The 144,179-nt window shown below is 44.8% G+C and overlaps 2 protein-coding genes across 4 annotated transcripts; both read left to right on the forward strand.

The window, feature by feature from the left end:
• The first annotated feature begins 51,256 nt into the window (after positions 1 to 51,256).
• Positions 51,257 to 85,690, forward strand: IFNAR2 (interferon alpha and beta receptor subunit 2). Of its 3 annotated transcripts, XM_065913450.1 has the most exons (9): positions 51,257 to 51,535; positions 62,258 to 62,349; positions 65,796 to 65,837; positions 67,445 to 67,568; positions 69,260 to 69,432; positions 71,570 to 71,727; positions 73,552 to 73,720; positions 79,221 to 79,351; positions 84,157 to 85,690. In XM_065913450.1, exons 2-9 carry the CDS (start codon positions 62,295 to 62,297, stop codon positions 84,883 to 84,885), a joined length of 1,581 nt encoding a protein of 526 aa, XP_065769522.1. In that variant the 5' UTR covers positions 51,257 to 51,535; positions 62,258 to 62,294; the 3' UTR covers positions 84,886 to 85,690. The 3 variants fall into 3 exon arrangements, with proteins under 3 accessions (XP_065769522.1, XP_065769524.1, XP_065769523.1); XM_065913452.1 differs by lacking the exon at positions 79,221 to 79,351 and having other exon boundaries at positions 51,258 to 51,535; positions 84,157 to 84,299; XM_065913451.1 differs by lacking the exons at positions 51,257 to 51,535; positions 67,445 to 67,568 and having other exon boundaries at positions 62,269 to 62,349.
• Positions 85,691 to 87,916: 2,226 nt separating this feature from the next.
• IL10RB (interleukin 10 receptor subunit beta) lies at positions 87,917 to 118,109 on the forward strand. Its single transcript, XM_065913453.1, has 7 exons — positions 87,917 to 88,102; positions 90,540 to 90,663; positions 94,803 to 94,960; positions 96,470 to 96,636; positions 101,080 to 101,227; positions 108,847 to 109,007; positions 116,590 to 118,109. Exons 1-7 carry the CDS (start codon positions 88,054 to 88,056, stop codon positions 116,737 to 116,739), a joined length of 957 nt encoding a protein of 318 aa, XP_065769525.1. The 5' UTR covers positions 87,917 to 88,053; the 3' UTR covers positions 116,740 to 118,109.
• The last annotated feature ends 26,070 nt before the right edge of the window (positions 118,110 to 144,179 follow it).

Below are 144,179 nucleotides of genomic sequence, written 5' to 3' on the forward strand. Positions count from 1 at the left end.
CTGGTGCTTCGCGTTTCTGGGGTCAAGCACTTGCCCATCAAGTTTTTACATATGAACGAATGAGTTCAGCCCTGTGTATGAGTTTCACCGTCCTCTCTGTCTGCAGACATACGTCCTGCCACTAGTCTGTCTCTGCCTTTGGTGGAGAAACCAAAATCTGTTTAGACCCAGACTGAGGAATCTATTTGCCAGTTTTTATAAAGGGTTTTTCTGTGAATTAACTTTCTGCCAATTCAGCTGGAGCCCCAGTAACCAGCAGAACCAAGAGAACTTGAAGGCAAAATGCCATGCTGTTTGTTGTGGAGGGTGGGGGAAAAATTAGCAGTTTGGAATTAACATATACAGGCTACTCTATATAAAATAATCAACAAGGACCTAAAATAATCAACAAGAGCCCAGGGAACTCTACTCAATACTCTGTAATGACCTATACGGAAAATGAACCTGAAAAAGAATGGATATATGTATATGCATAATTGAATCACTTTGCTATATACCTGAAAGGAGCACGATGTTGTAAATCAACTATATTCCAAGATAAAATAAAAATTAAATTTCAGAAGAAGAAAACAAAGTGCTATGCTGTGGTCCTCTGACCCTGTCGCCTCTGTTGAGCTTATATGATGTGAGCCCCTAGCCATTCATTGGGGCTTTTATTCATCCTTCATGCTCCGGCGTGTGCGGCATCCGGGGGGTTCTGAGCCTTGGGGCATCACTCCAGGCAGGCCTGCTCTGAGCCTTCCTGTGTTTGCTCTGCATCTCCTAGCACCATCAGACAAGCCATTGGGTGCCTAGTAAAGGCCCTGCCCTGATGATGAATAATGATGACAGGATGGCGACGATGGTGGTCACAGCTGGGAGCGAGTGAATGGAGTTATGCGGGGGGTGTGAGGCTAGACAGCAAAACCTCCTGATGCCAAAATTCACACAGCTGCTGACTCCTCCCTAGGATGGGATGGAAAAGCTCCTCCCAGGAGACAGCCCATCCCTCTATGTCCGTAGCAGAGTATTTTGGAAAGAGTTTCCCAAAAGTGTGCTTCCAGACCCAGGGCACATGAAAGGGGTGGCTATATGCCCCCTTTTTAAAAAATCTGCTTCTAATAGCGATTCATCAGAAATCTGTAGGAATGAGAGGGTCGTCACTATAGTGCATTTAAGGGCCATCCTCTCTTCCTGCACCTCCATTGAGTGGTGGAGTCTATTTTGGCCTCTCCCATTGACTCTGAGCTGGCCTTAAGGGTGGCATTGACCAATAACATGGGGGGAGGGGGGGAGCTAGCTAACTGGTACCCATTCCGGGTCCTGGGCTGTCGCTGCCCATCTGCTGTCTTATAAGGCAGAGTCCCGCATGGTGAGGCCGTGCAGAGGACTGGGGGATGAGTGGGTACTTTGAACATTTCAGCCTCAACTGAATGTAGCCACATATATGATCCGATCTGACATCGCCTGGAACAGAGCAGCCGGCTAAGTCCCATCTCAGCTCTTAAACCATAGAATGCTGAGGACTAGTACATTGTTATTGTTTTAAGGCAGCCGCTAAATTTTGGAGCGATGTGCTACACAGAAATATGTCACATGTTCTTGTTCTACTGGAGACAACAGGATGCTAAAAGAACCCATTGCAAACCCTGCAGAATCAGTGCCTCTAGAGGAGCCCCATTAAAAAGCCTTTCCGGTCAGGCCTGGTCCATGTTAGGGACAGATATGAAGAACAGTGCAGTCAGAGGAACCTTGGTTCTGGTTGAACTAATGGCCCCTTGGACTCCTAGCCAGGCCCACGCATTCCCCAGGCATGCACTCAAATACTTACGGCGACTGGCACATGATATGGATGAATGGAGTGGGTGGAGTGTTTGCAAATCAATTACAGAGGAGTGAATATTCTTTACTTCCAAAAAGACCAATGTCTTCTCCCATTTTTCTTGAAGGAGACAGCCTTCCCTGGGTATTCTGTCGTCACTTCTGCTAGCGGCGCACATACTAAGTCACTGAGTTGTGTCCGACTCTTTGCAACCCCTTGGACTGCAACCTGCCAGGCTCCTCTGTCCATGGGGTTTCCCAGGCAAGAATACTGGAGGGTTGCCATTACCCTCTTCAGGGGATATTTCTGAACCAGGGATCAAACCTGCATCTCCCGCATTGGCCTGGGGATTCTTTACCACTGCGCCACATGGGACACCCATGTTCCTGAGACCACTCTCCAAAATAATCTTGACTACAAATCCCCCTCCAAGTTGGTTACCTAGGGAGTCCCACTGAAGACAGGTGGGGACTAGAATGACTAGAAGTGGGCAGCTTTCAACGACTTCAGCCATTAGTCCCTGTAAAAACAGTTTCCAAATATATTTGAGAAACAAGCAGTTAGACAAGGTTAAGTGAACACCTTTAAGGCTTCTCAGAGTCTTTCATAAAAACCCACTGAAAAAAAAACAAATAAATAAATTTTTTTAAAAAATTAAAAAAAAAAAAAATAATAAAATAAAATACTTATCAGAAAAAAAAAATACACTTTTAAAGTTTCTAAGGGGATTTCCTGTCTCATGTTAAGCAAAATTAATTGATCAGTTCAGTTTAATTCATTCGCTCAGTCATGTCCAACTTTTTGCAACCGCATGGACTGCAGCACGCCAGGCCTCCCTATCCATCACCAACTCCTGGAGCTTGTTAAAATTCATGCCCATTGAGTCTGTGATGCCGTCCAACCACTTCATCCTCTGTCATCCATTCTCCTCCTGCCTTCAATCTTTCCCAACGTCAGGGTCTTTTCCAATGAGTCAGCTCTTTGCATCAGGTGGCCAAAGTATTAGAGTTTCAGCTTCAGCATCAGTCCTTCCAATGAATACTCAGAACTGATTCCTTTAGGATGGACTGGTTGGATCTCCTTGCAGTCCAAGGGACTCTCAAGAGTCTTCTCTAGCACGATAGTTCAAAAGCATCAATTCTTTGGTTCTCAGTTTTCTTTATGGTCCACCTCTCACATCCACACATGACTAATGGAAAAACCGTAGCCTTGACTTTTGGACATTTGTTGGCAAAGTAATGTCTCTGCTTTTTAATATGCTGTCTAGGTTGGGCATAACTTTCCTTCTAAGAAGCAAGCATCTTTTAATTTCATGGCTGCAGTCACCATCTGCACTGATTTTGGAGCCCAAGAAAATAAAGTCTGTCACTGTTTCCATTGTTTCCCCATCTATTTCCCATGAGGTGATGGGACCAGATGCCATGATCTTCATTTTTTTAATGTTGAGCTTTAAGCCAGCTTTTTGACTCTCCTCTTTCACTTTCATCAAGAGGCTCTTTAGTTCCTCTTCACTTTCTGCCATAAGGGTGGTATCATTGACGTATCTGAGGTTACTGATATTTCTCCCAGGAATCTTGATTCCAGCTTGTGCTTCATCCAGCCTGGTGTTCCACATGATGTACTCTGCATATAAGTTAAATAAGCAGGGTGACAATATACAGCCATGATGTACTCCTTTCCCAATTTGGAACCAGTCTGCTGTCCCATGTCCATTTCTAACGTTGTTTCTTGACCTGCATACGCATTTCTCAGGAGGCAGGTAAAGTGGTCTGGTATTCCTATCTCTTTAAGAATTTTCCACAGTTTGCTGTGATGTACACAGTCAAAGGCTTTGGTGTAGTCAATAAAGCAAAAGTAGATGTTTTTCTGGAAATTTCTTACTATTTTGATGATCCAGAGGATGTTAGCAATTTGATCTCTGGTTCCTCTGCCTTTTCTAAATCCAGCTTGAACATCTGGAAGTTCATGGTTCATGTATTGTTGAAGCCTGGTTTGCAGAATTTTGAGCATTACTTTTCTAGCGTGTAAGATGAGCGCAGTTGTGCAGTAGTTGAAGCATTCTTTGGCAATGCCTTTCTTTGGGATTGGAGTGAAAACTGATCTTTTCCAGTCCTGTGGCCACTGCTCACTTTTCCAAATTTGCTGGCATATTGAGTGCAGCACTTTCATGGCATCATCTTTTAGGATTTGAAATAGCTGAGCTGGAAGTCCATCACCTTCTCTAGCTTTGTTCATAGTGATGTTTCCTAAGACCCACTTGACTTCGCATTCCAGGATGTCTGGCTCTAGGTGAGTGATCACACCATCATGATTATCTGGGTCATGAAAATCTTTTTTGTACAGTTCTTCTGTGTATTCTCACCACTTCTTAGTATCTTCTGCTTCTGTTAGGTCCATACCATTTCTGTCCTTTATTGTGCCCATCTTTGCATGAAATATTCCTTTGATATCTCTAATTTTCTTGAGATATCTAGTCTTTCCCATTCTATTGTTTTCCTCTATTTCTTTGCACTGATCACTGAGGAAGCCTTTCTTCTCTCTCCTCGCTATTCTTTGGAACTCCACATTCAAATGGGTATATATTTCCTTTTCTCCTTTGCTTTTCACTTTTCTTCTTTTCTCAGCTATTTGTAAGGCCTCCTCAGACAACCATCTTGCCTTTTTACATATCTTTTTCTTGGGGATGGTCTTGATCCCTGCCTCCTGTACAATGTCAAAAATCTCCATCCGTAGTTCTTTAGGCACTCTATCAGGTCTAATCCCTTGAATCTATTTGTCACTTCCACTGTAAGGGATTTGATTTAGGTCATACCTGAATGGTCAAGTGGTTTTCCCTACTTTCTTCAATTTAAGTCTGAATTTGGCAATAAGAAATTCATGATCTGAGCCACAGTCAGTTCCCAGTCTTGTTTTTGCTGACTATATAGAGCTTCTCCACCTTTGGCTGCAAAGAGTATAACCAATCTGATTTCAGTATTGACCATCTGGTGACGTCCATGTGTAGAGCCTTCTCTTGTGTTGCTGGAATAGGGTGTTTGCTATGACTGGTGCCTTCTCTTGGCAAAACTCTGTTAGTCTTTCCCTGCTTCATTGTGTACTCTAAGGCCAAAAATGCCTACTATTCCAGGTATCTCTTGACTTCCTACTTTTGCATTCTAGTCTCCTATGATGAAAAGGACATCTTTTTTGGGTGTTGGTTCTAGATCTTGCAGGTCTTCATAGAACCATTCAATTTCATCTTCTTCAGCTTTACTGGTTGAGGCATAGACTTAGATTACTGTGATATTGAATGGTTTGCCTTGGAAATGAACAGAGATCATTCTGTCATTTTTGAGATTGCAACCAAGTACTGCATTTTGGACTCTTTTGTTGACTATGATGGCTACTCCATTTCTTCTAAGCAATTTTTGCCCACAGTAGTAGATATAATGGTCATCTGAATTAAATTTGCCCATTCCAGTCCATTTTAGTTCACTGATTCCTAAAATGTTGATGTTCAGTCTTGCCATCTCCTGCTTGACCACTTCTAACTTACCTTGATTCATGGACCTAATATTCCAGGTTCCTTTGCAATATTGCTCTTTACAGCATCAGAATTTACTTCTATCACCAGTCACATCCACAGCTGGGGGTTGTTTTTGCTTTGGCTCTGTATCTTCATGCTTTATTTCTCCACTTTTCTCCAGGAGCATATTGGGCACCTACCGACCTGAGATCATCTTTCAGTGTCATATCTTTTTGCCTTTTCATACTGTTCTTGGGGTTCTTTTTGTGTGTGTGTGGCTCTTTTTTTTTTTTTTCCATTTATTTTTATTAGTTGGAGGCTAATTACTTCACAACATTTCAGTGGGTTTTGTCATACATTGACATGAATCAGCCATGGGGTTACATGTATTCCCCATCCCAATCTCCCTCCCATCTCCCTCTCCACCCGATTCCTCTGGGTCTTCCCAGTGCACCAGGCCCAAGCACTTGTCTCATGCATCCCACCTGGGCTGGTGATCTGTTTCACCATAGATAATATACATGCTGTTCTTTTGAAACATCCTACCCTCACCTTCTCCCACAGAGTCCAAAAGTCTGTTCTGTACATCTGTGTCTCTTTTTCTGTTTTGCATATAGGGTTATCATTACCATCTTTCTAAATTCCATATATATGTGTTAGTATGCTGTATTGTTCTTTATTTTTCTGGCTTATTTCACTCTGTATAATGGGCTCCAGTTTCATCCATCTCATTAGAATTGATTCAAATGAATTCTTTTTAACAGCTGAGTAATATTCCATGGTGTATATGTACCACAGCTTCCTTATCCATTCGTCTGCTGATGGGCATCTAGGTTGCTTCCATGTCCTGGCTATTATAAACAGTGCTGCGATGAACATTGGGGTGCACGTGTCTCTTTCAGATCTGGTTTCCTCAGTGTGTATGCCTAGAAGTGGGATTGCTGGGTCATATGGCAGTTCTATTTCCAGTTTTTTAAGAAATCTCCACACTGTTTTCCATAGCGGCTGTACTAGCTTGCATTCCCTCCAACAGTGTAAGAAGGTTCCCTTTTCTCCACACCCTCTCCAGCATTTATTGCTTGTAGACTTTTGGATAGCAGCCATCCTGACTGGCGTGTAATGGTACCTCATTGTGGTTTTGATTTGCATTTCTCTGATAATGAGTGATGTGGAGCATCTTTTCATGTATTTGTTATCCATCTGTGTGTCTTCTTTGGAGAAATGTCTGTTTAGTTCTTTGACCCATTTTTTGATTGGGTCATTTATTTTTCTGGAATTGAGCTTCAGGAGTTGCTTGTATATTTTTGAGATTTTTTTGTCTCAAAAAAATTTTGTCTGTTGCTTCATTTGCTATTATTTTCTCCCAACCTGCGGGCTGTCTTTTCACCTTACTTATAGTTTCCTTTGTTGTGCAAAAGTTTTTAAGTTTCATTAGGTCCCATTTGTTTATTTTTGCTTTTATTTCCAATATTCTGGGAGGTGGGTCATAGAGGATCCTGATGTGATTTATGTCAGAGGGTGTTTTGCCTATGTTCTCCTCTAGGAGTTTTATAGTTTCTGGTCTTACATTTAGATCTTTAATCCATTTTGAGTTTATTTTTGTGTGTGGTGTTAGAAAGTGTTCTAGTTTCATTCTTTTACAAGTGGTTGACCAGTTTTCCCAGCACCACTTGTTAAAGAGGTTGTCTTTTTTCCATTGTATATCCTTGCCTCCTTTGTCGAAGATAAGGTGTCCATAGGTGTGTGGATTTATCTCTGGGCTTTCTATTCTGTTCCATTGATCTATATTTCTGTCTTTGTGCCAGTACCATACTGTCTTGATGACTGTGGCTTTGTAGTAGAATCTGAAGTCAGGCAGGTTGATTCCTCCAGTTCCATTCTTCTTTCTCAAGATTACTTTGGCTATTCAAGGTTTTTTGTATTTCCATACAAATTGTGAAATTATTTGTTCTAGTTCTGTGAAAAATACCATTGGTAGCTTGATAGGGATTGCATTGAATCTATAGATTGCTGTGGGTAGAATAGCCATTTTGACAATATTGATTCTTCCAATCCATGAACACGGTATGTTTCTCCATCTGTTTGTGTCCTCTTTGATTTCTTTCATCAGTGTTTTATAGTTTTCTATGTATAGGTCTTTTGTTTCTTTAGGTAGATATACTCCTAAGTATTTTATTCTTTTTATTGCAATGGTTGTTCTTGGGGTTCTCAAGGCAAGAATACTGAAGTGGTTCCCTTCTCCAGTGGACCACATTTTGTCAGAACTCTCCACCATGACCCATCTCTCTTAGGTGGCCCTACATGGCATGGCTCATAGTTTCATTGAGTTAGACAAGGCTGTGGCCCATGTGATCAGTTTGATTAGTTTTCTGTGACTTTGGTTTTCATTCTGTCCGCCCTCTGACAGGATAAGGTTTATGGAAGCTTCCTGATGGGAGAGACTGACTGTAGGGGAAACTGGGTCTTGTTCTGATGGGCAGGGCCATGCTCAGTGAGTCTTTAATCCAATTTTTTGTTGATGATCAGGGCTGTGTTCCCTCCCTGTTGTTTGAGCAACAGCAATTGATTAATTAATTGATCTGCTCAATTATTTGATGAGAGAGCCTCTTTTTCAAGCATGTCATCACTGAACCAGGTCTTGCAAGGTTTCAAGAGAAGTAATAAATCTACAAGTTTATGTGAAATCTTGTGATATTTAAATGCCAACTTGTTTTTTCATTATCTCATTTGCAATCTCTGAATTCAACTCTCTATACCAAAGACCATAAGATGTAACTATGAAATATAGCCAACGCCTTGAACTCAATAAGCAAAATCTAGAATCCGTCTGCAATGCAGGAGACCAGGATTTGATCCCTGGATTGGGAAGATCCCCTGGAGAAGGGAAAGGCTACCCACTGCAGTATTCTGGCCTGGAGAACTCCATGGACTGCATAGTCCATAAGGTCACAGAGTTGGACATGAAAACTGAGCGACTTTCACGTCACTTCACTTCCCATCCAACCTCTCGAACTCAGTATGCAAAATCTACATACTCCTACATTTCACATTATCTCCTCAAATTCTCAGATGATTGATCATATGTGAAAAGAGACAGTAACAGGGCTGATCTTTAGGTAGGTTAGCGATTTCCTCGTGCATCCACTGTTATTGTGGACCAGTGTTTGTGTCCCTGCTGCCCCTGCAGAATTGTAAGTTGTTGCCCTAAACCCTGATGTGATGGTATTTGGAGGTGGGACCTTTGGAAGGTGACTGGGGTTAAATAGGTCATGAGGGTGAGGCCCTCATGATGGAATTAGTGCCCTTATAAGAAAAGGAAGAGACACCAGAGAGCTTGTTCTCTCTCCCCACTTGAACTCACACACAAAGAAGAGGGTCATGAAAGTACGGAACAAGACAGTAGTCCCTATAAGTCAAGGAAAGAGACCTTAGTATGAAACCCACCTTGCCAACACCTTGATTTTGGACTCCCCGGTTTCTAGAATAATGACAAATAGATTTCTATTGTTTAAACTACTCAGCCTTTGATATTTTGTTATAGAAACCCAAGCTGACCAAGGATTGCCTGTCATTTTTCTTCATAAGGATGAGGTGGTTAGATGTTAAATAACATCGCCAACTCAATGGACATGGATCTGAGCAAACTTGGGGAGATAGTGGAGGACAGAGGAGCCTGGCATGCTGCAGTCCATGTGGTCACGAAGAGTCACACGTGATTTAATGACTAAACAACCACAACAGCAGTTCTTCATCATCACACTGTATCGCTTACATCCTGGGTCATTTACCCACTTTGCACACACCGGGAATTCCTACACCAGCATCTCAGGTGTGTCACCAGGCACAGCTCCTACCTACATGGTGAAGACACTCCCACTGCTCAGCCTCACCATCCTGCCAGCTTGCCTTGTCCTGGTTATTTGAATAGAAAGTCATGCCTTCAAGTCACTCCAACCAATACTGAGTGGAACAGAAATGATTGTCCCTGTGAGCCTTGCCCAAATTGCAGATTGACATGTAAAATAAATATTGCCATTGTTTTCAGCCTCTAGGTTCCGGAGTGGTAGCTTACACAGGAACAGACGCCCAGGACAACAACTCCACAGACAAGAACATAGCACACAGTATGTTACAGGGGTGTTGCAGTGAAGGCCTGTGCCACTCCTACTGGGCAGAGACCCCCAAGTTCATATCAGGGACACTGGACACCTCATTCAGTGCTGGAAATTCTGCCAGGGCTGCCCGCAAGGGCAGGATGTCTCTGCCACCAGCTGACAGAAGGGTCCCTGCAGATCCCACTTCTTGGTGTTGACTGGTTCTGAACCTGATGGGGCCAGGTCTCAGGTGGCACTGAGAGGCTGGGGAAGCAAATGTCTGGGTGCTTCCTGGATGAGGAGCAGACTCGGGATGGAGACATCTCTAAACAAGGAAAGGATGCTCAAAGGAGCCAAGGACCAGAGTGTTCCTGTGGACACCTCACCCGGAGGCCGCGGCCAGGGACTTAATCTGCCTGTGATCCAACACTGTCGAACCAGAGGACCACCATCTCACAGGACTCCCACTCAGGGTGCAAAACACATGTGAAGGTCTGAGCACGAGCCTGTCACAAAGTCAGTGTGCTACAGGTGATGCTCTTAGAGAATTGGTGTTACTAGTAGACCCAGGAGACCATAGCTGATAGACCTCTGTGATTCTCACACCCATTGTATTGGAACATCTGAGGGCTTGTAACTAAGCAGATTCTCAGGCTCTCCCTGGGACTAACTAAATCATCATGAGGCTGGAGAACCAGCATTTTAACCCCTTCTCTAGATGATTCCCTGATGTACTTAGGCCTTCTCTCCCCAACATTCTGTCATCCATGCATCCATTTATTCAACCACCAACTCCCAACTGTAAGCTCTAGGCTGTGCAAATAGGACTAGATGGGTTTCCAGGGAGTGGGGGTTCTGACGTGCAAGGTGGATGGTAAGAGTAGTTGGTGGAGAGAACAGGTGCTGTGGGAGGAGATGGGGGGTGGGCGTGTCTCCCGCCCTGGGGCTGCTTCAGATGCTTCCTCTGCAGGAAATGACCAGCTCTGGCAGCCATGTCCAGGTTCAGATCCAGCCACCCCGAAGGCCTGCCTCAGCCCCGCACCACATTCTTGGGACAGGCATCTGCTGGGCTCAGCTGGCTGAGGCGTCCTCCCGGGGCTGCAGGAAGTCTGCCCCTGACCCAGCACCCCGTCACATCGGAGGAAGAAACCCGCAGATGCACGGCCCACGTAGGTCATCCAGGCCTTCACTCCAAGGTCTGTTCCAGGCACGGCTGCAGCCGGACAAGGAAGAAGGGCGGGTGAGCAGACGGCTGCTGACCAGCTGTGTGACCTCAGCCAAGTTTCCTAACCACTCTGGTCTCAGTGTCTCTTCTCTAGAGTGGGATTACTAGTGAGAAATGAGAGTCGGTCAGTCGTGTCTGACTCTTTGCGACCCCATGGACTTTATAGTCCATGGCATTCTCCAGGCCAGAATACTGGAGTGGGTTGCCTTTCCCTTCTCCAGCGATCTTCCCAACCCCGGGATCGAACCCAGGTCTGATACTTAGTTTGTAGTGGTGTTGTGAGGATTAGACCGACCAATGGATACAAACTGACAGCCATACTTGCTCACTGAGGGTCATCATTTTGTAAACTGTCTCCTCCATCGCGCTGTTTAGTGACATGCTTTCCTTCATGGCTATTATCACTGTGACCTTATGATATACTTTCATGCCTTTGCATGTTTGCTCTCTGCCCTCCTTGGACTGTACAGTTGACGCAGGAGGGAAGTTTATTCCATCCTCACTGAATCCTCAGCACCCAGCACATGTCAAGCACTTGGTAAATGTTTGCTGAGCAAATTAATCATGAGGCTGATAATATCATAGTTAAAATACGGCCTCAAATAGCACTAAGACAAAGCAGAATACAAACAGACTTAGGGCAGGGTCGGGAAGGTGGGGTGAATGGAGAGAGTAGCGTGGAAACATATCCATGACCTTATGTGAAAGAGACAGCCAGTAGGAACTTGCTGAATGACTCAGGGAGCTCAAACTGGTGCTCCATGACCTCCCAGAGGGATGGGATGGGGAGGGAGGTGGGAGGGAGGCTCAAGAGGGAGGGGGCGTGAATATGTATGGTTGATTCCTACTGATGTATGGCAGAAACCAACCAATATTGTAAAACAATTATCCTTCAATTAAGAAATAAATAATAACCCAGAATGCAGGGAGGCTCATAGGAGAGATACATAAGCTACAGGGTTTCCAGGGCAAGAGAAATAAATCACATCGACTGAGCATTCTAGGAAAGGCTTTGGAGAAAGGGCATCTTTGGGAGGCGGGTCCCAAAGGGGAAAGAGGGTCCCAGGAGATAAAGATGTGATACGAGGTCTGACTGGAAGGGGAATTAGTAACAGCCAAACTCAAGGGAAGGAAGGCCAGAGAAGGCTTAGGAAATGGCCAGGGGTGTCCTCGGGCTGGTACTCAGGGACTGGATGGGGCTGGGGTCACAGAGGCCAGTTGCCACAGTGGGTGGAGATTTGACACAAGCGTGCAGTGCGTGTGCACCAAAGTGTAGAAATGTCCTCTGGGTCCCAGCACAGGCTCCGTCTGGACCTGACCATTCCTGTGTGCACGTGAGAGTTGGGAATAGCGATCCATGGCACCACGCCCACAGCTGAAAAGATCCCAGTAACTTTTAGTCTTTTCCACTTTTAAGAATGTAAAGAGAGCAGAAGGTGGGTTTTCAGTTCTGAATTCTAAACCACAGAATACATCCCACCTTTAGAGCAATGAAAGTGTGAGTCGCTCAGTCATGTTAGACTCTTTGTGACTCCATGGACCATAGCCTGTCAGGCTCCTCTGTCCATGGGCTTCTCCAAGCCAGAATGCTGGAGTAGGTTGCCATTTCTTTTTCCAGGGGATCTTCTTAACCCAGGACTCGAACCCAGGTCTCCCACATTGCAGGCAGATTCTATATTGCCTGAGCCACCAAACCTGCCTTTAGAGCGAAGAGGCTCCCCTCAAATTACTCAGCACTGGGGCTGAAAACACATTTTCCAAAATGCCCAGTATGGTTGTACACCCACAGAGAGAGTTCACGTTCTACTTGACCCATTGGAGGAAATTGCCTCCTCAAAGGAACTCGTGAGGGACAGAGTGGGAACCACTCACTTATGTGTTTTCTCCTGCGTCTGGGGGAGAAAAACTCAAATCTGTCACTTCTGAGCATATTCACCCAAAAGGGACTCCGCACCATCTATTTAGAAGGCAACACCAGTACCAGCTTCCTTGCCAACGAACTGATATTCTGAGGAGTAGGATCCAAAGTATGCCCTTTCCATCAGTGAGTTTAATACCACAGAAGCAGTGAAAGTTAAAATAATTACCTACGAACGACTGTGTATGTTTCTATCATCTAATTAGGTAATCTGCCCAGGTGTTTAGCACCGAGGCCTCTATGTTTTAATTGGAAAAAGTCAAGGACAGAAACTAATTAGCAGCATTAAACCAAACCAGAAGTCTAATTACATTAACCACAAATCACCATTGCAATTGGGAGTCTTTATTCTAAAACATTTTCAAAGTGGGGGAAGAGGGAAAGAAAACAATGTTATTTTTGAACTTTAGAATATTGACTTCTAACCACCAGTTCCTGTTGACTTTGATCCACTCACTCAAAGAAACTGAAAGAATCGTGATTACAGAAAAGGCAACATGGAATAAGTGAATGAGTACCCCTTCCATACTTTTTTTTTTGGCAAGAAAAAATTAAATACTATTTTAAACTCAATAGCACCCAGTTCTGTTTGTTTATTCATCCTTACCTTCTTCCTGGAGTTCCCTGCACCTGGAACTTTTAAGGGCACAAAGAATTTTATGACCTTTAAACTCCTCTAAAATTTCCCTTTCATTCTAGTTTCTATTTCAAATTGAGAGAGGAAAATAACTAAATTCCATCAGAAGAATCGCTAATTTCAAAGCGGCTAATGGATTACTGGGTTTATAGACAGAACCACCAGGCTGTTATTATTATGGCCTTTTTCTGTTCATATCTTTGGCTCTTTTCCAGAATGTTCATTTCTTGTAATATTTTTTAAGGGAACTAGCAGTTTGAAAACACAGGTAGGGTCAGAGTCCAGTTTTGTTTGGGGTTTTGTTTGTTTTATCAGCTAACATAAAATGACATTAGTACTCTGATATCTTAAGTGATTAATTAGATAAAAAACAATGTGAAAAGGCCCAATTTGAGATGAGGCTGAAGACAAATGAAGCCCCGCTCCAAGGATGAGGAAATTCGAACACGACCCTCCTGTGTAGTAAGTTGTGCATTTTCCCATTGCTCCTCTGCCCCGCTGTGACCTGGGTTTTGTAACTCTTGCCAGCCAAATCCCTCCCAGTGAGAGCTGACTCAAACTTGGACCCCACCAGGAAAAGGAACTTGGACCGTCATTCTGAGACCCACTTCTCCTCTGATTCTCTGTTCCCCATTCCCCACCATCTCTACCCCCACTCCCCCGAACTCCTCCCTAAACTCCCCCTAAATAGACTAAAAGATAAAGAAGAAAAATTAAAAACTTAACTTTTCAATGAATAAAATCTAGGGATGTACATAATTCAGTATCGGCCTTTTGGAAGAAAAGCAAAAAAAATTTTTAAGGTTTTCAACTGCTTTCGTTCTAGAATGAAAATTGACTCTGCGTGGTGAAAACACCCCTGTGTCCCAAGCACTGGCCCTCTGGAGGCTGCGGCTTAGAAACCAGGGCATAAATAAAAGCTGCGTGTAAGGTAGTGCTGCGTGCAAGCAGTTGCCTTGGGAGGTGCTGCTGCTTTGGTTTGGGGTTTTTTTTTTGTTGTTGTTGTTGTTGTTTTGTTTTGTTTTCATTCTCTCTTTGTTTGACACATGCCAGGTTTTTCCAAGCTAGCTATCAAACACAGCTCACGCTGAAGGGTTAAAATAATGGGGTCATTATTGGACTATTCCCGAGAAACGGCCGAAAGAGACCCACAGCCGACTTGCTGCAGCTGTTAGGCGGCCCAATTGCCATCCACAAGGGGATTGGCTTATTTCTATATCACCATCTCCCACCTTGACAAAAAAGAAAAAAAAAAAAAAAACACACCCATTTCATTTGGACTGTGTACTAAGAATAATTGCCACCAATATTGATTGGCCCTCGGGGACCCGGCTGAATTTAAAAATTGCAGACTGTGAAATCCCAGCTGATATAGCCTCGCGGAGCTTGCTGCTTATTTGTGACATGTTCCTATGTTTAAACTTACCCACAAAAACTGTGAAATTAATATCCTCACGTTGAGTACAATATGGTGATATACCCGGCTGACACGAGCAGCTATTTTTGTTCTGATTGTTTTCCTGCCGGCTTCTGTCTGTGTAAACACAGCAGATCTTTCTGATGATGAAGCCTAAGTCCATTTGTTTCCCAGAGTCTCCTTTCCCGACTGTTTTCAGGGGTCGGGCAAATGCATGAAGTTTTCCAGTTTCTTTGGCTGCGAGTTTCGCTGTAACGAGTCTTTAACGCAGCAGGGTCTCCCGGTGGCCTCTGGCCTGGGGGTGAACTGATTGCACTGGCCGCTCTCAGCTTCTCCTTGGCCATGCCTGCCTCTAGCACAGGCAGCCTGAAGCTAGACATTCTTGCTAAAAGCAGGGGGGAAGATGTGCTAGTCTTGCCTAAATCCACATAATTAAGGATGAGGTGGATTTGCACATACATGGATTACAAGCTTCAAATATGTCAAGGATGGAGGTTTCAAATGTTTCTGAAATGAGTCGCAACTAAAATGAAAAGTTAATCCTATATATCCTTCATTCTTGGGTTGTGAAGATGTACACTTTCAATCCAAGTAAAACATTTAAACGACTCTGATGATGAAATTTTCAGAGTGCCACGGATTGTTACTTCGACATAAATAAAAGCAACAGAGAACTCCGGCACTCTGCTTTTCTCTGTCTAGAAGCTCTTTGTGTTGCGTGTTATTATCAGAGTCACTGCAAAATTTCATTTATCTTCCTCGCTATTCCAGTCTCCTTCCTTTCTTATGTAGTATAAGAATTAAATAAGAAATTTTAAAGAATGTGGGCAATACCATTTTTAAAAAATCATGTAGATAAAAGAACTGGAAAGAGGTACACTAAAATTCAGAGTTCCTCTCTGTCTGGTGTGATCATTATTGTCTTCTTTTTACTTATCTCTATGTCCTCAATTCCCTACAATATATGTGCATCGATATTATACTAAGCAAAGAATTATATTTTAAGATATATAAGTGCTGCAGTAGCATGACTTCTACAGTTCATGTGCAAAGTATATAAAATTTCTCTTCTAAGCTACTTAATGTGAAAATTATATTCATCAACCAAAAAAAAAAAAACACCCCAATACCTGTTATCAAACTTCCTACTTAAATATTATGTTTAAAAAATTCACCTGCAAGTTAAATTTTTTTCAAGTTCATGCTGATATAACCTGAGTTATAAAAATTAAAATGTGAGTAATTAAAGTGTAAGTGTTCTTTCTTCTTCTTGTTTACTTATTGGTTGGCTGGTTAATCGCTTTTGTTTGATCTTTGGTGGTAGCTTTCCTGTTTTCCATTTTTATGGAGTGTTCTACTTTCATTCTGAAGTTTCTATCAAAGAGTACCAGTTTCACAAATTTAAATCCATAACTAATGAGTAGAAAAGCCTGTAGAATGTGAAAAATACAAATGCAACACATACGCTAATCTAATTCACAATCCCAAATTTTGAAACCAGTTTTTAGAATTGCAAATCAGCTGACCCAACAGAAATACTCTGGCACAACAAACAAGGGCAGACAGTGTCTACATCTGCTTGCACCTCCAATAAAGCCACAAATTAATGTAAACAGCAAATTAATTTCTTTTCAGATAGGCCTTCTCATGTTCACTGAAAACTGAGCACAAGAAAAAAAGATAAGGTATATTCCTAATTACATGGGAAAAATTGTCATCTCCAGGGGTACTTTAGAATCGATGTCTTTGCAACTATTTTCAAGCCGAGTTCACAGTGCTGGTGTTACTTGTACAAAACACTTCAATCAAAGTTATCCCGTTGTCTGGCTCAGTCCAGGCCTACCCCAGGACCTGTGACACATACAGAGAAGGATCTAGAAATTCATTACAACAGGCCACCGAGTCCCTGCTGCCAGCCACTGCCCCGAGTCAGGAGAAAGAGAGGAAGTTCTATTTCTAACACCAGCTGTGACCTCTCTTAAGCAGCTCTTGTTATTGTGCGAACTTGTGGTCGCGGCGCAACTGGGGAGGATAGTGGGAGGATGGAGGGAAGGGATAGTTGGGGAGTTTGGGTGGGCATGTGCACACTGCTGTATTTAAAAATGAATAACCAACAAGGACCTACCTGATAGCGCAGGGAACTCTCCTCATGTTCAGTGGCAGCCTGAATTGGAGGGGAGTTTGGAGAAAATGGATACATGTGTATGTGTGGCTGAGTCCCTCGGCTGTTCACCTGCAACTATCACATCTTGGTTTGTTAATTGGCTACACCCTGATACAAGATAGTTTAAAATAAAAAACAACTCGTTATTATAAAATGCAACTGAAATTTGTTTCGTTGGGTGTTATGAATGGTTGCAACTTGCGACGGGGCAAGTGATCAAAAACACAAGGGAAGACACTAAAGTGGCCCCTCAGGTTATCCTGGCTAAACCAGGTAGGCTGTTTAGTAGTCCTTCCCCTCGTGAGAAAGCACAGAAGCTTCGAGTTCTAGAACCGTCTTTCCTCAAACTCGGGCTCTGTAAGAGCTAATTACTGAAAAGTGACCTGGCTCCGGGAGCTGGTGATGGACAGGGAGGCCTGGCGTGCTGCATCCACGGGGTCCCAAAGAGTCGGACACGACTGGGTGGCTGAGCCGACTGACACAGCGCTGCTGCGGCTGCCAGCTGGTTTGGTTTAAAATAGATCATTAAAGAACAAGAGGATGACTTCCGCTTATTTAAATGTGGAGGCAGGCAGGGTCCAAAGCAGCAGTCCTGTCTTTTTGGCACCAGACACTGGTTTTGTGGAGACAGTTTTCCTAAGACTAGGTCCAGGATGATTCAAGCACATTTCATTTACTGCGCACTTTATGTCAATTATTATTATTATTACATGTAATATTACATTATTACATGTATTATTATTATTATGACATTATTATTATTATTATTACAGTTCCACCTCATATCATCAGCCTTAGATGCTGCAGAAAGTGTTAGTCGCTCAGTCGTGTCCAACTCTGTGCGACCCCATGGACTGTAGCCCGCCAGGCTCCTCTATCCATGGGATTCTCCAGGCAAGAATATTGGTATGGGTTGCCATTTCCTTCTCCAAAGGATCTTCCCAACCCGGGGAGTGAACCCGGGTCTCCTGGATTGCAGGCAGATTCTTTACCATCTGAGCCACCAGGGGCTACAGGAGGTTGGGGACCCCTGGCCTCAATGATCCTTAGGGTAAGAGAGCATCACTTTATCCTTTTGACCATGGACGCAGTAGATATTCAAAGGTTAGATAAGCAGTTGATTAAACAAATGACTTTAATTTTGATTTTAAAAATGTGGAAGGGGTTTCCCTGGAGGCTCAGTGGTAAGGAATCTGCCTCCAATGCAGGAGATGAGGGTTCAGTCCCTGGTCTGGGAAGATCTCAAATGCTGCGGAGCAACCAAGCCTGAGTGTTGCAACTGCTGAAGCCCACACAGCAACAAAGAGCCAGCACAATAAAAATTAAATAAATAAATATCTTTTAAAATGTGGAAGGGCTATGGCTTGACTCTGAGCACAGAGAGAGGGATGTTATGCCCTACATTCTTCTGGGAAGCAGTGGGATGGGACACTGGGCCACTTGCCCCCTTGAAAACAGCACTTGGAAAACTGCAAATGACACACTGTATAGAGGTTGCCTGCAAGTAAATCAAGAGATTCTCCCATAGATACTAGATGGACAAAGGAACGATTAGCAGTTTTTTTCCAGTAGGTGATGACTGATACAGTCACAAAGCAATGTGTAGCTAGAGGTATTGTAAGATGTGGGTGTTTTGTTTTGCTTTGCTTTTTTTTTTTTTACTAGGAAAGACTTTTTAGGAGAATTTAGCTCAGAAAATTCTTTTCTGACTGCAGAAGACAGGTTCAGGAGAACCCTGTCCAGGCGTCACCTGTGGGGGTAACTCAATAAGGTTGTGAACAGCCACTGCCTCCTGGGTGCCTCTGGCCAAGGCCTGGGAAGCAAGCTGTGGGTTGATGGAGAAAGGAAATAGTGATTCTGCAGAGAAAGCCGCCTCCTCCAGCCATGGCCTGTTCTGGGCCCACTGGTCACAGATAAAATACAGGATACCCAGTCTAATTTGAAGGGTATATGGTACATTTCAAATAAATATGTATTATTTATTATGCATATTATATATAATATTTCAGATAAATGGCAACATTTTTTTAGTATGAATATTTCCCAAATATGGCATTGGACATACTTAAATATATATACACTGTAATTTAGGGCAAAGATGTACTAACACATGTACTAAATTATATATGCATATATTATAAAAAGTTGGTATATTATACCAAAAAGTTATTATAGATCTGAAATTCAACCTCAAATTCAAATTCAGAAATGCAGGGCATCTTGTCTTTTTATTTGCTAAATCTGGCAACCCTCCCAGCCAGTGACCCACGAAGTGACTTTAGAGGAGGGCCACAGAAGGTTTTCCCAGTCCCTCTGCAACACATTCCTGCCTTCACCTCCCTCCCCTCTCCGCTCAGAGGCCCTGCTCGTGGGGGAGTCCTTCCCTGATCATCCCATATGCCACTGCACCTTTCATTCCCACACTTCCACCCCCTTACCCTGCCTTAGTGTCTTCCATAGCTTATCATTCTATGACACGAATGTGAAAGTCGCTCAGTCGTGTCCGACTCTTTGCGACCCCATGGACTGCAGCACGCCAGGCCTCCCTGTCCATCACCAATTCCAGGAGTTTGCTCAAACTCATGCCCATAGAGTCAGTGACGCCATCCAACCATCTCGTCCACTGTCATCCCCTTCTCCTCCCGCTTTCAGTCATCCCCAGCATCAGAGTCTTTTCCAGTGAGTCAACTCTTCGCATGAGGTGGTCAAAGTATTGGAGTTTCAGCTTCAGCATCAGTCCTTCTAATGAACACCCAGGACTGATCTCCTTTAGGATGGGCTGGTTGGATCTCCTTGCAGTCCAAGGGACTCTCAAGAGTCTTCTCCAACACCACAGTTCAAAAGCATCAATTCTTTGGTGCTCAGCTTTCTTTATAGTCCAAGTTTCACATCCATACATGACCACTGGAAAAACCATAGCCTTGACTAGACGGACCTTTGTTGGCAAAGTTTATTAGATTACCTTATTTCTGAAGGAAAATACAAATACAGAACTAGTAAACACCATCTCTCCAAGGTGAATGGGGGGAAAGATGCCACTCTCACTGGGAGGCTGTCTTTTCTTCAATTTATTTTTTATTAATTTTTATTGGAGTTTAGTTGCTTTATAACATTACCTTAATTTTTACTATACGGAAAAGTGAATCAGCTATATGCTTGCATATATCCCCTCCTTTTGGGGGGATTTCCTTTCTGTTTAGGCCCCCACAGAGCACTGAGTAGAGCTCTCTGAGCTGCAGAGCAGGCTCTCATCAGTCATCTATGTTACACGTTGTATCAATAGTGTACGTATGCGAATCCCAGCGTCCCAGATCATCCCACGCCCACCCTGGGATAATGTCTCCTATTCATTCAGGATCTCAAGAGAAGTTTTAACTGGTGCCCAGAGCAGAGGCACAGGCCCTGCCTTGAATTCTGTGAGACGGGCTCCTAACCCCTGGAGGACCACACTGGTCACACGTAACAAGGCCCATCATGAGGTCTGAGGACTCGGCTCTCTCACTTCCATCAGTTCTCAGCCTCCCTGAAAAGTAAGCAAGAGCTTACTTAAAAAAAAAAAAAAAAAAAAGTGATTTCCACAGTGGAAACCTTTTAAAAGATTGAATTTTGATTCTGTGCGTGCCTGTGGGGATGTTCCTACTATATCCACTCCCTGATGTGCTTCACTTTCCATGAATTAGGAAAGGGGCTAAAAATAGCTACCTGAGAAGTATTTTCATTATCAGCCTTCTATTCACGAACACCTTTTAGAAACCCACATGTCGTCTTAGTCGTGATCATTTAAAGAGAAATCATGTTTACGTTTCCCAAACAAGTCAGTATAGAATACAATTTACCCATACCAATCATTTTCCTTCTTGCATTTGTGTGGAAGAGAAAAATAAATCATCCATTGAAACACAGATACATACAAATACCTTGTATAATAAAAAACCAAAATAGATCCAACCTGGCCTGTGATTAGAAATAACAGACATCTGAAATTCAATGACATTATAGCTCTTTGGAAACATCACCAGTTTAGGTATCAGTGATTCATTCTGTTTTGTTGTAAGCACGATTAATTGCTTAATATCATTCGGACCAGGAAACCCTTAGTGAAAATTATAAGTGTATCACCTGGGAGACCTGTATCCAGCCCTGCTTCTGTGGCTTGGCTTCAGGCAAGAGTTGTTTATCTCTGGATCTCAATTTCCTTGCTTGGAAAAATGAGAGAATTGAACCAATTTACCTTAGCAGTAACTCTGAGAGTCTGTCATTTCATACTGGTCTGGAAAATAAGGTAAAGGCAGCCCATGCCATCCTTCCTTGAGAAACAGCGCCACCTCCCCGTCACAATCGCCATAGCAGAGAGCTGCTGAGGGTAGCTCCTCCCGCAGGCAGGAGTTGTTCACCAGATCCTCAGAAACCCAGCCCCCTGTGTCCCTGGGGACGTGGTCACACATTTGCGAGTCTGCCAGCTGGGTTAAGATCAATGTGTGTGGACATGGAGCCTAGCTGAGCTAACTGGCCCACGGGGGACAGACGCATGACCTTGGTCTAATTATCACAGCCCCCAGCTCACAAAGTTCACCCACCGAACAATTCCCGGAAAAGAATGCAAACAAGGAACACACGGAATTAACTAAAGCCTGTAAAACAATGATAATGGACACGTCTTTTCTAAATGCAATTCCACTTTAGACAGTTTCCACCTGCTCTTATTTTAGCAAGACGTCACTGGGAGACAGCACTTGTGCACTTTTATCAAGAAACACTGTGTGGCGGACTCCTAAGCAAACACCATCTTTTCCCCACCCAGCAGAATATTTATCAAGTCACCACTTAATGCCAGCCCAGTGCTAAGGGCTCTCATAGAATTATTTTTATTGAATTTCCACCACAGCCCTTGTGTGGTGGGAATTAAGATCCCCGTGTCTCAGCCCAAGGAAATGGAACTCAGAGAGTCAGAGAAATGACAGTTCCAACCTTCGAGCTTGAAGGAGCAAACATTCATGTTCACACAGTCCTCCTGAATAAGCAGGGCCACAATCGACCACGAACACGACGGCAAACGCCCTTTTTCAAGGCTTATCTGTCAGCGCAGCGTCATCCCGCTAAGTGTAGTCAGCTGTTTGGAAGCAAAGGCAGTTCAAGAACTCAATTTATTTCTCTAAAGTGTGATCTGCACTCAGAAAACAGCCCTATCTGGCCAGTCATACTCAGTCACAGCTCCCTAAGCTGCATGAATGAAGCTCAGTGTAAGGTGAGCTTACAGTCAAAACGATGACTCCTCTGAGAAATGGAGGACAGAATATTTACAGCGGTCACTTTGAACATTGCTACACTGTTGATGGGAATATAAATTGGTGCAGCCACTATGGAGGATGGAGTGGAAGCTCCTTAACAAACTAAAAACAGAACTACTATATAATCCAGCAACCCCACTCCTGGGCATATATCCAGCAAAAAACATGGTTTGAAAGGATATATGCACTCCCCCAGTATTCATAGCAATACTGTTCACAATAGCCAAAACGTGGACGTGATCCAAATGTCCATCGACAGATGAATGAATAAAGAAGATGTTGTATATATACACAAAGGAATATTACTCACCATTAAAAAGAATGAAATGCTGCCATTCGCAGCAACATGCATGGACCTGGAATTATCACACGAAGTGACATAAGCCAGACAGAGAAAGACTAATTAATATATGATATCGCTCACATGAGAATCTTAAAAAGCAAATAATATAAAGGAACTTATATACAAAACAGAAACAGTCTCACAGACCTAGAAAAGGAATTTATGGTTAACTTGTGGGGCAAGGGTACTTGGAAGGATAGATAGAGTTTGGGATAGACATGGACACACTGCTATATTTGAAATAAATAACCAACAGGGACCTAGTGTACAGCAGAGGGAAGTCTGCTCAGTACTCTGTAATAACCTAAATGGGAAAAGAATTTTTCAAGAATGGATATGTGTATGTGTAGAACTGAATCACTTTTCTGTCCTTGTATACCTGAAATTAACACAACATTGTTAATCAACTATACTCCAATATAAAATCAAGATTTTTTTAATGATTGTCCCTTTGACATTATCCCATCATTTCCTAAATATTTTTGATGGGGAAAGGGGCAGAGCACCCCCAAGACTGTGGAAAAGCATCATAGCTAGAAATACCATGTTCCCCTGCATCCCTGAGGAGAGAGGTGCAGCGCCCTGACCCAGGGCCAGGTGCTCCAGGCTGCATATCTCAAGATTTCCTGTATTCACACCCGCTGCGATGACTCTAGTTGGCAAGATTGAATTTTCCAGTCTATCTCTCTGACTACGCTTTACAGAATATGGGGCACATAAATACAAAGTAACTATTTTCTGATGTATTAGTAAAAATGTGAACTTTTACTAATATTAGCAAAATATTTTTTTTTCAAACTCTGATGTTGCAGAAGATTCTTGAGAGTCCCTTGGACTCCAAGGAGATAAAACTAAGGGAAATTAAACTTGAATATTCACTGAAAGGGTTGATGCTGAAGCTGCAATACTTTGGCCACCAGATGCGAAGAGTTGACTCATTAGAAAAGATGCTGATTCTGGGAAAGATAAAAGGCAGGAGGAGAAGAGGACAACAGAGGATGAGATGGTTGGATGGCATCATCGACTCAGTGGACATGAGCTTCAGCAAGCTCCAGGAGATGGTGAAGGCCAGAGAAGACTGGCATGCTGCAGTCCACGGGATGGCAAAGAGTTGCACTCAACTGAGCAACTGAACAACAACAACAAATATTAGTTTAAAAAAAAAAAGTACGATCTATGTGCAGAAAATGGAAATTACACAAGTTGGGGTGATTTGGCATCTTTGAAACAGCAATGAAGTTACTTTAGGACAGAGCCCAAGGAAGGAGCCTGGCTGAGAGGGGGATGAGAGAAGCACCGGTGAACTCTGGAGTGTGGGTAGAAGTGGGAACACATTTAGAAGGAACGAGGCAGCAGCATTGAGTTGACCCTTTGAGAAAGGAGAAGTTAAAATATGGCAGCTGAGCCACAGGCAGATGTCAGAAAAAGAAAAATGGCATAAGCAAAAAATTTCTCAGTTTTAAGCATCTCTTCTTATAGTCAGAGGAAATTATCTTGTTCAAAGTTGTGTAATCACCAAGTTACAGCTAATTAGAAATTGAGAAGCAAATGCTTGAAGGTTGTTGCTGCTGTTGTTCAGTCATTCAGTTGTGTCCAACTCTTTGCAACCCCGTGGACTGCAGCATGCCAGGCTTCCTTGTCCTTCACCATCTCCTGGGGTTTGTTCAAACTCATGTCTACTGAGTCGATGATGCCATCCAACCATCTCATTGTCTGTCACCCCTTTTCCTCCTGCCCTCAATCTTTTCTAGCATCAGGGTCTTTCCCAATGAGTGGGCTCTTCACATCAGGTGGCTTAATGGTTGGTATACAGGGTTTTTTTTGCATGCAATCAGAATGTGTTGGTTCCATGGTGTCTCGGAGGCAAGGGCTGAGGAGGAGGAAACAGAAGGAAGCCAGGGCGGCTGGCAGCTAATGGTCAAGCCAAAGGGGCAACGACCGAGGATGGAACAGGACAGAAAAGCAGAACTGTGTACAAGACATGCATCTCTGAAAGAGTATTGTGCTGAGGTCCCCAACAGCAGCAGCTGTGTCTGAGTTAACCCTGCTTTGAACCAGGTAAGATCTTTCTCAAGCCCCAGTGATGATGATGGTAGATTAGCAATTCTTTGTCAATGTCATCCAGGAGTCTAACCCTGCTAGCTTCCTCTTTTCCTTCTTTCCGCTCTTCGATCCATGACCCAGGCTTTCCTTTTACAATTTCTATTCTTTAGGAGTCTAGGACGAGAGAGAGTGAATATCAGTTATCACTGCTTGTAAAATAAGGGTTAATAAGCTAGGACAGAGAATACCGACGGTTGTTTCTGCAGCATTCTGAGCATGGTCATCTGGGCGTTGTTTTCTGAGACGGCTTTATTTTGTTCTTGGTGGCATCTGGAGGGCTGATGTAAGTCCCAGAGAGGTGGAATGTTAGAAATTAAGAGTATGTATCCCCTTTGATGGCTGTGAGTAGTGTGCACGGAAGTCAGTGCTAAGTGCATGTTATAACGAAGCCTGCATTCAGGCACAGCTGTTCCCATAGAAAGGTACCCGTGTTTTTGGAAACAGATCCATTCATTCAGCTACACATTTAGCTGAACACCTTCTATGTGCTTTGTGCTGGGCATGGGGTGGTGACAGCAACAAACCCAGGTCTCAGGTGATTCTAATGGGATGTAAGCAGATAAGGCATTTGGTTGGATCTAGAGGAGATGAGAGCTTATGCAGGGGAATAAGCGATACCTCCCTAAGGGGCAAGGTCAGTGGTTGGAGAGGGGTTTTACCTGAGCAGAGAGTCCAGGACCTGTAAAAAGCTGAGGACCATCATCTATGAGGAGCAGCTGGTAATTGACCAAGAGGTTTTAGCTCTTCATGATCCATCATATTTTCAGTTCCCTGAATGAACCAGGCTTCAGGTCCCACCAGCCCGAAGGTCCCCTTGTACCAGTTTGGTAAAGACATCTTCCTCTGGACTAGGACGACCAAAGAATCGGCATCTTCTCGGGGACTGAGCAAACCCACGTCCCCACACATGGACTCGACCCCCGCGTGCCGCCCCCGAGTCTACTGTGAGGGTGCTGCTGCTTTAGACACTTACCCAAGGCAAAAGGCTTCCCCACCCCACACCCGCTCCGCCTCCCCCACCAAGCCTAGCCTTAGAGATGACTGTCCCTGGTAAACCCTCCCAGCCCCTCATAGCTGGAAGTTGCTCCCATTTTTCCAGGCTCATGTCACCCTGTATTTCTCCCTAATTCGCCTCATCACGATTACAACACGTGTGTGTGTGATTGTCCTCCGCATGAGCATGTAAGCTCGCAGAAAGAAGGATGTTTGTCCGTCATGCTCACTGCCGTAACTTCTGCACATGGCCTGCACTCAGTAACGCTTCCTGAATCTGTGGGTGGTGGAGCGGATGGGAGGCTCAAGTCAGGACTCATTAGAAGCTTCCTTATCTTTCTAAGGAGAATAGCTTGACCACACTCCTCACTCCAAGCAGACTGGACATGCCAGGAAGTTCCTATTTGAAATGCTGAATCTATGTATCCGACAGGGTCATGGAGGCTGAGCCTGGACATGTTCTGGGCTTTCACCCTCTGTTTTCTCATTTGCTCTCTGGACAACAGAAGACAACTCTCACTTTGCAGAAATAATCTACAACAGCCAAGTGATCACCCACATTTGGAACACAGGATGCAAGTGTTTCCATTTCATGGTGTCTGGTCACTATTTGCTTATTTTGAAATTATTAATTGGACACCTACCGTGTGCTGCCAATCTAGGGGCTGATCTTTCCATTCTCTAGGTAGCTTTTGGGAACACAATTTGCTTGGGTTGCCCTCTGTTTTGTAGCGACGGAACGGATGGAGAGTTTCACCCTCTAACTGTGATGCATCTGACTTTTCTCCAGACTTGCTGGATCATTCATAGAACTTGTCCACAAGAAGGAGGGTGAGGTCAGTAGCATGAATCTGACTTACAAGGAACGTGTGTTGAACAACCACAAACCATAGCTAGACAATGATTTCCTGCATAACAAAGAGTACTTGCTTGAGGGCTATTTCTAGGAGCCCTAACTAGGTTAAAGATTTGCAGTTTCATAAAGGAAGTACTAGACAAAGATTTTATGTGATTACAAACTGATCTTCAACGGGATACCCCGAACGGCCACATCTTCCGTAAGGGGTTGGGGCGTAGTCTTTCTCTCCAACTCCGTCCTCCCGAGCCTGCCCAGGCCACCCAGCCCCTCTCCCAGGGCCTCCCCACCCCTTCCTCCACACCTGGCACAATAGGAGAACCCCCACCCCCAGTTGCTGAATATTTTTAATAGCACACCTACTTATTTGGGGGGCTCCAAAATCACTGCAGGTGGTGATTGCAGCCACAAAATTACAAGATGCTTGCTCCTTAGAAGGAAAGTTATGACCAACCTAGATAGCATATTAAAAAGCAGAGACATTACTTTGTCAAAAAAGGTCCGTCTAAGTCAAGGCTATGGTTTTTCCAGTGGTCATGTATGGATGTGAGAGTTGGACAGTGAATAAAGCTGAGCACAGAAGAATTGATGCTTTTGAACTGTGGTGTTGAGAAGACTCTTGAGAGTCCCTTGGACTGCAAGGAGATCCCACCAGTCCATCCTAAAGGAGATCAGTCCTGGGTGTTCATTGGAAGGACTGATGTTGAAGCTGAAACTCCAATATTTTGGCCACCTGATGCGAAGAGCTGACTCATTGGAAAAGACCATGGTGCTGGGAGGGGTTGGAGAAGGGGACAACAGAGGATGAGATGGCTGGATGGCATCACCGACTCGATGGACCTGACTTTGGGTAAACTCCGGGAGTTGGTGATGGACAGGGAGGCCTGGCGTGCTGCAGTCCATGGGGTTGCAAAGGGTCAGACACGACTGAGCGACTGAACTGAGCTGAACTGAACTTACAGGTGAAGGAATCTGTAAAGAATTTGATGAGGATTCTGTATTCTTGATTCTATACAGGATTCTGTAAAGAAGCATCTAAGTACTTGGTTCTTAATTCTGTGGTGTCCAAACATGAAATGCATTGTTTTCAGGGCATTTGGTGTTTAACATAAAGACACAGCAGAGGGAGCCCTTCCCTAGCTTAAAGGATGCTACAGACATGAAGAAGATGGCTACCTAGCCGGCCAGACTGCCCAAACGGCGTACCAGACTGGGGTCTAAACAGCATACATTTACTTGCTCCGTTCCGAAGGCCAGCAGTCTGAATTGAAGGTGTTGGCAGGGTTGATCTCTCCTTGGCTTGTAGATGACTGTCTACTCCCTGTGTCCTCACAGGGGCTCCCCTGGGCGAGTCCTGATTTCCTCCCATCAGGGTGCCAGTCGTGTTGGATTAGGGCCCAGTTACTGACTTCATTTTATCTTAATCGCCTCTTCAGAGGCCCTGTTTCTAAACACAGTCACATTCTGACGTCCTTGGGGTTAGGACTTGGACGTCTGAATTTGGAGCTGGGTGGAGGGAGTGGGGGAAGGGATACAATTCAGCCCATAATAGCTCGCCACCCTGCTTTCAGTTTGTTTAACCCTGAAAACACTTTTATGATTCTAATACATTATAAACTATATCTCTTTATACATTACATATGTATTATATATGAATGCATGCTAAGTCACTTCAGTCATGTCCGACTCTGTGCGACTCCATGGACTGTAGCCCACCAGGCTCCTCTGTTCATGGGATTCTCCAGGCAAGAATACTGGAGTGGGTTACCATGCCCTCCTCTGGAGGGTCTTCCCCACCCAGAGATCAAACCTGCATCTCCTGCAGCTCCTCCGTTACAGGCAGATTCTTCACTGCTGAGCCACCGGGGAAGACCACATGCTATATATATTACATATTATATATTCATTCTGTGTATATTACATATGCATGCATGCATGCTAAGTCGCTTCAGTCGACTCTGTGCGACTCTTATCAACCGTAGCCCGCCAGAGTCCTCTGTCCATGGGATTCTCAAGCCAAGAATACTGGAGTGGGTTGCTGCGCCCTCCTCTAGGGGATCTTCCCGACCCAGGGATCGAACCTGCGTCTCTTAAGTCTACTTCATTTGCAGGTGGGTTTTTTTACTATTAAGGCCACCTGGGAAGCCCACATAATATATATTAAAAATAAATATGTCCATTAAACGTTTTCATAGCTTTCTAAAAATTAAATCACCTATGGTGTTTTTACTCCCATAATGATGAACTGGTGGTTCAAAGGTCTTCAGCCCACCACCATATTGGCAAGCATCAGTGGTGTGCTCAAATTAATAGAAAGCCCAGACCCAGTCACTCTTAGCAAAACCACGCAAGTTCCGGTATCTAAACGTACAGAAGAAAGTTAGTGAGCTCAGGACACAAGCAGGGCAGCTGGCAGTCATCTGCAGAGGCCCAGTCGGGTTCCTGACTCACCAAATGGGGAATTGCAGATGGCAAGGCCAGGATGGTAAGTGCCACTCCGAACATCCTCAAGCCCAGTCTCGGGGACTCTGTCCTCCCTCCTGATTCCCCCTTCCCCACCCCTGCTCGCAGCCCCCTTCCCCACCCCTGCTCGTAGCCCCAAGGCTGGAGCAGTTCTGCTGCTTGGCTAGCCTGGGGTGACTTCACTGAGCCTAGGGTGGCCTCATTAACCTTGCAGTTAGACAATAGCAACCTGCCTACAAGTGGAGCACCTTCGCTCCCCAGGCAAATGGAGTCCTGTCCAATAATACACCCTTAATTTAGAGCTTCTGCGAGGTGTCCTGAGTGGTCAGGCTAACTGCTTCCTAGACCCACCTTGGGTCCCACTCTGCCATCTTAAACTGTCTACCCAGTCTAAAGAGTTATCTTGGGGATGACAAATGCCTCCAAAGTCATCTTACTAAGCAATCAGTTCACTGCAAACAAACATCATTAGAAAGATTTTGTATATACAGGTTTATGCCTCCATGTATCAGAGACTTTATGCAAAATACACCATCACTAGGGGCTTCCCTGGTGGCTCAGATGGTAAAGTGTCTGTCTGCAATGCAGGAGACCCGGGTTCAATCCCTAGGTTGAGAAGACCCCCTGGAGAAGGAAATGGCAACCCACTCCAGTATGCTTGCCTGGAAAATCCCATGGATGGAGGAACCTGGTAAGCTACAGTCCATGGGGTCGCAAAGAGTCGGACAGGACTGAGCGACTTCACTTTCACCTTCACTACTAATACCCCAAATATGACCAGAAAAGAACAATCCTCTGCAAAAAGTAGGCGTGGTGCTCAATTTTGCTCTTTGAGACCCCACAGACTGTAGCCCAGCAGGTTCTTCTGCCCAAGCAATTTTTCAGACAAGAATACTAGAGTGGGTTGCCATCTCCTTCCCCAGGGGATCTTAGGGTTCTTTGCTAAAAGTGCAGTTGCTTTACCATAAGATTACTTGTACCTGCTGGGCACGTCAGGACATTGGAGGTAGAGCTTAATTTTTATAAAAGATGAAAATTAGGGAACTTCCCTGGTGGTTCAGTGGTTAAGAATCCACCTTCCAAGGCAGGGGACAAGGGTTCCATTCCTGGTTGGTGAACTGGATCCCACAGGGCAGCTAAGTCCCCCTGCCACAACAAAGATTCCATGTGCTGTAACTAAGACCCAACGCAGCCCAAAATATAAATAATTTAATTAATAAAAAAGATGAAAAACTAGAGTCTGGGTCCAGAGGCAGGGCAGTCTTTCCAAACCCTCAGGGCTCTGGGATGAGGGGCAGTCCCAGTGAAATGAGAGGGGAGCACTGAATCAAGGCTGATTCCCTCAGCCACTCATTCTAGACCCCAGAAGTCTGCTAGGACCCTGTGCCTTTGCAGGTCCACGTGTGATGGGCTCAGGCCCATGAGGTCAGTCCACTGGGCCTGCATCCTTAGGCTTCTCTGAGCTCTGTCAGGGCAATCTGCTCACACAAAAAAAGCCCTGTGAGCATTTCAGAAAGAATCATGGCAGAAGATGAAGGGTTCAATGGTTCCATCACAAAATCCACAGCAAAGAGCCTCACAGCATTTTCAGATATTGATTCTCCAGTGCTGGGCCGGGGGGTGGTTCCTCTCTGATGTCCAAGTGCGCCCTTTTTCCCCACTTGTCACGTACTGTGCACACCCCACTGGAGCCCCATCTTCCATCCTGGAGCTCCCCCACCTCCAGGCCACCTTGAAGCCCACCCAGCTCCACAGTGACACTTGCAGAGAAAGCAGCTCTCCCCGGCCCCCAGGCAACCTCCCATTCCCCACCCCATCTGGGGGCTCACCCAAGTGAAGTGAAGTGAAAGTCACTCAGTCGTGTCCAACTCTGCGATCCCATGAACTATACAGCCCATAGAATTCTCCAGACCAGAATGCTGGAGTGGGCAAGCCGTTCCCTTCTCCAGGGGATCTTCCCAACCCAGGAATCGAACCCAGGTCTCCCACATTGCAGGTGGACTCTCCAAGCTGAGCCACCAAGGAAGCCCCCAGGGGGCTCATCCAAACCTTCTCTTTAAAGATCAGCTTAGGTTACGTACGGCTTTTACATGTTCTGTTCTCTTAACAACCCATTTAACCATCAAATGTCTTCTACATTGTGGTCACAAAGGGGACTCTGGAACCAAACCCTAAAGTTACAATCCTGGCTTGACTACTTCCTGGGTGACTTTGAGCCAGTTACTTAACCTCTCTGGGCCTTTGGTTTCTCATCTGTAAAATGAGGAGGGTGATAACAGCATCTGACTCTTCTTTTAAATTACATTTTTTATTTAATTTTTTAAACATTTTAGACCATTGTCTCAGATTACTCTCCATTTACAGTTATTACACAGTATATTTCCTGTGTTGTATAAAACATAACACATCTTTGAACCTATCTTACACCGCCTCCCCAGCAGTTCCTGACTCTTTGGCTTGAAGTGAGGAGAGGACTTAGCACATGAGAGGCTTGTGCAGCAAGGCCCACATGGAGTAAGAGTGTCTGGAGACCACTATGTGGCAGACACACAGCATAGGGACAAGTCGATAGATACTCAATGTGATGCTAGCATGCTATGTTCCTGGAAGTGCATTCCCTGGGATTTACGACTGAAAAGAAATGCACAACCTAAAAATTGAGAATTATGTTTCATTTGGGATTCCCCAGTGACTCAGCAGTAAAGAACCTGCCTGCAAAGCAGGAGATGCTGGTTCGCTCCCTGGGTCAGGAAGGTCCCCTGGAGGAGGGCTTGGCCACCCACTCCAGCATTCTTGCCTGGAGAATCCCATGGACAGAGGAGCCTAGCAGGCTACAGTCTGAGGGCTCACAAAGAGTCAGACATGACTGAAGCAACTTAGCACGCACACCTAGGAAGTGAAGCTTGCTACTGCACAACTGGAAACAGGCCCAGGGTTTGAGGAAAATAAAACTTTCCCCTCTTTAAAAAATAATGGGGCATTCCAAACACAAGTGGCTAGGGCCCTGGAAATTCAAGCTCATTTGCCTTATTGGCGCAAATAATCAATAATCAATCTCTAATAAGGAATGGAAGAAAGTTTTATTTGAGCCAAACTGAGGGTGGTAGCCCTGGAGGCAGCCTCTTGGTAGTTCTGAGAAATTGATGCATAGAATCATGGTCGTCAGCAAATTCATACTTTATCAGAACAAAGAACATACATCCAATGTGACAAGGAACATTCCTTTGCAGTTTCAAAAGAGACAACTTTTTACTGAATTGTGTAAATCTGGACAGATGTTTCGTTTCTGCAACTAATCGGTGAACTAGAATGAATGTTAAATTTTTCATATCAGAAGCTCAAGTCCGCTTTGGATCCATAAATACTCATTGCCAGTATAACTTTAGTTCAACAAAAGGATTGTACTGTATGAAGAGCTGATGAAAAAAATCCCCCTATAACATTTTTTAAAGATAATCCTTATTTGCGTAAAGAAAAAGTCTTGTGTAAACTATAAATTTTTTATTTTTTATTTTTTTTAAAAAAGAGCCTGCTTACTACATATACAGTGAGCTGGCTGGGCCCTAGCATCTGGGAAGGGAATCTTATCTTCAAAGGAGTGTTAACATGGACACATAGGAAGGGAGTCATTTATCTTCTCACCAAACTGGATACTCTTGACCTTAATGGTTAGAGATGTGCTGTGTATGTTTGACAGGCCTTGAGTCAGGCTGTTCTATTTCATACAAAATTCAGGCCAAACCACATATTAGTATAAGACAGAATGACTTCCCATAATCCAATACTTGAACATTTTCCCCATCAGCCTTGAGGTAAAGTCACTTCTGATGACATCCTAATACATCCCTATCACACACGCTGTGCACACACACACACACACACATACACACACACCCCCCACACCACTCACCCCACACACATACACACATAAATAGACATACCACATACACCATTCACCACATACAGATAGACACACACTGCCACACACCATATACCACACACACTCACACCACTCACCCCACACACATACACACATGAAATACACATACCACATACACCATTCACCACATATACATATACACACACACTGCCACACACCATATACCACACACACTCACACCATTTACTCCACATACATACACACATGAAATACACATACCACATACACCATTCACCACATATAGATAGACACACACTGCCACACACCATATAACACACACACTCACACCACTCACCCCACATACACACACACATAAATAGACATACCACATACACCATTCACCACATACACACACACACACACTGCCACACACCATATACCACACACACTCACACCACTCACCCCACATACATACACACATGAAATACACATACCACATACACCATTCACCACATATACATATACACACACACTGCCACACACCATATACCACACACACTCACACCACTCACCCCACACACATACACACATAAATACACATACCACATACACCATTCACCACATACAGATAGACACACACTGCCACACACCATATAACACACACACTCACACCACTCACCCCACACACATACACACATAAATACACATACCACATACACCATTCACCACATACAGATAGACACACACTGCCACACACCATATAACACACACACTCACACCACTCACCCCACATACATACACACATGAAATACACATACCACATCCACCATTCACCACATACACATACACACATACTCCCACACACCATATACCACACACACTCACACCATTTACTCCACATACATACACACATGAAATACACATACCACATCCACCATTCACCACATATAGATAGACACACACTGCCACACACCATATACCACACACACTCACACCACTCACCCCACATACACACACACATATACTCCCACACACCGTATACCACACACACACACCACACCACACATAAAATACACCACACACACCATATACCACACACCCCCCACACCACTCACCCCACACACATACACACATAAATACACATACCACATACACCATTCACCACATACAGATAGACACACACTGCCACACACCATATACCACACACACTCACACCACTCACCCCACATACACACACACATATACTCCCACTCACCATATACCACACACACTCACACCATTTACTCCACATACATACACACATGAAATACACATACCACATACACCATTCACCACATATAGATAGACACACACTGCCACACACCATATACCACACACACTCACACCACTCACCCCACACACATACACACATAAATACACATACCACATACACCATTCACCACATATACATATACACACACACTGCCACACACCATATACCACACACACTCACACCACTCACCCCACATACACACACACATATACTCCCACACACCGTATACCACACACACACACCACACCACACATAAAATACACCACACACACCATTCACCACATATACATAGCCATGTATTTCCACATGCCATTTACGCGCACACACACCATTCACCACACATACATACACACACATACTCCCACACACCATTTACCACATACACCACAAATACTCACATACCACACACCATTCACCACATACACACACACCATACCACACATAAAATACACACACCACACACAACATTCACCACATACACATACACACATATTCCCACATGCCATATACCATACACACACACACACACCCCATTCACTGCATGTACGCATACACTGCACACTTCAAACAGGTCAATACTCATCCCTACTACGTACAATGTACTCTGCTATTTTCCATTCCATTTCTTTTTTTTTTCTGATGTTATCTGAGACTCACTAAATGGATTTCACAACCCACGAATAGGTCCTGAACCTGACTATAGAAAAACAAACTTGGAAGGAAGCAGAGGAAACCCACAGGTTGCTGTGAGGTGAACGTCGATCTGCTGGCTGGCAGGGCTCCCAGCGCAGCCTGGGACACGGCTGTGGCACAGGGGTACCCCCATTCCCATCGTGGCCGCCCCAGCCAAGAACGGGCAGGGGCAGAGCCTCCCAGCTGAGGACAGCTGGTGGCGGGGTCCTTCATCATGTTCACCAGCTAATTTTAACCTAAGCTGTAAACTCCACTGTTTTTGTTTTTTTTTTCCTATTTTTGTTTTTAATCACCCCCTCACATGAAGCGGCCTGCGGGTTTCCTTTGGGGGTTCCCCTATGGCTCAGCAATTAAAGAATATGCCTGCAGTGTGGAAGACATAGGAGACATGGGTTCAGTCCCTGGGTGGGAAGATCCCCTGGAGAAGGAAAATGGCAACCCACTCCAGTATTCCTGCCTGGAGAATTCCATGGACAGAGGAGCCTGGCAGGCTACAGGCCATGGGGTTGCAAGGGTCGGACACGACTGAGGGACTTAGCACGCACGCCTGTGGGTTTCCTTTGTCTTCCTCCAAATCAATGTTTTACACATTACAGCCTGGAGTCAATAAGTGGATCATGAAATCACTTTAGTGAGTCTCAGGCGGTAAGAAAGAAGAAACATAATAGAATAGCACATTTGCCACATAGTAAGGATAAGTTCTGACTGGTTTGAGGTGTTTCTACTATTAATATAACTTTTCTTCAAACCAGCTATTAAATAAGTGAAGCTATAAATGCAGGACAGAGAGAATCATTCACATCCAGTGATTCAGACATAGAAACGTGGAGTGGAGCAACTCTGGAAACTACAGCCTGAAAACTAAAGGGAATATCCAACAGCCACAGCTGGAACTAAATCTGCCAGATGATGACTCAGCGAGACCACAGTAATTTGATATTGGGATGATTTTTTTCCCCTAGAAAATATTCAGTCCAACAGATGATTCTGAAACAGGAGGGAACTGGGCAAGGCACAACCTTTGAAAGAGCGACACAGCCTTAGGACTTAACATAAACTAATTAGAACCAAATGGGTCCAAGACGGCAGATGAGTCAACTTCCACTAGACCGTGAGCCTCAGTATATGGTCACTGTAACACATGACCAAGCTGGATGACAGACCCACAGGCACCGTGACAGTTCCAAGGTCAGCCATCAAAGACCAAATGGGCAGTGACCCAATTCCTGGAAATCCCCACCGCTTCCCTAAAAGAGCTGGAATAATCCTCCCATTCATTAGCCTATGAAATTGCAAGTAGTGCAAGTCGCTCAGAAGTGTTTGACCTTTTGCGACCCCATGGAGGCCAGGGTCCTCTGTCCATGGATTCCCCAGGCAAGAATACTGGAGTGGGTTGCCATTCCCTTCTTCAGGGGATCCTTCCGACCCAGAGGTCAAAAGCAGGTCTCCTGCATTGCAGGTAAATTCTTTCCCACTGAGCCACCAGGGAAGCCCTGAGGGGGAAGCACTGAGCCTCTGAGGTTACCCAGCCTGTAAACGCTAACCACACTGTATTTCAAGGCCGCTCTCGCCTTCTGAGATGTCCCCCACCCCGTCTGCGGGGTGTGCATCTCTCTAAACAAATCCACTTCTTGCCTATCTCTTTGTCTCTCACTGGATTCTTTCTGTAGTAAGACATCAAGCACTTGAGCTTCATTAAGCCCTGAAACCAGGTGTGTGATCTCAGTTGGAAGACTGTGGGTTTTGGCTGATTTCATGTCCTCACCATGTGGGTTTGAGTCCTAAACTGAGTTCTGGCTAGGTTTGAGTCCCCGCACATGAGTTTAAGTCCCAATCTGAGGTAAATGGTTTCAATTCCTCTTGTTTCCAACCGACCTAAGTAGAACTGGGCTCACAGCATTGGGATGATTCATGCTTCACAGAGACACTTCAAAAAAAGCCCACAGGCCAAGGTCATTCTTTGCTCCTCTTCGATGCCTGTGCGGGCAGCCAGCCACTGCTCAAAACACGTAGGAATTCCACCTCTGGAATTTCCCTCAATGCTTAGAGAACTCCTGATACTCTGACTGGGTTGACATGGTTTCTGGGACCGATGTGTTTCTACCTATCGCCCTGGGGCAAGTAGACTAGAGTCCAGCTTTCTTCTGTAGATGATGCCTAACAAAAATTGTCAAGCCCTCTCCCCCTGACCTCCACTCTCATGATGGAAAAATGAGCTCACAGGTCAAAATAGCAAAAGACATCTGATAAGCATAACCATTTCCAAAACAAACACTGGATTACAGATTCCATCAGAAACAAAGATGTTGTTAAAATCCAAGGAGTTAGGTTTGGAAGGCATCACTGACTCAAATGGACATCAGTTTGAGTGAACTCAGGGAGATAGTAAAGGACAAGAAGGAGCCTGGCGTGCCGCTGTCCATGGGGTCACAAAGAGTTGGACATGACTGAACAACTGAACAAGAACAAATAAATTATCAAGAAATAAGGGATGAGGAGAAGTTAAAGATGGAGGTGTAGGAAAATACTAAACTTCCCATATTCCACAGATGCAAGAAATTTACAAATGAAGATGAATCAATTCCCTTTGGAGAAAATCCGAAAACTGGCTGAACAACTCCTCCGCAACAAAGGGTAAACCAGGCACATCAAGAAGCTGGGAGAGGCAAGGATATGGTCTCACCAAAGTCCCCACCCTCGGTGAGGAGACCCACATCAGGATGGCATCTCACAAATAACAGAGCCTCTCCCTGGGGAGGGAAGTGTCTCTACCCACATCAGGCACCCTGACCTCTGGGACTGATCTCCTGTTGCCTCGGCCCAAAATAGCTTGCAGCAGGCTTGGGTTCCCAGCCAGACTGAGGCCTAGTCTTGGTGGTTAGAGCCCCGAAACCTGTGGTCAATGACAAGGCCCTTTGCCCCTCAGTTCTGCAGGAAAGAAAGTCTACAATGACAGAAAGTAGGGAAGCAAGTAAATATTGGCAGGAAAAAGTACAGTACGTGTGGATAGACACACAGGCAGACTCGAAGAGAGAGTCACTGAATTGTACCCTCGTGGCTGTTTGAATTATTTTATGGGGCATTTCGTCCAGATTTCCTTTGGCGAATCATTTTCTATTTGCCCTGTTCACAGTCCATATTTGGGCTATCTCAAGATGATTGATGTGTGCAGTCCTCTCTTAGCCAAAGTGGATACTACTGCAAAAGCCTGTGGATGGCTTAGCATCACTTGACATCCCTTCCTTTTTGACCTCCAAGGAGCCCTTCTGCGCATGTGTGGTCGGAGAGGTCTTCTGCTTCAAGAATGAGAAATATGTGGTCTGGGCAGGGTCCAGCCTCCTCTCTCAATTGTCCTGCTATCCTCATCTTACCTTTTCATACTGTTCCAGGGGTTCTCAAAGAATACAGGAATGGTCGGCCATTCCCTTCTCCAGTGGACCGTGTTTTGTCAGGGAAAACCACTAGATCTTCAGGTATGACCTAAAGCAAATCCCTTAAGATTATCCAGTGGAAGTGACAAATAGATTCAAGGGATTAGATCTGATAGACACAGTGCCTACAGAACTATGGACAGAGGTTCATAACATTGTACAGGGGACTGTGACCAAAACCATCCCAAAGAAAAAGAAAAGCAAGAAGACAAAGTGGTTGTCTGAGGAGGCTTTACAAATAACTGAGAAAACAAGAGAAGTGAAAGGCAAGGGAGAAAGGGAAAGATACACACCCATCTGAATGCAGAGTTCCAGTGAATATCAAGGAGAGATAAGAAAGCCTGCTCAAGTGAACAATGCAAAGAAATAGAAGAAAACAATAGAAAGACAAGGGGTCGCTTCAAGAAATTTGGAGAGACCATGGGAGCATTTCATGCAAGGATGGGCACAGTAAAGGACAGAAACAGTAAGGACCTAACAGGAACAGAAGAGATTAAGAAGAGGTGGCAAGAATACACAGAAGAACAATACAAAAAATGTCTTAATGACTTGAACAACCACAATGGTGTTATCACTTACCTAGAGCCAGATATCCTGGAACTTGAAGTCAAGGGGGCCTTAGGAAGCATTACAACTAACAAAGCTAGTGGAAGTGATGGAATTCCAGCTGAGCTGTTTCAAATCCTAAAATATGAACCTGTTAAACTGCTACAATATGTCCAATTTGTACAATATGTACGAATGCTACAATTTGCTGCAATATGTCAGCAAATTTGGAAAACTCAGCAGTGGCCACAGGACTGGAAAAGGTCAGTTTTCATTCCAATCCCAAAGAAAGACAATGCCAAAGAATGTTCAAACTACCGCACAATTGCGCTCATTTCACATGTTAGCAAGGTATTGCTCAAAATCCTTCAAGCTAGGCTTCAACAGTGTGTGAGCCAAGAATTTCCAGGTGTACAACTTGAATTTAGAAGAGACAGAGGAACCAGAGATCAAATTGCAAACATTCATTGGATCATAGAGAAAGCAAAGAAATTCCTGGAAAACATCTACCCCTGCTTCATTGACTATACCAAAGCCTTTGATTGTGTGGATCACAACAAACTGTGGAAAATTCTTAAAGAGATGTGAGTATCAGACCACTTTAGCTGCCTCCTGAGAAACCTGTATGTCGATCAAAAAACAACAGTTAGAATCGTACATGGAATAACTGATTGATTCTAAAATGGGAAAGGAGTAAATCAAGACTGAATGTTGTCACCCTGCTTATTTAACTTACATGCAAGAGTACATTATGCCAAATGCTGGGCTGGATGATTCACCAGCTGGAATCAAGATTGATGGGAGAAATATCAATAATCTCAGATATGCAGATGATACCACCCTTATGGCAGAAAGCAAAAGAAACTAAACAGGCTTTTGATGAAGGTGAAAGAAGAGAGTGAAAAAGCTGGCTTAAAACTCAACATTCAAAAAATTAAGATCATGGCATTTGATCTCATCGCTTCTTGGCAAATAGACAGGGGTAAAGTGAAAACAGTGGCAGATTTTGTTTTCTTGGACTCTAAAATCGATGCGGATTGTGACTGCAGTCATGAAATTAAAAGATGCTTACTCCTTGGAAGATAAGCTATGACAAACCTAGACAGTGTGTTAAAAAGCAGAGACATCACCTTGCTCACAAAGGTCCATCTAGTCCAAGCTATGATTTTTCCAGTAGTCATATATGGATATCAGAGTTGTATCATAAAGAAGATTAAGCACCAAAGAATTGATGCTTTTGAATTGTGGTGCTGGAGAAGACTCTCAGAAGTCCTTTCGACTGCAAGGAGATCAAGCCAGGCAATCCTAAAGGAAATCAACCCTGAATATTCATTAGAAGGACTGGACTGATACTGAAGCTGAAGCTCCAATATTTTGGCCACCTAATGCGAGGAGCCAACTCATTGGAAAATGCCCTGATGCTGGGAATGATTGAAGGCAGGAGGAGAAGGCAGATTGAATCCACCTACAATGCAGGAGACCCTGGTTTGATTCCTGGGTTGGGAAGGTCTGCTGGAGAAGGGAAAAAGCTACCCACTTCAGTATTTTGTCCTGGAGAACTAATCCATGTGGTCTCAAAGAGTCAGACAGGACTGAGCGACTTTCACTTTCACTTTGGGACTTGCCAGGTGGCGCTAGTGGTAAAAAATCTGTCTGCCAATGCAGGAGACTTGGGTTCAATCCCTGGGTCAGGAAGATCCCCTGGAGAGGGAAATGGCAACCCACTCCAGTATTCTTGCCTGGAGAATCCCATGGACAGAGGAGCCTGGCGGCCTACATTCCATAGGGTCGCAAAGCGTCGGACATGACTGATCGACTGAATTGAACTGAAGGATTATGATTATTTATTCCCATTCAATGTGCCTGGGATCTAATAAAAAACGAAGCAGGAAAGAAAGAAAGAAAACTTTAAATGAAAGAACATGCAGAATAAAAAAGCAGGGCAGGGGAAGCCCTTGGTTTCCAGATAGCACCAAAGAGGCAGTGACTGATTTCTTCAGGACAAACTCATCACCCTGGAAAACTTCCAAAATGTAAGAGGAAATCAGCATTGGTTCTTAGAAAAGCTGCTCTGTCCATGGCATTCTCCAGGCTAAGAATTCTGGAGTGGGTTGCCACGCTCTCCTCCAAGGGATCTTCCCAACCCAATGATTGAACCTGAGTCTCTTGAGTCTACAGCATTGGCAGACGGGTTCTTTACCACCAGCATGGGAACCCCTAGTCTGAACATATCTGGGGAGATTGGCTGTCACTTCCACGCACTCAGACCTCAGACTCCCTGGTTTTGTATTGCCTCCACCTCTCCATTGCCTCTGGGTCCTTTCCATCAACCTTCAAATACCCTTATGGCTCTCCCATTTGGGGGACAGAAAGGCTAAGAGTGAAGCCGGACCTCTCTCCTCCCCACACCCAACATGTGCAGGACTAGCCCCGTCCCACGCCTTCCCAGCAAAACTTCTCGCAGACCAGTCCCCTCCAGTCTTCGTCTCGGTCCTCAGCCCACACTCTCACCCTCCGCTGGGCAACACGTGTGCTTCCAGCAGGTCACAGACGACTGCTCAGCGCCTGACTCTCCTGACACTTCGGAGCCCTTTAACTCTGGATCCTGTTCCCCCAGCAGCTGGGACAGCACCCTGCTTTTTTTATTTTTTTGTCATCTCCCTGACTCTCCTCTCCTGTCTCATCCACAGGCTCAACTTTCTCTGCTGTTTCCTACATGTTAAATGTTGCTTGTGGCTCTGTCTTCATGTCCCCGGGTCCTCCTCCCTCACCTCTCTGGAATAGCTCATTTGCTCTCAGAGCATCAGTTGCCTTTTGCACACCATTGCTGTTGCTGTTGTTCAGTCAATAAGTCGTGTTTAACTCTTTAAGACTCCATGGACTATAGCACACCAGGCTCCTTTGTCCTCCACTATCTCCCAGAGTTTGCTCAATCTCCTGTCCGTTGACTTAATGATGCCATCCAACCATCTCATCCTCTGTTGTCCCCTTCTCCTCCTGCCCTCAATCTTTCCCAGCATCGGAGTCTCTTCCAATGAATCAGCTCTTCGCATCAGGTGGCCCAAGTATTGGAGCTTTAACTTCAGCATCAGTCCTTCCAATCAATATTCAGGATTGGTTTCCTTTTGTATAGACTGGTTTGATTTAGTTCTAGCAATCATAGAGGCTGGTGTCCTGGACATCTAAGGAAGAGATGATGCTGCCACTTGTCTGAAAGCATTCCGAAGGCAGAGTCCCTTCTTCCCCCAAAGGACTTTTAGTCTTTTCTCTTCAGGCTTTCAAATGACTGGATTGGACCATCCTCATGATGGAGGGTGACTGCTTTACTCAAAGTCTATTGATTTAAATATTAATCACATCTCAAAAAATACCTTCACACTATATCTAGACTGAGATTTAATGAAAAGCTAGGTACCATGGCCTATGTGAATAATCAAAAAACAATCTACAATAAGAATAGAAAAGAGTTTTCTGAGTCAAACCAAAGACTAGCCCAGAAGCCATCTTCCCAGATTAATCTGAGAAGCTGCTCCAGAGAACCCTGGTTTTTCAGCACAGTTTTATATCTTGTCTGAGCAAAGGAGATTAAACAAATTAGGGATATATTTATTGAAGGTAAAACACACACACACACACACACACACACACACACACACAGAGATCAGCACACACATGGCAAGTCAGCCTGGCCTCGGCACCTGGGAAGGGAGTCTAGCATCAAAGGAGCGCCAGCACTGGCGTCCCAGGATGAGATGCACTTCATCTTTATTCTTAACATCGATGTTTTTCTTTTTTAACTTCTGATGGCCTTTTCTCTAATAATTAAAGTATATGTACAATGTATGCTTGATAGGCCACAAACACATTGTTTAGGTCAGCATAAAATTCAAGTTAACTCATGAATAAGCCAGAATGACTTCCCTATATCTCAATACATGAACATTTCTTTATCACCTACCATAGCCTGGGAACCTTAACCATCACACATACCATCTTAGAAAATGTTACCACTGAATGTAAATTGGTACAGTGGCTATGGAGAAGAGTATTGGAAGTTCCTTACAAAACTAAAAATAGAGTTATCATATGATGCTGCAATCCCATTCCTGGGCAAATATCCAGGGAGAACCATAATTTGAAAAAATATACCCACTCCAATATCCACTGATGCACTAATGACAATAGCCAGAACATGGAAGCAATCTAAATGTCCACTGACAGAGGGGCAGATAAAGAACATGTGGTACATACATACAATGGAATACTACTCAGCCATAGAAAAGAACAAAATAATAATGTCATTTGCACCAACATGGATGGATCTAGTCTAGAGATTGTCATACTGAGTGAAGTAAGTCAGAGAAAGATGAATGCCATGTGATACTGCATATAAGTAGAATCTAAAAAATGGCACAAATGAATGAACTTACAAAACAGAAACAACATCACAGATGCAGAAAACAAACCTATGGTTCCCAAGGGTGGCACATGAGGGGAGGGATGGACTGGAAGTTGGAGACTGACATATATTCACTACTCCATACAGAATAGGGAGCTAATAAGGATGTGCTGTAGAGCCCAAGGGCTTCCCTGGGGCTCAGATGGTAAAGAATCTGCCTGCAAAGTGGGAGACCTGGGTTCAACCCCTCAGGTTGGGAAGACTGGAGGAGGGCGTGTTAACCCACTCCACTAGTTTTGCCTGGAGAATCCCATGGACAGAGGAGCCTAGCCAGCTACAGTCCATGGGGTCACAAAAAGTCAGACACGACTTAACACAGGGAATTCTGCTCAATATTCCATAATGACCTATATGGGAAAATATGTAAATAAGAGGGAATATGTGTATATGTTTAACTGATTCACTTTACTATATACCTGAAACTAATGCAACACTGTAAATCAACTATACTCCAATATAAATTTTTAAAAAGGAAAAGAAAATGGTACCACCATCCAAGAGAGGTCTAACCCAGGATGCTGGGGGTTTGCCTTGACTTCTAATGTAACCCTCACTGCACACAGTCAATCTAGCACCCAGTTCTATTTATTCTTCTTCCTAAATATTTCTAATCCATCCCTACTGCCAAAATCCTGGTCCAGCAAGAACCTCTGCACTGCACTCTGCATCCAGTCTCTCCTTCAGATCTGTCATAGACACAGCAAGGAGAGAATTTGTTAGTCTGGAAACTGGATTGTGCTAATTTCCTGCTCTGAACTCACCACGAAGGCCACAGCTGTCACACAAGTTGAAACAGGTGTGATCTCTCACTGACTCAGACATCACGGGTGGTGTTATTGGTGTGTGAGTTTCCAGAGTGGAGAAGACTGATGGTAAAGTTCCGAACAAAACAAAGCCCATGCTTCTCTCAATTTACACAGCAGTTACATCTCTGGGAAATTCAATTATATTAAAGCCATACATCTAAGTCTGCTCAGGCTGGTATAACAATATGCCATAGATCGAACGGTTTAAACAACATGCATTTATTTCTCATGGCTCTGGAAGCTGGCAGCCTAAGATCGAGGTTCTGATCAGTACAGTTGCTGGGGAAAGTCTTCTCCTCTTCTTGTTGTTGTTTAGTCTCTAAGTCGGGCCCAGTTCTTCTGCAACCCCATGTCTGCCCGCAGGCTCCTCTGTCCATGGAATTCCGCAGGCAAGAATACTGGAGTGGGATGCCATTTCCCTCTCCAGGGGATCTTCCCAACCCAGGGATCAAACCCACGTCTCCTGCTTTGACAGGCGAATCCTTTACCACTGAGTCACCAGGGAAGCCCCTCCCTCTTCCTAAGAAGGCACTAAGCCCGTCAAGAGGGCTCATAGCATTTGTCTTGGAGTTTCTTTCTCTTTTTCTCTTTTTCACTATTTACTTATTTATTTATTTAGCTGCACCGGGTCTTAGTTGTGGTACTTGGGATCTTTCATCTTTGTTGCAGCATGGAAACTCTTAGTTTCTGCACATGGGATCTAGCTCATTGATCAGGGATCGAACCTGGGCCCCCTGCTTTGGGAGCAGAGTCTTAGCCACTGGACCACCAGGGAAGAGGTCCCTATCTTGGGGTTTCTTATAGCTTCCCTCTGTGAACACTGATGGAATTCTCCCCAGAGTCGTTGCTTCCCAATGACCCACCAAGACCTAGGATTGAGTCCAGGCACCTTGACCTGCCAGCCTCATGTGAGCACCCTGACTTCCTGGGCTTCTCCCCTGGAAAGGCAGGGTCTCCTGGATATCCATCAGCTTCCTCTGCAGAGTTCTCCCAACACATGGTCAGGAGCCACTGGGAGAGTTAGGGTACATGAGAAAACAATGAGGTTTAGGCTTTAAAAAAAAAATCAATCTGCATTTCATTTATCTAGTAATTCACTAAATGATGCATTTAGTAATGCATATGCAAAATTAATTCATTGCCACAGTACAAAGTCTCAAGAGACTTTAGGAATCACCTGGTCTATCGGCATGTTCTAGATGAGCATGTTCCCTCAAATTCCCTGCTTTCTTTTTTTCTTTCCTTTCGAGTCTTGGTTGCTCCCATTTCCCAAGCATGCCTGGGGGACGATCTCGACCCCACTCAACTGCAGTGGCCACAGGGCCCTGGTATACTACCACACGCAGGTGTGTAAGGGCGTGCGCGTGAGTAGAGCCAAACCCTAGAGGGTCATGCTGGCTTAAGAAGAGGGTGAAGGAGGAAGGAAATGACTCATTCTGAGAATCAGACATGGGGAAAGAGGGTCACGTGCTTATGGTCTAGTCCCCTAGCTGAGGTTGGGTGACGGAGGCCACCCACTCTGCATGGGTCACACAGGGCCCCGAAGTGTCAAGGCTGCAGTGCTCTGAACGATTAGCAGAGGCAACTTGCAGCTGAGTTGAAAGAAGAAAGCCCCTCGCTACCCCACTTCCCCCACCTGCCTGGGCAAAGTGGGCAGCTGCACAGAGAGGCTAAATGTGGTCAAACTACCCGGGTTTGGGGTTTCTGGGTCAGAGACCCAGGGGAGGAACTGAGACCCAACGCCTTTACTCGTGCAACTTTGAGGGAGTACTCACAGTGCGCTGTGGGCACAGCATCTAGGCTCACAGTCCAGAGTCACCAAGCAGAAGCTAGAACTCAGCATTTGACCTCACAAGTCAACTTGACCGAGGTTGAAACCAGAATCCCATTCTCTGACGCCCTGATTTGCCATTCTTTCCACTGAACTCCTCCCCACACCGAGGAGAGCAGAGAGGTGTAGGGCTGTGGGATTTTATGAAGGGAAGGATCAAACCCACATCAGCATTCTTTTCAGTCCAGAGGAATTTCTTCACAGATCCCCTCCCATCCGGAAGCCTTTGATACACTCTGAGTATTGCATGTTTAGAAATTCTCTCTTTACAAACTACCTTCATGACCCTGTTCACACACCTTGTTTTCAGCAGATGACTTTGCTGCATAAACTTCCTATAAAAAGCAGAAGTTGTCAGACTCTCTGTCACCTTTGCCACCAAGTTTACCCACTCTGCCTTCCTTTCTCCTGTTACAAAAGACAGAAGGTCCCTTCTACCTAAGATAGGCCTCTCCCACCTCCAGTGTTCCTCCTATCTCAACAATTTCACTCTTTATCTCTTCCCCATGATTGATTTACCACCCTCTATGGGACCATTTTCAATAGACTGGGGACACACATAGTATTCTCCTGTCTTAAAAATGAAGTGAACTCTAGTGAAATTTGCTCAATTGTGTCCAACTCTTTGTGACCCCATGAACTATACAATCCATGAAATTCTCCAGGCCAGAATACTGGAGTTGGTAGCCTTTCCCTTCTCCAGGGGATCTTCTCAACCCAGGGATCAAACCCAGGTCTCCTGCACTGCAGGCAGATTCTTTACCAGCTGAGCCACAAGGGAAGCCCCATCTTAAAAATACCCATCCCTTAAAACAACAATGAGATACCACTACACACCCACTGGAATGGCTAACATGTGAAACAATGACAGCAGCAAATGCTGGTGAAGACGTGAGGATGTGCAGAAGTGAAAACTCTCATCATTGCTGATGGGAATGCAAAACGGTATGGCCACCTTGGAAGACCGTTTGGTAGTTTCTTACAAAACTAAACATAACTCTTAAAATATGATCCAGCAATTGCAATCTTTGACATTTACCCATGAGTTGGAAATCTTCATACCAAAACCTACACATGGATGTTAATAGCAGCTGTATTCATAATTGCCAAAATCTGGAAGCAATCAATATGTCTTTGAATAGGTGAATGGATAAACAAATTGTGGTACAAACTGTGGAATATTACTCAGGTCTAAAAAAAGGTACTATCAAGTCACAAAAAGATATGGAGAAACCTTAAATGGATATTGCTAAGTGAAAGAAGCCAGTCAGAAAATGCTATGAACTATGTGATCCCAATTCTGTCATACTAGAAAAAGCAAAACTATGGAGACAGTAAAAAGATCAGCATTGCCAGGGACTAAGGAGGAAAAAATGATGAACAGATAGATGGAACACAGGGCACTTTTAGAAACCACTCTGTGTGATACTGTAATGGTGAATACATATCATACCTTTGTTACAACTCTACAGAACGTGCAGCAGGGAAAAAATGTACAGCGTGAACAGTGAGTCCTAATGTAAACCAGGGACTTTAGTTGATAACAATGTATCAACCAATGTATGATAGGCTCACCAGTTATAACACATGTACCACATTGTTACAAGGTGTTACCAGAGGAGACTGGAGGGAGGGGAAATAAGAGGCTCCATTCTGCAGAGTGTGTTCCTAAGTCCAATTTGTTCAGAAGTCAACTAACACCATCGGCTCTAAGGTACTGTACTATAAGAAGTTTGTGATGCTTTTCACATAAATAATACATAAAAAACAAGCACAAAAAATAAAGAAAAAATTTTAATCTTACAGTATGGTACCCTGAAAAGTACAGTAGTGCCCGGTACATCACCATGGCTTCTACACTTACTTCTGGACATCCTGGGCTTGAAATAAAGACTCTGCCTATAGTTGCTGCTGTTGTTCAGTCGTCAGTAGGATCTGATTCTGCAAGGCCATGCACCACCGCCCACCAGGCTCCTCTGTCCATGGGGTTTTCCCAGCAAGAATAATGAGGTGGGTTGCCATTACCTTCTCCAGGGGATCTTCCCAGACCAGGGATGCAAACCGTGTCTCCTGCATGGGCAGGATTCTTTCCCACTGCACCCCCAGGGAAGCCCGCTCTGCGCAATACTGTGCAGGAAAGTACCCAAAAGCACAATCATTTAGAAGGTGCACACGTGTGAGGGTGCACACCAGACACGTGAACGAACACGTGATCGGAGGTGGCGACGCACATTCACATCTTCGAAAGCTTGCAGCTTGAAGGAGACTTACTGGTCTACGGCCATACCACCCTGAACGCGCCCAATCTCGTCTGAAGGAGACTCACTGTAAGTCTAAAACTGCAGTTATTTTCTTTGTTTATAGTTTGTACCACCAACTTCCCCACCCACTGGAACATAAGCCCAGAGGACAGCAGGAACTTGGCCTGTGTCATATACAGTAAGTCCCCTACATATGAATGAATCCTGTTCTGAGAGTACATACGTAAGTCAGCTTGCTTGGGTAAGTCCAGCAAAGTTAGCCTAGGCACATAAAAACAAAAAATACACACACAGAAAAACAAAGAAAATGTTTGTAATCTCACAGTACATTACTTTGCCAACAAAGGTCAGTCTAGTCAAGGCTATGGTTTTTCCAGTGGCCATGGATGGACGTGAGACTTGGACTAAAGAAAGCTGAGCACAGAAAAATTGGTGCTTTTGAACTGTGGTGCTGGAGAAGACTCTTGAGAGTCCCTTGGACTGCAAGGAGATCCAACCAGTCCATCCTAAAGGAAATCAGTCCTGAGTATCCATTAGAAGGACTGATGCTGAAGCCAAAGCTCCAATCCTTTGGCCACCTGATGTGAAAAGCTGACTCATTTGAAAAGACTATGATGCTGGGAAAGATTGAAGGCGGGAAGAGAAGGGGATGACAGAGGATGAGATGGTTGGATGGCATCACCGACTCAATGGACATGAGTTTGAGTAAGCTCTGGGAGTTGGTGGACAGGGAGGCCTGGCGTGCTGCAGTCCATGGGGTCGCAGCAACTCCAAAGAGTTGGGACATGACTAAGTGACTGAACTGAACTGACAGTACCTTGAAAACTACAGAAGTGCTGGCTATATCCCCACTGCTTTCACAATTGCTTCCAGACATCCTGGGCTTGACATAAACATAGTGTATTACTATACTCTATGCAGTACTGTACAGTAAAGATCACAAAAGCACAGTCATGCAGCAACATATACCAGACACGTGACTGGACATGTGAACACATGTTTGAGTCTTTAAAAGTTCACAGTTTGAAGGTTCGTATGTAGGGGACTGACTGTTCTGTGCTGTCTCGGAAACCTATAACAGTGCTTGGCATCAATGAACATTCCTGAATAAATGAACAAATGTGTATTTTTAAACATATAGTAGACTTTATGGGAATATAGAGCGTATAGTTGGAATTCCCAGGTGTCTCAGAGGTAAAGAATCTGCCTGCCAGTGCAGGAGACACAGGAGACTCGGGTTCAATCCCTGGGTTAGGAAGATCCCCTGGAGAAGGAAATGGCAACCTACTCCAGCATGCTTGCCTGGAGAATCCCAGGGACAGAGGGGCCAGGCTCCATGGGGTCACAAAGAGTCAGACATGACTGAGGAATTGAGCACAGACGTGTTAGCAGAAATGACGAACAAAATACCCCGGGAAGGCTGTCTCTTTAAAGAAAAATGGGGGAAAACGTTGGTCCACAGATCATATAGGACAGAGATGTCCCACAGTCCCCTTCCCCACCACACAGTTTCCCCATCTTTAACGTCCTGCACCAGTGTGGTCCATGATGGGGGAGGGTGGCGGAAGGTGTGGTCTTAGTAAAGTGTGCCTGAATGCTAAGTTGCCTCAGTCATGTCGGACACTTTGCGACCTTCTGGACGATAGCCTGACAGGCTCTTCTGTCCATTGGATTCTCCAGGTGAGAATACTGGAGTGAGTTGCCATTTCCTCCTCCAGGGGATCTTTCAGATGAAGGGATTGAAAGTCTCCTGTGGCTCCTGCATTTCAGGCAGATTCTTTATGGCTAAGCCATCCCAGAGTGTTCAGTTCAGTTCAGGAAGCTCACGTACTGTTGAAGCCTGGCTTGGAGAATTTTAGCATTACTTTGCTAGCATGTGAGATGAGTGCAATTGTGCAGTAGTTTGAGTATTCTTTGGCATTACCTTTCTTTGGGATTAGAGTGAAAACTGACCTTTTCCAGTCCCGTGGCCACTGCTGACTTTTCCAAATTTGCTGGCATATTGAGTGCGGCACTTTCACAGCATCATCTTTCAGGATTTGAAATAGCTCAACTGGAATCCCATCACCTCCACTAGCTTTGTTCGGAGTGATGCTTCCTAAGGCCCACTTGACTTCACATTCCAGGATGTCTGGCTCTAGGTGAGTGATCACACCATTGTGGTTATCTGGGTCATAAAGATATTTTTTGTAGAGTTCTTCTATGTATTTTTGCCACCTCTTCTTAATATCTTCTGCTTCTGTTAGGTCCATACCATTTCTGTCCTTTATTGTGCCCATCTTTGCATGAAATGTTCCCTTGGTATCTCTAATTTTCTTGAAGAGATCACTAGTCTTTCCCATTCTATTGTTTTCCTCTATTTCTTTGCATTGATCACTGAGGAAGGCTTTCTTCTCTCTCCTTTGGAACTCCGCATTCAAATTTCTCCTTTGCCTTTAGTTACTCTTCTTTTCTCAGCTATTTGTAAGGCCTCGTCAGACAGTCATTTTGCATTTTTACATATCTTTTTCTTGGGGATGGTCTTGGTCCCTGCCTCCTGTACAATGTCATGAACCTCCATCCATAGTTCTTCAGGCACTCTGACTATCAGATCTAATCCCTTGAATCTATTTGTCACTTCCACTGTATAATCGTAAGGGATTTGATTTAGGTCATACCTGAATGGTCCAGTGGTTTTCCCTACTTTCTTCAATGTAAGCCTGAATTTGGCAATAAAGAGTTCATGATCTGAGCCAACCTCAGCTCCTGGTCTTGTTTTTGCTGACTGTATAGAGCTTCTCCATCTTTGGTTACAAAGAATCTAATCAATCTGATTTTGGTATTAACCATAGGTGATGTCCATGTGTAGAGTCTTCTCTTGTGTTGTTGGAAGAGGGTGTTTGCTATGACCAGTGCATTCTCTTGGGAAAACTGTTAGCCTTTGCCCTGCTTCGTTTTGTACTGCAAGGCCAAAAATGCCTGTCACTCCAGGTATCTCTTGACTTCCTACTTTGCATTCTAGTCCCCTATGATGAAAATGACATCTTTTTGGGGTGTTAGTTCTAGAAGGTCTAGTAGGTCTTCAAAGGACCGTTCAACTTCAGCTTCTTTAGCATTACTGGTCGGGGCATAGACTTGGGTTACTGTGATGTTGAACGGTTTTCCTTGGAAAGGAACTGAGATCATTCTGTCCCCAGGGTGTACACGTGGGTAAATTGGTGACCCCGCCCGCGCGCTATCCGAAAGCAGCCGGGCGCGCGCACCAGCGGAGGAGACTTGCTCCACCTCTCTGGGCGGAGACCCCGAGATTCATCCGGGGCGCCCCGGGAGCGAAGGCTGCGGGCCACCACCACTCCCCCTCTGCTCGCCTTTGCCCGGCGCCGGCGGTCCCTGCCCAAGGGACCAACTGCAGCCGGCATCCGGGTCGCGAGCGCCGAGCTGGGGTGCGGAGGGGCGGCGGCGGAGTCCGGCTAGAGCGGGTGGGCCCGAGGCTGGCACCCCGAGGGCAGCGGCGAGGCCACACTGCCAAGGTAACGCGGGCCGGCGGGGGCGACGGGAATCGCGGGGCGAGGGAGAGTGGGGAGGGCACCGGGCGACGCCGCCTCTGCGCCGCCGTTTCCCGGAATCCCTCTCCAGGAGCCTGTCTCTGCCTGGAACTCCTCCTCCCGCCTGTGCCCGGGATCGCAGGGTTTTGCCGCGCGCGCCGCCGCACCCCTGCCCGGGGGCACCCCCTCTCCAAGCTCCCCGCGGCCCTGGAGGGTCCCTGGGGGGCATCCACTGACTGTCCCCTGCGGCCGCGCTGCCCTCGGCCCTGTCCAGGCGTCCTCCGTTCATCGTCCCCCACGCACACCCCCGGGGACCACTTGTTTGTACATTCAGCCCTGCAGCTGACCCCCAAGGGCCCTGGCCGCTTCGAGGTGAGAGTCAAATTCCTTAGGGTCCACAGCGCCCTGCAAAACTGGGTTACCGGCTCGGGTCTCCGGTTCGCGGTCTTCCGTCAGCCCTCCAGTCTGAGGTTAGGCATAGTTTGTCCCCGTGCCGGAGAGGGGTGCGGAGGGGCCATCGGAGCTGGATGGTCCTACGTCCTTACAGACCCATCGCTTGGGAGCTGGAGTGGGGACAGGGCGATGGGACACGGTGGCGGAGACAGGAGTGGACCCGCGTCTGGGGTCGGGAGGGAGCGAGGAACCGGGTGCCCGTCGACGCTGCACATTTGACTCTGACCGATGGAGCCAGTTAAACCCAGTTACGAGTTGGATCCATCAACCCACTTAACCTAGCGAAGGGTAGCTTTGAGGAACTCTAGCTATCCCGTCTCTCTTTGTGTCTTTCTCTTTTAATATTTGTTTGATCTCCTTGCTTTTGTTTGGCAAAAAGTCTTAGAAACTGAGTGGAAGGAGGCAGGAGTTGGGGAGGCAGGTGCTGCAAGAGTCCCGGCGTCCCAGTCCCACCACCAGCTCCTGGCCTCCAGCAATCTGACCCTGAGGCCAACTGGGCTGCCACCTGCCCGGCATCTTGGCCAGGTTTCAAAGTACCCGCCTCCTGCTGTCCTGACTTGGAGAGGACAGAGGTGAAAGCAAGACTGTAGTAAAATTTGCTCTAAAGAAAACATCTATCAGTGTGCCCTTAGTTGATAAGATGTGACCACTTTGTGGCAGAAAGTGAACTTCTGAGTTCTCTAGTTCATGAGTTGCTTTTCAATGTTGGATCATCAAAAATCTGTGTGACTCTTTTATCCTTACCTGGGTTTCTTCTAATGTTTCTCATGTATTTATTTCAAACTTAAAGACAATCTGCCTGAGATTTGGCTTCTGAAATTTGACACCAGTAATTTATCTTAAAAAAAAAATAGATGAAGAATCATTGCCTGGAGGTACTGTCTTGAAAGTGAAACTTTTATTAAAATGTATTTTCCATCCTCCTCCACTTGCATACACAGAGCAAGTTGGACTTCCTGTGACATTTACAAATCTTCAAATTATTGTAGTCTGAAGCATATGTATTCTTTGATGGTCAATCATATTTTACCAAAAGTAAGACACAATGATGGATATAAGGTGTACTTTAAAAACTTTTATGTCACTGGGTAGGAAAAACCACTGTCAATTATGGTATGTCATGCCACCATACAGAGCACCCTGATTGCACAGACGTTCAGATGTCAGAAGGAAGTGTACATTTTATAATTTGTGAGGTAGAATCTCTTGGCAGAGCTTGGTGATACTTTTCCCTGAGGACTTTTCATTGCTTCAAAGAATGAAACTGGTGGTGTGCAGGAAGAAGAAATAAGAACAGCTTGCTGGGAGAGCAGTTGGCCGACGTAAGGGTGGTGGAGTAAGGAGAATACGAAAAAGGGAAAGAGAGAGGGAGAGAGAAACATGGATGGATGTTGGGTAGGGAGTAGTTCAGAACCACTGAGAATCTTCAAGAACCAGCAAGAAAATGAATTCATTCGGTATCCCCACGAGCCAGGGTTTAACAAACTGGTACATGGGAGAGTTATTCTTAAACCCTGTTTTTCTGAAACACTGTTGTTTTAATTCTGAGGTTTCTTAAAAAATATATTTAAAATTTGAGTGTATCCGACCACCAGAAAAAAATGTATGGAATCCACAAAAATCCTAAAAGTGCTTCCTAATAAATAAGAAAGAATGAAACCATGAGTTTTAGCATGACTTAGCTGTTTCATTTTCAGACAAAGGAGCAGCTGGCGCTTTCTGCTGGGGTGCGAGGGAAATATACTGGGCGGGGGAGGAGGGTGCAGAACCGGAGAAGCTGGCACCAGAGTCAGGGGACCCCACCAAGGCCCCACGGTTGACCCACCCCTCCTTGACCCTGCCTGCAGGACACTTACCGGGTGTTCCAGGAAGAAGCAGAGCCCAGACTACACTTCCCTGATAGGCGCGCCCACATCCCAGCACCAATGCTTTGGGCTAGAGAAACTGCCCAGTCTTCACAGAACAAACTGGAATCAGGCACAGTTTTTAAAAGGAGGTCAGTGTTTCACTTCACTTTATCACAATTGCAGGAGACAAAGGAATCGAAGTATGAACGAGGTAAGCAGAAATGGTGCTGAAAAAAAGAAAGGAAAGAACATGATAGCTTGCAGGATTAGTCACTCAGTCGTGCCCGACTCTTTGTGACCCCATGCAACTCTAGCCCACTAGGCTCCTCTGTCCATGGAATTTTCCAGGCAAGAATACTGAAGTGGGTAGCCATTCCCTTCTCCAGGCGATCTTCCTGGCCCAGGGATCGAACCCTGGTCTCATGCACTGCAGGCAGTTTCTTTACCACCTGAGCCACCAGTGATAGCTTGCAGGAATCTTACTAAAAAGAAAATATTACTCTTGGGACAGAAGGCCATTCTTTACGAACAACAACAGCAACAAGCCATGATTTTTGTTATTGTTGTTGTTTAGTTGCTTAGTTGTGTCTGACTCTTCTGCGACCCCACGGACTAAAGCCCGCCAGGCTCCTCTGTCCATGGGATTCTCCAGGAAAGAATACTGGAGTGGGTTGCCATGTCCTCCTCCAGGGGAATCTTCCCAACACAGGGATCAAACTCAGGTCTCCTGCTTTGCAGACAAATTCTTTACCATCTGAACGACCATAATAGCTTTAGATCCTTCAAAAATTGATTTAAAAATATGAATTAACAAATTTTTATTATCAATAACTGTTTATTATCAATAAAACAAACTCAAAGGTAAGAAAAAAATTTAATTGGGATGAAAAGGAAGATTGCAGACTTACAGGAATACACTGAAGATCATTGAAATATAATTACAGAAGAAACAAGAGGAAAGAATAGAACTGATCCTGCTGAAAGTAAAAATATTTTAACAGAGGAAAGACTCTTAAGCCCCCAAAATTCAGAGACAAAGATGAAGTCATTTATTAAGAATTAGATGTGGGAGACAGATAAAGCACAGTCAGGCATTAGGATACTTGAATTTCCTTAAGTGAAGCCAACAAATGGGACAAAAAATGCAAACAAAAATAAGATAAATTTTATTGAAATGAAGAAAAATGGTCTGTAGGCCAAAAGAGCTTGATATTTTCCAGGAAATTTTCATATAGGAATGCTTAGTACCACGATATCTTCAGTAGTTTACATTCAAAGGAAAAGAATTATCATTATTTAGGAATTGAAAAAAGAGTAAATAAAGGAGAGGAAAATCACATCAAGTTGCTCTCAGTCTCCAGGGCTGTGCTAGATGCCAGAGGACAATGGTTCCAAGGGAAAAGTTTTAGGGAAAGAAACTTTTTCCCAAGAGGATTTGTCATCCAGCTAGAAGATGTCATTCAGGTTGAAAGTCAACAGAAAGGGGCTTCTTCAAATATGAAAGAACAAAGGAAATGCAGCACCCATGAGCCCTTATGGAAAAAAAAAAAAAAAACTGCTGGAGAATAAAATTCAGCGCATAGTAAATAAAGAGAGAAGTCAAAGTAAAGAACTCAAGCATCAAGAACTCATGATATAAAGGACTGTTGGTCACAAAAGAGAGTCCAAGTGCCATAATTAAGACCCAGCATAGCCAAAAAAAAAGAAAAAGAAAAGGAAAGGACTGTTGGTGACTATTTATTTAAATGTGGAATTAATATAAAACATCTTTGGAAATTATGCAATAAAATGCGATTATTATATAACTGGGCACACACACAAAGAGAAAAAGTAATCAGGTAGGGGCGGAAGAGGAAGATGGATGGAAATATGAGAGCTAGGCCCTGTAGTTCTCACCTTTGAAGGCGCGGATCAGTAAACAGAGATGAACAGTTAGCGCTGTGAAATCGTATTCCAACTTCCAATGTCTTTGTAATTTTTTTAACTTTGGAGGGATATTTTAGGGAGTTATTCTTTCTTATGGAAATAATTGAAATGTCAACAATTTTTCTGCCTTTGCTTCAGTTTTTTTCCAAGTAAAATTAAATTTAGACAAAAATACCCTGTGTGTGTGTGTGTGTGTGTGTGTGTGTGTGTGTGTGCTGCATGTGTGCATAGAAAGATCTCTGGGATTATGTTATTCATTAATGTTAATGATGGAACTATCTGGATGCTGAGATTTTACTTTTATGCCTTATTTTTAATTTTTTTTTAATGAATGAGTTGAACTATTCTTACCAAAGCAAGAAATAAACCAGAAACAAATATGCCAAGACATTAACAATGCTTGATGCCTGGTAGTAAAAATAAAGATACTTGTTACTTTCTTCTTTGTGCTTTTCTGTATTTTTTAAAATTTCCAGGGTGGGGGGAAATATATGTCATTTTATTTGTAGAGTTTTTCTGAATCCATTCATTCACTGATGAGCAAAGATGTGCCAGGTGTCAGGCTGTACCAGATAGAAGAAACGACACAGTTCTTCTCTCTCCCAGGAGAACAGGGGGCAGCGAGTTCTGTGAGGGTTGTCTGTCTGTCTTTGTTAGGAGGAGTTGAAACTCAGAGAAGAGTCACTTTGCCACAGTAGCATCCGTTTGAGCTGGGCCTTGAAAATGTGTAGTGTTTGTCTGGGTATCAGTGACAAGGATTGTTGGGGGAGGGAGGAAGGGAGAGAGGATGGTGGTGATAGGAGATTCAGAGCAGGTGTGATTTGTGGCTCAGAGTTCAGAGCGAGACACTTGTGTGGGCCACTTGAACTGTGGTGTTGGAGAAGACTCTTGAGAGTCCCTTGAACTGCAAGGAGATCCAACCAGTCCATCCTAAAGGAGATCAGTCCTGGGTATTCATTGGAAGGACTTGATGTTGAAGCTGAAACTCCAATACTTTGACCACCTGATGCGAAGAGCTGACTCATTGGAAAAGACCCTGATGCTGGGAAAGATTGAAGGCGGGAGGAGAAGGGGACAACAGAGGATGAGATGGTTGAATGGCATCACTGACTCGATGGACATGAGTTTGAGTAAATTCCTGGAGTTGGTGATGGACAGGGAGGCCTGGCTTGCTGCAGTCCATGGGGTCGCAAAGAGTCAGACACGACTGAGTGACTGAACTGAAACCAGATCTAAATGCAAATATAAGAGCATTTAAGCCCGATGGTGAATCACCAAATTATAATACAGAGTTGGCATTTCCTAGCACTCCACTCCAGTACTCTTGCCTGGAAAATCCCATGGACGGAGGAGCCTGGTAGGCTACAGTCCATGGGGTCGCGAAGAGTCGGACACGACTGAGCAACTCCACTTTCACTTTTCACTTTCATGCACTGGAGAAGGAAATGGCAGCCCACTCCAGTATTCTTGCCTGGAGAATTCCAGGGACGGGAGCCCGGTGGGCTGCCGTCTATGGGGTCACGCAGAGTTGGACATGACTGACGTGACTTAGCAGCTGCAGCAGCACATCTTGGGAGAATTCCTGGAAGTAGGTAGAAGCAGTAAACTCAAGCCCAGACTCAGGAGGGGAGCAAAGAGGAAGAGAGGATTCCCATGGGCCCACAGCCAGGGTCAGTGCCACTGCCCACAGGCGCCGGGGGCTCTTCTGCCCTGGCAACCCTGGGTATACATGCACTTGAACCCTCAACTGCTAGCCACCAGCCTGAGATGGACTCTGGAAAAGGCAAACCCTGAGTCTCCCTTTTCCAAGGATCTGCCACCCCAACCCATAGCATGCTGGCAGACAGTGAAGAGTCCTTAAACCTCTGCTCCTGGCCCTGCTCCATACCCCGATCTAGACTGACCTTGACATTTAACTCCCGCCAGACCAGGTAGCCACCAGTGGGTGGCAAAGTGGGCCAGGGATAGCTTCCAGCCTCCCTGCACACACGCCAGGAGGGCATCAATGCAGCATGATCGCTCTCCCACCCTGTGACCCAGCTGTTGCCCCCACGAAAAGAACATCAAGCAGTCATGGGGCATAGAGAGAGGGGCCAGGTCAGGCCCCCATCCTGCAGGGGTTGGAGGAGCAAGACCCAAGTGCGAATCGATCTCCTATTTTGTCCCATCAGACTTCACTAACAAAACACAAGTTCAAAGATAAAACGATTAAGAATTTCAAGATGGCCACAGGAGAGCAATAAACCAAGAGTGGGCCCCTTCTGGTGTGCAGGGCCCCTGGGGTGACCGAAGCCGGCCCCGGCTGCAGAGAAAAGAGTGACCAGAGGGAGGTTACCAGAAGAGTAACCTTTAGGGAGGCTGAGCTGCTTGGAGTCAGGGGGAGTTTTAAAGAGCTTCATGAACAGTTCCAGGCGGGATGCCAAGATGGTAAATTAGATTTTCCAAGCAAGCAAGAATCTGCTATCAGAAATCTAATTGGAAGCGGAGTATGACTCACCAGGAACAAAGAAAGGGAGGCCACATCCTGTGGCTCGGAGCAGGAGAGGGGGGCTCTAGTTGTGTAGCTGGGTGTGTGTACTTTCAGCCCCGGAGGAGAGGGAAGGTTCTGCGCAGGCCGTCATCAGAGCACAACAGAGAGACCAGAGGCCACAGGACAAGTGGTCAGGTAGGAGGGAGTCACCCCCAAGGTGGCATTCCACAGTCTTGGTGCTCCCAGCATCTAGAGAACGTCCATGACCAGGCAAGCCCTCTGCTGAGCAGTGATGATGGCAGATAACATCGCATGTCTTAAAGACACCTCTGTGGATGTGCTAATGATGGTACACTTCCCGGGTGGCCCAGTGGTAAAGAATCTGCCCACCAATGCAGGAGATGCAGGGGTCATGGGTTCCAACCCTGGGTGCGGATGATTCCCCAGAGGAGGAAATGGCAACCCACCCCAGTGTCTTGCCTGGAAAATCCCATGGACCCAGGAGCCTGGTGGGCTACAGTCCAGGAGGTCGTGAAGAGTCAGACACGACTGAGCATGCACTTGTTACGGGAAAAGTTGAGGTGCCCAGATAGCTCATGGGTGGTAGGCGGCAATTTTGACTTGGAATCTTTTGGCTTGATAGCATGATAGTCGAGGGGACTTTTTAATGTGTTCTTAGCTTGAATTCATGTCTGCCACGTGGTGGTCATTTTTCACTTTGACTTGGGGCTTGGGGCTACCCCAGTGTTTGCGGGGACAGGAGAACACCCAGTAGTTTGGATGGAGACAGAGATCCAGGGGAGTGAAAGAATGAGACCGACTGGGGTCTCCATAAAATGTTTCAAGACTTCCTTTCTCACCTTGGAATGAAGAAGACTTTCTAACTAACTCAAAATGCAGATGCTAAGAAAGAAAATACCTTTAAGTCTAAAACCTCAGACGTTTCCCTTAAAAAAGAAGAAAAGCCGCACAGGCAAATCAAAGGACAAATGACAACGGCAGAGGAAAATAAAAAAGATGTGACTCATATCACAAAGGGCCAGTTTGCGTCACACTTAAAAAGCTCCTTCTAATCGATGTGAAGAGTGAAATCTTAAAAAGAGGGAATATATACATATAACTGACTCACTTTACTGTACAGCAGAAACTAACCCAGCATTGTAAAGCAACTATATTAAAAAAAAAAAATTTTAAGAACCAATGTTAAAAAAAAAAGCAATGATTCAAAGATAGACAATTAATTAGAAAGGAAACACCTCTGCCATATATGCTTGGTCTTACTTAGAATAAGAGAAGTACAGAATTACTATAAATCTGAAGACAACTTTGCATTTATGAATTTGATTTTCAGAAATCCAAGAGCTTGATGGTTATCATTATCATAATCATTAGTTATCATTGTCATTCCCTACAAGCTCTTCCTTTGTGGGGAAGCAGAAATTCTCACACACTGCAATGGGTTGTGTAAACCACTACAGCCACAAGGGCGAGAGTGTGGCTGTCTCTATCAAAATTGCAAATGCAAGGATGTCCCTGGTGGTCCAGTGGTTAAGACTCCGTGATTTCATTGCAGAGAGGCTTTAATTGCAGAGGGCCAGGGCTCTATCCCTGGTCGGGGAACTAAGGTCTCACAAGCCTCACATTTAGTGAAGCCAAAAAAAAAAAAACAAAAACAAAAAACATATGCATGGTCACTTTGGGCCTGGTCTCTTCTGTCTGCCCCTGCAAACAAGCCTCCACCTTCCCCATCTTTTACTGTACCCTGGGGTCCTGTCTTGCATGGGTATGGCCATCAGCTGCCTTGTCCTGTGGCTTTGATTGGAATCAGCCAATGGGGAGCCCCAGGAGAGGAGAAGGAAGACAGTGAGGAATATCTGTGCTCCTCTCTCCTTTCTAATTCCAGTCTTGGGACGTTCCCTCTGTACCTCAAGCCCACAATGAGAACAGTCCTCGCTGCTGTTATTTTGAGATCCTACGCTCGTCCTTATGGTTGGCCTGGAGCCAGCTCACACATTTGTATTAAGTAGTCCCTTGATGAAAATCTTCTTCAAGTTAGCCAGAGTTGAATGTGCTCTTACCTGCTGGGACCCTGACTGAACCCCACTTTGGCCTAGCAGTCCTATTTCTGGGAAACTTTCTCACACTTAGACTTGACATGCTCAGAATGAGGCATTTCAAGAAAATCCATTGCAGAAACAGTTGGAAGTCACTCAAATGTTCTTTGTGGTGACTGGACATATAAATCATGGTATGTCCACAGAGTAGACTATATGTAACTATTTAAAAAAAAAAAAAAAGAAATTCTCTTTGGTGTTGATATAGAAAGAGCTCCCAAATTTATTTTTAAGTGGAAAAAAGCAGGAGTTAAACAGGGAATGTATATGCTATGTGTGTACTAAGTTGCTTCAGTTGTGTCTAACTCTGACCCCATGGACAGTAGCCCACGAGGCTCCTCTATCCATGGGGTTTTCCAGGCAAGAATACTGGAGTGGGTTTCCATGTCCTCCTCGACCCTTGGGTCGAGAAGATCTCTCTTGTGTCTCCTACATTGGCAAGCAGGTTCTCTACCACTAGCATCACCTGCTATCTCTGTGTTTGGAAAAATAGGGGTGGGGAGAATAAGAATACATTTTTGTATTTGCTTATGCATGAAGGTAAACATGAATTTGGGCAAACTCCGGGAGACAGCAAGGGGCAGGGAGGCCTGATGTGCTGCCATCCACAGGGTCTCAAAGAGTTGGACATGACCAGGCGACTGAACAACAACATGTATGAAGATATTCTGAAGGACTAACCCAAAAAAATTAAAATAGTTTTCCAAAGGGAGCAAGACACTTCACAATTTGATTTTTCGTATATTTAAATTTTTGGAACCAAATGACTATGGGTCCCACAAGCTGAGATAAAGCTCCTTGTGTAAATGGGGTGAATGATCCAGCTCCCAGAAGGGCAGAGAGGAAACCTGGAATCAGGAATTTCCTGCTGGGGACTTCCCTGGTGGCTCAGTGGTTAAGAATCCTCCTTGCAATTCAGGGGACGCAGTTTCAATCCCTGGTCAGGGATTAAGATCCCACATGGCACAGGACAGCTAAGCCACACACCTCAATTACTGAAGCCAGCGGACACAACGAGAGGGTCTGTGCTGCAACAAAGTAGATGCCACGCGCCACAGCTAAGACCCCGTTCAGTTCAGTCGCTCATATGTGTTCTTTGCATGAGGTGGCCAAAGTATTGGAGTTTCAGCTTCAGCATCGGTCCTTCCAATGAATATTCAGGACCGGTTTCCTTTAGGATGGACTGATTGGATCTCCTTGCAGTCCAAGGGACTCGCAAGAGTCTTCTCCAACACGACAGTCCAAAAGCATCAGTTCTTTGGTGCTCAGCTTTCTTCATGGTCCAGCTCTTATATCCATACACAACTAATGGGAAAACCAAAGCTTTGACCAGACAGAACTTTGTTAGCAAAGTAGTATCTCTGCTTTTTAATATGCTGTCTAGGTTGGTTGTAGCTTTTCTTCCAAGAAGCAAGTGTCTTTTAATTTCATGGCTGCAGTCACCAATGCAGTGATTTTGGAGCCAAAAAAAAATAAAGTCTGTCACTGTTTCCATTGTTTCCTCCATCTATTTGCCATGGAGTGATGGGACCAGATGCCATGATCTTAGTTTTCTGAATGTTGAGTTTTAAGCCAACTTTTCCCCTCTCCTCTTTAGTTCTTCACTTTCTGCCATAAAGGTGGTGTCATCTGCATATCTGAGGCTATTGATATTTCTCCCGGCAATCTTCATTCCAGCCCAGCGCTTCTCATGATGTACTCTGCATATAAGTGAAATAAGCAGGGTGACAATATACAGCCTTGACGTACTCCTTTCCCAATTTGGAACCAGTGTGTTGTTCCATGTCCAGTTCTGACTCTTGCTTCCTGACCTGCATACAGATTGTCTTTGTCTGTTGTCTTTGCAGTTTAATTAGATATTTCACAATTCTGATCCCTAATGTTGATTTCTTTTCAGATGTGAAAGTAACGAAAAGACGCATAAAATAATAAAAATGCTCTTGAGCCAGAATGTGTCGGTGACTGGACCACTGAATTTGTATCCCGTGGGTGAGTGTTACTTTTTCTCACAGCTCCATGTACAGGGACCCTGTTAGGAAGTAGCCAATTGATTTCCCAGTCCTGAGGACACAGTATGAGCTGCCCAATGTCGAGAGCCGAGTGGAACGTAGCTAGGAATTCTGTGTTGATGGTTTGATTTACAATGGGTTTCTGTTCTGCTGGTATTTTAGGAAAACAACCGAACAATCACAGACGTGAGGCTCAATAATGAAGGAGCTAGCTTCATTGTGATATGAAGAGGAATTTCCCTTAATACTTTCTTTTTCATTCTAATCCAGGGTGGAGTTTATCACTCCATTCCTACCTTTGGAAAGAGGCCAGACCCCTAGGACTTCCCTGGTAGCTCAGTGGTTAAGAATCTGCCTGCAAATGCAGGAGAGCTGGTCCGATCCCTGGGTCGGGCAAACTGTAGGAGAGTATCTATGTATCCTAAGTGTAAAGAAAGATTTCTTAAAGCTTACAAAGCACACATCAAAACCAAAAAAAGCCTTCTATGAAAATTAAATGTTTTTCTATTCAACAAAGGGTAATAATGAGATAACAGATCAGGAGAATATATTTCAGTTCAGTCAGTTCAGTCACTCATTTGTATCCGACTCTTTGTGACCCCATGAACCGCAGCACACCAGGCCTCCCTGTCCATCACCAGCTCATGGAGTTTACTCAAACTCATTTCCATTGAGTCAGTGATGCCATCCAACCATCTCATCCCCTGTCATCCCCTTCTCCTCCTGCCTTCAATCTTTCCCAGCATCAGGGTCTTTTCCAATGAGTCAGCTCTTCGCATCAGGTGGCCAAAGTATTGCAGTTTCAGCTTCAACATCAGTCCTTCCAATGAACACCCAGGACTGATCTCCTTTAGGATGGACTGGTTGGATCCCCTTGCAGTCCAAGGGACTCTCAAGAGTCTTCTCCAACACCATATTTCAAAAGCATCAATTCTTTGGCGCTCAGCTTTCTTTATAGTCCAACTCTCACATCCATACATGACTACTGGAAAAACCATAACCTTGGCTAGACGGACCTTTGTTGACAAAGTAATGTCTCTGCTTTTTAATATGCTGTTTAGGTTGGTCATAACTTTCCTTCCAAGGAGTAAGTGTCTTTTAATTTCATGGCTGCAATCACTATCTGCAGTGATTTTAGAGCCCAGAAAAATAAAGTCAGCCACTGTTTCCACTGTTTCCCCAACTATTTGCCATGAAGTGATGGGACTGGATGCCATGATCTTAGTTTTCTGAATGTTGAGTTTTAAGCCAACTTTTTCACTCACCTCTTTCACCTTCATCAAGAGGCTCTTTAGTTCTTCTTCACTTTCTGCCATAAGGGTATGTCATCTGCATATCTGAGGTTATTGATATTTCTCCCGCCAATCTTGATTCCAGCCTGTGCTGAATGGGAAAGACTAGAGATCTCTTCAGGAAAATTAGAGATACCAAGGGAACATTTCATGCAAAGATGGGCACAATAAAGGACAGAAATGGTATGGACCTAACAGAAGCAGAAGATATGAAGAAGAGGTGGCAAGAATACACAGAAGAACTGTACAAAAAAGATCTTCACGACCAGATAATCGCGATGGTGTGATCACTCACCTAGAGCCAGACATCCTGGAATGTGAAGTCAAGTGGGCCTTAGAAAGCATCACTACAAACAAAGCTAGTGGAGATGGTGGAATTCCAGTTGAGCTATTTCAAATCCTGAAAGACGATGCCGTGAAAGTGCTGCACTCAATATACTAGCAAATTTGGAAAAGTCAGCAGTGGCCACAGGACTGGAAAAGGTCAGTTTTCATTCCAATCCCAAAGAAAGGCAATGCCAAAGAATGCTCAAACTACCGCACAATTGCGCTCATCTCACACGCTAGTAAAGTAATGCTCAAAATTCTCCAAGCCAGGCTTCAGCAATACATGAACTGTGAACTTCCAGATGTTCAAGCTGGTTTTAGAAAAGGCAGAGGAACCAGAGATCAAATTGCCAACATCCACTGGATCATCAAAAAAGCAAGAGAGTTCCAGAAAAACATCTATTTCTTCTTTATTGACTATGCCAAAGCCTTTGACTGGGTGGGTCACAATAAACTGTGGAAAATTCTGAAAGAAATGGGAACACCAGACCACTGACCTGCCTCTTGAGAAACCTGTATGCAGGTCAGGAAGCAACAGTTAGAACTGGACATGGAACAACAGACTGGTTCCAAATTGGGAAAGGAGTACGTCAAGGCTGTATATTGTCACCCTGCTTATTTAACTTATATGCAGAGTACATCATGAGAAATGCTGGGCTGGAGGAAGCACAGGCTGGAATCAAGATTGCTGGAAGAAATATCAATAACCTCAGATATCTCAAACCCTCCAAAAAATTCCACCTAGAATAGATCCCCTGGAGAAGAATATAGCAACCCACTCCAGTATTCTTGCCTGGAAGATCCCATGGACAGAGGAGCCTGGCAGGCTACTGTCAATGGGGTCACAAAAAGTCAGACACGACTTAATGACTAAATAATAAAAAACTCCTGTCTCCCTCCTCATCACAAAACCAAAATGTCACCCCTAAACTTTGGTTTCCACATTTCATTTATCATTTTTTTCCATTGTCCTATTCATTTGTGCCTTCTCTTTACCTTTCTTTTGGTTCTGTTTCAGTATCACTGTGTCATCTGTTCTATAGTTTATCAGTGAGGGATCCATGGTTGGGACACTTATCCCCCAAGAAGTGTCAAGCATTGGGGAGTATGTGAGGACAATAGGGCCTCACCTACTGAAAAATGCCAACCCTGCCCTCACACTCAGAAAACAAATGAGAATCCCCACTTCCCATCACCAAGACCTTTCTCCCTCCACCGACCTCAGTAAATATCTTTGCCTTGGAAGTTTTAAATTAGCAACATGCGTATTCACATTCTGAGAATTGTTCCAGATGGATGACTGCTTCTCAGAATGGTTCCCCAACCAGCCAGCCAACCCTCTTTACTAGTATCAGTTCCCAAACAGCTTGTTTTGGATTCACTCAGGACAAAACATCCTCGGAAGATGCACTGCTGATACCATCAACTCTTTAAGATCATTTTACGTGCTCAGTCATTCAGTCGTATCCAACTCTGTGACCCCCACAGACTGTAACCCTCCAGGCTCCTCTGTCCATGGAATTTTGTAGGCAAGAATACTGGAGTGGGGTGCCATTACCCACTTCAGGGGGTCTTCCCAACTCAGCGATCAAACCCACGTCTCCTATGCCTCTTGCATTGGCAGGCAGATTCTTTACCACCGGGAAGCCCAGAACCATTTACTTGATCCTTTTTCTTTAGCACAAGAAAGTCTTAAGTCCAATAGTAATACACATGTGTGGAAGAATGCCAGACTCAGAGTGGCGATCATAAACTGAGCCTGGAGAAAGTGTTGTTTGCTTTTCTAACATGTGTTTCTTCTTCCCAGTGCACATCAGCCTCGTGTTTGGCATTTCGTATGTTGTGTCTGGTAAGAGATTTTCTTGACTTAACAAAATTTTGTGTAAGGCTGAGAGTGGGGGAGCAACCATTTAGAAGTCAAAAAATGTGGGAAGTTGGATTTCTGACTCCAGATCTGTTGCCATTTTGTTTGAGCCTTTTTCCTCAAATACTTTCTCTGTAGAAGGAGAATTTAGCCAATTCTGATTTTCACATTTGTCTCATAAAACTATTACAGGAAATTAACACTAGAGTTAATTTTTAAACCCCTTAAAGGAATTGTTGTTGTGGTTGTTATTGTTTAGTCACTCAGCCGTTCGACTCTTTTGTGACCCACGGACTGTAGCCCACCAGACTCCTCTGTCTATGGGATTCTCCAGGCAAGAATACTGGAGTGGGTTGCCACTTCCTCCCCCAGGGGATCTTCCCAACCCAGGGATTGAACCAGGGTCTCCTACATTGGCAGGTGGGTTCTTTCTCATTGAGCCACCAGGGAAGCCCCTTCAAAAAAAATCCAGCTCTTAATATTCTCACTAATAGAAGAATGAGGAGACTGTGCCAAACAAGAAAAATCTTCCAGAAATCATTTCTCTTTAATTTACATTTTCCCACCTGTTATCTGGTACCTGGTACCAAATAAGAGAAAATACATTTTTTTTAACTAAATTTCTTGTCTACACATAAATCTTCCCACAAAACTTCACTGTGGGTTACATATGTATCCAGCCTTGTGATGAGCACTGGGGGATGAAGACTTGGCTACCGGGAAGCAAAGGTCCTAACCACAGGAAACTAAGATGCGCTTTGAAATGTTAACCATATAAGGCAGAGTCTGACAAGTATAACCGTAAGGTCTCCTTTGCCACTGCCACATCCCAGCTGAGTTCCATAACTCAACTTCTCAGTTTCACAGTCTGTGAAATGGGTCTGTGAATCAAGTCTTCTCCAGCATAGGCATGGGGATGAAATGCCTGGAAAGATCCAATCTGGGCACACATTCTCCACCTCCTCTCTGTGATGGGGAACAAGTGCAGTGGGAAATTCAGAGGAAGGAAAGCTTTCCATGGGCTGAGCTACGTTGGGGGAACCAGAGGAGGGGTTGAGGATTGACTTGAGAGCCTGAGGTGGCTCAGGATAACATGGATCATTTTGATCCAAATTGCTGCTGCGAGCCTTTGATAACTGGGTGAGCCCAAATTCTGGCTTCCCTTGTAGCTCAGTCAGTAAAGAATCTGCCTGCAATGCAGAACTCCCAGGTTCGATCCCTGGATTGGGAAGATCCCCTGGAGAAGAGAATGGCAACCCACTCCAGTATTCTTGCCTGGAGAATCCCATGGACAGAGGAGCCTGGTGGGCTACAGTCCAAGGGGTTGCAAGAGTTGGACGTGACTTAACCACTTAAACCACTACCACCAAATTCTGTTTATACCGTGCTGAGTTCATGTATATTACTTGTATTAGCTCATTTCTAGTGTTCAACAAAACCATTTCCTTTGGGTTTCCAAGATCCCAGTGGGGGCTTCTCTGCTAGAAGTGTGGAAGTTCAGATCCCAAGGGTCAGTATGAACTGTGGTCAAGATAACAACACTGGGTTCCAGATTTCAATCTTTTTTTTTTTTTAACTTCTGTTCCCTTTAGATTTTTCAGATGAACCTTGCACTTTAAAGATGAGATTCCGAAATTTACAGTCAATCTTATCATGGGAATTAAAAAACCATTCAGTTGTACCAACTCACTATACATTATGGTACACAATCATGAGGTGGGTTTGACATTCTGTTTTTCTCTTGCTAATTATATCATGTTTCTATTATGTGGGAAGTGGGGAAGAAGTAACCTTACTTGTGATAGAGCTTTTCCCTCTCTCTCTCCCTCACTCAGCCCGTCTCAATTTCAGTATTTTATTCAGAGCTTTAAAAGTCGAAGACAAAAGACTCCTCCATTTTTAATTACACTGAATTCTTGAACACCACAAAGTTATTTTTGACACACTTGTACTTATAACCAAAGCCATTTTCTACAGGTCAATGTCTCAGAAGGAAAATAATTATCACCATTATTCACAATCACTTCCCTAGTTCAGTAAGCCTGGGCATCAAAAGTGCTGCATCGTCCTGAGGACCGAAGTCCAAAGACCTGGTGACCGTATTGATGGGTTATGTTTACTTTTCTCTACTCAGGGAGGCACACGGGGCATCAGAAACACACCTGGTCCCGACGAGGCCAGGCCCAGGTCCAAAGTCTGGCCTGGTCACTACCCAGCTGTGGCCCCGGGACACAGAGCTCAGTTCTCTGTGCTGAGCCTCCTGCTCGGGGTGGCTGCAGGCAGTCACGGCCTAAGAGAGAGTCACGGCTCTCTTTTCCCACATCCAACAATCGCCCTCCTAAGCCTCACTCTGATCCAGTTACCCCTCGGAGGGTCCTCTGGCTGTCTGACCTGCTGAAGGACCTCTGGTGGGTGTCTCTTTGTTGTTGTTCCATCACTAGGTCATGTCCGACTCTACCACCCCATGGATTGCGACATGCCACGCTTTCCTGTCCCTCACTATCTTCCGGAGCTTGCTCAATCCTTTGAGTCCAGTATGCTATCTAACCAGCTCATCCTCTGCCGCCCTCTTCTCCTTTAGCCCTCACTCTGCCAGCATCAGGGTCTATCCCAACGAGTTGGCTCCTTGCATCAGGTGACCAGAGTACTGGAGTTTAGGCCTTAGTCCTTCCAATGAATATTCAGGGTTGATTTCCTTTAGGATAGGGTTTCTCTTTGTTACCTACTAACGTAAGTTTCTCCCTTCCTCAGGCAGTCACGTGTATCATCCACCTGCCTCTCTGAAGCTCAAGAGAGCAGATGTCTGTGTTGGTCCCATACAGGCTGACTTAGGACCAGACCACGCGATCCTCAGCCTGAGAAAGGGGTCTCAGGGAGAGGCAGTCATGATTGTCCTGTAGAATTAGAGAGATCTGGGGCCTCTGCCATGAACACCCAACATTTGCTTATTCATTCACCCAGCAAGTATTTACTGAGCACCTACCATGTGCCAGGGGTGCAACTCGGAACCCAGACCCCTGTTTTCTCGGGGCAGACATTCCAAAAGTAAGCAGAGGTCTCAGTCAGCAAAGATATAACAAGCCAGGTGGGGGCAAATGGTATGAAGAAGAATAAAGACAGGAAATTGGGATCAAGGTGCTCCACTGGAAATAAGGGGGTGAGAGCCGGTGACAACATGGGGCCGTTGCCCTTTGCTCTCCACGTGAAACTGTTACAGTATTGTCAATCAGCTGTGCTCCCATACAAAATAAAAGGTTTAAAAAGAAATTTCCAAATCAAAAGGAAGAAAACCCACAAGGGACCTTTGAGCAGAGCCATACAGGAATATGCAAGCAGGGCTTCAGTTTAGTGGACCCTCGTCACACACAGGCTGACGTTTTCTTTGACCATCTCTTTGCCTTCCAAAGTAAACCAGAAGACATGAAGGTCGTCAAGGACTGCATAAACATCACAAGATCTTTCTGTGACCTGACACACGTGTGGGTAAACACGACAGACATGTACGTCTCCCGAGTGGTTGGATTCAGAGAGAAGGCAGAGCTGGTCAGTTGCATGGGCTCTTTCTTCCTGGAGTCAGACAGTGAGTTCGTCTCGTTTATTATCTTCATCATCACCGCTCAGTTCATCGTTACTTGGTTTGCCAGAAAGCAGGAAGTTCTGTAAAGGTGTTTTAGATGCAGGGCTTGGTTCACCTCCTGGCCCTGCTACCTCCTATCTCCGTCACCCTGGAGTGGTTACTTGGCTTCTCAGAGCCTCCATTTTCTTCTCCAAAAAAGTGAATGATAACCTGCTCTTTGAAGATAAGGGCTCTGTGCCTGTATAAGGCAGTCACTCAGGCAGTAGCAGCTGCTGCTTTTTTTTGAAGCTATTTTTCATTAAAGTATAGTTGATTTACAAGGCTGTGTTCACTTGATATATAGTAGCTGCTACTTTTGGCTTTGTTTCACGGCATGACAGGAAGTGGGGAACGGGGTTCAGAAAGGCCTTTGTCTGAGCTGTCATAACTTTGGGGGTCTGTGTGTTCCTCAATACTGCAGCCCCTCTCCAGATCAGATCCCCGTAGCTCTGGCCTGTGTTAGCGCCCAGGTGTGTGTGCACGCGGGGCCCAGACAGAGAAGCCTGGATCCCAGGAGGGGTGTGCCCACTCTGCCTTTCCCTACCACGGGAGGCGGCTCCTTCTGGCACTTGTGTTAACAGCTCCAGAGCAGCTGGCAGGGGCTCTCCGCCAGACGCCATCACGTCTCTGGTATCCTGATCTTGCAAAAGGCTCTGCAGGCAGCTCGGTGGTAAAGCATCTGCCTGCCAAGAGGGAGACATGGTTTTGATCCCTGGCTCAGGAAGATCCCCTGGGGAAGGAAATGGCAGCCCACTCCCGTATTCCTGCCTGGAGCATCCCATGGGCAGAGGACCCTGGTGGGCTACAGTCCATGGGGTTCCAAAGAGTCAGACGTGCCTGAGTGACTCAGCAGCACAAGGAGCTGTGTTAGAGGCTGCACACGTGTGCACGCACGCACACCCGCGCTTAGCAAAGTGAGCATGGCTGAATCCCATGGAGCAAACTTGGATACTTAGAGACGCTCAGCATTACGGAATTACGAGTTTGGGTCTGTGTCCTCGTAGAAAAGAAAGAAAAGCCCAACTTATAGAACATGGTACTCGGACTACTCAGACCATTAAAGAATGTATATTAACATAGTTATGAGATATCGTTTTTCAAGACTCAAATGGTAAATATAAAAAGTAGGTAAATACCCAGTCTTAGAAGAAATGCAGAGAATATAGCATGACACAGTCTTTCCGAAGGTATTTGGCAGTATGTGTTGAAAACCTTAACCTGGGCCTGCTTTAATCCAGAATTCCTTTAAGAATTTGTCCTAAAGAAATGATTACAGCCAAATGCAAAGACTGAGCTCTGCTAATACTCACTGATATGCAGATTCCATTCAGAAAAATTAGAGCCAATCTAACTGTTTAAAAGAGCGAATCAATCTTTTGAAGACTGAGGAAAAAACTTTGCCCTTTTCGGGCCATATATGGTCTCTGTCACATAGCCTTAATTTGTTCACAACCCTTTCAAAAATAAACACCGTTCTCAACTTTCAGGCTGTGCAAAATCCAACCCACAGGCCCTAGTTTGCCAGCTCATAGGTAAACATACATTTAATATGCTTATGAAATAAGTAAAAACATACACCGTGTAAAACAATGTAAGAATGATTTAATTGTAGTTTAGGTGCGTGTGTACACTAGTTCAGCTTTTATACGTGTGTATGTATTTATCCACACACTGCATACGCAAAAGAGGATTAACCACATTCAAACACAATTGCCTGTCTGTATTTTCTGATATTTCTGCAGTGGTTATGCATTATTATTATTATATTATTACATGAGAAGTCATTTTCACTCTTATGTTTCAAATTTCAATTTTCAATTTATGTTTCAAATTTCAAATTTCAATTGTGAAATACTGACTTTCACCCCAAAATCTGTCTTCCATTTCTTATGGTAATAGTAAACAAATCACTTCACTTTTATTGTTCTCAATTTTTCACCAATTAAAAAAAAAAATATATATATATAAAACCCATGCCTCGAGGGCCACAGGTAATCAGAAAGAGAGCTGTAAAGAGGTATGGTTGTATCAGGACAGTGGTTATCATTACGATTATGCTATTCATTGATTAACCTTAGGGTTTATTTCATTTTCTAAACAGGGCCTTTGGACCCACCAGAGTTTGAGATTGTTAGTTTTACAAACCACATCAGTGTGAATGTGAAATTTCAATCTGTCGACCCCAGGATATTAAATGAAGAAGAATTACAGTTTTACTTAGCATTTATCGAAGAGCATGAAGGGAACAGTGTTAAGAGGGTAAGTGGTCAAAACAGTTCTGACTTGGCAATGAATACATTGCTAAAAGACACCTTGAATGATCTGGACAATTAAAACCTAAGGGTCTGGGCTTCGTTGCTGTTTGACTTCAGGAAAGATGTCTCCAGGGTTTTCTATAAAGGGGAGTAGGGAGATGCTGTGATGGCTGGAAGGGGAAGTGGGGTCTATGGAGGGACTTTTTAGATGGAAGAAATGACAGCAGATTTCTATGCAGAGGGAATGTTCCAGGGTGGGATGGGGGGAGTGGAGGAGGGGCGTGATGTTCTGGAGGAGATGAGAGTGGACAGACTTTCATGAGCATGGGAAGGGGTTGACCTTGGCTCTGAGCAGGAACTATCCGTCTGAGTCATCATGGGGGAGGCGCAGTCCATGGCCACTAAGGGGGAAGGAGCTTCCAGTGAAACAGGAAGCAAGTATTGCAGACTGCAGATCACATGATGACCACAATGATCATGCCAGGTGTGGAACCCAGAGTTCTGGCACCCAGCTATGCTTTTGCGGTTTCCCTTCAAGGCCAGAGCACTCCCACCAGGGCACTTCTGCTCCTTCCCTTTTCCTCCTCATTATTTATTTGCCATGCATGACCTTTTAGTTTATTGTGGGGTGGGGGTGAGAAAAAAAAATTCCTTTTCCTTCCCAATTGAAACTTGCAGAAAAATATTATAGAAGGCTGTATTTGAGCTGGTGGAAAGCTTCATTTATCAAACCATTGGTAAGAATGTACTTTGAAAACTACAAAACATCCTACAAAAGTTATTTTTCATGAAAGAACCTCTTCAGATCATCTCTTTAATTCTAAAATGGAACAGAAGGAGCCAGGGAAGAAGAGGCAGGCTGTTTTTAGGGAAAAGACAGGGAAATTAGACCTCAGCCTCAGTTTTGCCACAGATAAGCTGTGTGGCCTTGAGGAGGTTACTAAACCACTCTGAGCTACAGTTTCCTCATCTGGAAAATGGGAATAATGCCTACTTTGCAGACTCTTTTGATAATCAGATGAATTAATATGTATGAAAGCAGTTTCTGAAGTGTAGATACATATCATTAATGAAGTAGGATAATCTTATTTTCTTATTTTTGCAAGGGGATCTTGAGTAACATCACCTTACAAAAATGACATCCTGGAGACCTTTGTTCCTCACTGGGTCTTTTTCTCCTCATTTGTAAAAGGAAGCTGCTAGACTAGATTTCATGGTTTAAAGACATGTGTGTCATATATATGGAATTTAGAAAGATGGTAATGATAACCCTATATGCAAAACAGAAAAAGAGACACAGAAGTACAGAACAGACTTTTGAACTCTGTGGGAGAAGGTGAGGGTGGGATGTTTTCAAAGAATAGCATGTATATTATCTAGGGTGAAACAGATCACCAGCCCAGGTGGGACGCATGAGACAAGTGCTCGGGCCTGGTGCACTGGGAAGACCCAGAGAAATCGGGTGGAGAGGGAGGTGGGAGGGGGGATCGGGATGGGGAATACATGTAAATCCAAGGCTGATTCACGTCAATGTATGACATAACCCACTGAAATGTTGTGCAGTAATTAGCCTCCAACTAATAAAAAAATTAAAAAAATAAAAAATAAAAATAAAGACATGTGTGTTTATACATGTGCATGTAATTTTGAACAAATCATTTGCCTGAGTAACTTATAAATAACATTTTCTTGCCAAGCCTATGATATTTCTATCCGTGTTTTTAAGATTTGAAGACCAATTCTCAAAGACTGTCTTAGGGCTTGCCTCTAAACGAAATTCTCACTTAATGTCTTACTGACTTTTTTTCTTTTTTGCACATTTTTACAGCATCAACCCCAAATAACTGGAAACATCACTGAAAATTTCAATTATGTCATCGACAAGTTAATTCCAAACACAAACTACTGTGTATCTGTTTATTTTGAGCCTAAAGATCCAAGAAAAATTAACAGATCTCCCTTAAAATGTACTCTCTTTCAACCCAGACGAGAATCAGGTATGACAGTTTTTGAAAATTCATGGTTTGCTTTTCCTCTGAGGGAAAACCTATTTAAGGAAAAGAATCTGAAAATCCTGAAGCGCTAAAGATATTTGTTCCAACAAGGCACATCACAGAGGTGTCTTTGGTCAGTCTCCACCATGTGGTAGAGGTGCTTTTATGCTGCCATCCCCTGGGGACAATCAGGTAACTTCCGCTGCAGGAGACTGAAGGGGAAATGATTTACTTCCGGGGCAAGATCAGGTTCAGTTCTGTGTGGCCTTGGTCTGGCTGTTATTCAAGTCAAGTGTTGGAGGAGACTTGGTTCCTGAAGCAACTGCCTGCAGAGGTGCCAAAGGGTAGGACGACAGCCGCAGTGAGGTCCATAGACATGGCCCGGCTCTCCAGAAGGCTGGCTGTAACTCATGGATGACAAGGAAACTTGCCCGTGTGGATGAGCTGGTCACGGATGAAGGCTGAAAGCCCTTCTGTGGTCAAGGCATCAAAACAGCATACAGCCTCCTCCCCAAACCTTCCTTGGAATGGAGGAATTTGCAGGGAGAACAGTCAGCCTTAGGAACATCCACTGCTCATTATTTTCTCAGGAAGCCACCTGTTTTGCCCAGAGTGAAAATCTATGAAAATCTCCCCAAAGAAGCCTTTCTGAATTTCCCAACTCCAGAGTTTCTTTAGTGCTCTGCTTAACCAGAGTCAAAATAAGATGAGATTTAGAAGGCAGTGACTACAAGTGTGATGGCTTCTTTGCAGATGAAGTGAGCTCCGCTAATGAGCAGCTGACACGTCAAGGTACCTGGTGTTTGCTATAACTCCAGGCAATGTAAGTTTATTTACAAATATTACTCAGAATCAAATCATACACAAATCAATGTTAAATGAAAAACTATTTCACAGCTTTAACTTAAATCATGTTTATAATGTCAGTTACATATGGGCAAAACTTTGCCCATATTTAACTCAACATTCAAAAAACTAAGATTGTGGCATTCAGTCCCATCACTTCATGGTAAATTGATGGGGAAACAGTGGAAACAGTGACAGACTTTATTTTCTTGGGCTCCAAAATCACTTTGGATGGTGACTGCAGCCATGAAATTAAAAGATGCTTGCTCCTTGAAAGAAAAGCTATGACCAACGTAGCAGCCGACAGAGGTCCATTAGTCAAAGCTGTGGTTTCTCCAGGAGTCATGTATGGATATGACAGTTGGACCATTAAGAAGACTGAGTGCTGAAGAACTGATGTTTTTGAATTATGGTGCTGGAGAAGACTCTTGAGAGTCCCTTGGACAGCAAGGGGCTCAAACCCAGTCAATCCTAAAGGAAATCAACCCTGAATATTCACTGGAAGGACTGATGCTGAAACAGAAGTTCCAATCCTTTGGCCACCTGATTTGAAGAGCCAACTCATTGGAAAAGACCTTGATGCTGGAAAAGATTGAGGGAAAGAGAAGGGGACGACAGAGGATGAGATGGTTGGATGGCATCACCGACTCAATGGACATGAGTTTGAGCAGACGCTGGGAGACAGTGAAGGACAGGGAAGCCTGGCGCACCACAGTTCATGAGGTCGCAAAGAGTTGGACGTGACTTAACAACTGAACAAACCTAAAACTGCATATAGTCTCTTCATGCCTGTGGCACTTATAAAAATGTAAACCCAAAATGAATGAACATAATTTGTGTCCTAACACCAATTCCTGGTATACTATAAAAGATTATAACTCCGGAACAGGCAGAAGGAAGAGATACACAGGACAAAAGAGTTGGCTTCCTGAGAAAATAGTGAGCAGTGGATTCTGTTCATATCTGTTGACATTTGGAAAGTTCCCCTAGCAATCAACCCTGTGAGTAGAGGGTTGGAACTATCAGCCCCACCCCTTGACTTCTGTGGAGGGGAGAAGGGCTGGAGGTTGAAGTGACCACCAATGGCCAAGAATTTAATTGGTCATGTCGATATAACGAGTCCTCCTTAAAAACCGTAAATGATGGAGTATAGAGAACTTCCAAGTTGGTGGACATACTGAGATGCTGGGAGGATGGCGTGCTCAGAGATGGCACAGAAGTCCAAGCTCCATCCCCCATACCTGGCCCTGTGTATCTCTTCCTTCTGCCTGTTCCTGAGTTATGATCTTTTATAATATGCCAGGAATCTAGGGAGTAAACTGTTTTCATGAGTTCTGTGAGCCATTCTAGCAAATTATCAAAGCTGACAGATAGACCTGTGGGTTCTGACTAACTCCTGGTACTATCAGAAACGAGTCAGATCTCTGGACACCTGATGGATGTTGAGAATTGGTGTTAGGACACAAATTATGTTCATTCATTCTGGGTTTCACATACACCAAGTGAGGTTCAGAGCGGCTTGTTCTGAATAACAAAAAAAGCTCCTTTCATTTTCTTTGCTCTTATTATTTAGGAATTTCTAAGGGTTTCAGAATTGAGGACAAAGACCAAATAGGTACTTCTTATTATAAATCAGAATATCACAGCAATAAAAACTCAGACTAGTAATAGGACATGACGGACAGTGGTTGGCTGAAACTCAGGCTGCCCTCAGGTGAACCTAAGCCTGACCAAAGGCACTGGAAGGTGATGTCCTTGCTCTGTGATGATTCAGTGCCTCCCCTGACTCTTCTCTGTTTCACCTGCTAAGAGTGGTCATACAGCCACACGCTGGCCCATCACTTCATGTTTCCTTGGTGTGAACACATCACTTGGTCTATTTCAGCTTCTGTTCTTTTATCATACATGAGACAGTTAAGGTACAGGTATGCCTTGCTATCCAAATATTTCATTTCACAATTCTAGTCTGAAACTTCAGGAACCAACTAGGTTCAGGTCATGTGACCCCTCTCACTGTGTAAGCTGGCCATGTGAGACACCCTCAACTAGCTAAACTCAGGGACCAGGCAGGTTTGGATGGTGGGGGATTCTTGAAGGATGACCTGGAACCACCAGAATTAAGTTACTGGGATATCAGTGGTGAAACACTGATATCTTAAAGCAGTGTTGATAAGGGGTGATTTATTCCAGAGAAATGGAGAAATGCCTCCCTTTTTGTCAACCCTTAAACTAATCGGCTGACTTTTTTTCAGTAAGTTCCCCAGGGAACAGTGTCTCAGCCATTTGACAAATGTTTATTGGGGCCCACTATGGGCCAGATTCTCTTAGAAGAGAATACTGGGGATACAGCGGTGAACAAAACAGATAAAAATTCCTTAGCTTATAGAGCTTACATTGGAAGACAAAACAACAAGATTCAAAAAAATAAAATATGTATTGTGTTAAGGGATGGTTAAGTATAATACTATAATACTCTGGAGAAAAATTAAGCAGAAAGGGCAGGGGAAGGGTAATGTCTGGTAAAGGATGGTAGGTCTCTTTAACTTAAATATATATCTATATAATTTGACTGTATCGAGTCTTAGTTGCAGTGCATGGTTGCCCCATGGCATGTGGAATCTTCCCAGACCAGGGACTGAATCTACATCCCCTGCATGGCAAGGCAGATTCTTTACCACTGGACCACCAGGGAAGTCCCAGGTCTCTTTTAAAAAGCATGGTGTCATGTTTACATTCTCTGGAAGCTGAGCCAAAATCAGAATTCTAGTTCAAGTGACTCAGAGGGGTGGGACACATGGGTCAAGATCCCATGACATCATATTGCTCCCCCAAAGAAATCACGTAGGTTCACAGAATCCTCTTCAGGAATGTAAGCTCTATACATGTAAGGATTTTGCACTATAAAAGTGTGCCTTTATGACTAGATCTGATTAGAGAACTGCCATTGATACAACACATCTTCATTCATTCTTTTTTTTTTAAATTTTTATTGGAATATGTGAAGTCACTCAGTCGTGTCCGACTCTTTGCAACCCCATGGACTGTAGCCTACCAGGTTCCTCCGTCCATGGGATTTTCCAGGCAAGAATACTGGAGTAGGTTGCCATTTCCCTCTCCTTATTGGAATATAGTTGATTTATAATATTACGTTAGTTTCAGGTGTAGAGCAAAGAGAATCGATTGTGCATATGCATATACACTCTTTTTCAGATTCCTTCCCCATATAGGTCACTACCGCGTGCTGAGAATTCCCCGTGCATGACAGCAGGTCCTTATCAGCCATCTGCTTTATACGTAGCAGTGTGTGCACGTCAGTCCCAGTTCACCCCTCGTCCGCTTCCCCCTTGGCAACCATAAGTTTGGTTTTTTCATCTGTGAATCTATTCTGTTCTGTGAATAAGTTTTATTTGTACTATTTTTTTAGATTCCACATATAAGCGACATCATATATTTGTCTTTTTCTATATTGCTTACTTCACTCAGTATGACAATCTCTAGATCCATCTGTGTTGCCACAAATGACATTATTTCATTCTTTTTTATGGCTAGGTAATATTCCATTGTATATATGTACCACAGTCTTCTTTATCCATTCCCTGGTGGATGGACATTTAGGTTGCGACCATGTCCCGGCTATTGTAAATAGTGCTGCAGTGAACACTGGTGCATATATCTCTGTATACATGCCCAGGAGTGGGATTGTTGCATCATATAATAGCTCTGTTTTTAGTTTTGTAAGGAACTTCCATACTGTTCTCCATAAGTTTGTACCAGTCTGCATTCTCACTGACAGTGTAGGAAGGTTTCCTTCTCTCCACACCCTCTGCAGCATTTATTATTTGTAAATTTTCTCGATGATGGCCCATTCATTCTTGATGGGAATGAAAAGGATTCATGAGTCTTCTGCTGTCTAAGGGCTCAGATCTTCACCAAGTTTCTTTCTGTCCATTCTTTAACCTTTTAAAAGACATTAGAAAGGTATGAGCCATCTTTAGTTTTTTTTCTCCTGTATTGTTTTGCTTGAGGCTATGGTTATAGGATTAATATTAATAGAAGCTTTTCTGGATATTAAAGACAGCCTTAATTCTGTAAGTATTGATTTCTTCTCAACCTAGTTGGAGTTACAGGAAAAAGCTGTTTACATTCAGAAAATTGCAATTTTCCAAAAGTCATTTTGACAAGAAGCTAAAGGAAAACTCATAATTGGGCAAAACAAGATCTACCACACTCCAGTTCTGGGTTCTGGCATGGCCAAAGTCCAGCTTCCAAGTAACCCAATTGTCATCTTCAGACAAACTCCTTTTTTCAGCTCCTTCTGGAGACCTGACTAGTGTGACTCAGAAACAGTTTTTTTTTATTTTATTTTGATAATTTACATTTAAATGGTCACATGTGGCTGACCACCACATTATTGGACAATGCAGTCATAAAGCATAATTATCAACTGGAAGAAATTTTACTTTTAGAAACTGAATTTTAACATTTTTTTAAATGTATACTTGGATTACTTTCCATTCTTTGATATTTAACAGTAGTTTTCCCAACTTTTGCCCCCATAATAAACCCTTTCACCACCAGGTTAATATACATTTGTTCCCAACTGTGACTGTTCACTGGATTTACCTTGAAATAAAGTCATTTAATTTTTCATCAACAGAGTCATCAGAATCTGCTACAATAGGAGGAATAATTACTCTGTTTTTAATAACTGCTGTCTTCATAAGCACTGTAATGATACTGAAACGGATTGGTTATATATGCTTAAGAAATGATTTCCCCAAAGTTTTGGTATGTATTTTTTTTCATTTCTACCTTTATTTTTCATTTTGACTTAAGAATTTTTATTATACACTTAAATATCCTCATAGAAGAAACCCCATTTTCTCAAAACATCAAGGTGTTTTATCACTCTGGGTTCTTTACCATTCCTATAAACCTGTATATTGCATTTTCTGCTTTCTTTTCATACTTTGTCCACATATGATTTTCCATCGTCACAGTGTTCCCTTGTTATTAATGTCTCCTTTTTCCTTAATCATTTCTTAGCTGTCTGGCATTTGGATTGATTTCCTTTTCATTATTTCTTTTCCTTTCATTTCTTTGGCCATTAGGAGTAACACAATGAACATTTTAATACAGGTTGTCTTTTTAGTTTGGATTACTTACGTGGAATATATACACAAAGTGAATATATCTTATATGAAAATGTAAAGAACTAATTGATAATGCTAGTGTCAACATCATGGTGTACACCTTTCTCCAAAGCTTTGCCAACATTGATTAATCTCTTTTTTCTACTTGTATTCATTCATCATAGTGTAACGGTCCCCCAGAGGTCTCTTACTTGTGTTAATTGTAAGTGGGACCAGCCACTTTGTCTTCGTGTTTTCTCTGTGTTTCATAAGGCATATTCTTCCTGCTCAGAAATCTTTGGCACTCAACCAAGTCTAGGTATTGATCTTACATATTTCTAAAGCCTCCTCACATGTTTTGATTCAACCACTTTGTCCATTTTTCGTTTTTCTTATCCTGTCACTTTCCTTCTACATTAGAAGATATTCAGATATTAGAAGATATTCAGATATTTCCTTCTACATTAGAAGATATTCTATGTTTGAACTCATTCATCTTCTAATTTTTTAAATAGCCACAAATAGATATTCTTCTACAGGTGGTAAAAGTATAGTCTCTTTTTTTAATTCTTTTGTTTCTTTAAATGTTTTTAATTGAAGTATAGTTTATTTGCAATGTTGTGTTCAAGTGTTCAGAAACTGATTCAGTTTAATAATATATATACAAAAAAATTTGAAAAAGAATATATATAATTTCTTTTTCAGATTCTTTTCCATTATAACTTATTACAAGATACTGAATATAGTTCCCTGTGCTATACAATAGGCCCTTATTGTTTACCTACTTTTATATAGTAATGAAAAAGTAAAGTGAAAGTGTTAGTCCCTCAGTCATGTCTGACTCTTTGCAACCCCATGAACTGTAAGTTCATTTGTATCATTTTTTTTGGTCAGATTCCACAAATAAGTGATAGTGTATGATATCTGTCTTTCTCTTTGATTTAACATGTCTTTCTCCAATTAATATGATAATCTCTAGGTCCATCCAGTCTTTGCAAATGACATTCTTTCATTCTCTGTTATGACAGCTATTCTCTTCTTTTTCTTGTTCTTGTTTCTTTAGGTTGAGTTGGGGGTGGACTATTTGGGAGGAGGGGTGCTTGTGGAGTTTTTAATTACAATTAGTATTGGAACCTAGGTGGCATTTGGCTGTGGCTTATGAGAAGTAAACGGCTCTGTGTTGTATTTTATCCATACTGTGATCCCTGTCGTGGTTTTTATCTATCAGTATAACTTAATCTTTTATAGCTTTAACAGTATATCTTTTTGAGTTTTTTATGTTAGTGTTCAGTTGCAGGCTTACTCTCAGCCTCCACTCCAACTCTTCCATTGGCCATGTATAGCTTTGGCTTTGAGCTCTTAGGCAAATCCCACTCCAACTGATTTTTCTCATGCAGCCTTGAGATATAAAACCCCCTAGCACCACACTTCCTGGATAACTTTCTGCCTGAATTACCTAAACTCATTACTAAACCTTATCCCAGGTCTCCTTGGGTTTTTCCTGTCCTTAAAATGAACTTCCTGGATAACTTTCTGCCTGAATTACCTAAACTCATTACTAAACCTTATCCCAGGTCTCCCTGGGTTTTTCCTGTCCTTAAAATGAACCCAAAATTATGTGCCAATTATATTTATACCAGTTATTATGTTATCTCCAAGTTATGACAGCAAGTATTGTTATCTTGTGTCTGTCCACTATCTCTCCAGAAAAAAATTGTTGCTCTGTGTTTAAGTACAAACTCTAGGAATAGTAAAACAGAACACCCTAGGTCTAGTATGTTTGTATATATATGTCTAATCAAGAACAGAAGTTAAAAATGTTAGACTGTCTTTTCTTTTCTCCTCCTCTCCCCCCACCACTTTCCCCCTTCTCTTCTTTTCCTCCTCCTACACCTCCTCTTTTGCATTTAACAAATATGTGTTGTGTATTTACTTTATATCCACATGAACTGGGTGCTGGGGATCTAGATGTGAATAAAACAAACAAAAAAGATACCCTTATGGAGGTTAAAGTTTGAAAAATGGGGGGTAGAGACAATGATCATTAATAGATGATATGACTGGCTAAGTAAGAAATTCAGAATCTAGAGATGAAATACTAGGACTAATAAGTTTAGCCACAATAGCCACTTATTTCGGAGACAGCAATGGTAACCCACTCCATTACTCTTGCCTGGAAAATCCCATGGAAGGAGGAGCCTGGTAGGCTGCAGTCCATGGCGTCGTGAAGAGTCTGACACGACTGAGCGACTTCACTTTCCCTTTTCACTTTCCTGCATTGGAGAAGGAAATGGCAACCCACTCCAGTGTTCTTGCCTGGAGAATCCCAGGGACGGGAGAGCCTGGTGGGCTGCTGTCTATGGGGTCGCACAGAGTCGGACATGACTGACGTGACTTAGCAGCAGCAGTAGCCACTTATTTAGACTAATAAGTTTGTTACACACAAAGTAATCAATATAAAAACGCTGCTTTTTATACCCTAGCAATAGTCACTTAAAAAAAAAAATGTTTTTCTATAAGTTGCTTTTCAATATCCTAGAAATTGAGTGCACAAGTCATAGCAAAAAACTGAATTTTCACAAACTCAACATACCCACATAAGTCACATCCAGATCAAGAAAGAAAACATGACCAACCCACTCCAGAAGTCTCTCTGCCACCTTTCAGTCACTGCCCATGCCCAGGATAACCACTCTCTACACTCGAACAGCATAGATTAGTTTTACCTGGTTTTGAACTTTAGAATCATACAGTTCAATGGAATCATGCAATTTAAGTGAAATCATAAAGTTTTTAAAACATCATTACAATAGTAATAAAAATATTTTTTAAAGTATTTAAGGAAGAAATCTAACAGAAGATGTCACAAGCCCATTGTGGGGAAAATTATCAAACCTTGTTGAAAGGCATTAACAAAGATCTAGTCAAATGGGGAACCCAGAGACAGACTCACATATGTGGAAGCAAGGTTAGGCTTAGGTTTAGGAATTGCTGTAGGGAAAGGATTGAGGTCAATAAATGCTACCTATGTGGGGGAAAATGAAATCAGATTCCTTCCTCACACCATACACAAACATCAATTTCAGGCATATTAAAGACTGTCATATGAGCAGCAAAACTATTGAAAGTTTTAGAAGGCCATATAGGAGTCACACTTAAAGGTAAGGAAGATTCAGCAGAAACCAGGGAGAAAGAAAATTGATATACCTTCCTAAATTCAGATGGAAATTTTCTTTCCATTAAATGTCATCATAACAAGAGTAAAACGTTAAACCACAGACTAGGGGAAAATACATGCAGCATAAACAATCAACAAATAATGAGCATCTAGGTTATGTAAGTTCTCAGTCACTCAGTCATGTCCAGCTCTTTGTGGTCCCATGGACTATAGCCTGCCAGACTCCTCTGTCCTTGGAATTTGTCCTGGAATCTGTCCTGGCAAGAATACTGGAGCAGGTTACCATTTCCTACTCCAGGGAATCTTCCCAACCCAGGGATCGAACCCGCATCTCTTCTGTCTCTTGCACTGGCAGGCGGGTTCTTTACTACTAGGGCTACCTGGGAAGTCCCAAAGTTATACAAACAGCCTCTATAAATAAATCAGAAAAATGATGAAACAACCCAATGGAACAATTCATCCTAAGGCTGCATCTGAATAGAGTCAGGGAAAAGCAGGCTTGTCACACTGCACAGCCTGAGCAAGACAATGGAAAGGAGAAGGATGTTGATGATGATGCAAGGTCTGTGAAGGGACTCTCATGACCACCCTCCTCAACGTGACTCCATTGTAGCCAGTCTCCTTAGCCCGCCTCACCTGTTGTATCCTGGAGGTGCTGGATACAACCTCCAGTCTCCCTGCTTCTTCTCATCTCTGACCCTTTAGGGGTCACCCGCGTCTCTAAGGTCCTCCAGTCCAGGGAGCTCTGACCCCAGTGGAATCAGCTCCCTAGAATCTTTCCTTACTCACAGTTCCCTGACACCCATAAGAATGTCAGCAATCCGGAGGTGAAATCTATCCATCTATCAAATCTATCGATGGATAGATTCCCCTGACAAGCATGAAGCAGCAAGGGGACAGCAGTGAGAAGGAGTGGGCCAGTCTCTGCTGCAAGCAGCTCCTAGTTTGAAAGCCAGCCTCCACCACTGAGCATTCCTTGAAACTTGGGCAAGTTTCTTAACCTCTCTGCATTGTAAAGTGGGAGCAAGACTAGTAAGCCTACTTCATAGAGAAGTCGTGAGGATGCAATGGACTCTAATGGGTAGCTTACTAAAAGCAGTACCCCGCAAACAGTAAACCCTGTGTAGCTGTCCGCTATGGTCGTAGCTGCTGTCATCGTCTTCATGACCACCTTTTCCGTCTCTGTGCAGTTAGTTAACGCCATTAAGTTTTATGATGTCAGAAAGATGGAGAACAAACAGTAAGGATTGATCATTCTCTCCCTCTCTTTTTTTCCTTTAAAGAATTTTCGTAAACTGTCAGTCTGGGTGTTTCCCGAGCTGCCTCCGTTGGAAAAAGTGGCTACCGTGGAGGTCATTCACATCAACAGAAAAAAGAAAGTGTGGAATTATAATTATGACGATGAAAGTGATGTTGAAAATGAGGCAGCTCCCTGCGTAAATTCAGGCGGTTACACCAAGCATGGACTAATGGGCAGGCTGTGTCCAGCTTCCACCACTTCCGCCAGCTTGGAGGACTGCAGTGACCACAGCGCCGAGGAGCCGTACCTGCCTGAGCCCAAGGGGGACGCTGAGACCCCCATGGCACCAGGGCCCGGCCCCTGGCAGTCGGAAGGCACAAGTGGGGGCTACCAGACGAGAGGGACTCTGCAGCAGGACCCCACTTCCGAGGAGGACAGTGACTCCACGGAGAGATCTGAGGGCAGAATTGTCTTCAACGTGAATCTGAACTCTGTGTGTGTGAGAGCACTCGAGGACGACAAGGACTCAGAAGTCACTCTGATGTCCCCGTCTCGTCCAGAAGAGACAGTCGTGCTGGAGGACCTCAACGAGACAGAATCTAGCCTTTTGGTGGCCAGTGAAGAAAGGACACACCTGCCCTTCACTGACCCCTCTATGGAGTGCCTGAGGCCCCAAGATGCTCCTTCTGATCAAAGTGACACTTCCGAGTCAGATGTTGACATGGGGGATGGGTATATAGTAAGACAAGTGAATCTAAAAAAATTTAATTAACTTGGACACACGCTGCCTCCAGGCCTCACCCCCCACCCCCAGCGCCTGCACTTGCTCCTTTGGGGTCTCCGAGTGTTCTCCCTCGGGAGGAGTAGGAGACTGGTGACATCATCTATGCAAAATCTCACCCTGGGGGAAGGGGAGGTGGGAAACAGTATTCTGATATCATTCAGTGCGTTGTTTACCTGTTCAAGGCAATTTGCCTTGATGGGAAAAATGCCCTGCCCGTTCCCTTTCCTCTCATGGATGTCTAATGTTTCTGCATCGTGCTTCCCAGAGTAAAGAACAAGGCTCCCTGTGGTTTTCAGGGGATGTTCCAGGGCCCTGTAAGATTTCTGGGAAATTATTAAATTGGGTCAGTGTGGAGTAGGGAGAGAAAAGGAAGACATTCAGCAGAGTTCATAGCAGGAGCAGTCAGCAGTGGTTTTTTTTCCCCCCACAGGCTTGAGGAAATACCAGAAAAGACACAGAAAAAGAGGAGGGAGGGTGGGCAGTTACAAAGCAAGGACATGCATGAGGCAAGCACATGCTCTGGGTTGGGACTGGAAGAAAGGAAGCCCAACCAAGTCTGGGGCACCCCCGGATAATATTGTGTCGCCTACACGCTTGAGAGTTCAACTCTCAGCCCCTGGTCCAGCCCTTCTCAATCTGAGTGAGGAGGACAGACACACACGTAATAACTCTGGCGCCAGACAGGTGACTAACAGAGAAACATTTGCATGAGGGAGAGGGTCTGTGTCATGTTTTAAGGTATAATTTTGTACAGTGGTTGGTAAAAAATAAAGTTTATACTTTTTAATATAAACTTGGAAATGTCTCCACATTTGTTTCTTATTAGACAGGAGATATATGCAGCAGATGTGTAGTTCTGCTGGCATCTCTGGGTTACACAAAACTCCCTCTAACTACTTCATGGCCTTTGGGAGCCAAAGGGACCTTCTGCCTCCCTGAGCAGTATTCATGTGAAATGTTCTAGCAACAGAAGTCAGCCAGCATCTTACATCACCTAGTACTTACCCTGCCCTGGGTTTTCCAACCTCACCACTGCTATTAAATAACACATTGAAAAAGAGGAAATTAAGCCTTTGTCAGCAGTCTTGTGAGAGAAGTGATTCCGGTCACATAAATGACTTGGTTCTCTGTTGCTGCTTATCCCTGTGGGGAGAGGGGAGTTACCATAAAGAAGATCCTCTCAAGCTAGATTTGCTAATGGAGTGCTTTAAAATCAGCTTATTTGCGGGGGAGAGGAGATCATAGAGACCGCACCTGTTCACTGGAGAAAATTTGGGGATTCCAGATGTTCAAGCTGCTTTTAGAAAAGGCAGAGGAACCAGAAATCAAATTGCCAACATCCGCTGGATCACTGAAAAAGCAAGAGAGTTCCAGAAAAACATCTATTTCTGCTTTATTGACTATGCCAAAGCCTTTGACTGTGTGGATCACAACAAACTGTGGAAAATTCTGAAAGAGATGGGAATACCAGACCACCTGACCTGCCTCTTGAGAAACCTATATGCAGGTCAGGAAGCAACAGTTATAACTGGACATGAACCAACAGACTGGTTCCAAATAGGAAAAGGAGTACGTCAAGGCTGTATATTGTCACCCTGCTTATTTAACTTATATGCAGAGTACATCATGAGAAACGCTGGGCTGGAAGAAGCACAAGCTGGAATCAAGACTGCCAGGAGAGACATCAAAAACCTCAGATATGCAGATGACACCACCCTTCTGGCAGAAAGTGAAGAAGAACTAAAGAGCCCCTTGATGAAGGTGAAGGAGGAGAGTTGACTTAAAGCTCAACATTCAGAACACTAAGATCATGGCATCCAGTCCCATCACTTCATGGCAAATAGATGGGTAAACAGTGGAAATAGTGGCTGACTTTATTTTTCTGGGCTCCAAAATCACTGCAAATGGTGACTGAAGCCATGAAATTAAAAGACGCTTACTCCTTGAAAAGAAAGTTATGACCAACCTATACAGCATATTAAAAAGCAGAGACATTAGTTTGCCAACATAGGTCCGTCTAGTCAAGGCTATGGTTTTTCCAGTAGTCATGTATGGATGTGAGAGTTGAACTTATAAAGAAAGCTGAACCCTGAAGAATTGATGCTTTTCAACTGTGGTGTTGGAGAACACTCTTGAGAGTCCCTTGGACTGCAAGGAGATCCAACCAGTCCATCCTAAAGGAGATCAGTCCTGGGTGTTCATTGGAAGGACTGATGTTGAAGCTGAAGCTCCAATACTTTGGCCACCTGATGAGAAGAGCTGACTCATTTGAAAAGACCCTGATGCTGGGGAAGATTGAGGGCAGGAGGAGAAGGGGATGACAGAGGATGAGATGGTTGGATGGCATCACCGACTCGATGGACATGGATTTGGGTGGACTCGGGGTGTTGATGATGGACAGGGAGGCCTGGCATGCTGCGGTCCATGGGGTCGCAAAGAGTCGGACATGACTGAGCAACTGAACTGAACTGAGCTGAATAGTGTTAAGAAAAACCATCACCACCCTTAATCCCACCATCAATATATCAACTCTGGGTTGGTTCTGTGTTAGTCTGTCAGCCGTCTCCGAACCTTTTGAGACCCTGCGGACTGCAGCCCCCCAGGCTCCTCTGGCCATGGAATTCTCCAGGCAAGAATACTGGAGTGGGTGGGAGGCCATGCCCTTCTCCAAGGGGATCTTCCTGACCCAGGAAGCAAACCCGGGTCTCCTGCGTTGCAGGCAGATTCCTTACTATCTGGAGTGTTTTCATTTAACTTGAGGGCTCCTTCCAAAGCACGCGTTTACTGTAATCGGGGCCACTGCATGTACAGTTTCGTACCCTGTTTTACTAACGGTGTTTTCCGCTCACCCGCAGGCGAAAAGTCCCCTTTCACCTCTGTTTCTGCCACAGTCAAGCCGGTGACAGCGGCCTCTGGAGCCGGGCGCGCGGGGGCGGGGCCCAGGAGGGGCGGGGCGGGGCGGGGGCGGGGCGCGGCCCAGGCGGGGCGCGGCCTCTATCGCCCCGCCCCTCCGGTTCCCGGAAGCAGCCTCGGAGCCGGTAGGCTGGCGCTCGTACGTGGGACCCCGGCGTAGGGGGTGGGGGGTGTGCCCCGGTGCCCGGCGGCTGTCCGCGGGGCTCCCCCCCGAGCGCACTCCTGGCGCCTCCCGGCGCGACCATGGCGCGCAGCCTCCGGAGCTGGCTGGGCTGCTGCCTCCTGATATCAGGTGAGGGGTCTGCGGGGAGGGGACCCCGGGTAGTCTCCGGGGCGTCGGCTCGACCGCCGGGGCTGCCCGCGCTGGAACCCCGACTTGCCTGTGGCGCTGCGTGCCGACTGGAGGAAGTGCGCTCGGGACGCGGGAGGCGTGGCTACGGCCCCAGGCAGCTTTGACCCCCAAAGACGAACCCCCTCCCCCGCGAGGGCACCCCCAGAGGCTCACTCAAAGTGTCTAAAGTTTCTGGGCGGGCCGTCAGGCCCAGCACCCCAAAATCTGAATTCTGCCCTTCAACCCCTACAGCTCTAGGGCTTCTGAGCTCTAAATCCAGTGAAACCTTTCCTGTCCTACTCCAAACTGCCTCAGTGTGTGTATGTGTGTGTGTGTTAGTCACTGAGTCTCTCCGACTCTTTGCGACCCCATGAACTGGGGCGCGCCAGGCTTCTCTAGAGATCCGTGGGATTCTCCAGGCAAGAACACTGGAGTGGGTGGCCATTCCCTTCTCCAGGGGATCTTCCCGACCCAGGGATTGAACCCTGGTCTCCTGCATCCTAGGCAGATTCTTTACCACTTGAGCTACAGGGAAGTCGTCTAAACTGCCTGCCCAGGTTCAAATAACACTATGGATCCCTCCTTCCTTTCTGATGAATTCATCCTGGGTCTCCCAGGATCCCTCATTCTCCGGTTTCCCTCCCACCTATGTCAGGCTGATTCTCCCTGGGATTCTCCACCTCTATCAGACCTCCACACAGCCAAGTGCATACCCAGCCCTCTTCTCTCCTTCTCCTACACTACTCCTCTGGGGGCTACCAGCAGAACTTTGGCATTAAATACCAGCTCTGGGCTTCCCTAGTGGCCCAGGCAGTATAGAATCTGTATAGATTCTGTATAGTATACAGAATCTGCCTGCAATGCAGGAGATCCAGGTTCGATCCCTGGGTGGGGAAGATCCCCTGGAGAAGGAAATCGCAACCCACTCCAGTATTCTTACCTGGAGAATTCCACGGACAAAGGAGCCTGCCAGCTGCAGTCCATGGGATCCCAAGGAGTCTAACACTGTGGAGGGACTAACACTAACATTGGACTTCCCTGTTGGCTCAATGGTAAAGAATCTATCTGTCAGTGCAGGATACGTAGGTTCAATCCCTGGTCAGGGAAGATCCCCTGGCGTAGTAAATGGCAACCCACTCCAGTAATCTTGCCTGGGAAATCCCATGGTTAGAAGGAGCCTGGTGGGCTACAGTCCATGGGCTTGCAGAAGAGTCAGACACTGCTTAATGGCTGAACGATGACAACATGGGCTCGTGACTTTCAAATTTCAGTCTGTTGGCACTAGTTGGGTGATGGTCTGGTGGCCGTTATTATACTCTTCTCTGTACTTCTGTGTATGTTTGGCATTTTCTGTTAAAAAGTTTAACAACTATTTCTATCTCTAGCTCAAATCTACCCTCTGTGCCCCAGGCTTATTCCTCCAGCTGTCTCTGACATTCCTACTTATGTATCCTTCAGTATCTCAAACCTAATGCAAATCCTAAAATTGTTGTTTTTATTCAGTCGTTCAGTCGTGTCTGACTCTTTTCAACTCCATGGACTGCGGCACGCCAGGCTTCCCTGTCCTTTGCTATCTCCCGGAGTTTGCTCAAACTCATGTCCATTGAGTCAGTGATGCCATCCAGCCATCTCATCCTCTGTCGTCCCCTTCTCCTCCTGCCTTCAATCTTTCCCAGCATCAGGGTCTTTTCCAGTGAGTCAGTTCTTCGAATCAGATGGCCCAAGTATTGGAGCTTCAGCTTCAGCAACAATCCTTCCAATGAATATTTAGTGTTGTTTGATTTCCATCCTCAGCCCCAGTCAGAGCATTAGGTGCTTAAGCAGGGAGTGGATATTAATATCTACTTCTTCACACCGAATGTATCAGGAAGTCTAAAGTTTATACCTCTGGAAATAGATTTAAAATCTACCCTCTCACACTATTCTATTGTTGTTTAGTGACTAAGTCATGTCCTATTCTTTTGTGATCCCGTGGACTGTAACCCACCAGGCTCCTTCTGTCCATGGGATCTCCCAGGCAAGAATACTGGAGTGGATTACCATTTCTCCAGGGGATCTTCTCAATCCAGGGATCAACCCACGTTTCCTGCATTGGCAGGCGGATTCCTTACCACTGAGCCATTTGAGAAGCCCTCACACCTTTCTGCCACCACCCAAATTCCAGGTTACCCTCATCCATCCCTGCTTCACTTTTGCTTTCCTTCTCCCCTTAGCAATTTCTTCTCTTCAAATAGACTCCAGACTCCTCAGCACCACTAAAGGATGTCTCCCTCTCCCACAAGCCCATGTGAAGACTTGGAGCCATAGAGTACATGACCTGAGTATTGCACATGGTTATTTTCTTGGACAACCGTTTTGAGAAAGAGAGTTGCCAACTTTTTTCCCTTTATGTTTGCAGCATTAGGAATGGTGCCACCTCCTGAAAATGTCAGAATGAATTCAGTTAATTTCAAAAATATTCTACAGTGGGAGTCACCTGCTTTTCCCAAGGGGAATCTGACGTTCACAGCTCAGTACCAAAGGTAAGTGTGGGGCGCTCTTGGCAGGAGGGCACCAGAGGATGGTGGCCTTGGCAGGGCTGGTCACTGGGCTGGACCAAGGAGAGAGCCTGACTGCTGTCACCCAAGTGACCATAACAGCCCAGGGAGAGCATTTCCCCTGGCCTTTTTCATTCTCTCCCAGAGTTCTTGTGAAAGCTCTGTTCCCTGAAAACAGACAGTAAAATCCTTTCTCCTGTTTCTTGTGATGGTTCATGGTGTGACAGACATTTTAACCTATAGATGGTGACTATCATCAGCCACCATGGCAGCTTGCTGCAATGTGAACTTATCAGGCTTGTCACTGTTGATGTTTTTTAAGAGAAAAATGCCAGTGATGAGACCATCTTCCAGTTATTAGAGTAGTATTGCTGAAAGTGAGAGTGTTAGTTGCTTAGTCGTGAACAACTCTATGCCACTCCGTGGACTGTAGCCCACCAGGCTCCTCTGTCCATGGAATTCTCCAGGCAAGAATACTGGAGTGAGTAGCCATTCCCTCCTCCAGTAGATCTTCCTGACCCAGGGATCAAACCCAGGTCGCCTACATTGCAGGCAGATTCTTTACCTCTGAGCCACCAGGGAAGCCCCGAGTAGTATTGCTCGAAGTCAACAGTTTGTAAGTGGGAGCTATCCAAGAGAACCGAGGTATGCACAGCACGCAGGAAGCCCCTTGCTGGCTTACCACCCACCTGCCTAGGCTATAAACTGCATACCTCAGTGCTGGGGGCTACAGATCATGTGCATGGTGGGTGCTCAGCTACTCCGAGGTTGTGTCCCGAAACGGAATTGTAAGAGAGCTGCTGGCTGTTGAAAGCCGTCTCCTCTGGAGCCAGCAGAGGCTTAAGAAGGAAGGGTGAGTGTCACCCCCCGCTGTTATCTCAGTAATGCCCGAGCTCCCAGGGTCCACCCTCCCTGTCAGTTTCTCCGTGTCAGGCCTGCTGCCGCATGTCACAGGCTGGGCTGCAGGTGACGTGTCTTTGTGTGGGGCGCAGAGCAGCAACAGGAGGCCAAGGGCAGAGAGCTGCACGCCTGCTCCCCGAGCGACTCAGAAACGGCCAGAGGCAGGTACGCTCCCTCAGTGGGCCGGGAGGAGATGCGAGATGCAGGCGCTTTGGTCCTGCACACCTCGCTTTCCCAACATATCCAGAGCTTGCTGAGTCAGAGGAGGAGAAAGATAAATAAGATCACCTTTGTTTACTTGTTTTTTCAACTTTTTAGTTCAAAATAATTCCCAAGTAGCAAACCATTTCAAAATATCAAGTATAATGCAGAAAGCTTCCAAATAGCCTTTATCCACATTCACCAGTTTTTAAGGTCTGCCACAGTGTGTCTGTCCTACATAATGCTTTCTGCCCCTTGATATTTCACTGTGTGTTTCATAAGAGCAAGGATAACCTTTTACATCACTGCAGCAGCAGCATCTAAGATTTGGCAGTTTAACCAGTGATACAGTCCTGCTACCTCAGTCCATGTTCCACTTTTGTCAGTTTCCCCTAGGACTTAAGAAGGGTCAGCCAGAGACTTGATTTTTTTCTCCTGCCATGTATTTTCTAGCCTTGATTGGTTAATTTCATCTCTGTGTTTTCTCCATCCTGTCTTGATAGCTCTGGGGATTTCGTTGTGGAAAATTAACTTCCCTCTCTGTCTCTCTCTCTCCCTGTAGTGTATTTCTTATTGTTCTGTTTTTTGTTTCTTTGCCATTGGAGTAGAAGTGTTTGGTTTTAGATGTCTGTCTTTTAGATGAGAGCTGCCAATAACCAAGAGTGGATACCTGGATTCCAGTCTCCTGAACAAGGATGTGCAGGCCTCTGCTGAGGAAAGCAAAACATACGCTGGGCGTGGAAGAAACTTGACCCTGAAAATGTGTTTACCCTTCTATGGCTCTAGAAAACATTTGATTAGAATTCAGCCTGAGTGGTCACACAGCACAGACTCTCATTGTCTGTGTGCGTTGGATAGGGGTGGCCAAGGGTGGGGCTTCAAAGAATGTACTGGTGATTTTAATATGGAACCATCTAAAACAACTAGGTGTAAATACAAGGAACAAATCATGTTAACTACTTAATGGAAAGAAAAATATGTGTAGATACTATTAAAAAATGACCTAATGAAAGGGAAGTCACTGCAAAATAACTGTTAAAATAATCTGTGTTCTGGTCAATTGATGCATTAGTTTAAATGCATGGAAGAAATGGCCACATGTGGGAAGACCCCCTTCAAGGGAATGACCCCTGGATTTTCCCAATGATGGGATGTTAAGCATCCATGAAAAGTTGATTGATTGAGGCCTGTTGATTGTTTGTGGCCTATTAAGTGAAAAAAGCAGACAGTAAAAAAGCATAAGCCCACTTATCTCTGCCTCCTAAGAGTGGGGTGGAGTGTGGGGGTGGCGCTCTGAAGTCAAGCAGACCTGAGTTCCGTGAGCGAGTTTCTAGACTTTCCACCCCTGTGCCTTGTCTGTAGAATAAGGGTGATGTCATTTCTGCCCTCCTGCAGTTGTGAAAATTCGGTGAGGTAATACTGTTGAAATAGCACACTGCTGGACACCTGCATGCTTGACAAACGTTGGTTGTTATTATTTTTATCACCTTCATTGTCACCTCTGAGGGCAGCTAGATTGTTTTTGGCACCAAGGCAGGAAGGTGCCAATCAGACTAAATTCTTACTTTTTGCAAGACAAGATCCTGGATCAGGATCTTCCTTACATCAGGTGGGGCTGATTATAGTTCCTGAGGCCATTGTGAGGTTAAGTTACATCCCTTTCCTTCCCCTTGTTTCTGCCACCCTCCCTCTGGGTGTTGGCCTGGAGGTCTGAGGCCAATGAGTTTTTTTTATAATTTTTCTAGCATGATTGAGCCATAGTCACATATAGGACATTATTTGAAATCATTGTGACGTACCTATTTTGGCTAATGTATGTATATGGACATTTCACATATAATGTATGTATATGGACATGCCCCACAACTTTCAGAGATACATAAGCAAAAAGGGAAGCTTTCTCAGTCAAATATGTTGAATAGTCAACCCCTTTCTGGAAAGACATGTGCTCTGAGGAGTTCTGTTGAGAAGAGACATCTATTGATGTTTCATCTCGTTTTTGCCCCAGGTTTTTTGACCATGGGATGGATTGTTTTTTAAATGTCTTAGTGATACATCAAGGATCATTAAGGTCCCATGGAGCACAGTTTAGAAAATGCACATATGCAGTGACAACCTCAGAGAGATAGAGGTTCAACCTTGTTTTGCTGAAAGTTTTACTTTCATTTCAGGTTCAAAGGATTTATTAACAAAAGAAACCACTCATTACATACAATTAAACAATTTCAATCCTTAATAGAGGATTATTTAACTTAATTTCAATATACAGTCATTAAAAGAAGAGAAATAGAAACGATAGGAAAAAGTAACAGCACGTGCATCACCAAATTGGGCCAACTGACATCTCAATTAAACAGTCGGGAAGTCCCTGGTTAATAGTAATCTGGAGTCCCAATTGGGAAAAGGTCCTGGGTAGTGTGTTCACTCCATGGGTTAGACTTCAAATTGCAATTTCAGAGGCTCCTGCCTATAATCCCAGGCCAAAAACTAAGGTCATCAGTTTGCACCCCAAAATGCGCTCTCGTTTTACTTTAACATTTTTATGATGCTGTTTGTTTTATCTTGTGAATCATAGGATTTTGTTAAACCCCAGGAGTGGTTGGCCAGACCTCCAGGAGCTCCCTGGTGGCCCAGCTGGTAAAGAATCCGCCTGCAATGCAGGAGACCTGGGTTCCATCCCTGGGTTGGGAAAATCCCCTGGAGAAGGGAACAGCTACCCACTCCAGTATTCTGGCCTGGAGAATTCCCTGGACTGTATAGTCCATGGGGTCACAGAGTCAGACACAATTGAGTGACTTTCACTTTCACCAGAAGCTCAAGAATTCCAAGATCCAGTCCCTCTCTTATCTAAAGTGCTGCCTGACTAGCTGTGCTTATGGGCAGGCCTGGAATCTAGGCAGTGTCCAGGCAGGTCAGAAGCAAGGTCAAGGGTCTGCTTTCCTGCTTCTGAAGCCTGAACAAGACTTCCTCCATTTTAATTTCCCAAATAGGATTCTCATGATTTTTTTTTTCTGATTTTGTAGTTACAGGAAATTCCAAGATACATGCACACATATTTTGTTGACGGAATGCGATTTCTCAAGTCTTTCCAAGTATGGTGACCACACCTTGAGAGTCAGGGCTGAATTTGCTGATGAGAGTTCAGACTGGATAAACATCACCTTCTGTCCTGTGGATGACAGTAAGCCACCTTAGTTTTCATCTCATTGTAATGTCATCACCCTGCCTTGATTATTTCCCCCTTGGTTGGCCCATGGGCAAAAATTCTTTTGAGTGCCCACCAAGTGGATGGCCTTGGATAAGGAGCAAAGGGGTTGTAATAAAGAGAGCTGTAACCTTAAGGAAGATTGTGGGAGAGACAGAACAGGATCAGCATAAGGCAATAAACATAGTACAGGTTTATTATTTATTATTATCTGTACAGCTCCTTAACTGAACAGACTTACCAGTTCCTGACTGGTTCCAAATCCTATCTCAAGGCCCATTTGTGGAAGTTCTCTTTAGAAACTGATGCCAAATATCAGTAGATAGGCAGTTTGCCCCAAGGTCACAGGGGTGGTGAGCAGGCAGCACAGGAGCTCACCCGGGCCGCGTCTGTGCCAGGGCTCTCAGCAGTGACCACCCCACATCCGCTATTTGCCTCTTGAAGTTTATGTGATGGGAGAATGCTTCAGAATGTCATGTGGACCTATTTATACTTGCTTCGGAAAACACATGATGAATGTGCTTATCTGGTCTTCAGCTTCTAGCAGGGTAGAAACAGGGTAGAAGGCTAACCCAGGCCTATTTGCAGCCCCCCAGATGTAAGAGTCAGCAGACAAGAATACCGGGTATAACTCAAACAGCACGATTGCCCGGGGCCATTCATGATTCATTCCACAGTTATTATTGAGCATCTACTGTGTGCTGAAGCTACAGCAGTGAACAAGACAAAAACCCCTGCCCTGGTGAAATGTACATTCTGATCGGGAAGACAGGTGATAAATAAACAGATACATATTTTATGACAGATAGTGACTGGGGCTCTAAAGAAAATAAAGTAAGGTGCCAGGACAGGGAGTGGGGGGAGCTGGTCTTTACATAGCACGGTGAGACAGTTCTCTCTGAGGTGGCGGCAGTTGGCCAGAGACCCAAATGAGTCGAAGGAACCCATCACGTGAATGTCTAGTAAAAGAGCTTTGGGAATGGGGGAGTGGTTTCAGACTTTGTTGGAAAATGTATTTGTTGGAAAGTGGTTTAAATATATAGATTATATAGGTTAAACACTAAAAATAGAAATACCATCTCTTGCTTCCAACCCAGCAATGGAAATAAAGAAAACTCAACCCAACCAAAAAAAAAAAAAAAAAAGGGAGGGGGGGAGAGGAATAGCCATTAAAAACAAAAAAAGCAGTCTTTACAGAAAACACAAAGTAATGTAGTTGGAATAATTGCAAATATATCAGAAATCACAATAAATATAAAAGGACCAAACCTGATTAATAAAGGCAAAGGTAAAAAGTTGTTTGTTTTTTTTTTTAAGAAACAAAATCTAACTGTCCTTAGCCACATCAGTCAACATCACCACAGTGGTGTATCAAAGGGCAGAGTACTTCAGTAGCCCAGTTGGTCTGCCCAGTTACAAAAAGTAAATGTTGATGTTTCTAACATGTGAATCTCGGTTGTCATTTTGCTTTGTTCTCGTCCTCAGCCATTATCGGACCTCCCAGAATGCAAGTAGAAGCACTTGCTAATTCTTTACATATGCGTTTCTTTGCCCCAAGAATCGAGAATGAACCTGAACCATGGACCATGAGGAACATTTATAACTCATGGACTTATCATGTGCAGTATTGGAAAAACGGCTCTGATGAAAAGGTAAGTGCAGTGAATCACGCGCGTTGCCGATGTCAGCTCCCTGTCCTCTGTGCAGCGCTGGCTGGAGGCCACGATGATGGAGAAAAGCCCTGCCAGGTGGCAGCACCTTATGGTCCAGAGGATCTCAGGCCTGGTCCTCTGAGCTCCAGAAGGTACCCGTTCTGGGTCTGGCTGGTGTGTCTGGTCGCACTTCCCAGGCTTCATGGGCAGACTTCCTGGGTGCTGGTGCAGGAGAACAAGCCTTTCTCTCCCCAGAGGGAGATTGCTGGAGAAGGCCAAGCTGACTCAGCCACTGGCTGGGGGAGAGCGGGGTCACTGGAATCCGGTGCATGGGGCCCCACATACTCCACAGGATGATCAAACCCGTGGTCGGGGCAGCCCCAGCCGTGGATGCATGTTGGGTGTCGTGTTCTACAGGACTGACCCCGCCTCTCCCCATTGCTTTCTTCCTCTTTCAGGAGCAATGCCTTTCAAAACATGAGCTGGGAGTGGGAAGGCCCTGCTGGCATGTTGCCCCTGGCCCTGTGTGACTCTGGTCACAGTCTTGACCTCAGCTTCTCAGGTCTGCAAAATGGGCATGTAACTCAGTTCATTAATAAAGTGGAGAGAATAACCTACTCTGGGGCTTCCCTGGTGACTCAGCAGTGCAGAATCTGCCTGCAGTGCAGGAGACCCGGGTTCGATCCCTGGGTCAGTAAGCTCCACTGGAGGAGGCCATGGCAACCCGTTCTTAGTACTCTTGCCTGGAGAATCCCATTGACAGAAGGGCATGGCAGGCTGCAGTCCATAGGGTCGCACAGAGTCAGACACAACTGACACATCTATGCAGGAGAAATAACTTACTTCACAGGATTGTTGAGGAATTTAATGACATAGTGAAAAAAGTAAAAAGAAAGGTAAACTTGTCCCATCGCCTGAACATTGTGTATGGGTCAATATGTGAGAGTCCCTTCCCCTTGTGTAGACAGGTTAAAATACTATTTTCATTCATCTTTGGTCACCTTTAATTCTTTTAGTGCTTCTGAGTCGAATGTCATATTTGGTCCTAAACTGACTTACGTATACGTTATGTAAGTTATGTTACATATATGTTATCTCCTCTACATTAAATCACTACTGCTCATGCATTTGGCAAGAACAGGTCACCCGTTTGTATTGTCTGAAGTGAAGTGAAGTGAAGTGAAATCGCTCAGTCGGGTCCGACACTTTGCAACCCCATGACTATACAGTCCATGGAATTCTCCAGGCCAGAATACTGGAGTGGGTAGCCTTTCCCTTCTCCAGGGGATCTTCCCAACCCAGGGATCAAACCCAGGTCTCATGCATTACAGGAGGATTCTTTACCAGCTGAGCCACAAGGGAAGCCCAAGAATACTGGTGTGGGCAGCCTATTCTTTATCCAGCGGATCTTCCTGACCCAGGAATCAAACCAGGGTCTCCTGCAGTGCAAGCAGATTCTTTACCAGCTGAGCTACCAGTGAATCCTGTATTATCTGAGGAATGATGTAATTAAATTTATATCTACATACTGTGTAGTCCCCCAAAATCTCAAGTTAATTTCCCCCCAAAAATGCTCCATTGTGATCAATTCGTAATGTATACAAATATCAGATCACACTGTTGTACACCTGAAACTACTAAGATATTGTGTATCAACTACACTTCAATTTTTTTAAATGTTTAGTTAAATGATGTAGGATATCTGCCTTCTTCACAGGAAAGATGATTTTGCTTATAATCAAGACCCTGAGATTATGTGTGTCTAGGAAGCAGTACAGAACAATAAGTTTTTTGATTACTTGTCGAATGCAGGGGTCCCTGTTAAACTCTGAGATACAAAGATAACTCCTGGAGCGAGCAGGAGATTAAGGATCTGATTAAGAATCAGATTCCACAGTTACCCAGGGCCTGAGTGCCTCCTTCCCCAGGCATGAAATGCAAAATTCAGTCTATCTTTAGCTTCTGGTCTAGAATATGCCCTCAGGCCTGGCATATGGTCGCACATTTGCCCTTCCTTCCGCCTGTGGTGGGAAGACTTTGGTGTGAGCACGCGGAGTGTGGGAAAGGCTGCGTGCTCCCCAGCGTGTGCCTCACTGGTGCCTGCAGGGCCGCCTCCACCAGTTTATCATGCTAGCAGTTCAGTGATTGTGCCACTTTACCCCTGCCCAGCCCTCACCCTTCTGCAAATCCAGTCCCCAGTGTGATGGTGTTAGGAGGTAGATCATAAAGGTGGAGCCCTTGTGAGTGGTCTTAGCGCCCTTTTAGAGGAGGCCCCAGAGAGCTTCCTCACCCCTTCCACCCCTTGGGGAGGACTCAGCAGGGAAACCCAGTAATGAACCAGGAAGCAGGCCCTCCTGAGAGGCCAAATCTGCTGGTGCTTTAATCTTGGACTTCCCAGTATCCAGAGCTGTGGGAAAGAAATGTGTGTCAATAAGCCACCCAGTCTTTGGCATTCTGTTTACAGCAGCTTGAGAGAAATAAGATTAAATGGTTCCCTTTTAGAATGCAAGTGTCTCTGATACAGTGCCACCAGCTCAAGTCCCTGAACTAAAAATATTAAAAGCTTCTAGAAATTCTTTCTTCCTGGAAGGAGAGAGTGAGGAGATAAAACCAGAAGTTGGGGCTTATCTGGTGGTCCAGTGGTGAAGAATTGGCCTTGCAATGCAAGGGACTATACTTGTCATGTTTCACTTGGTACAATCCAGTTCTTGCCTTCAGGGAGCTCAGCTTCTCATACAAGAAAAGAACAGAGACAAGCTGTCAGCAAGCCCAACACCCAAAGAAAAGTGACCAATTACTAAAGTGAAAACAGTCTGTGCTCAGTTTCTATTGAAACTCCTATTCACAAGGCAAATTTTTCACAAGGCCCTGTTATAAGGAGTTTGTAACCATGCTGGAAATACAGGCCATGTGTACTCTTTTAATTCCCTTTATTTTGCTGGAAACTATTGTTACCAAATCCAGGCTCACTCTGCTCACCACACAACAAGCCAATAAATCAGAGAGGAGGTATTGAGCCTAGGAATAATGACTTTATTTGAAAAAACAGAAAACCGAGAAGATGGCAGACTAATGTTTCAAAATAACCTTCTTATCGGGCTCTGGGTGCCAGGTTCTTTTATAGAATAGAGAGGGGAAGGAAGTGAGGAAGTAAAAAGGCCATTAATCTCGCAAGTATCTCCTGGAATGGCCAACCTCTGGGGTGGTGGGTGGGGGGTGCTGGCTGTGTTCATTTCTTCCTTCCTGTAGCCGTTCACAGGTGGACAGAATCCTGAACAATGGCACTCTGGTCTAAGAGTAAAGGAGAGGGGCAGGGTACCCCCAGGCAGCCCATTACATATAAATAGTATCCTCGTAGTGAACAACAAAATAGTATCCTCGTAGGAAGCAAAGGTTAAAGTAAAGGAAACAGATCCAATATGGAGTCAGATTTTGTTCTTCCCTGCAACACTATTTTGGTTTCTCAAATTCAGAAATATACCATCAATTACGATATCTTATGTTCAAATTAAACTAAGATAAGTCTGGGATGGCCCCACCAGAGGCAGGCTATGGTGTATATCCTTGAGGTGAGATGAGCCGCTCGGGGAGGGCAGCCCAGGTGCATGAACGGAGAAGTGATTCAGAGGAGAACCCCAGGCAGCTAGGGCCAGAAGTAACATTGGGTCTTACTGTAGATGACTGGTGTGTTCATTTGCCAGGGCTACAGTAACAAAGTACCATAAACTGGACAGATGAAACAACAGAAATGTATCGTCTCAAGGTTCTAAAGGCTGCAAGTCCAAGATCAAGGTGTCAGCAAGATTGGTTCCTTCTAAGGACCAAGAGGAAGGATCTGTTCCAGGCTTCCCACCCAGCTTCTGGTGGGAGCTGGCCAATTTTGAATCCTTTAGTATATAGAGGCATCACCCCAGTCCCTGCCTTCATCTTTAAGTGGCATTCTGTGTACCCGTCTGTGTCTAAATGTCCTCTTCTTTTAAGGACACCAGTCATACTGGACTGGGGCCCACGCTAATAACCTCATTTATGTTGATTACATCTAAAAAAACCTGTCCAGCCAGTCACTTTTGAAAGTACTAGGGTTAGCATTTTGATGTAAGAATTTGGGAGGACAAAATTCAACCCATACAACTGGTTTATCTTTAAAAAAAGAAAAAAAGAAAGTGGGATGGTTTGCATATCATTTAGACTAGGGAATTCAGGGAATAAGGCAATTTGCCAGGACCATGGTCAATCCTTGTCCTTCCCCCTCCTTCCCACTTAGAATGATCTCAGGGTCACCTGAGATGACCTGGGAGGAGTATCTGCTTCCTTTATCCTCCTATTTTGAGCCTGAAGTAAAGATTATAGCCAGTAAGTGGCAGGTGGCAGGGTGGGTGGGGCAATGGGAAGTGATGTCCCTTCACTGCTGAGGCATGTTCTGATTTTTTTCTCTGTTACTAGTTTTCAATTTCTGGTCAGTACGACTTCGAGTTCCTCCGAAATCTTGAGTCACAGACAACTTACTGTGTTCAGGTTCGAGGGCTTCTTCCTGATCGGAACAAAGCTGGAGAATGGAGTGAGCCTGTCTGTGAGCAAACAACCATTGACGGTGAGTCTTGAGATGCACCATCTGCAGTTCTGTGTCCTCTGAGCACCCTCTTTTTTTTTTTTTTTTGGACGTGGGTGGTGGTGGTGGTGGGGTTCATGCTGCAAGGCTTGTGAGATCTGTGTTCCCCAAACAGGGACTGAACCCGTGTCTCTTGCAGTGAAAGCACAGAGTCGTAACCCCTGGACTGCCAGGGAATTCCCTCCTCTGAGCATCTTAAGTGGCTTTAGAGACTCCCAGCAAGTGTGCCAGCTGAAAGGCTCCTTAGAGATCATCACCCAGCTCAAACTCCAGTTCATCCCTGACTGACTGAGCCTCTTGCTGGGAAGGAGACCACCACCTTCTGAGGCAGCTTGTTCACTCCTAGATCCAAGGGATTGATGGACAGTCCTTCCGTCCAGGGAACTAAGGTCTCCCCACACACACCCACCTCCAGCATGCTTGTTCTCTCCTCTTGGGCTCCCTGAGGAAGTCTCAGTCCTCCCAAGACCACCCAGCAAAGGTTGAGCCCAGATGCCCTCTACTAGACACCTTTCCTTCCCAGGCTGTACACGTCCAGTTCCTTCCCCCATCGTAGGAAGAGTTTGGAAACCCCACCACTGTCCTCAGCAAGATAGTCTTAGGGTTCCTCATGAATTATAGCACCAGAACCTCCACACAGTCCCCCACATATGAGATACATGTGCCCCAGTATCTAGCATAGTGCCTCCACACTTGATGTTTCTTAAAACACAGGGAGGGAGGAAGGGAAGGAGGAAAAGAGGGGAGAGGAGGGTACCAGTTGGCCTAGACACTGAGTAATTATGTAGAGATGTATTGTCATTCGAGATGATAAAATCTTGTAGTCTGCACACACATGAGGGGCCTTTTGTTATTTAAAGACGTTGTCCAGACGATCCACCAGCTCAGATGCACACAAGCAGGTCTTGATCCTGGCTCTTTTCATTTATGGAGTGCCTTTGGAAAGCAAAGCCGTGATCTGGGGTTTACAGAAATACAAAGGAGAGCAATTGTAAGAAAAGAATTATCTCTAGAGTTTGAGGGAGACTGGAAGCATGTATTTGTACACCTGAAACTGTCACAGCATTGTTAATTGGCTATAATCCAATATAAAATAAAAGGTCTAAAAACAAAAGGCAACAAGAATGATGCCCAGCAACTGTGTAACCATATGAAAAAAAAATTTCCTCCAGATAGAGGGGAAAACTTTCCATCTTCTGTGTCACTGCAGTCCTGAGGCCGCTGTTGCTGCCATCATGGTGCATCGTCATTTCAGTTTATCAAGTTCTTCCTGAATGTTGGTTTTTGTCATTGGATGTATTTCTCACCCAATTTTGTGTTGTCTTTCAAAGAAAAACTGATTTGCTAGAAAGAGCTTCAGGATCTTTAACAGTTTGTTGTTTAAACCATTGGTGTGTCCAGGATACGCCTTTCTCTAGACCGCTTAACTACCTAATGGTCACCAATCCATATGAACATAGTGGACTATTTTCTAAGCTATTGTGTTTGACTGTCCGCAAAGTCACCGTGAAAGACTTTGGCAAATATCAGCTGAAGTCAACACCCAGTGCCAAGTGCATTATTGTCCCAACTTTGTTGGGACCCAACACTGTTGGGTGTCCCAGTTGTGTTCCCCAAACAGGGGACACACAGTTGTGTTGTCCCAGTGAATGTTTATGGGATATTTCCCAAAACAAGAGCCCTGTAGTCAGATGTGCCTGGAAATGAAGGTTCACTGCTTCTCCCTCTCAGAAAAAAACACCCTATATATGAGCATTTTTAGCATGTTTGATCTTTCAATACCTTTTTTGAGAAGGAACATTTCCAAGAACACAGCTTGAAAAAAACAGCCCACAATAGAATGGGAAAGACTAGATATATATTTAAGAAAATTAGAGATATCAAGGGACTATTTCATGCAAGGATGGGCACAGTAAAGGACAGAAACAGCAAGGACCACACAGAAGCAGAAGAGATGAAGAAGAGGTGGCAAGAATACACAGAAGAACTATACAAAAAAGATGTTCATGACTGGGATAACCACGATGGTATGATCGCTCCCCTAGAGCCAGACATCCTGGAGTGTGAAGTCAAGTGGGCCTTAGGAAGCATCACTATGAACAAAGCTAGTGGAGGTGATGGAATTCCAGCTCAGCTGTTTCAAATCCTAAAAGATGATGCTGTGAAAGTGCTACACTCAATATGTCAGCAAATTTGGAAAAGTCAGCAGTGGCCGCAGGATTGGAAAGGGTGAGTTTTCATTCCAATCCCAAAGAAGGACAGTGCCAAAGAATGCTCCAGCTACTGTGCAGTTGTGTTCATTTCACACCCCAGTAAGGTTATGCTCAAAAGCCTTCAAGCTAGACTTCAGCAGTATGTGAACCAAGAGTTTCCAGATGTACAAGCTGGGTTTAGATAAAGCAGAGGAACCAGAGATCAAATTGTCAGCATACATTGGATCATAGAGAAAGCAAGGGAATTTTAGAAAAACGTCTCCTTTTGCTTCATTGACTATGCAAAGCCTTTGACTGTATGGATCACAACAAACTGTGGAAAATTCTTCAAGAGATGGGAATACCAGACCTTACCTGTCTCCTGAGAAACATGTATGCTGATCAAGAAGCAACAGTTTGAACCAGACATGGAACAACTAACTGGTTCAAAATTGGGAAAGAAGTATGTCAAGGCTATATTTTGTCACCCTGCTTCTTTAATTTATATGCAGAGTATATCATGTGAAATGCTGTGCTGGATGAATCACAAGCAGGAATCAAGATTTCTGGGAGAAATATCAACAACCTCAGATATGCAGATGATATCACTCTAATAGCAGAAAGTGAAGAGAAACTATAGAGTCTCTTGCTGAGGGTGAAAGAGGAAAATGGAAAAAGCTGGCTTGAAACTCAACCTTCAAAAAACTAAGATCATGGCATCCAGTCTCATCACTTCATGGCAAATGGATGGGGGAAAAGTGGAAACTGTGGCACATTTTATTTTCTTGGGCTCCAAAATCACTGTGGATGGTGACTGCAGCCATGAAATTTAAAAATGTCTCCCTGGTGGCTTAGATGGTAAAGAATCCACCTGCAGTGCAAGAGACCTGGGTTGGGAAGATCCCCTGGAGGAGGGCGTGGCAACCCACTGCAGTATTTTCGCCTGGACAATTCCTGTGGACAGAGGAGCCTAGCCAGCTACAGTCCATGGGGTCGCAAAGAGCCAGACACGACTGAGCATCGAAGGACAGCGCAACACAGCTCCTCAGAAGAAAAGCTGTGACCGACCTAGACAGCACATTAAAAAGCAGGAAGATCAGCTTGCCGACAAAGGTCCGTCTAGTCAAAGCTGTGGTATTTCCAGTGGTCATGTATGGATGTGAGAGTTGGACCATGAAGAAAGCTGAGCGGCGAAGAATTGATGCTTTTGAACTGTGGTGTTGGAGAAGACTCTTGAGAGTCTCTTGGACTGCAAAGAGATCCAACCAGTCCATCCTGAAGGAAATTAACCCTGAATATTCATTAGAAGGACTGATGCTGAAGCCAAAACTCCAATGCTTTGGCCACCTGATGCCAAGAGCTGACTCATTGGAAAAGACCCTGATGGTGGAAAAGATTAAGGGCAGGAGGAAAAGGGGCTGCAGAGGATGAGATGATTAGATAACATCCCCAAGTCAGTGAACATGAATTTGAGCACATTCTGGGAGACAGTGAAGGACAGGGAAACCTAGCATACTGCAGTCCATAGAGTCTCAGAGCAGCTGAGAAAAAAACGCAGCTTTGCCGTAATTTCAGCCTTCCCTAGTGACTCAGTGGTAAAGAATCAGCCTGCCAGTGCAAGAGACACATGTTCAATCCCTGGGCTGGGAAGATCCTGGGAAAAGGAAATGGCAATCTGGTTCAGTTATTCTTGCCTGGGACATCCCATGAACAGAGGAGTCTGGTGGGCCACAGTCCAGAGGGTCACAAAAGAGTCGGACACGACTTAGTAACTAAACAACAAGTAGCCACTTAACGATCCATTTTAGAATTTTTGTATTGTTTTCTGGACACGGAATCAGGCTTACCAGCCTGGAGTTTCATGAATCTTGTTGAGGTTTCTTTTGCTTTTTGTTATTGCACAAGTTACTTGCCCAAATCCAGGAATCTCTCATCTCACCCGGTCACGTGATCTTTCCAGTGTCATCCAAAAGTATTCAGCAATAATATTAAGCACGGTTTCTCAGGAATGCAGAGCCACGTGGAATATGGAGTCTTGCTGTCCCTCTGGAGGGAGTTCTCTGCCTCTCTGTCTTTTCTGTAGCCCCCGGCTAGCGCCGAGCCATGGCTGTCCAAGGCTCAGTCTGCCTGCCTGTGTTCCACCTTGTGGCTGAGCCTCCCAACAAGTGCCTCTAAATAACAAAAGCCTGCCTTAATAAGAAACCAAAAAACCTTTTTTTTTTTTTGGCTGTCCAGCAAGGCTTGTGGGATCTTCGTTCCCCAACCAGGGATTGAACCCAGGCCCTTGGCAGTGAAAGCGCAGAGTCCTGCCCACTGGACCGCCAGGGAACTTCCAAAAGCCTGCCTTTTTATTCATCTCGTGAATCATCTGTAGTTGAATGAGAATTCTGTGCCCTGCGAGCACCATCCTGTTTAAATGACTAGAATCCTGACTTTGGGGTCTTCACTCTTTCCTCTGAACACCTGCCGACTGCTTTCTCCAGGCCTGAGTCTGCCTGGTTGTCCCGTGTCCCATCCTTCCCTGCTGTGAGTCCAGCACAGTGAGTGATGTGGGGCAGGTCCTGAACGCCCAGTGCCTCAATCGCCTCACCTACTCACCTACAGGAGAGTAATCAAAGGTGTCACCCAGGACAGTGCCAGGCACGGGGTCAGCCTGCAATATGAGTTAGGTGTCATTACTGTTACTATTCAAATCATACTTTTAGGGACTTCCCTGATGCTCCAGTGGTTTAAAAATCCACCTTCCATTTCAGGCAATGCAGGTTTGATCCCTGGTCGGGGAACTAGGATCCCACGTGCGGTAGGGCAGCTTAGCCCTACAACTACTGAGCCCATGTGCTCTAGAGCCCTGCAGCTAAGACCTGACAGCCAAATAAATACATATTTTTTAAAAAATAAAATCACGCCTTTAAATATTACTTAGGGCTTATGTCATGAAACATGGCATGAGGCACACACTTGGACCAAAAAGAGAAGTATTTCAAATATCTTGTGACTCTAAATGATCACTCGTTAACTAACAAAATTCAGACATTTCATAAAAGAACAGCCCACTGAAAACCTGCTTTTGTCAAACATCAGTTTAGAGTTTGTTTGTTTGTTTGTTTGTTTAAATGTAGTTCTCCTGTTTAAACCTCACAAGTTTTCAGTGAAAGTGTGGAAAGGTTCTTCTCCCCTTTCCCAGAAGGGAGGTGAAGGTTCAGAGAGATGAAGTAATTCGCCTGAAGTCAGCTCAACCAGTAAATAACAGGAAGTAACGTCTCCGCCCATACCTACAGACTGATCCCATACATAAGCAAAGGCATGACTTGCCGCGGGTGAAACAGGAAAAGGGAGTTGACCTGACGGCGTGGTCAGATAGACTGAAGCAAGTTAGGGAGCTTTACACAGAGAGTGTTGATTACTAGTTCAGTTCAGTTCAGTTGATTACTAGGTTCTCCCACAATTCACAGCCTATGTAAAGCAGTATCCCCTCTTCTTCCCCATTTCCCCTTCTTGGTAGGTCACAAAAGCATCTTTTGAATTTTGTCACCATGAACCAGGTGTGCCCGTGGGATAATGCCCTTGTGTAAGACGCTGACACGTCTGGGTTGGAGGCCCAAGGAGGCCCAGGAGCTGCCCCAGGGGAGTCATCACAGTGCCACCAACTGTGCAGGCTCGGGCCCAGCAGTCAACGTTTAATGAATATTTAATGAGTGATTCCGATGCATGGCAAATTAGAGAGCTACAGAAATATTAATTGGAAAGATAGGGAGATGAGTAGATGGGTCCTGGAACTTCCTCCAGAGCTGGGACGTCAGATCCCAAGCTGACCTACCATCATCAGCTCTCGTGAAGCCTGGGGGCCACCCCCACCAGTTCCCTTGCCCCACGACCCTGTATCCACCCAGAAGACCCATCTGAGTTGAACCTGCTAAAGGCACCACCTCTCGATCCTAGTAACTGAAAAGATAATTCATGGGGCGCAGGGATAAGGAGTGAGTTCCCTGAACTCGGCCAGGGCACGAGCTGGACAGGCTGCAAGGTCACTGCCAGTGTTAATCACAGTGCAAGAGGGGGCAGCAGGCCCGTCCAGCCTCTCCCCCCTGCTGGGTGCCCTCACCAGTCACTCGATGTTTAAGGAATGTCTATGGCCACACACTGTGCCAAGTGCTGGGAGAGGCCAGCCGGGGGTGGCCGTCCAGGCGGCTCCAGGACTCTGTGCCGATCAGAGTTCTTTGATCTGCCCTGGGGAAGTAAGAGTTGACACTTTGCCGCAATCCCCATGGAGGGACCTGCTCTTCCAGGGCAAGGTTCGTTCTCCTGGCCTCTCCCAGCACCTGAGGCTTTTCAGTTTGCATCAGGAGGCTGGGCCACAGGAAGGCCAGGTGGGCAGCTGGCAGAGGGGCCTGGTGCTAGATGAGGGGAGCCAGGCCACCAAGGGTGACCCCCTGGAGACGGTCCAAGATAAAGCTGGACATCAGTTAAGGTGGTAACAACAGATTTGATTCATTCATGACTGGAGAAGGGGAAAGAGCTGGTGGGGCATTTTAAAGACAGAATTGGGAATTGGGACAAAGAGATCGGGGTCACAGAAGTGACAAATGACCAAAACTGGGTGGGCACATGGGGTGATGTTAACGCACTTAGGCCGTTTTCTGCGTCTGCTGCTAACTGGATTTTATCACCTGCGGTATTCATCCCACCGGGACTCTGAGACAGAGACTCTTCCTCTGTCGTGATGCTCCATCCTGATGATGACATGTCAAAGGATTGGCTTCCAGATCCTTGGGAAAGACACTCCTGGATTGTAGGAGTTAATTTAGGTCTCACAGGGAGAGAGGAAGCATTTACAGTCCTGAGCTGTTTAGGAAAGTGCACTAAGAAAGGAACGTCAAGAGTTGGTAGAACAGAGGTGAATTCTTTTGGTAGCCTGGGGTTTTTCCAGACAGGAGCCCACAGAGGTGCTGGGGAAGGGCGGGGGCACCCAGAGATCAGCTTTAGGCTGCTGGGCACTAGCATGTGGGGAGGTCTCTGCACGCAGGGGGTCAGGTGGGGTCCCCTGTGCAGTTCTCAGGACTGCGGCTCTGGGGCCTGGGGAGCCCCGCTTTCTGCTGATGGAACAGCAGAACAGGGAGCTGATGGCTCCCCTGTGGGTAGATAACAGGGATCAGAGTTCATGCAGCTGCTGCTTTTTGGGGCGTATCAGCAATCATGCCCCAGAAGCCCAACTTGGAAGATGGTAGGAAAGGGTGAGACTTGAAAACCTCCAGATCCTCGAATAGCTGCTGCTATTCTGAGACACTCCTGTGCCCCCTCCTCCGCCCCATGGTAAGGGGTCATTAGATCATGGTGGTGAAAAGAGCGTTAAGGTCGCCACCCCCCAAGCCGGGCATGGCGCGAGTGTGACCCAGCCCCTCACCCCTGCAGAAACCACCCCGTCCTGGATCGTGGCCAGCGGCGTCCTGGTGGCCTCCGTGTGCGCCGCTGTCCTGCTGCTGCTCGGCTGCTTCTTCCTGCTGCGGTGCGGTTACAGGAAGGCCAGGCACGCCTTCCCCCCGAGGAATTCTCTTCCGCAGCACCTGAAAGAGGTAGGTAGTGGCACGGAGCCAGATGTGGGTAAGAAGACGCTGACCTTCGGAGTCAGAGCCGCCTGAGTCAGCCCGGCATGGTTTCTCGGAGGATGACAGGAGCCTTGGGCGCAGGTCCCGTTCCTGGTGCCCTTTCCGAGAAGTCTGAGCTCGGGCAGCAGCCCTGTGGGAAGGGGACAGAGGTTTTGTTCCTAAAAGCCCCCCCTCCAGCCTGGATGTTTGTTCCTTCTCTGACTTTCCCTGCCCAGAGGCCCAAGTCGTCCGAGAGCCAAGCTGATGGTCCCAGAGCAGGAAGGGACCAAGCCGAGCTCAGAGCAGAAAAGACGGGAAAGAGAGCACTCTGGGCTGAGTGCCGCGAACAGCCAGGGATGGAGGAGGGGCAGGAGCAGTGTCAGAGCGGGGAACATCTCAGAGAGCCTGAAATTACGGGACGAGCGTCCCAGGCTTTAGGAAAGCACTTCTTTTTTTTTTCCTCCAGAAAATTTAAAAAAACGTGAAAGTCATTCAGTCGTGTCCAACTCTTTGCAACCCCATGGACTATACGGTCCGTGGAATTCTCCAGGCCAGAATACTGGAGTGGGTAGCCTTTCCCTTCTCCAGGGGATCTTCCCAACCCAGGGATAGAACCCAGGTCTTCCACATTGCAGGCGGATTCTTTACCAGCTGAGGCACCAGAGAAGCCCAAGAATACTGGAGTAGGTAACCTTATCCCTTCTCCAGGAGATCTTCCTGACCCAGGAATGGAACCAGGGTCTCCTGCATTGCAGGCTGATTCTTTACTAACTGGGTTACAGGAAAGCTACTTTCAGAACGTCTGGGTGGAAGAAAGAATGTGCCTGGATAGAGCCTGTAGGACAGAAGCGGCTTTAAGAAATGAAATCTTGGTTATATTCTCACTTTCGTTTCAGTTAGAAATGAAGTGAAAGGAAATGTGAAGTGAAGCCCGCGTCTCCCCTGGGCTGGGTGTGGGCTCGCCCAGGAAGGAGGCGCAGTTGGGATGGAGAAGTTCCTTCAGCTCAGGGAACCTCCCGTGGTGGGATTCTGGGAGCCCCACTCCCAGCAGCCGAGGGAGCAGGCCCCTGCTTCCTAAAGAAGACTGGGGTGAGGGTGGCGCATCACAGCATCCACTCCAGCCTACGTGTAAACCGTTAGGACCCAGGGGTGCAGCTTCTCTTTTTTTTTTATTTTTATTTATTTATTTTTTTCAGTGGGTTTTGTCATACATTGATATGAATCAGCCATAGAGTTACACGTAATCCCCATCCCGGTCCCTCATCCCACCTCCCTCTCCACCCGATTCCTCTGGGTCCTCCCAGTGCACCAGGCCCGAGCACTTGACTCATGCATCCCATGAGTGGTGGTCTGGTGGTCTGTTTCACCACAGATAATATACATGCTGTTCTTTCGAAACATCCCACCCTCACCTTCTCCCACAGAGTTCAAAAGTCTGTTCTATACTTCTGCGTCTCTTCTTCTGCCTTGCATATAGGGCCATCGTTACCATCTTTCTAAATTCCATATATATGTGTTAGTATACTGTAATGTTCTTTATCTTTTTGGCTTACTTCACTCTGTATAATGGGCTCCAGTTTCATCCATCTCATTAGAACTGATTCAAATGAGTTCTTTTTAACGGCTGAGTAATATTCCATGATGTATATGTACCACAGCTTCCTTATCCATTCATCTGCTGATGGGCATCTAGGTTGCTTCCATGTCCTGGCTATTATAAACAGTGCTGCGATGAACATTGGGGTGCACGTGTGTCTTTCAGATCTGGTTTCCTCGGTGTGTATGCCCAGAAGTGGTATTGCTGGGTCATATGGTAGTTCTATTTCCAGTTCTTTAAGAAAACTCCACACTGTTTTCCATAGTGGCTATACTAGTTTGCATTCCCACCAACAGTGTAAGAGGGTTCCCTTTTCTCCACACCCTCTCCAGCATTTATTGCTTGTAGACTTTTGGATAGCAGCCATCCTGACTGGCGTGTAATGGAACCTCATTGTGGTTTTGATTTGCATTTCTCTGATAATGAGTGATGTTGAGCATCTTTTCATGTGTTCGTTAGCCATCTGTATGTCTTCTTTGCAGAAATGTCTGTTTAGTTCTTTGACCCATTTTTTGATTGGGTCATTTATTTTTCTGGAATTGAGCTTCAGGAGTTGCTTGTATATTTTTGAGATTAATCCTTTGTCTGTTTCCTCATTTGCTATTATTTTCTCCCAATCTGAGGGCTGTCTTTTCACCTTACTTATAGTTTCCTTTGTTGTGCAAAAGCTTTTAATTTTCATTAGGTTCCATTTGTTTATTTTTGCTTTTATTTCCAATATTCTGTGAGGTGGGTCATAGAAGATCTTGCTGTGATTTATGTCGGAGAGTGTTTTGCCTATGTTCTCCTCTAGGAGTTTTATAGTTTCTGGTCTTACATTTAGATCTTTAATCCATTTTGAGTTTATTTTTGTGTATGGTGTTAGAAAGTGTTCTAGTTTCATTCTTTTATAAGTGGTTGACCAGTTTTCCCAGCACCACTTGTTAAAGAGATTGTCTTTTTGCAGCTTCTCTTAAAAGCCGAGTCGAGCTGCTCCCCCAGGGAAGGTTACAAGAGGAAGGTTAAGGGAACAAGGGTCAGCCCCGCCCCTGCAGCCGGTCCAAGGGCACAAGTGATGCCCGTGACCTCACTGTTCTGCTGCCTGCTCCCCAGACCAACCGCTGCTGACCTGGCGGGAGCGACTCAGACCTTCCGCTCTGCGAGGCCTGAGCCCCTGGTCACAGGACACCAGAGACCCCGCCTCTTGTGCTTCTTCACGTGCCATCAGAATTGGGCAGGAGTCCCCCCCTCCCCCGGGCCCCATCATGTAGCAGCAGCCTCTTCTCTCCCTGATGATCCAGGTAGTGATTCCTGATTCCTTTCCTTTCTGGCTAGTTTTTTGGCACAAGGATCCTGACGTGAAAAGGTGGCAGCTATAACTTATAGTTTGGTGGAATCCCTCCCGCGTCCCCTCGTGGAAACGTCCCCCTCTGGGATAATAACAAAGATTGAGGTATTATGCGGTTGTTGGTCTTTAGTCACTAAGTCGTGTCCAACTCTTTTGCAACCCCATGGACTGTAGCCTGCCAGGCTCCTCTGTCCTTGGGATTTTCTAGGCAAGAATACTGGAGGAGGTTGCTATTTCCTTCTCCAGGGGATCTTCCCAACCCAGGGATCAAACCTGTGTCTCCTGTATTGGCAGGCAGATTCTTTACCCCTGAGCCACCAGGGAAACTGCGAGATATTACATAGATACTTATATTATAACGTTTGCCTTTAGCTACTCTTCTTTTCTCAGCTATTTGTAAGACCTCCTCAGACAGCCATTTTGCCTTTTTGCATTTCTTTTTCTTGGGGATGGTCTTGATCACTGCTTCCTGTACAGTGTCATGAACCTCCGTCCACAGTTCTTCAAACACTCTATCAGATCTAATCCCTTGAATCTATTTGTCACTTTCACTGTATAATGGTAAGGAGTTTGATTTAGGTTATATCTGATGGTCTAGTGGTTTTCCCTACTTTGTTCAATTTAAGTCTGAATTTGGCATGAGAAAAGAAGAGAAGCTAAAGGCAAAGGTGTAAAGGAAAGATATACCCATTTGAATGCAGAGTTCCAAAGAATAGCAAGGAGAGAGAAGAAAGCCTTCCTCAAAGATCAATGCAAAGAAATAGAGGAAAACAATAGAATGGGAAAGACTAGAGATCTCTTCAAGAAAATTAGAGATACCAAGGGAATATTTCATGCAAAGATGGGCACAATAAAGGACAGAAATGGTATGGACCTAACAGAAGCAGAAGATATTAAGAACAAGTGGCAAGAATACACAGAAGAACTGTACAAAAAAAGATCTTCATGACTCAGATAACCACAATGGTGTGATCACTCACCTAGAGCCAGACATGCTGGAATGCGAAGTCAAGTGGGCCTTAAGAAGCATCACTATGAACAAAACTAGTGGAGATGATGGAATTCCAGCTGAGCTGTTTCAAATCCTAAAAGGTGATGCTGTGAAAGTGCTGCATTCAACGTGCCAGCAAATTTGGAAAAGTCAACAGTGCCCACAGGACTGAAAAAGGTCAGCTTTCATTCCAATCTCAAAGAAAGACAATGCCAAAGAATGTTCAAACTACTGCACAATTGTACTCATCTCACACACTAGCAAAGTAATGCTCAAAATTCTCCAACCCAGGCTTCAACAGTACGTGAACAGTGAACTTCCAGATGTCCAAGCTGGATTTAGAAAAGGCAGAGGAACCAGAGATCAAATTGCCAACATCCATTGTGTCATCGAAAAAGCAAGAGAGTTCCAGAAAAACATCTGCTTTATTGACTATGCCAAAGCCTTTGACTGTGTGGATCACAACAAACTGTGGAAAATTCTTCAAGAGATGGGAATACCAGACTGCCTGACCTGCCTCTTGAGAAATCTGTATGCGGGTCAGGAAGCAACAGTTAGAACTGGACATGGGCCAATAGACTGGTTCCAAATTGGGGAAGGAGTACATCAAGGCTATTTATTGTCACCCTGCTTATTTAACTTATATGCAGAGTACATCATGAGAAACGCTGGGCTGGCTGAAGCACAAGCTGGAATCAAGATTGCTGGGAGAAATATCAATAACCTCAGATATGCAGGTGACACCACCCTCATGGCAAAAAGTGAAGAACTAAAGAGCCTGTTGATGAAAGTGAAAGAGAAGAGTGGAAAAAGTAAAACTCAACATTCAGAAAACTAAGATCATGGCCTCTGGTCCCATCACTTCATGGCAAATAGATGGGTAAACAGTGGAAACAGTGACAGACTTTATTTTGGGGGCTCCAGAATCACTGCAGATGGTTACTGCAGTCAAAAAATTAAAAGACACTTGCTCCTTGGAAGATAAGTTTTGACCAACCTAGACAGCATATTAAAAAGCAGAGACATTACTTTGTCAACAAAGGTTCATGTAATCAAAGCTATGGTTTTTCGAGTAGTTATGTATGGATGTGAAAGTTGGACTATAAAGAAAGCTGAGCACCAAAGAATTGATGCTTTTGAAATGTGGTGTTGGAGAAGACTCTTGAGAGGCCCTTGGACTGCAAGGAGATCCAACCAGTCCATCCTAAAGGAAATCAGTTCTGAATATTCATTGGAATGACTGATGCTGAAGCTGAAAGGCCAATACTTTGGCCACCTGATTTGAAGAACTGACTCATTGGAAAAGACCCTGATGCTGGGAAAGATTGAAGGTGGGAGGAGAAGGGGATGACAGAGGATGAGATGGTTGGATGGCCTCACTGACTCAATGGACATGAGTTTGAGTAAACTCCAGAGGTTGGTGATGGACAGGAAGGCCATGCTGCAGTCCATGGGTTCGCAAAGAGTCGCAAAGACACAACTGAGTGACTGAGCTGAACTGAGCAACTAAGACGCAGGCACAGTTTTTTCAAAAGTGAAAAGGAACAGGGCACTTCCTTGATAGTCCAGTGATTAGGACTCTATACTTCTCCTGCAGGGGGCACAGATTCCATCCTTGGTCGGGGAACTAAGACCCTGCGTGCCATGAGGCATGGCCAAGAAAACGAAACAAAGCACAGAGCAACAACAGATAGCTCGTAGGAACCAGCCGTGCAGCGCAGGGAGCGCAACTCAGGCTCTGCGATGATGTTGGTGGGGAGGATGGGGAGGGGAGGGAGGCCCAAGAGGGAGCATAGGTGTATGTATGTATGTGTACGCATATGTATGCATGTGTATGCATATGTATGCATGTGTACGTATATGTATGTATGTGTACTTGTATGTATGAATGTGTACGTGTATGTATGAATGTGTACTTGTATGTATGAATATGTACGCATATGCATGCATGTGTACGTGTGTGTACACGTGTGTGTGCATGTGTGCACGTGTGTATGCATGTGTACGTATATGTGTGTATGTGTACACATATGAATGCATATAGCTGACTCGCTTCACGGTACAGCAGAAACTAACAGCACATTGTAAAGCAATTAGACTCCAATTAGTAAATAACAAGCAGAAAGGAACAGATGAAATTAATATTAGTAATACATTTTATGCAACCCAGTATATCCAAAATATCATTTCGACATGGAACTAATAATTTTTTTCATTTGTCAAAACATTTATATTCTTTTTTTCATACAAAGTCTTCAAAATCTGGTGTGTGTTTTACCTCTCAACACACGTAGAGTCAGACAGGCCATGTTCCACGTGGCTGGTGGCTGCCGTACAGGATGGCACAGGGCTGAAGGCTGGAAAAAGGGACACTCGGGGTGCTGGGGAGCACCCGAGAGGGCCTCCAACTCAGCCTGAGGATGCACAGGAGAGGGACTTATTCCAAGACACATGTATCCCATGCCGGCTTCTTCGAGGTAAGGATGCCCCGGGCGGCATTGGGACCGTCCCTGAGTCTCCCTCCAGGTTTACAAGAGGAACTGTCAGAGGAGGACCTGTGATCGCTAAGCAAAGGAGGTGCAGATTTATTGTTGAATTTTTTTAATTGTGGTAAAACACGCATAATGTAAAATTTGCCACCATATCCAGTTTTCAGCGTACAGTTCAGTGGTATTGCGTACATGGACATTGTTGTGCAGCCCTCCTCACCTTTCATCCTCAGAACCTCTTTCATCTCGCAAAACAAACCAGATCCATTAAATAAATTAATAGATCCATTAAATAGAACTCCCCACCTCCCTTCTCCCCCAGCCGCTGGCCACCACCGTTACTTTCTGTCTGTGAATTTGCCTAGTCTAAGTACCTCATGTAAGTGGAATCATGCCCAATTTGTCCTCTTGTGCCTGGCATAGTTCACCTAGGTTCCTCAACGTTGTGGTATGTATCAGAACATCATTACATTTTGAGATTGAAAAAAAAATTGAATTATGTGGATAGACCACATTCTATTGGGTTGGCCAAAAGGTTTGTTTGGATTTTTCTGAACGCTATAACAAAAACCCGAACAAATGTTTGGCCAACACTTAGTATCTGTCCAGTCATGCATGAACGGGGTTTCCCAAGTGGCGCTAGTGGTAAAGAATCTGCCTGCCAATGCAGGAGACCCAGGAGACAGGAGCGTGATCCCTGGGAAGAATCTGACCCATACGAAGCTCCCCTGGAGGGCAGACATCCCCTCCAGTGTTCCTGCCTGGAGAACCCCAGGGACAGAGGAGCCTGGCGGGCCATAGTCCATGGGGTCGCACAGAGCCGGGCACGGCTGGAGCGACCGAGCACGCACGCACATATGTGTGGATGGGCACGCGGTCTGCTCCCACCTTTGGCTCTCAGGAGTTATGACGCTCTGAAGACAGGGGTACGTATTAATGTATCTCTCTGAGACACTGCTTTCAGTTCTTTTCAGGTGTATAACCAGAAGTGGACTTGATGGCCCATACGGTAATTCTATTTTTAATTTTGTGAGGAACTGTCATACTCTTGTTGTTACATTTTTTTTTAAACAGCATTTTTCATCCAGGAGTTCTGTAGAAAATTGTGAGCCCAGAAAAAGAAATGGAAAATTTGTTAATTAACTTTTTTTTCTTCCTCCCTGCAGTTTATGAGCCACCCTCATCACAGCACTCTTCTCTTATTCTCCTTCCCACTGTCTGATGAGAATGAAGTCTTTGACAAGCTGAGCGCCATCACGGAGGTGTCTGAAAGCTGCAAGCCGAACCCTGGGGCCAGCTGTGGTCTCAGGACCTGACGTGGGCAGGGGTCCTTCCAGTGGTGTCCGAGGAGGGAGCACACTCAGCCGGGCGCAGTGACCCCCTCCTTGTCCTGGCTGCCCCCGAGGGCAGTCAGAGCAGCCAGCCAGCGCGGTCCGAGACCACCTGAGCAAACCCAGATGGAGAAACACAGACGCCGGGACAGCGTCCACACCACCAAGGAGTTGGACTCTACATGCTCATGTGGCAAAACCTTGGGAACTTGCCACTTTTTAAAGGCCTTAATGATTAAACAAAAAAAGTTGGCCACTGTGATTTCCCTGATAGTTCATCCCAGTGGTTAAAAGACTTCTCGCTTCCAATGCATGGAGCACAGGCTCCATCCTCAGTTGAAGAACTAAGATCCCACATATCACATGATGTGGCCAGAAAAAAAAAGTTGAGGTTGGCCACTGGAGGTGTGATTCTCAGTCTTGTGTATTCAGTAATATTAAAAGGTTTTAGGGAATTCCCCAGCAGGTCCAGCGGTTAGGACTCCACGCTTTCACAGCCGAGGGCCGAGGTTCAGTCCCTGGTCAGGGAACTCAGGCCTCACAAGCCATGTGGCAAAAAAGCAAAACCACCAAAAAAAAAAGTTTTAAATGGTTAGAAACAAAAATGTGTAAAATGAGGAAGAAAGACCAAGACACTGTGGAATCTGACGGGAGAAATGGCGTCAACTCGGAAGTCGGTGCCACCAAACTCTGTACAGAGTGCAGACTCTGGATTCTCAGGGACACCTGGACTGGGTTTATTCTTCTACGCGGACACGTTTCTTATAACGCTGGTGCTCAGTTAAAGCGTCACTCTCTGTTTAGTCCATGCGCGTTAAATGACACTCCGTGTGACTATTGGAGTGAGCCAGGTTCTCATGTGCTGTCTTTGCTGTTCACTCAGTCAGTGGATATTCCTCAGTCCCTGCTTGGCGGTCAGCCAGGGACTGTGCCAGACCCAGCGGCCAAGCAGCAACTGGGAAGCTTCAGAAAAGAGAAGGCCCTCAAGCTTTGAATTCCAGGCTTCCCAGGTGGCTCAGTGGTAGAGAACCTGCCCACCAATGCTGGAGACACAGGTTCGATCCCTGGGTCAGGAAGATGCCTTGGAGGAGAAAATGGCAACCCACTCCAGTATTCTTGCCTGGAGAATCCCATGGAGAGGGGAGCCTGGCAGGCTATAGTCCATGGGATCATAAAGAGTCAGACAGAAGTGAGCAGCTGAGCACGCACGCATGGGCTTTGAATTCCACCTCGGACACTTAACAGTTCTTCTGTACATGAGGATGAAAAAACCTAAGGGTTAGTGACACTCAGTGAAAAATGCCCACCCCAGTGCCAGCACATGGCAGTCACTCAATAAATGGTAGCTCATCTTACCAACTGCATCATCTCATGGGTATGACAGACTTCACAAACCTAGGTCAGCAACAAATATCCCTTCCTCTGGGCCAGGTTGCTTAATAAAGTAGATTCATCGAAGTTCCCCAAAATAGAAAAATTTTTTTAAAAACCCACTTTGTAAAATAATTTGACACTGTTTTTAATGGAAACAACATGGGGGGACAAGATCAAAAGTTTGTTGACCTGTTCGGTATTTTTAAATTACGTTCAGTGATGTTGTGAGGGAGAGGTCACCATGTCCTGGGTTCTCAGCCCCTGATTCTGTTAGGTAGTCTGACAACAGGGGAGAAGTCAGTTCCCTTCCCCAGTTCAGCTCGTCATCGCCCAAGGAGGCATGACAGGAATGCGTGTACGTGAATGCGTCTGACTTGGGAGAGAAGGAAAGGAATATTACTTTATTGCCCATTATTCATCCAGTCCTTGCCTAAAGCCCTTCACGTGTCTGCAGAGTCTCCATCTTGGAAAGTGTGAACCCTTCGCCCTCTCTAGGGGCTCAAAATGCCACCTTCTCCCTTGCAGCCCCCTTGCTGCCGGGCTTTGAGTTGGGGGATCGGGAGGGGCGTGCAGGGCAGCAGTAGAGGCCAGGGTTCCAGTAGAAGCATCCGTGGGAGACTCCGCACCAGCAGTGAGTGTGAAAGGGTTAGTCGATCGGTCGTGTCCAACTCTGTGCGACCCTATGGGCCGTGTAGGCCACCAGGTTCCTCTGTCCATGGAATTCTCCGGCAAGAACACTAGAGCAGGTTGCCATTCCCTTTCCCAGGGAATCTTCCTGACCCAGGGATTGAACCCAGGTCTCTGACACTACAGGCAGATTCTCTTCTAGGTTTGGTTTGGACATTGTTCCTGCCTTCACCTCCCAAGGCTGTTCCTCCAATCCTTCCTGAGATTCTGTGAGCTCCCCCAAATCAGGCTGAGACACTCGTTTTAGCCAGTCGGTTTCTAATGGTTGCAGCTCAAACCCTGAGCAGGCTTCCCAAAGCAAAGCAGAGTGGATATGGATTCTCCAGTCCTAGAAGCCCACCCAGGTGGGCTTAGGGGTACAACAGGAGTGAGCCATCTCTGTGTGGTTTTCCAGCAGAGGGACTGACAGCGGCACTCATCCTCTAGGGCTGGGAGGTCCTGAGGGGCTTCAAGGGGACCAGCTGAAGCCTGAAACTGACTAGCTGCAAACCGCAAGGGTAACAGCCTCCTACCAAAAATGGGGGAATTCAAAGCCCATGCGTGCGTGCTCAGTTGCTCAGTTCTGTCGACTCTTTGTGACTCCATGGACTATAGCCTGCCAGGCTCCCCTCTCCATGGGATTCTCCAGGCAAGAACACTGGAGTGGGCTGCCGTTTCCTCCTCCAAGGGATCTTCCCGACCCAGGAATCAAACCTGCGTCTCCTGCGTCTCCTCCTACCGCAGTGCGCTAAGATGAGGGCAGAGAAGGGCACAGGCCCTCCCGGGCCAGGAGCTGACCCCTGAGCTACTGTCTGCCCTGCCCCCAGTACAGTGTTGTGGGGGTGGAATCAGAGACATCTCAGGGACCAGGGTCTCTAGCCACACTGGGGGATGCACTGTTTGCACACCTCCCCCTACACACACCCCTGTCTCCCACCACTGATGATGGATGTTTGCCCAAGTCGCCCCCGTATTCACTACCTTCCTTGTGACTCCGGGTGGCTCTCGGCCGCCACTTTCATGAGAAAATACTGCTCGTGTCTCTGCACGTTGAATAGGAGGGGGACACGTCTGTCATTTGGCCCCCAAGATGTCAGCAATCTTAGGGAACCTCATCTAGGCTTCCCTGTCCCATAGATGGCAACATCCCTGACCCTCAGATGAAGTCAAGTAAAATGCTGGATGTTACATTTAAAAAACAACGTTTCAAATGATCCCTAGTGAGGAAGGAAGAATATACCACCTTTCACCCTGGAGGGCATTTGACAAACCTTGTAGGATTTCAGCCCCTTGCAAGGACTCGAAACAGAAGACAAGACTCGGGGCTCACCCAAGGTGGCGTGGAAAGGACACCTACCCTTAAGTCTGAAATCCCAAAGAGCATCGCCTCCCCTGTGTAAGGGTGAACTAGGAATAAAGGAATCCCACCCCACCCCCATACCAGTGTCCTGCCATAAGAAAGTGTCACAAGTTTGTGACTTAAACCCACAGAAACTTACTCTCTCACAGCTCTTGACTTCAGAAGTCCAAAATCAGTTATCACTAGGCTGAATTCAAGGTGCCAGAAAAGTCTTCAGAGGTTCTAGAGGACAGTCTGCTCCTGCCTTTTCCAAATGCCAGCAGCATCATTCCTATCTCTGCCTGTGTTCAGATCACTTTCTCTTCCTCTGGTTGTCTCCCTCTGCCTGTCTCTTTATTATAGAGACACCTGTGGTTGCATTTTAAGCCCCACCCAGGCATCACCAACTCGATGGACATGAGTTTGGGTAAATTCCAGGAGTTGGTGATGGACAGGGAGGCCTGGCGTGCTGCAGTCCATGGGTTCGCAGAGAGTCGGACACAACTGAGCGACTGAACTGAACTGAAAAGGTAATCATCCAGGATAACTTACCCAACTCAAGATCCTTAATTTAATCAAATCTGCAAAGACCCTTTTTCCAAATAGGTCCCATTCACAGATGCCAGAGACTAGGACTTTGGAGTGTCATTATTCAGCCTACTACACTCCCGCCCCAGGGACTGCAAGTGAACCTTTTTGGTTTCAATTTTGTTTGTGATTGGAGAGGCAAAGCAGTATCTTTCCTGAGAAGTTATAATCTCAAAACTGTAGATTTGCATCCCCCGGTCCCTCTTCCTGGGCGGTCAAAATAAAACTTGAGGTTAACTGTTAGAAATCACAAACCCCCAAAGGAAAACGTCACAAGGAAAAGCCAGCAGAAACAGCAGGCAGCTGGGCCTGACCCACCAAGACCTCAGATGCCGACATACATGGTCCAAGGAAAGAGAGCATGCAGAGTGCAGTCAAGTAAATCTAAGAAACCGTTGATTGCATCAGGATGGCACAAGAGGCTGAGTGAGTCACAGGAACCCAAATCTCAGTGGCTTGGAGAACAAAGACTTCTTTCTTGCTCATTTTGTGTGTGGCTGGCAATCAACCGAGGGTCTGTTCTTTTCTCAGTGATGTCTTTATTCTAGAATCTAGGCTGAGGGACCTGCCAAATGGGGAAAGAACTACCAGACCACAATTGTCCTCAGAGCTTCTGCTGAACATGGAGCATGTCGCTGCTCTCCACTTCCTATGGCCAAAAGCTTGGCCAAGTCCAATGTTGGTAGAATGGGCACGTGTGCTCCTTCTCTGGGAAGAGCTGCAAGTCAGGTAGGAACAGTCAGGACTGTGTGATTCCCTCACAAGGAAGAGATAGAATAATTGGGAGCAATAAGTGAAATCTGCTGTAGACTAAGATTCAAATGGATTTGGTGACGGGGTGGGGACATGGTAGAAGAGGTGCTAAATAGATCTCTGAAAATGAAAATTATGATACAGTTGCTTGAACAATGCAGATTTGAATTATGCAGTTCCACTTATACACAGATTTTTTTTCATTAAATTCATACCATAATGTTACATAATTGGTGGTTGTGGAACCACAGCTTTGAGAGCAAACTGTAAAGTTATATGTGAATTTTTGACGGTGCAGGAGGTCAGTGCCCTAATCGCCACATTGTTCAAGGGTCAACCGTAACTGACATTTAAAAATCAGAGAATGGGCTTAACAGCAAATTAGGAAAACTGAAATGAAAGGAAGTAAATTGGGCAGAAAGGGGAGCATGTGAGTCAGGATTCAGACAGAGCCAATGAGAAGCGAGATATTTCTGTTAGGGAATTGACTCATGGAATTGCGGAGGCTGGCAAGTCTAAAATATGTCGAGCAGACTGACAGCCAGAGACCCAGGGAAGGGTTGATATTTCAGTTGGGTCCAAAGGCAATATGGAGGCATAATTACTCCTTCCTCTGGGGACCTCAGCCTTTTTTTCTCTCAAGGCCTTCAACTGATTGGAAGAGATCCACTCACATGATAAAGGGGTGACCTGCTTTACTCAAAGCCTTCTAATTTAAATGCCAATCTCATGTTAAAAATAATATCTTCACAGCAACATTCAGACTGGTATTTGATCAGATATTTGAGTACTATGGTCTTGTCAAGTTGACAAATAAAATTAAACACCACCAGGAGCGTAGATCTGAAGTGATTATCAAGAATGCATTAACATAAGGATGAGAAATATGAGAGGGACTTCCCAGGTGGCGCTAGTGGTAAAGAACCTGCCTGCCAATGCAGGAGACATAGGAAACACAGGTTCAATCCCTGGGTGGGAAGATACCCTAGAGAAGGGCATGGCAACCCACGCCAGTATTCTTGCCTGGAGAATCCCATGGACAGAGGAGCCTGATGGGCTACGGTCCATAAGGTTGCAAAGAGTCGGACACAACTGAAGCAACTTAGCACGCGTGCACAGAATAGAATGAGATGATCTATTACATGTCTAATCACAGTCTCTTTATTTTTTTGGACTCCAAAATCACTGCAGATGGTGACTGCAGCCATGAAATAAAAAGACACTCTTTGGAAGAAAAGTTATGACCAACCTAGACAGCATATTAAAAAACAGAGACATTACTTTGCCAACAAAGGTCCGTCTAGTCAAGGCTATGGTTTTTCCAGTAGTCATGGATGGATGTGAGAGTTGGACTATAAAGAAAGCTGAGCACCACAGAATTGATGCTTTTGAACTGTGGTGTTGGAGAAGACTCTTGAGAGTCCCTTGGGCTGCAAGGAGATCCAACCGGTCCATCCTAAAGGAAATCAGTCCTAAATATTCATTGGAAGGACTGATGTTGAAGCTGAAACTCCAACACTTTGGCCACCTGATATGAAGAGCTAACTCGTTTGAAAAGACCCTGATGCTGGGAAAGATTGAAGGTGGGAGGAGAAGGGGACCTCAGAGGATGAGATGGTTGGATGGCCTCACAGACTCAATGGACATGAGTTTGGGTGGACTCCAGGAGTTGGTGATGGACAGGGAAGCCTGGCATGCTGCCGTCCATGGTCACAAAGAGTCGGACATGACTGAGTGACTGAACTGACTGAACTGAATCACAGTCTCAGGAGGAGAGGTGAGAAAGGATGAGGCAAAAGCAGTATTTGAATATTTGAAAAGATAATGACTGATGAAAGACACCAGTCTACAAGCTCAGGACAACAAATCCCTAGCTGGACAAAGAAGAAATCACATCAGGACAAATCTTGCTGTTGTTCAATTACTAAGTCATGTCTGACTCTTTGCAACCCAGGGACTGCAGCGTGCCAGGCTCCTCTGTCCTCTACTATCTCCCAGAGTTTGCTCAAATTCATGTTCATTGAGCTGTTAATGCTATCTAACCATCTCATCCTCTGCCGCCTTCTTCTTCTTTTGCCGTCAGTCTTTCCCTGCATCAAGGTCTTTTCCAACGATTGACTCTTTGCATCACATGATCAAAGTATTGGAGCTTCACCTTCAGTATCATTCCCTCCAGTGAATATTCAGGATTGATTTTCTTGAGGATTGACTGGTTTGATTTCCTTGCAGCCCAAAGAACTCTCAAAAATCTTCTCCAGTACAATTCAAAAGCATCAGTTCTTTAGCACTCAGCTTTCTTTATGGTCCAACTCTCATATCTGAACATGACTACTGGAAAAACCATAGCTTTCACTATCTGGACCTTTGTCAGCAAAGTGATGCTTTTTAATATGCTGCCTCTGTGGCTCAGATGGTAAAGAATGTGCCTGCAATGCTGAAGACCCAGGTTAGATCCCTGGGTCGGGAAGATCCCCTGGAGAAGGGAACAGAAACCCACTCCAGTATTCTTGCCTGGAGAATCCCATGGATAGAGGAACCTGGTGGGCTACAGTCCATAAGATCCCAAAGAGTCAGATACAACTGAGTGACTAACATACACGCTTTGGCTTCCCTGGTGGCTCAGCTGGTAAAGAATCCACCTGCAGTGCAGGAGACTGGGTTCAATCCCTGGGTTGGGAAGATCCCCTGAAGAAAGGAAAGGCTCCCATTCCAGTATTCTGGCCTGGAGGATTCCATGGACTATATAGTCCATGGAGTCGCCAAGAGTCAGACATGACTGAGAGACTTTCACAGACTTGTCATGCCTTTCCTTCCAAGGAGCAAGTGTCTCTTAATTTCATGGCTGCAGTCATCATCTTGCCGTGGCAAAGGGGCTTGCATAACTCAGTGAGGCAATGAGCTACGCAGTGCAGACCCACTGAAGATGGATGGGTCCCAGTGAAGAGTTCTGACAAAGCGTGGTCCACTGGAGGAGGAAATGGCAGCCCACTCCAGTATTCCTGCCACAAGAACACGGTGAACAGTATGAAAAGGTAAAAAGATATGACACCGGAAGATAAGTCCCTTATGTTGGAAGGTTTCCAGCATGATACTAGGGAAGAGCAAAGGGCAATTACTAATAGTTCCAGAAAGAATGAAGCAACTGGGCCAAAGCAGAAGTGAAATCCACTCAGTCATGGGTGTGTTTGGTGGTGAAAGTAAAGTCCGATGCTATGAAGAACAATATGGCATAGAAACCTGGAATGTTAGGTCCATGAATCAAAGTAAATTGGAAACTGTCAAGCAGGAGACAGCAAGATTGACCATCGACATCTTAGGAATCAGTGAACTAAAATGAATGAGAATGGGCAAATTTAATTCAAGGTGAAACTGCAGGGCCTCAAAAGCAGAGACAGCATATTATCTTCAAAGAAAAGATGGTTAAATTATGGATGATGATCTCAGCAGTAAAGAAGCCAAAAAGTGATAGTATACCTTTCAAGTGCACTAACATTTTTGTCAACTTTGAATTATAAGACTGCAAAAATATCCTTCAGGAAAAGGGATAAAATAAAGACTCAGACAAACAAAAGTCAATGATATTTGACATTAAAAGATCAAATAAGATCTAAGGGATATATTTCAGACAAAAGGAAACCATTCCCAGATGGAAATTATGATACATAAGAAGAAATACAGGAAAGAAACTGGTAAATACATGAGCAAATCTAAGCAACTGTTTTCTGTATAAAACAATAGCAATATATCCTGGGTTTAAAATAAAATACAGGGAGGAAAACAGCTGAAGATGAAATGTTTTAAGATCCTATTTTTTTTCAGAAGAGAATAAGATGAATCTGAGATATGGGTAAGTTAAATATCATAAAATTTCTAGAGTCACCTCAATTCTGGAGAAGTGGTTCTTAATTGGGGAGGTGTTTTACTGAAAGGTTTACTTTTGTTTTAGGTTCAAAGGATTTGTTACCAAAAGAAACCACTTGTAACACACAAACAATTTCAATTTTCTATAGAAGATTATTTGACTTAACTTCAACATACAGTCATTAAAAGAAGAGAAATGGAAGCAATAGGAGAGAGTCATAGCATACACATCACCAAATTGGGCTGACCTACATCCAGACTTGCCCACTCCAGTGTTCTTGCCTGGAGAATCCCAGGGACAGGGGAGCCTGGTGGGTTGCCGTCTTTGGGATCACATGGAGTCGGACACGACTGAAGTGACTTAGCAGCAGCAGCAGCACATCCAGACTTAAAAACAGTACTGGGAAGTCCCTGGTCAACAGCAATCTAGAATCCCAACCGGGAAAATGTCCCTGGCAGTGCATCCACTCTGTGGATGAGACAGCAAATTGCAGTTTCAGGGGTTCCCACTCATAATCCCAGGTCACAAACTGCTATCGACTTCAATCTTTCAGTAAAAGAGATAGAATCAGACAAACAAAGACATTTGACATCAAAAGACCTTTTTAGAGAAAGATCTCTGGGATATATTTTAGGCAGAAAGAAACCATTCCCAGATGGAAGTTATGATATGTAAGAAGAAATATAGGAAAGGAAAAAAAGAAAGAAATACAGGAAAGATACTGCTAGATATATGAGTAAATTTAAACAACTATTTTCCATATAATATATCTTGGGTTTAAACTAAAACACAGGGAGGAGAACAACTGAAGATGAAACATGTCAAGGTCCAAATAATATTGACTTTAACATTTTTACAATGCTGTTTGTTTTATCTTGTGAGTCATAGGATTTCTTTAAACCCCAGGCATGACTGGCCAAACCTCCATGGGTTCAAGAATTCCAAGTCCTACTTCCTTTCTCATCTAAAGTGCTGCCTGACTTGCTGTGCTTGCGGGCAGGCATGGAATCTGGACAGTGTCCAGGAGGGTCAGAAGCAAGGACAGAGGCCTGCTCTCCTGCTTCTGCTTCTCACTGCACTTCCTTACAGGCACTTCCGGCCCCACCTTGCAAGACTTCCTCTATTTTAATTTCCCTCATAGGAGGGCACAGATTTGTCTCCCACAGGACATTTGACAATGTCTGGGAACACTTCTGGTTGTCTCTACTGACATCAAGTGAGTAGCAGCCAGGCTTTGTGATAAATATTTACATTGATTATCTTACTTATTCTTTGAGACTGAACCCTCCACAGGACCCTCTGAAGGAAAGCCCGAGGCAGGCTGCGGGGGCTGCACTGAGAGTTCAATCCACACGTGTAGTGAGGGCTGTGGCCCAGGCCCTGCCAGGGCTGAAGGTGGATTCTGTGGCCTTTCCAAGTCTCTGGAGCCCAGTTCTCTTGAGAAGGATGTGGGCAATCTAACTGCTGAGGCTGCAAGCTTTGCAGCTAGGAAGTGAAGAAGGAGGCGAGAACCTCACAAGAATTCTGAGATCAGAAAGGGATTCAGCAGGTCATCTTGTGGGCCCCCATGAAGACACCATAGCAGAAATATATGTCAGGTCTGTTTGAAAGGCCCCCTGAGGGAAGCCAGCTTGAGCCAACTTCCCATCACCCCCACCTCAGGCTTCCCCTTGCCAGCTTCCCCTGGAAGAAGAGAAGAGTTCACTGTGCTTCCTTACAGGCACTTCCAATCCTGCTCTCCAAGACCAGATCAGCCTCTTGGTCACCCTGTTCCTCCTCACCATTGTGGTTCTCAGCCATGGCTGCCATAGCAGTCACGTGGCAAGCTTTAGAAGTGTCAACGCCAGGCCTTGCTCTGACCACTAAATTAGAACACTCTAGGGTGGGATTCAGGTGTCCTGGGTTTTAAAGCTTTCCCAGGTTTTTTCCAGGGAGTGTGCAACCAAGGTGCAGATCACTGCTCTACCAGAGAAGGTGCGAGAGCTGGTAAGTAACTCTTACTCTGCACTCCTGTCTGTTTTCCTGTTCTCTCGGCTTTAATACCCAGCTAAAGGGTCCACCAGGGTTTCCCAGGTGGCTCAGCAGTAAAAATTATACCTACCAGTGCAGGAGATGCAGGTTAGATCCTTGGATCAGAAAGATCCCCTGGAGAAGGAAACAGCAACCCACTCTGGTATTCTTGCCCCGGAAATCCCATGGGCAGAGGAGCCTGGCAAGCTACAGTTCATGGGGTCACTAAAAAGTCAGACACAACTTAGTGACTAAATAACAACAAAAGGCCCACTCATTACCTTCTGCTTTTACAAGAAGGTCAGAAGTCACTTGGAGTTATGAACATCTTGGGGAAATACGTCCATGGCCGAAAATTTTTCCTCCCGGCACTGCTCCAGGTTTCTGAGCTTCTCACCACTGGTCATCTGGGAAGTAATTTCCCTCCTGCTACCCCTTTCTCTTTGCTGGTGCCTGACACAGACCTAGTACCAAGAAGTGTCTGTTGAAATAATAGATAATAAAAATGTAAACTGAAGACTTCTGGAGCACCTGGCAACTACACTGCAGACCAAATGGAAACTCATTAGCACATGCAGATTAAATAGAGCGAATTCTGTTTAAGTAAGTTAACAAAACACCAAAACATAGGCAGGAGAAAAATAAAATCAGTGAAAATCTCCCAGGTAAAGAAAAAGGTTATATTCTCTTCTGTCTACTTTTAAATTAAGTTGAAGTTATTTTTCACCTTCAACTGCACATCAGAAGTCACAATTTTACAGTATCTCAGTTCTATTCCCCATTTTTAATATTTTTACTTCTTGTTGCCAAATCTTCTTGCCAATTTTTGCTTCTTATGCCAAATAAGATTAGCCCTTATTTTAGTTAGCAGCAGAAGAGTGGGTTAGAAATCACACCCTCAGTGGCAAGCTTTGTTTTAATGTCAAAAGCCATCTTTGAAGCACAAGGACAAATAATGGAATGTTTTCACCAAGTGAGCTTTTAAAATTTAGCTCTTTAGAAGAAAGAAATGGAAAAATGTAATAAGGATGGACCAAGTACCGTGGAAGAAACTTAAGGATTAAAAAAAAAAAAAAAAAACAAGTTTTTTTAAAGTTCTGTTTCAAAGGAGAGAGAAGATAGTAAAGTAAGAAGATCCTGAGCTCACCTCCTCCCATGGACATACCCACATTACAACTATTTACAGAGCAACTATCAATGACAACAACCTATGACCCAGAAATCCCACCACTGGGCGTATACCCTGAGAAAACCATAATTCAAAAACACACACGCACCTCAATGTTCATTGCAGCATTATTTACAATAGCCAGGACATGGAAGCAATAAATGTCCATCGACAGATGAATGGGTAAAGAAGATTCGGTACATACATAGAATGGAAAAAGGAAAGCTATCAGGTCATTTGTAGAGACATGGATGGATCTAGGGCCTGTCATACAGAGTGAAGTATGTCAGAAAGAGAACAACAAATTTGTGTATTAACATATATGTGTAGAATCTAGACAAATGGTATAGATGAACCTATTTGCAGGGCAGGAATAGAGACGCGGACGCAGAGAATGGATGGGTGGACACGGGGTGGGAGTTGATGAATTGGGAGATTGGGATTGATGTATGTACACTGCCCTGTGCAAGACAGATAGCTAGTGGCCACCTGCTGTGTAGCTCAGGGGACTCAGCTCAGTGCTCTGTGACGACCTAGATGAGGGGGACGGCAGGGAGGTGGGCGGAAGGTCCAAGACGAGGGGGTATATATATGCATATAGCTGGTCCATTTCACTGTCTGCAGAAACTAACACAATATTGTAAAGCAACTATATCCCAATTTTAAAAAAAGTTACTTGGAGACAAATGAAAAGGGAGACCCCATGACCAAAAATCTATGGGACCTCGCAAAAGCCATTCTAAGAGGGAAGTTTACAGCACTAAATCCTACCTCAAGAAACAAGAAAAATCTCAAATAAACAGCTTAAAGTTACACTTAAAGGAACTAGAAAAAGGACAAAGAAACCTTAGTAGGAAGAAAGAAATAAAAAAGATCCTAGCAGATACATTTTAAAAGTTTTTCTTTAAGATAAAATTGATCAACTTTTAGGCAGACTCATCAAGAAAAATAGAGAAGGCAAAAATCAGTAAACCCAGGCATGAAAGAAGGGAAGTTATGACCAACACCACGGAAATACAAGGCATTATAAGAGATTGCTACAGACAATTTTATGCCAGTAAAATGGACAACCTAGAAGGAATACATAAATTCCTATAAATGTACCATGTCCCAAGACTGAATCAGTAAGAAATGGAAAATATGAGCCAACTGATTACAGTAATGAAACTGAGTCACTAATCAATAAACTTCCAACAAACAAAAGTCCCAGGACCAGGTGGCTTCACAGGTAAATTCTATCAAACATTTAAAGAAGTGTTAATGCCTAGCCTTCTCAAAATAGTCCATAAAATTGAAGAGGAAGCAACACTTCCAAACTCACTCTCCGAGGCCAGCATCATCTAGACACCAAAACCAGACAAAGACACTACATACAAAGAAATCACAGGTGAATGTCCCTGATGAACATAAATGCAAAACTCCTCAACAAAATATTAGCAAGCTGAATTCAGCAATATATTAAAAGGATTCTATACCAAGACCAAGTGGGGTTTATGCCAGGGATGGAGAGATGGTTCAATATCTGCAAATCAATCAGATACACTACATTAGCAAGTTGAAGAATAATAATCATATCATTTCAATAGATGCAGAAAAAACTTTTCACAAAATTCAACATCCATCATGATAAAAAATTGTCAACAGAGTGAGTATAGAAGGAATATTGTTGTTGTGTAGCCACTAAGTTGCATCTGACTCTTTTGCAAACCTATGGACTGTAGCCCGCCAGGCTCTTCTGTCCATGGGAATTCCCAGGCAAGAATACTGGAGTGGCTTGCCATTTCCTTCTCCAGGGGATCTTCCTGACCCAGGGATCGAATCTGCATCTCCTGCATTGCCAGGCGGATTCTTACTGCTGAGCCACCAGGGTGGCTGTAGAGGGAATGTGCTTCAATGTTATAAAGACCATACATGGTAAACCCATAGCTACGTCATATTTAATGGCGAAAAGCAAATCATTTCCTCTATGATCAGGAACAAGAAAAGTATGCCGACTCTCATCACTTTCATTCAACATGAAATTCCTAGCCTCAGCAATCAGATAAGGGAAAAAAATAGAAGGAATCCAGTTGGAGAGGAAGGAGGAAAACCGTGGCTGTTTGCAGACAACATGATATCATACATAGAAAATCCTCAGGCTGGCACCAAAAAAACTATTAGACATCATCAGTGAATTCAGTAAAATGATGCAAAATCAATACACAGAAATCTATTGTATTTCTATACACTAACAACAAACTATCAGAAAGAGAAATTCAGAAAACAAACCCAACATTGTAACAAATTCAATAAAGATTTTACAAATGGTCCACATCAAAAAATAGAAATCTTTAAAAAGAGAGAAATATTTCTCTGTAAAGGTCTTTAGTGGACTGATGGGCCCTGAAGATTAGAGGACTTTAAATCAGCAGAAGTCTCAGCAAGCACCTAGTAGCCCCTTTGTTATCCTAAGTGCTAGGGAAGACAAGGATCTGGTCCCACCACTCTGATAACCAACACTGTGAAAAACCAATGCTGTGAAAAGTCTGGCAGTTCATCAAATACACATAAAATTGTCATATGGCCTAACAATTCCAGTCCTGGTTATACTACCAAGGGAACTGAAACTACACATCTACACAAAAACCTGCTCTACACAAATATGTATAGCAGTATTATTCATACTAGTCAAAAAGTGGAAACAGCCCACTTGTCCTTGAGATGATGAATGGACACACGGTGCGGTAAAGCCACACAGTGGAACAGCATGCAGCAATGAAATGAAGCATCCCTACATGCCACTTGACCTACATGCCACGTAAACCTTGAAAACATGCTAAGGAAAGAAGCCAGTCTTAGATGGTCACAAAGATTTGATATCTTTCCACTTCCATGAATTGTCCAGAATAGGCAAATCCATTGACACAGAAAGTGGAAGTTACCTAAAGTGCTGGAGTTGCTGGGGGGAAGAGGAGAAGAATGGCTACTCAAGGATAGGGGACCTCTTTTGGGGTGATAAAAATGTTCTGCAATAAGATAGTGATGATGGCCATCATATATTTGTGAATATACACAAACTTTTGAATCCTACATTTTAGATGGGTGAATTTTATGGTATCTGAATTGTATCTTGGTAAAACTGTTATTTATTTGTTGCTAAGTGCTGAATTTGTAGTACACACAGGATGCCAGGGCAGTGCCGAGGAGGGCCTTTACATGACTTAAAGGTTGCCTGAGAGTTTCCTGTGTTCTTTGTACTGATACCACTAGCGTCACTTCTTTGTACAGCTTCCTGGAGCCGCCTGGCGTTGTGATCAGCCACAAAAGCTTCCACTGGTTACAGAAAATAGAAACCACCTGTGTGGCGTCCACTTGTTTTTTTTGGCAAATGCAGTCTGTTGCCGTTCCTTAAGGCAGTATTTCTTAGCCACGAGTTCTACATAGTATTTCTAGAAGGCTAGAACAAGAAGGGGAAATATTAATTTAAAAAACTGAGGTATGATCCACCATGCTATGTTAGTTCCAGGTGTACAAGATAGTGATTCAAAACTTCGATACATTGCAAACTGATCACCATGATAGATCTAGTTACCACGACCATGCAAAGTTATTACAATATTATTGACTGTATTTCCCATGCTGTGCGTTTCATCCACAAGATTCATTTATTTTGTAGCTGGAAAGTTTTATCTCTCAATTACTCCTATGTATTTTATTCATCCCCACAGCCCCTCCCTTCTGCAAACCATCTCTTTGTTCTCTGCATCTGTGAGTGTGTTCCTCTTCCTGTTTTTATTATGTTTGTTCTTTTCTTAAGTTTTTTAGATTCTACATCGTACAATATTTGTCTATCTTTGTCTAACTCATTTCACTTAGCCTTCAGTTCACTTCAGTCGCTCAGTCGTGTCCAACTCTGTGACCCCATGAATTGCAGCACACCAGGCCTCCCTGTCCATCACCAACTCCCGGAGCTTACCCAAACTCATGTCCATCGAGACAATGATGCCATCCAGCCATCTCATCCTCTGTCGTCCCCTTTTCCTCCTACCCCCAATCCCTACCAGCATCAGGGTCTTTTCCAATGAGTCAACTCTTTGCATGAGGTGGCCAAAGTATTGGAGTTTCAGCTTCAGTATCAGTCCTTCCAATGAACATGCAGGACTGATATCCTTTAGGATGGACTTGTTGGATCTCCTTGCAGCCCAAGGACTCTCAAGAGTCTTCTCCAGCACCACAGTTCAAAAGTAACAATTCTTCGGTGCTCAGCTTTCTTCACCGTCCAACTCTCATATCCATATGTGACCACTGGAAAAACCATAATCTTGACTAGACGGACATTTGTTGGCAAAGTAATGTCTCTTGTTTTTTAACATGCTACTCAGGTTGGTCATAAATTTCCTTCCAAGGAGTAAGTGTCTTTTAATTTCATGACTACAATCACCATCTGCAATGATTTTGGAGCCCCAAAAAATAAAGTCTGACACTGTTTCCACTGTCTCCCCATCTATTTCCCATGAAGTGATGGGACCAGATGCCATGATCTTAGTTTTATGAATGTTGAGCTTTAAGTCAACTTTTTCACTCTCCTCTTTCACTTTCATCAAGGGACTCTTCGGTTCTTCTTCACTTTCTGCCAGAAGGGTGGTATCATCTGCATATCTGAGGTTATTGATGTCTCTCCTGGCAATCTTGATTCCAGCTTGTGCTTCTTCTAGCCCAGCGTTTCTCATGATGTACTCTGCATATAAGCTAAATAAGCAGGGTGACAATATACAGCCTTTTCCTATATACTCCTTTTCCTATTTGGAACCAGTCTGTTGGCCCATATCCAGTTCTAACTGTTGCTTCCTGACCTGCATATAGGTTTCTCAAGAGGCAGGGCAGGTGGTCTGGTATTCCCATCTCTTGAAGAATTTTCCACAGTTTATTGTGATCCACACAGTCAAAGGCTTTAGCATAGGCAATAAAGCAGAAATCGGTGTTTTTCTGGAACTCTTGCTTTTTCGATGATCCAGCGGATGTTGACAATTTGATCTCTGGTTCCTCTGCCTTTTCTAAAACCAGCTTGAACATCTGGAAGTTCACAGTTCACATATTGCTGAAGCCTGGCTTGGAGAATTTTGAGCATTACTTTACTAGCGTGTGAGATGAGCACAATTGTGAGGTAGTTTGAGCATTCTTCGGCATTGCCTTTCTTTGGGATTGAAATGAAAACTGACCTTTTCCAGTCCTGTGGCCACTGCTGACTTTTCCAAATTTGCTAGTATATTGAGTGCAGCACTTTCACAGCATCATTTTTCAGGATTTGAAATAGCTCAACTGGAATTCCATCACCTCCACATCACCTCCACTAGCTTTGTTCGTAATGATGCTTCCTAAGGCCCACTTGACTTCACATTCCAGGATGTCTGGCTCTAGGTGAGTGATCACACCGTCATGATTATCTGGGTCGTGAAGATCTTTTTTGTACAGTTCTTCTGTGTATTCTTGCCACCTCTTCTTCATATCTTCTGCTTCTGTTAGGTCCATACCATTTCTGTCCTTTATTGTGCCCATCTTTGCATGAAATGTTCCCTTGGTATCCCTGATTTTGTTGAAGAGATCTCTAGTCTTACCCATTCTGTTGTCTTCCTCTATTTCTTTGCATTGATCGCTAAGGAAGGCTTTCTTCTCTCTCCTTGCTATTCTTTGGAACTCTGCATTCAAATGGGAATATCTTTCCTTTTCTCCTTTGCTTTTTGCTTCTCTTCTCTTCACAACTATTTGTAAAGTCTGCTCAGACAACCATTTTGCCTTTTTGCATTTCTTTTCCATGGGGATGGTCTTGATCCCTGTCTCCTGTACAGTGTCATGAACCTCTGTCCATAGTTCATCAAGCACTCTGTCTATCAGATCTAGTCCCTTAAGAACTAAAATGGACTGGAATGGGTGAATTTAACTCAGACGACCATTATATCTACTACTGTGGGCAGGAATCCCTTAGAAGAAATGGAGTAGCCATCATGGTCAACAAAAGAGTCCGAAATGCAGTACTTGGATGCAATCTCAAAAATGACAGAATGATGTCTGTTCGTTTCCGAGGCAAACCATTCAATATCATGGTAACCCAAGCCTATGCCCCAACCAGTAATGCTGAAGAAGCTGAAGTTGAATGGTGCTATGAAGACCTACAAGACCTTTTAGAACTAAAACCCCAAAAAGATGTCCTTTTCGTTATAGGGGACTGGAATGCAAAAGTAGGAAGTCAAGAAACACCTGGCGTAACAGGCAAATTTGGCCTTGGAGTATAGAATGAAGCAGGGCAAAGGCTAATAGAGTTTTGCCAAGACAACGCACTGGTCATAGCAAACACCCTCTTCCAACAACACAAGAGAAGACTCTACACGTGGACGTCACCAGATGGTCAACACGGAATTCAGATTGATTATATTCTTTGTAGCCAAAGATGGAACAGCTCTATACAGTCAGCAAAAAAAGGACTGGGAGCAGACTGTGGCTCAGATCATGAATTCCTTATCGCCAAATTCAGACTTACATTGAAGAAAGTAGGGAAAACCATTAGCCTATTCAGGTGTGACCTAATCAGACCCCTTAAATCACTTAGCCTAATAACCTCTAGTTCCATCCATGTTGTCAAAAACAGTAAGACTTCATTTTTTCACAGATAAGTGATAGTCCATTGCATGTTTACCACACCAGCTTTATCCATTCATCTATTGATTGTTTCCATATCTTGACTACAAATAATGCTGTGGTGAACATAGAGGCCTGTATATCTTTTCAATTTAGCCTTTTTCTTTTCTTTGGAAATATATCCAGAAGTGAAATTCCTGTATTGTATTTGTAATTTTTTGAAAAAACTCCAGACTGTTTTCCATAGTGCCTATACCAACTTACATTCCCGTCAACAGTACACAAGGGTTCCCTTTTCGCCACATCCTCATCAACAGTGTTTTTTTCCCTTGTTTTTTTGATAATGGTGTGTGACAGGTGTGAGGTAGTATCTTATTATGGGTTTGTTTTTTTTTTAACCTATACTGGTCTTCATCACTCCATGGGCTTTTCTCTAGTTGTGGCAAGTAGGAGCTACTCTCTAGTTGCAATGCAAGGAATGTTCATTGCTGTGACACATTTTGATTTTTGGCCGCAAGGCATGTGGGATCCTAGCTCTCTGACCAGCGATCAAACCCACACCCCATGCACTGAAAGGTGAAATCTTAATGCCTGGACAAGGAGGGGAGTCCCAAGAGATATTTCTTGGTAAAGCTTTACACGCTTTTACTCACCTTCTCCCAGTTAACATGGCCTTACCTCTTCCTTCAGTGGTCTCTGCCCATTTATAATTTCCGCTGCCAGCCTTTGGCAGGTCCAGAGCTGTCAGGATTTCCTTTCATGGGCTCCATGTCTTCATCTGCCTCATTCATATTCAAGTGGAAAAATGATGGAGTGGGGGGTGGTCAGCAAGAGGATCCATGTCCAGACTGGGTTAGGGAATGGAGCAGGGGAAGGGAGGAGGGAACTCCCAGGAACTGAATCCAGTGGACTCGAGAGATGCACACTGTTGATTCTCCTTGAAAAAAGCAGAAGAATAAACATTCAGACAGAGGGGTGCCTGGTTAGCTGACTCTATGTATCAGAACTGAATAAATTGCATTATTGATTTTTCAACCAAAGAGCTCCATCCCCAACAAGTCTCCCTGGACTCAAAATTACCCTTTGGGCCATGGTTAATGAACTCTCTACAATACGGGTCAGACTGGAGAATTTCATGATCTGAGGACCCCGATCTGCTCGTGGGTGCCTGGAGCCTCCTTCACCCTCACTCCACTGGCCCCTCTCCAGCACCCCCATTGTATTTCTCACTGGTTCATAGTCAAGTCTGCCAAGTCTTGTAGTCTCAGAAGCCAGAGTTCCTCCCAGGGGACCCCTTAACCACGCCTATCTCTGGCTTTGATTTGCCCAGCAGCATATTGTCACCCATCTGTCCTTTCCTATCTGAGCTGCTTTGATAGTGAGGCCAGAAGCAAAAATAGCAAGTGAACAGTTGTTTCCTCTTGGTTCACTTACAAAACACCTTCTACCCAGGGGAGTGGGCCTGCCCTTCCTTGCTCTTCCTGCTGCAAATGTGGCTTCTCCATCTCTAGAAGATTTTTGGCTCATTCTGGCGCTGCAGTCTCTCTGGCACTCTCGCTAAAAGGTTCTGGATGCTCTAAAACACTTGCCCAGAGCTGTATGCCTGCCTTCAATCTTTAGAATGGATCCTCTAAGTCTGAGCTCAAAAAACATGAATGAGTAAACATTTAGTTAACACTTCTGTTCGTCTTCGTGGGTTGCCTCCTCCCCTACTGTGCTCTGGGGAGAGCCTTGATTTGTCCTAAAACATTTGGAAATGCCCTTCCTCCAGCCCATGATTTCAGCACACCTCACTGTTACACAGCGGGGCCGTCATCTCCACTTTGTCCGCAGGGCCATCCTTCCCTCATTCCATCGTGAAATTATTCAAACAGCGGGATGGAAAATCCTGAAAAATAATCCCCTAAAAAGATACCCAGGTCATAACTCCCGGACTCTGTGGATGTGACTCCATTTGGAAAAAAAGATCTTTGCAGATGGGATTAAGTTCAAGGTCTTGACATACACATTGTCTTGGATTATCCAGGTGGGCCTTAAATGCCTGTATGAGTGTCCTTGTATGAGAGGCGGGGTGGGGGGTGGGGGGGATTCTGTGGATAGGAAGGCAAGAGGCGATGTAACCACAGAGGCAGAGATTGGAGTGATGTGGCCACAAGTTGCAACATGTCCAGGACCATCTGAGGCGGAAGGAACTGGTTCTCTTTGAGAGTCTTTGGAGGAGTGCAGCCTTGACGACACCTAGATTTCAGGCTTCTGGTTCTCCAGAACTGTGGGAGAATAATTTCTGTTCTTTTTAAACCAGTCAGTTTATGGTCATTTGTCAAGGCAGCCACAGGAAACCAGCAGAGGAGTGTTTGGAAACCGGCTCCATTGTTTTAACCTGCCCAGTTATAACCTCTTTTTAATGTTTAAAATGGGAAGGAGGGCGGGCGAGTGAGCAGCTGGAACACCATTCCACCCTCTTCTTAGCCAAGAGGAATGACTACAAATTGTCTCCTACCCTGAAGCCTAAGTTCAGACAGCTCTCAAGTCAATCTACTTCCTGGGGGGGTAAAAAAACGGGTAAAAGAAACATAAAAGTCTGCCTCATGCAACAAAGACTCAATGTGATTTTCCTCCCTGAGTCCTGTTCACTTCCTGTCTCCTGGTCGCCTCATGACCCACATCTGAGCCAAGTGAGTGAGTGAGTGAATGAGTGAAGTCGCTCAGTCCTGTCTGACTGTTTGCGACCCCATAGACGGTGGCTACCAGGCTCCTCCGTCCATGGGATTTTCCAGGCAAGAGTACTAGAGTGGATTGCCATTTCCTTCTGCAGGGGATCTTCCCCATCCAGGGATTGAACCCAGGCCTCCCGCATTGCAGGCAGACGCTTTACCCTCTGAGCTACCAGGTAACACCACCTTAGTTTCCACGACCATCAGAGCTCTTCAGACTGGCACTCGATGAGCTAGATGATTGCCCCGGGTATGTGACTAGAAATACGCCCAGAAGGTTACAGCTATGAGAGTAAAGTCTCTGAGCAGGACAAATCAGGGCCAGGACAGGCTCTGGACTGCATTGAGCAATTCTACCAAAACAGGAAACCCAAGGCCACCGAGACATCTTTCCCTCTGAGGACGGCACTGTGTACGCGACCGGATGAAGCAGGAGTTAGCCAGTCTTGTGTGCAGCTATATAAACAAGCACTTCCGTATGTTAATTTCATTCTCACAACAGCCCTCTGAAGTGGATACTATTGTTTGCCTCATTTTTCAAAGGTTGAGACTCAAGCACAGTATGACTAAGTAACGTCCCTAAGATCACCCGGGAAAGCAGTGATACAGCAGGGAAGTGAAGCTGGGTGGTCTGGCTCCAGAGCCTGTGTTCTTACCCACCTGTGACAGGCAGACTCTGGGATGGCCACCGCTGATCCCCACCTCCTGGTACTCACACCTCAGAGGAAGCCCCGCCTTTGCATAATCCACTCTTCTTGAGCGTGCATGGTACCTGTGACTCGACAGAAGCTAACATAGGGATGCCGCTTTTGTATTTAAGTTACAGATGATGGTGGTTCCTGTCTCGCTGGCTGACTCTCTCGAGTGACTTCTCCGCTTGCACCCTTTTTAAAAAGATTTATTTCTGTGGCTTTCTCTAGTTGCAGCACAGGGGTGGACTGGGGGTTCTGCTGCTTGTTGAGGCGTGCAGGCTTCTCATTACAGTGCCCTCCGTTGTTGTGGAGCACAGACTCTATGTTGTGGAGCATGAGCTTAAGTATTGCAGCTCCCTGGCTCTTGAGCGCAGGCTCAGTACTTGTGGCACATGGAGTTAGCTGCCCCGCAGCATGTGGAATCTTCCCGGACGAGGGATCGAAGCTGTGTCACCTACTTTGGCAGGCGGGTTCTTATCCACTGAACCACCAGGGAAGCGCCAGCTTGCCTCCTTTGGGGAAGCAAGCTGCCAGGGTGGAAGGGCCCATGTGGCGAGGACCTGAGGCCACCCCCACTCGCCAGTAAGGAATTGAGGTCCTCGGTTTAACTGCGGTAGGAAGTAGATGGGCCCCGGGACTGGACAGCTGGTGTTGGTCAAACAGAGTAAAACTGGAGCTTTGTTCTCAACCAGACACTCCAAGGACAAGTTTACTGGCAAGAGCTGAGTTCTGCCAAAGCACAGAGATAAGACACCCATTCCTGAGGTCCTGACCCACAGAAAGGCTCCTGGGGGGTCCAAAAGGAGGGGATGCCATCCCATAATAGGTGATGTCAAGCCGCCCACAGGCCTCAGCACTGGAATCCATCTTGGCGAAAAGATGCTCATGAAGATGGGGGAGGACCTTAGGACAAGTCAGATGTGGGAAAAGAAACAAGATGATTGGTCAAAGGTAAACGAAGACCTGGAAGCTCTGCCCCTATATGAACAGTGTAACCCCCTCTCTCCAGTGTTCTTCGTTCCAGACACCCACAGCCTTTCTCTCCGGGGGTGTAGCTCTGCCTTGTTTCTGACTTAAGTAAGGAAACTGTTTCTCTTTGTGCTCTCCCATATATAGTGCTGTCTCTAAACTTTGTACCTGTTTTTACAGTCTTTACCTCCTTGAAATTCTTGCTTTCAAACAGGGGCAAGAGCTAGGGCCATTTTGCTTCTAGCCTCTAGTCCCTGGTGTTCTGGCAGCTAAGATTCTTGGTTTTTCATCCAAGCCACCCAGGTTCAGCTCCTGGACAGCAACTAGAATCTCTCTTCAGGACCACTTACTGTGTCTCTCTGACATAATGAGAGTGAAAATAATAGTTGCTCAGTCATGTTCGACTCTCTGAGACCACATGGACCGTAGCTCACCAGCCTCCTCTGTCCATGGGATTCTCCAGGCAAGAATACTGCAGTGGGCTGCCAGCCCTTCTCCAGGGGATCTTCCCAACCCAGGGATCAAACGCAGGTCTCCTGTATTTCAGGCAGGTTCTTTACCATCTGAGCCACCAGCGAAGCCCCTCTGAGATAAAAATGGTCCTAAAGAAACTGCTTTGCTGGAGCAGCCCTGAAGAGATACCCCATGTCTAAGGTAAGAGAAACCCAAGTAAGATGGCAGGTGTTGCGAGAGGGCATCAGAGGGCAGACACACTAAAACCATAATCACAGAAAACTAGCCAATCTGATCACAGGACCACAGTCGTGTCTAACTCACTGAAACTAAACCATGCTGTGTGGGGCCACCCACGATGGACAGGTCATGGTGGAGAGGTCTGACAGAATGTGGTCCACTGGAGAAGGGAATGGCAAACCACTTCAGTATTCTTGCCTAGAGAACCCCGTGAACAGTGTGAAAAGGCAAAATGATAGGATAGTGAAAGAGGAACTCCCCAGGTCAGTAGATGCCCAATATGCTACTGGAGATCAGTGGAGAAATAACTCCAGAAAGAATGAAGGGATGGAGCCAAAGCAAAAACAATACCCAGTTGTGGATGGGACTGGTGATAGAAGCAAGGTCCAATGCTGTAAAGAGCAATATTGCATAGGAATCTGGAATGCTAGGTCCATGAATCAAGGCAAATTGGAAGTGGTCAAACAGGAGATGGCAAGAGTGAATGTCGACATTCTAGGAATCAGTGAACTAAAATGGACTGCAATGGGTGAATTTAACTCAGATGACCATTATATCCACTACTGTGGGCAGGAATCCCTTAGAAGAAATGGAGTAGCCATCATGGTCAACAATAGAGTCCAAAATGCAGTACTTGGATGCAATCTCAAAAATGACAGAATGATGTCTGCTCATTTCCAAGGCAAAACATTCAATATTATGGTAATCCAAGCCTATGCCCCAACCAGTAATGCTGAAGAAGCTGAAGTTGAACAGTTCTACGAAGACCTACAAAACCTTTTAGAACTAACACCCCAAAAAGATGTCCTTTTCATTATAGGGGACTAGAATGCAAAAGTAGGAAGTCAAGAAACACCTGGCGTAACAGGCAAATTTGGCCTTGGAGTACAGATTGAAGCAGGGCAAAGGCTAATAGAGTTTTGCCAAGAGAACACACTGGTCATAGCAAACACCCTCTTCCAACAACACAAGAGAAGACTCTACACATGGACATCACCAGATGGTCAATACCAAAATCAGATTGATTATATCCTTTGCTGCCAAAGATGGAGAAGCTCTATACAGTCAGCAAAAACAAGACTGGGAGCTGACTGTGGCTCAGATCATGAATTCCTTATTGCCAAATTCAGACTTAAATTGAGGAAAGTAGGGGAAACCACTAGACCATTCAGGTATGACCTAAATCAAATCCCTTATGATTATACAGTGGAAGTGAGAAATAGATTTAAGGGACTAGATCTGATAGACAGAGGGCCTGATGAACTATGGACAGAGGTTCATGACATTGTACAGGAGACAGGGATCAAGACCATCCCCATGGAAAAGAAATGCAAAAAGGCAAAATGGTTGTCTGAGCAGACCTTACAAATAGCTGTGAAGAGAAGAGAAGCAAAAAGCAAAGGAGAAAAGGAAAGATATTCCCATTTGAATGCAGAGTTTCAAAGAATAGCAAAGAGAGAGAAGAAAGCCTTCCTCAAAGATCAATGCAAAGAAATAGAGGAAAACAACAGAATGGATAAGACTAGAGCTCTCTTCAACAAAGTCAGGGATACCAAGGGAACATTTCATGCAAAGATGGGCACAATAAAGGACAGAAATGGTATGGACCTAACAGAAGCAGAAGATATGAAGAAGAGGTGGCAAGAATACACAGAAGAACTGTACAAAAAAGATCTTCACGACCCAGATAATCATGACGGTGTGATCACTCACCTAGAGCCAGACATCCTGGAATGGGAAGTCAAGTGGACCTTAGGAAGCATCACTACGAACAAAGCTAGTGGAGGTGATGGAATTCCAGTTGAGCTATTTCAAATCCTGAAAGACGATGCCATGAAAGTGCTGCACTCAATATGCCAGCAAATTTGGAAAAGTCAGCAGTGGCCACAGGACTGGAAAAGGTCAGTTTTCATTCCAATCCCAAAGAGAGGCAATGCCAAGGAATGCTCAAACTACCTCACAATTGCGCTCATCTCACACGCTAGTAAAGTAATGCTCAAAATTCTCCAAGCCAGGCTTCAGCAATATGTGAACTGTGAACTTCCAGATGTTCAAACTGGTTTTAGAAAAGGCAGAGGAACCAGAGATCAAATTGTCAACATCCGCTGGATCATCGAAAAAGCAAGAGAGTTCCAGGAAAACATCTATTTCTGCTTTATTGACTATGCCAAAGCCTTTGACTGTGTGGATCACAATAAACTGTGGAAAATTCTTCAAGAGATGGGAATACCAGACCACCTGCCCTGCCTCTTGAGAAACCTATATGCAGGTCAGGAAGCAACAGTTAGAACTGGACATGGACCAACAGACTGGTTCCAAATAGGGAAAGGAGTACATCAAGGCTGTATATTGTCACTCTGCTTATTTAACTTATATGCAGAGTACATCATGAGAAATGCTGGGCTGGAAGAAGCACAAGCTGGAATCAAGATTGCCAGGAGAGGTGAAACAGATCACTAGCCCAAGTGAGATGCATGAGACAAGTGCTCGGGCCTGGTGCACTGGGAATAAGACCCAGAGGAGTCGGGTGGAGAGGGAGGTGGGAGGGGGGATCAGGATGGGGAATACATGTAACTCTATGGCTGATTCATGTCAATGTATGACAAAACCCACTGAAATGTTGTGAAGTAATTAGCCTCCAACTAACAAAATAAAATTAAAAAAAAAAAAGATTGCCGGGAGAAATATCAATAACCTCAGATATGCAGATGACACCACCCTTCTGGCAGAAAGTGAAGAGGAACTAAAAAGCCTCTTGATGAAAGTGAAAGAGGAGAGTGAAAAAGTTGGCTTAAAGCTCAACATTCAGAAAACTAAGATCATGGCATCTGGTCCCATCACTTCATGGCAAATAGATGGGGAGACAGTGGAAACAGTGTCAGACTTTATTTTTGGGGCGCTCCAAAATCACTGCAGATAGTGATTGCAGCCATGAAATTAAAAGACACTTACTCCTTGGAAGGAAAGTTATGACCAACCTAGACAGCATATTAAAAAGCAGAGACATTACTTTGCCAACAAATGTCCGTCTAGTCAAGGTCATGGTTTTTCCAGTGGTCAGGTATGGATGTGAGATTTGGATGATGAAGAAAGCTGAGCGCTGAAGAATTGATGCTTTTGAACTGTGGTGTTGGCGAAGATTCTTGAGAATCCCTTGGACTGCAAGGAGATCCAACCACTCCATTCTAAAGGAAATCAGTCCTGGGTGTTCATTGGAAGGACTGATACTGAAGCTGAAACTCCAATATTTTGGCCACCTCATGCAAAGAGTTGACTCGGAAAAGACCCTGATGCTGGGAGGGATTGGGAGCAGGAGGAGAAGGGGACGATAGAGGATAAGATGGCTGGATGGCATCACCGACTCGATGGACATGAGTTTGGGTAAACTCCAGGAGTTGGTGATGGACAGAGAGGCCTGGTGTGCTGCGATTCATGGGGTCGCAAAGTGTCAGACACGACCGAGTGACTAAACTGAGAGAAACTGAATTCCACCAACAACCCTGTGATCTTAAAAGTGGACTTTTCCCATACTACACAGGGAATATGGGCTTCTCTTATAGCTCAGTCGGTAAAGAATCTGCCAGCAATGTAGGAGACCTGGGTTTGATTCCTGGGTCAGGAAGATACCCGGAGAAGGAAATGGCAACCCATTCCAGTATTCTTGCCTGGAGAATTCCATGGACAGAGGAGCCTGGTAGGTTCCCAACACACGGGACTGCAAGACTGGGACACGACTTAGTGACTAAACCACCACCACCACAGAGGGAATATAGCCAATATTTTATAACAACTGTAAGCACCATCTAACCTTTAAAAATTGTGAATCATTGTATTGTACACTTGTAATTTATATAATATATAATTAATAATATTGTTTATATAATATATACTTTTATATAATAAATATATATTTTATGAATTATATCTCAATAGAAAATTTTAAATTATATAAAATATATTTTATATAATTATATAATAATTTACA

This window comes from Muntiacus reevesi, chromosome 21 (genome assembly GCF_963930625.1).
Source record: "Muntiacus reevesi chromosome 21, mMunRee1.1, whole genome shotgun sequence".
In the NCBI taxonomy this organism is placed as follows: domain Eukaryota; kingdom Metazoa; phylum Chordata; class Mammalia; order Artiodactyla; family Cervidae; genus Muntiacus; species Muntiacus reevesi.

Bases quoted from the DNA above. Each gene is read 5' to 3' on its own strand.
- IFNAR2 (XM_065913450.1), top strand. From the start codon at position 62,295: ATGCTCTTGAGCCAGAATGTGTCGGTGACTGGACCACTGAATTTGTAT. The intron at 62,350-65,795 runs GTGAGTGTTACT...TCTTCTTCCCAG, and splicing joins ACTGAATTTGTATCCCGTGG to TGCACATCAGCCTCGTGTTT. The intron at 71,728-73,551 runs GTAAGTGGTCAA...ACATTTTTACAG, and splicing joins AAGGGAACAGTGTTAAGAGG to CATCAACCCCAAATAACTGG.
- IL10RB (XM_065913453.1), top strand. From the start codon at position 88,054: ATGGCGCGCAGCCTCCGGAGCTGGCTGGGCTGCTGCCTCCTGATATCA. The intron at 94,961-96,469 runs GTAAGCCACCTT...TCTCGTCCTCAG, and splicing joins CTTCTGTCCTGTGGATGACA to CCATTATCGGACCTCCCAGA. The intron at 96,637-101,079 runs GTAAGTGCAGTG...CTCTGTTACTAG, and splicing joins AAAACGGCTCTGATGAAAAG to TTTTCAATTTCTGGTCAGTA.